The sequence below is a fragment of the Acromyrmex echinatior genome, chromosome 3, assembly GCF_024713525.1.
Source record: "Acromyrmex echinatior isolate Ae372 chromosome 3, ASM2471352v2, whole genome shotgun sequence".
Lineage (NCBI taxonomy): Eukaryota > Metazoa > Arthropoda > Insecta > Hymenoptera > Formicidae > Acromyrmex > Acromyrmex echinatior.
The window spans coordinates 1-114,070 of NC_141854.1; the positions used below are offsets into that span (position 1 = coordinate 1).

The window sequence follows — 114,070 nt, forward strand, 5'->3', positions numbered from 1 at the left end:
CCGTTGTATCTTTTTCTTGCGCGCAAAAATATTTTGTTAAATTTTTATTTAATAATTTAAATAGCTCGAATGCTTAATATAGAAATAGCTTGTTTATGTAGTGAAATATATTAAGAAAAGAAAAGGTATATTTATTTTAAGAAAAAAAGTATATTTATTTGAGTCTAAATTACATGAAAAATATTTAATAAAAATATATTTATTTGAGTCTAAATTACATGAAAAATATTTAATAAAAAAAAATATAAAAAAAATAAAAAAATATGTATTTAAATCATTGTTTCTGTAAAACAAAAAGCATTACATTAACATGCAACATATATAAGAAGAGAAATTCATATATAATAAAAATTTATGATACTTACAATTTCAATCTTCAGACTCTGGATTGGGCCGGAGACAGAATAATTCCGCCAAAAATAGTTCGCTTCTTCCCATATATCTGTACGCTCCTCTCGCTCCCGTCGTCTTCTGCACGGATCATTTGCCAACTAACAACGTTTATGAATTCTTTTATTTTGATGTAATAACGAGGTATATCTTGAAAAATGGATTAAGTGAATTTAAAAGAAGTTATATAAAGTGAAAAATTAGAAAAAATAATTCATTTATTATTTATAATGAATTTACCGAGGAGATGATCTGTACCCTCATTTCTTAGCTGCAGCTTGTTACCTGCGGCGGGAAAAATTTCGGTCTGGTGATTTTTCCCTACAAAATGAATCGCGTGGAAGACCCAAAACGCCTGTGAAAAATGATGCTCTGAAAGCATTGGTGGAAACGAATCCAACTGTATCTATAAGGGAACTTGCTACCAGAATGAAAGTTGACCATACAACGATATTGCGACACCTTTCTGAAATTAGCAAGGTGAAAAAAATGGATAAATGGGTATCGCACGAACTAACCGAGCGAAATAAGCTGGATCGATTGAACGTATGCTCATCATTACTAACCCGATTTCATCGAGAGTCATTTTTCGATCGGATTATTACTTGTGATGAAAAATGGGTTCTTTACGACAATAAGAAAAGGTGTGCTCAGTGGCTTGATAAGAAGGGAGTATGAGGCTTGTGCTCATACTCCAAGGCCATCACTTCATCCACGGAAAATTTTAATACACACCTCTAACATTGTGTCTCAGTATTATTTTCTTATTAAGACCCGTTTCTACCAACATAGTTTAATTTTAATTTCAGTTTAACTAACTTTTCATTTTTTTCCAATTCTAAGAATTAGAAAAAGATAAAGAATAGGTTGAACTGCGAATAAAGTTAATCTATTAATAGAAACGGTCCCAAGGCTCTTTTTCGCCAACCCCCCCCCCCCCGATTAAATTAACCAACGATTATAAGGTTGCTAACGTGAAAACTATAAACAGCTATTATACGCAGTCTTTTTTGTCTCACTAATTGACACTAGCTAACTAGAGCGTCAATTGATAAAAGTGAAGGAACAGATTTTCGATGGTGCTCGGGGCCAAAAACCCACTGCCTCCGCAGCAAATTACTCGAATATCTTCAGGGGTATGCAGTATGGGAAATATATATTTAAAATACGTATTTAAATTTTTGCATTTTATATTTAAATATTATATAATTTTTTTAGTATTTTGTATTAAATATTTAAATACAATTTTTTCAGTATTTTGTTTTTACAATTTTTTGAATATTTTAGATTGTGTATTTAAATACAACTTTTTGATTTTGTATTTTGTATTTAAATATAATTTTGTCCACATCTGTGCATAGAAATGGCTGATGTTATTTTTAGATTCAACTGAATTGAAAAATTGTATTTATTTTTATTACGATTTTGAATTAAACGGTATTCACGATACACAAAAAATGCTAATATTATTTATAAATTAAAAGACAGAGACGCATGCAATTTCTATAAATGAATAAAAATACATTCAGGATTGAAAAGCATTTAAACATTCGTGATTCCGTATTTCTGAAAATCTGAATCTATTTCAATCCATTCTCGTTTACAGAGATGTACGCGTGAATAGCTGGTGTTGGTCTCCTAGAGATTTACATCTTTGTTTTTTTTACATATTTGTATCTTTTAGAAATTTACATTTATTTTCTCTAAATCTTTATTCCCTTCTTGATAGATATTTCATAATGTGTTAATTTTATCCACAATACGATCCAAAAGTATAACTTTTAAGTAAAGAGTTACATTCTATAAATATTTATATTCTGATTGTTTTTATCATATTGTAGCTTAAAACTCAATCATTAGATTGTTTGGGCCATGGAAAGAGATCGATATCATTAAATTTAAAATCTGAAGAGGGCATTAATATTTTCAAAAAATTAAGTGGCCGAAGCGACGTTATCATTGATACATACAGGAGAGGTACGTATACGGAGTGTTTCATTGATATACTATTTCGAGAAGACGGAATTAAAAAAAGTTTCAAATAAAAGTTATGTGACTTCGAGGGGGACATAAGATGGTATCATGCACGTAAAAAAAAGACAATAATATCAGTTGCTGTTTACTAAAAGTTGACTATTGAAGATAAAATACGTACATTTACTGCCGACATCCAATTGTATTAGTTAAAATTGAAAGCGTACTTAATACGAAATGTACTTAGCTAAGTAAGTGACAGCTATTTTCTACTATTTTAGCCATGAAACCGAGCATTCCATTCGCAATTATTTCTGGAATGCTGGCGGTTGCCTGCGTTACCTGCGCATATCGTTTTGGCGATATTGTGTGGCGTGTGCTCATTGCATTTACCGCAGTCTATTTTCGATTTCGATTTATTCTCTAGTATGATCAATTGTAACACGTATTATATTACAATTATATTATTAATTGTAATACAAAATTACAATTAACAAGTACGTTACATGCAATTTTAGTTTACTAAGTTTGTATCAAAAGTTTATTTTTTATGTATTATGGATCCTTTAATACAAGTTAATACATGTGTACAAGCAAACGTGATTTGGTACTATTATATAATTTTTTGTCATTATTCAGATGTCTCTGTTTTATAACAAGACGTAGCATAAATGAGATATACTGATATAAATATGATAATTTGTTACATGTCTTTATTATATATTTAGCACATAACATAATTATATAAATTAAATATAATTAAATTACATCTACGTACCATTCTATGAATGAGACATAACAAATACAAAATACATTTACAGCACAAAGCTATAATGGAAAAAGATGTAAATTACATGTTTTGGTTATATCTGCAGAAATGTATATTGTAACTCTATAACAGTTATACGTATCACTAAAATTATGAAATTATATATTTTCTATAAAATTACATCACTACGATGTAACTTAATTTCATAAATTACATAAATTTCATAATTTCATAAATTTACGTCACTTTTTACGTAATGATTACATTTGTTTAAAGAATTGAGAGAAATGAGAATTTGTTATATAAACAAATCTAGGAACAATAAATGTGATAAAATAAAGGAAACAATCAATCAATAAGTATTATTACAAATTATTTTTGATTATTTGTCAATAAAAAAATAATCAAAATAATCAATATAATTTAGTAAATAAAGTCTATTTAAAATATATATTAGGTTCTATACAGTTTGCTTTATGCTATCAGTTAAATATTTTTATGCAGTTGGATAATAATATATTCAATTGTCATGTCGAAATTTATAAATATAAAAATATAAAAGATAAGTATTTAACATAATTAGATTATTATCATTTCTTAACTAACAATAATGAATAAATATCAGCTATTATATATATTATTTAGTTTCCATGTAATCTTCTCAAATATTAATAATATTAAACTATCAGCAGAGGCATGAAATTATTAATATAGGAATGATATAAACAATAAGGGGTATAAGTAACGTTGGCAATGACTCGATTACAAGCGTGCGATTAGCTTAGCGTAAATGTCATTAAGTTACCGTTTTAAGAATCATAGGTTCAAATCTTGGCGATGAGATGCATTTTTCAATAATTAATTATAGTTAATAAGACAAAAATATAGGTATGCGAAACAGTAAATAATACATTGAGACTAGAAAAATAAAAGTAAATAACAACAAAAAAATTACTTTTTTGTTAAGATAAAACGGTAATCTTTTTATTACATAAAAAAATAGTTTTTATTTAAGAAAATTTATTGTTATGTATTAAAAATATATTTCTTTCATTAAAAAAAAGTCGCAAAACTATTATAAACTATTTTTTAAATTCTAATAGCAAGAAATAACTAAAAAACTTTAACTTCTTCAAATCAAAGAAATCGGGTCAATGTCTATAAGTAACAAATAAATAACAATTTCACCCATTTATGATGTCACAGTGACAAATTTTGCATTGCATAAATGTTACGTATGCATTTCATTTGAATACATGATTGTTATGTATCAATCCTGTCGTCATTTAAATCATATCACTATTATGTAACTACTATAGATAAAATGGGACGACAAATTTGAGAACATTCTCCATTAATTCACGTAACTTTTAACTTAACTGTTACGAGTCAAAAAATTAAAATTATGTATGAGTTACATGTTTGAGGTATATTTGTGTTTGCTGGGTTATTATAATACGTAACATAAGTTATGTTTTGTTATAATTTTTTTACTTTTTATCTAGCTCTGACACATGTTTAATTTAACGAAACGAAATGAATAAAGATTGGATTGGACTGCTTATATGTGTACAAAATCCCTCTTGTCTTTGTCTCGTTAAATAAGCACGCTTCTAAAAGTGGATAGTATTTGAAATACATGTATTTAAAATACATATTTATATTTTTGTATTTTGTATTTTGTATTTAAATACTTCCTGAGAGTATTTTGTATTTTGTATTTCAATACTTTTTTTAGTATTTTTTATTTTAAATTTGTAAGTACTAAATATATTTAAATTATATAAAAATTTTTGATGAAAGTTAGAATCGCATCATTGTTGACTCAATCTAAAGTGCATTCCATTTCACGCATGATATGCATAATGCATCATTATTTATCTTTGTTCACTTTGTACACACCTCTAGTATTATGACTCAGCATTATTTTTTTATTAAGACTCGTTTTTACCAATATAGTTCAATTTTAATCTCGGTTTAATTAACTCTTCATCTTTTTCCAATTCTGAGAAGTAGAAAAAAATAAAGAGTAAGTTAAACTGAGTAAAGTTAATCTGCATTAGTAGAAACGGTATCCCAAGGCTCTTTTTCGGCAATCTCGGTTAAATTAACCGACGATTATGAGGTTGCCACCGTGAAAACTATAAACAGCTAATTATACACGATCATTTTTATTTGATGCCGCGCTCAGCTAGCCGAGCGTCAATTGGCAATAGTGGAGAGGCGGATTCTCAATGGCCCGGGACCAAAAGCCTATCACTGTCGCCGCAACGAGTTACTTGAGCATCTTCAGAAGTGGGCAGTGAAATACATGTATTCAAAATACATATTAGTAGGATATATATTCTAACTCACGGATACAGCAATCAGCAGATGGCTCTAGTGTCACGAGTGGGGAAGACGAAGTCATAGACGTTGAGTTCGAGGAAGGGAAAGCGCGTCACCGGGGGTCTGTGTTAGAGAGGTTTTGTTCCTTCTCTCTCTTTAACCTATTGTCCTCTCTCTCCTATCCATTGTAGGATGCAGTTCTCTCTCTTCCACTCGTTGCAGTCTTATACTTATTATTTGCTCTCTCTCTTCCTCCCGTTGCACTCTCTGCCATGTTATCTTCTCTTCTTGCACACAATTTTATTAAATACAATAGATATTACGATTTTTATATGGTATTACGATTTTTAATGATACGACTTAGAAACCAATTATGATATTTTTATGAATTTTTAATAATATAATCTAGTAACCAATTATAATTTTCAGTAATGTAGTACAAAAATGATCAAGCGCTTTCTTATCGACTAATTCAATACTTATTGAATCGTACTACTGAACAGCTATTATTAATTAATTCTTAGTTAAAATTAAAACTATTAGGTATTAATTTTAACTAAAGGCTAAACTATAGAGAAAGGGGGAAAGAAATCAATATATATTTAAAAAATTTCATGTTTTATTTGAAATTTGATACATTTCTTTTTGGCGTTGCGATCGCCAGTTGTATATTTTAAATACATTTTGTAACAATAAATTTTTTAATAGCTACATATTTCACTGAATCCTCGGCGTATTCAGTGAGCCAATTGATTCATATCATAAGAATGCACTCTGGCGATATCAAACTTTTTTTATCTAAGAGATCGGCGCCAACGACAATAAAGTTTGTCTGCTCCTATTCTCTTATCAAAAATAAATTTCGGGACAGTGTATTCAATGTGAAATTTTACTTATCTTTAGAAATATGTGAGCTTATTTTTCAGTGTAACTACTATCAAACCTTTGTTAAATTATACAATGATACATACCACAAGAATGCACTTTGACAATATCAAATCTTCTTTTTTTTTATCTTTGGGGATCGATAATAAAGTTTCTGTTTTCTCTTTTCAAAATATTTTTTCGACCTATCTTTACGACTGCGATAAAACTCCTTCGGAAACACGTTTAAACTTGTTCAAACATGTGCAGCAAACCAAATGATGTATCTTTTCATATTAGAAAAGATTTTCTTCTCTAGGAACTCATTTTGTTAGCAATCGTTCAAAACAAACAGTTCAAAGTAACAATATGGAACAAACGGAGCGTGATCTCATAGTGCAAGTCGCTCAATTGAATACGCGAGAAGAGTTTCTTATATGGGAATTGCCTTGCGATAATTTCATCGAATCGCTGGAGGAATAGAGTCGCGCTAAACATCCGCGATTGTCGATTGGTGTTAAACACGTCACTGATCATTCATATCGCGAGACTTGAAAATTTGATACTGTGCGCGAACGTTTTGTGCAAGTGGGTGCTGAATATAGCGCGGAATTCGATGACGCGAGATTGATACGGCGTTCGAAAACTGTATATTGACCAGTGCCGTGATAAACTCTGGACACATTGAGCCTTGAGTTTCTTAAAGACCCAAGAGAGATAGTGCTGGAACGTGTGCGAAGTGTTATGCAGAGACATGATAATATTAAGATAAACACAGTGTTTAATGGTGAATTTGTATCGAGTGATAAACGTGCGAATAAAAGTGTGAGTACGAGAAACTATGACGTTCCGAAAAGCAACTCTTCCGTTCGCCCGATTTGCAAGAATGGCACGCGTCGCATGTGGTCAATATCCTATCCTGACATCGCTGGAGGAATTCCAGGAACGCGATAGCGGGTGGACGCTATCCCGTATCCTGAATTTAACTGTAAACGTAAACAAGTACAATCCATTGCACGCAGGATGTCGCATCGAATTCGCGCGAGAAATTAAAATGAAGAGTGCGATGATCAACATCCATGGAGAATGTATGTTTTGCCTGGTCAGCGATTGTCTCTCTACATCCAGTTAGAAGTAACACAGGACAGCTTCGTATCCTCATTATACAACGGTATTAAATCTAAAAACAGATATTGTGTTCCCAATGACGCTGAATCAAATAAGAAAATTCGAAAATCAGAATAACATCTCAATCAACGTATATTACATCGAGGAGCAAAAAGAAAAGAAGAGGATTTTTCCGTTACGATTCATCGATATGAAGAGGAACAAGCACGTTCAATTTGCTGTACGTGCAGGATCCGCAATATGGTAACGCCGGATACTTTGCGTGGATAAAGGATCTGTCCCGTCTCGTGAGCTCACAAATCAATAAATATGGACACAAGAAATACTTTTGCGATAAATATATTAATATAATACGAGGGTAGGTTGAAAAGTAATGCCTCCACCTCAACAAAATCCTCTAGAATGGATAAAAAATTACCAAAAAATTACAGTAGATAGAAAAATCTTTATTTAAAAACATCCCATGATTATTTCTCGACATAGTCGCCATTGACATTAATACATTTATGTAACCGATGTATCCATTTGTCCATCCCGTCAACGAAAAATTGGGACTCTTTATTCCGACACCAAGCATTCACAAATTCTTGAACTTCGTTGTCCGAGTCGAAATGTCCCTTAAGGTCATCTTTTAGTAGTGGAAATTAGTCAAAATTTAGTAGTGGAAAGTAGTCAAAATTTCCTTGCACATGTCAAGTCTCTTCTTCTTCATTTCGTCTGTGAGCATCCTTGAGACCCATCTCGCGCAAATCTTTCGATACTCGAGCTCATTACTGATAATATGATTCACTCTTTCTTTAGAAATACCCACGATACGAGCAATTTTATGCTGCGTAATCCTTCGGTTTTCATGAATCAAGTCGTCAATCTTTTGGACATTGCCATCTGTCACCGCAGTTTTCGGACGACCAAACCTCGATAAATCAGAAATTTTAAGCGAACCACTATTAACTTTTTTCGCATTCACAACCCATCTTCGAACATTGCTAATATCAATCGTTTCGTCACCGTAAACATTTTTTAAACGAGCATGAATCTCTTTAGGTTCGCACCCTTCTGCGACGAGGAACTCGATAACTGCGCGTTGCTTTAACCTACCTCCATACTGCTTTTCGTTTCCATGATAATAAAATATGAACGCGTGCTCGTACCAACACGGAACTTGACATACTGATTCTAGACAGATGTCACAACGAGATGCAACGAACTATACCGATTTCCCCCACCTCCTTTTTTTTTAAAGCATGGGAGGCATTACTTTTCAACCTACCCTCGTATAATATATAGTATATAATATATAGTATATATTAATATAATATATAGTATTTATATAATATATTTAATAGAAAATTATGAAAATGTTTTTTTGTAACTTCTTTGTGACAATAAAAAAAATTATACTTTTTTTCAGATGCTTGCACTATTTGGATCTAGCGCAAAGCTGGATATACGTAGTAGATTGTGGAAAATTAAATGATTGTGCCATCAGGTTGTCGAGCGAGGATGACAAGTAGTTAAGTTTTAACAATCACTGCAGGAAGGAGCGCATCCCATTCGAGGTCTACGCCGACTTGGAATGCATCCTAGAGAAGATGAAGAGAGACCTGAATACGTCAACATATAGGTACCAACATCACAATGTGTTTAGCATCAGGAATTACGCGTGTTGTTCATATGACAACCTGCTATCGATATATCGTTTTCGTCGCGGTAACGATTGCGTCGCGTGATTGATCGAAGAAGATTAGAAGTTTAGCGCATAATATAAATACTATCCTGTCTGCTAATGTTTCTGGCAGATTTTACGAGATGATTAGCAAAAATTTAAGTGCTATGTGTGTGCGAAAAATCATTTGCGCCTGACGATACACGGGTACGCGATCATTGCCACTTGACCGGGCGATACAGAGGCTACAAAGATTCATATTGCATTCCTGTTTTTCATAATTTATCGGGCTACGACGCACATTTTATTATCAAGAATATAGCTATCGCATATAAAGACGTACAGAACTACTTTTCATAATTAAAGAAAAATACATTTCATTTACAAAATATGTCGATAGCATCAAAAATGATCAAAAGAAAACTTGTGTAAAAGTACGTTTTATAGATTCATTTAAATTTCTCAGTACCAAATTAAAAAAATTAGCGTCGTATCTCGATAAAAATAAATTGAAAATTACGCTGTCAGAATTTCTTAATTTCAACTTGGAAAATTTCGATCTATTTACGCGTAAAGATGTATTTCTGTACGAGTACGTTGACTGCGTCAAAAAATTGGAGGATACATGTTTACCTTCGTGCGAATCGTTTTATAGTTCGTTAACGGGCGACATTGTATCCGAAAGTGATTACGCGCACGCCGTGAACATATGACAGCGATTCTTTATTCAAACACTCGGTGACTTGTACTTAAAAACAGATGTATTGTTGTTGGTATATATTTGAGAATTTTCGGGATAGTTGCATCATCAGTTATAGACTCGATCCTACGTATTATTATATACTACCGGATTTTACGTGGGACGCGATGTTGAAACATACTCGTGTCAATTTCGAACTTCTTACCGACGTTGACATGGTTTTATTCATCGAACGTGGTATACGTGGCGGTCTGAGTCAATATTCCAACAGGTACGTGCAGGTCAACAACGAGTACATGCAGTCGTACGATCCATCGAAACCATTGACGTACCTGATGTACTATGACATCAACAACCTGTACGGCTGGACAATATGTCAACCATTGCCATACGCCGATTTTCTCTGGATCGACGACGTAGACAATTTTGCCGTTATGAATGTCGCGTTAGATTCCGGGTTACATTTTCGAGGTTGATTTGGAGTATCCGCAACATCTATGATGTGCACTTCAATCTATCATTTTGTTCAACGCGCGAGAAACCACGACAAGCGAGAGGAGAAGCTCCTCGCGACATTGATAAAAAGCCTAACATCATATATTATCGCACTCTGCAGCAATATACACGGTTTCCACATTACAAAGATCCATCGTATACTACAATTCGCCCAATTTCTATGGCTTCGCGAGTACTCAATACAAATTTTAGAACTTTAACAAAGTATGAGTTTGAAAAAAACTTATTTAAATTAATGAACAACGCGGTTTTCGGCAAGACCATAGAGAATGTGCGTAATTACATCGATGTAAAATTGTTAACAAAATGGGAAGGCAGATATAATGTGGAGGCAATGATCGCGAAACCAAACTTTCATAGAAGCGTTTTTTCCGAGAATCTGGTCGCGGAAACTCGAGGTGAAGTTCGACAAACCGATATATGTGGGTATGTGCATCCTCGATATATCTAAAACGTGTTTGTACAAATTTCACCACGAATATAATATGTTACCATTTTTTCACGAAAAATATAAAATTATGTATACCAACACGCTGCCATGAGGACATTATAAAATATTATTATAAAAAAATTCATTTCTTTTACATATATACGTATGTACATATGTATGTATGTATATGTGTATGTACGTGTGTATGTATGCATCTGTAAATATGTATAATGTGTATAACATGTATAATGTGTTAATATTTAATATATATTTACATAGAGAAAAAAAATAATTATACAATTTGTAATAAATTTTATTTTTATAACACACTATCCTTGTGTATCCAAGAGTCGCGCGAATTATCAAATTCTAGTTATTTCACGTAAATGTTATCTCCTTTTTTACGCAACATCTTTTCAACTAGATATACAGGGTGATTCATGAATATATTATCCTTGAAATGTCATATTGCTGACAATCAATTATACAACATAACATGAAATATTCTGATATTGATTTTTTGATATTGATCGATTCGATGTCGATTTGATGCTTTGGACGTCGAACGATATCGAACCGATATCGATTCGATTCTGACTGAGACGTCCGTGTTTTGACAGCTAGTACAAACATAACCAATAAAATCGATCAACTGCTTGCTATCGTTGAACGCGTCGTGTGTTAGTAAACAATCGTGTGCTTTTTTCTTTGAGTGATATTCAGTCGACGAATAATTAATCGGTAGTGATTTATAATAATATGACATTTCAAGGATAATATATTCATTTGAATCACCCTGTATGTCAGGATTAGCGACGCGATGCAACTCGTACTCGTAGAATCCTCCAGCGGCAGGTTTCCCATGGTAATCTTCTAGTACGTCACAGGATTAGTTTTCTATACTTTGATGATTTTAAATATTTCCTTGGTCCAATTTGGCGTGTAACTTTCTTAAAGATCGTTTTGAATTTGCTCATACGTATTGAATTATCCACTTTGAATCATACGAATACAATAGCCTTTACGCTACTGTACGCCGTACTTAAGAGTTTGTCAGCAATCGTGAGAGTTACATCTATGAGCCGCATATCGATAGTTCGATACTTTCGTGCATTGTACACGAGACGTGGAAGCAAATCGATCCATTTATAATTTCCATTGTGTGTAAATTGTTTCCACATATCGTTTTTCTTTGTACGATTGAACCATTCAACGACAGATGCCTTCATTATGGAATATGTTGAATAATGATTTATGTTATATTTTTTCAAGAATTTTTACACGTTTGCGTTGTAAAATTCTTTTTCCATATCTGCAAATTTTTCGGACATCTTCCATCATCTCTAATTATCTTTGCGATCGCTATAGCTATCTCATTTCTCTTGGTTTTCAGCAGTACGGCCCATATGTGCTTATTCAACACATCGATAACGGTGAGAATGTAGTGTTACCCTGTGTAAGGGCGCATCTCGACCATGTCAGCCTGCCACAGGTCATCGTATCCGTAAACTATGACACGTCTGCGTGGAAAATTTTTTCCGTAGTGTGCAGTCACCACTTTTCTTTAGACATGTTACGTTATGTTATGATTATTGCTATAATGAATAAAGTGTCAAAGTTACGAAAACGTTGTTCATCGGCATTTCGATGTCAACTAAAATGACTATGTATCTCGTTTCAATTTATATTAAACCAGCTTCACGAAGCTCCTCGATAATAGACAATATTTCGTTATCGTGGACGTTGTGACCTGCCTAACGCGAGGCCTCAAGCAATCGGAGATGATCCACTAGCTCGTTAGGATCGTCTCAACGAACATAATCGATTGTATTGTCATTTAGAGTCATGGTACGTGGTTTTACACCTTTTCCGATTCTTTTACCTGACTTGTTGTTTAGATTCTTGGCGCGTGGTATATTCAAACCATTTCAACCGGTATCTTGCCTGATACAAGGATGCTATTATATTTTTATATTTGTATACTTTACCCAATATTTGATTATCCGCATTATAATTGCGACTATGAGCATTCATTGCCAACAGTATACTTTTGTACGCTAGTTTATCATCCTCTGTGGAAATAGTGTCATCGATTCTTTAGAAAAGTAATTCATAGAAACCATGTGTACTTTTGTACTTTACTTCATTTACGATTACAAAATCATTCGTCACATCGAACTATTTATCACCGAGCATCGTGCCGTTTTCGCTGAGGTATGTGGCATAAATCGATTTCCTTTTTTCTGTCACTACCGAAGAGCATGTTTACGTATTTGTCCAAGTGCTCCCAATTGATTATGCAATTCCTCACGAACTTGCGTTTGCAAAGATTGTTTAACGTTTCAAATGGTTCAATGGGCGTTTCATAAACGTCTTGGATTGAGGAAATGTGCGAACGTTCATATGATAATTCGCGTGGCTCAAGCGACACATAATTGGAATTCGACGTAACGTTCGATTCTTTTGTATGTTGCTTTTTAGACGACAGTGTTAATTGAAGCCATGAATTATCCATCCAAAAATTATCACCATTAGCTTCATCGTTATGAATATTTTCGTTATCTTCAGGTTTTCTTTTCTTAATATTTTTATTCTTTAACATTAACTTCTTTCTTAATTGGTTGAGATTCATCATTAGCGGTGTTTTCGACAATCTGTTTTAAAAGTTCGATGATAGGTTTAAGTGTTTCTCCAATATCTTTATCTATTTTGCCAGTTTTTAAGCGCTTTTTACGAAATCAAGTCATTCGTTTTCGCAATTTGTTTCACTATCCTCTCGCGGTCCTTGAGTTCTTTGCTGTTATCCATGTTACGCTCGAAAGGAAATGTTGACAACGACTAACCACGTTAAAGTATCGCATACTCATTAAATCCTTTTCTGTACCATCCACTCGTAAGCGCACTATCTTTATTTATTACTACGAATCCATACTTTTGTTGCCAATAGCAACGACACAATTCGCAGAAATTCTCGTAAGACATGTCGGTGTTTACATGGCCATTGTATACATGTTTCAGATTGGTACCGTCCCGTTTGAACAAGATCAACATATTTGCATTGTCTCGTATAAGATCGGTATCTTTGCGTACGTCTGATATAGATAGAAGCAGTCGATGTCCGCGTCGGCAAAGTACTCTCTGATCGCGTCTTGTTTGTCGCATGCACGTCATCGAAGACAAAAATGAAATTTAGAAGCGCCTCGTTCAGTGGTACTACATCGTTATTATTGGAGAATGTAAAATAACCAATTTCTTCAATCGGTGCTAATAAATTCTCCAAGTATCGGTATTTTGACTGTTGTAACGAGTACACGTACACATTCTCAAAACGTGTGTTATGTGAACTTTCCAGCAACACATTTGTTTTGCCGCAGTTCAATGGATCGCAGATGATTCCATGTATAGAAATTGGCATGGAATGTTTTCATGCTTGCGTATTTCTTTTTCATTTTGCACTTTATTGTTGACATTAGTCACTTTGATCGTCACTTTGATTGTCGCTCGAATTTCATACCTTCTCCCTTCACGACACTGATAGTATTGTGTGCGAGAGAACACCGCGCGGAAAAATTCGAGTGAGAGTTCGGTGCACGGCTGGTATGATGCACGACAGTAAAATCAACTCAGTTTCTTTGTAATTTAACAAAAGAATTTCTTTAATGTATTCAGTTACAAAGTCAAAAGATATAATTAATTAAAGATTAGATTAACAGAATATTAAATGCGGTCACCTTTTCCAAATTGAGTTTGGAATCGCGGTGATGGAAAATCTCGGCGATTTTTCTCGACGCTTCTCGAAAGTTTCGGTTTATAGCGATTTCACTAAACGGTTAGCACGGCGATTTTACGAAGCGAGATTATGACTCTAAGAACTCTAAGAACTTTTTGGAAGTAAGAAGGAGGACGGCGAGATCGAAGCATTTATTGCTTTCGGCCTGAGCTTTCCTTTTTGGGAAAAATCCAATAAAATTTTGCCACAATCGTAATTATTACGTGGCATTAGGTGTACAGAATTGATTGGCGCTTTGAATTCTTTTCTAGCGACGTTCAACGTAACAGTCATGCGCGGCAGAAAATCCGTACGTGGGATTGGTGACAGCGCATGACGTATTCGTTAGAGCGCGGCGCTCGCGTGCGCGAATTGAATCGTTCTAGAACTTTCGATTGTCCGTTGCCGGTAACGACAGCTTGTTTGCGTGTAACGAATTGTTTTTAAAAAGAACAAAGAACGACGAATTCGATGATTTTAATGAGGATTAAGATCATGCTTGAGATGAAATCACGAGCTCAATTTATGCATGCGTTCAATGACAATTAATGTCGGTCGACTGAAAGAATTCTTGCTTTTCTTCCGAATTACCGATCTCGAACATCCCGCCCGCCTCGTCATCTCCGTGACGATATGTGTATAAGGTTACGTATAGAGATTACAAAAAAAACCGTAAATGCGAAAACACAACAAGCGATACAATACAATGAATTCGTGGAAGAACTTGAACCGTAAACGAGAGTTATATGACAAATAACATTGAAAGAATGATTCACGAAAATACGCGCGATCAATTCAAGCTCTTCTTTACATTTGTCGCATTAGCGTGCGAGATAAACGCGTTAGCCTCTTCTGGCAATAAAACTAATTTGACCAAAGGACGAGTTAATTCGGATGAGGCGGTTTTGACTGTGACCACCCGCACTACGCCGTCGTCTCCAGGATGTAGCTGCGTGATTCGCGCCAGAGGCCACTTATTTGGCGGCGAGAGCTCGGAGCGAATGATGCATAGCGATCCAAGGCATGGTGGCAAAGCGTCCTTGGTCCATTTCGGTCTGGTAGCCAGAGTGTGTAAGTACTCGCGTGACCACCTCTGCCAGAAGTGGTCTCGCATTCGCTGAATAAGTTGCCACCTGGAAAGCAAATTCTCCTGTTCGTCCGACAAGGACGGCTCAGGAATGGCCAGCAGTGGTGCCCCGATGAGCAGGTGACCTGGTGTCAGAGCCGTGAGGTCGTCGGAGTCGTCTGAGAGTGCATACATGGGCCTTGAGTTCAGGCGTGCCTCCACTTGTGCGAGCAGGGTGCTCATTTCCTCGAAGGTGAGCCTGGTTTCGCCGATGGTTCGGCGCAGGTGATACTTAGCCGATTTCACGGCCGCCTCCCAGAGTCCACCAAAATGAGGTCCCGACGGGGGATTGAAATGCCAATGGATCCCCTCCGATGTAGCTACGTGTGCGATCCTTTGTCCTTCTGCCGAGGAGGCTCGAAGCATCTCGCGAAGTTGCCGGTCGGCGCCCAAAAAATTGGTGCCGCAATCAGAATATATGTCCGAGCACAGTCCTCGGCGAGATGTGAATCGACGGAGAGCAGCCAGGAAGGCGTCGGTGGTGTAAGCTGAAACAGCCTCAAGGTGAACGGCCTTGGAGCTAAAACAGACAAAAACTGCGATGAATGCTTTGTGAGCGCTGTGCCCCCGCTCTTTGCTCGTCCTGATGAAAATAGGCCCGGCGTAATCGATGCCCACGTGAAGAAATGGGCGTGCAGGAGTCACTCTCCCTGGAGGAAGGTTCCCCATTTTTGGCTGCGGAGTGGCAGCCCTCCACCGAGTGCACGTCACGCATTGATGCAGCCATCGCTTGACTACAGCTCGACCTTGTGGAATCCAGAATCGGAGGCGTAGCAATCCCAGGGTCATCTGGACTCCTCCGTGGAGAGTACGGCGATGGTAGGCTTCCACCAGCAGGCGAGTGAGCCATGACCCTGGAGGCACGATGATCGGATGTCGCTCGTCGAACGACAGCGCTGCGTGCTTGAGGCGCCCTCCAACTCGCAGAATTCCGTGCTCGTCCATGCACGGGCTGAGGGTTCGCAGATGGCTGGATCTGGCAAGGTCGCGCTTGTCTTCGAGAGCTGCTCTCTCCTCTTGGTAATGCCGTGACTGCGCTATGCGTATCCACCTGATGAGCGCCGCGTCGAGTTCAGCTGGGAGAAGCGCCGACCCGTTGTGCTGACCGTTCACAGAGCCGACCGCGCGACCGCGGTGACGCCAACGCACGCACCAGGAAGTCACTCTGAGCAGCTGGTGAAGCGACGAGAATCTGAGCAGTTCTTCCGGCTCGAGGTTGCTCCTGACGACTGCTGCGAGTATTGCGGCCCGCCGCTCTGGTACGTCCCTGATGGGCTCGAGGTTGACGCTTGGCCATAGCGACGAATTCCCGCTCAACCAGGCGGGACCCGTCCACCATAAGGAATGGCTGAGGAGCTCACTTGGTGTCAGTCCCCGGGAGGCACAGTCGGCAGGGTTGTCCTTGCCCGGGACGTGACGCCATTGAGCCTCTGGAAGCTGCTGCTGGATTCGTGTCACCCTGTTGGCCACGTACGTTTTCCACCGCGAAGCGTGACCTCGAATCCAGTGGAGCGTGACCTTGGAGTCGGACCACAGGATCACTGGCGTTGTCGCCAGGTTTAGCACAGAGCGCGTGTGCACGAGCACGCTTGTAAGCAAGGCGGCGGCGCAGAGTTCGAGTCGCGGGAGAGAAACGAGCTTGATCGGCGCGACCTTGCTTTTGGCGGTCAACAACAGAGTCTTCGTTTGGTTGTTTGCGGTGATACGGAGGTACACCACGGCGGCGTAACCTCTTTCGGACGCGTCTGCGAAGCCGTGCAGTTCGAGTTGAGAGCTCGTGTCGCCGGTGCCGAGCCAGCGGCCGACTCTGAGCTTCTTAAGCAGTGGAAGTTCTTCCCAGAGCCGCTCCCACTTTCCAGCGATGGTTGACGGCAATGGTGTGTCCCACTCTAGCTGCTGTAGCCAGGCCGACTGAATCAGAATTTTAGCTTGAATGGTTACTGGAGCCAGCCATCCGAGCGGGTCGAAGAGTCGAGCGGTCTCCGACAGCAGACTTCTCTTGGTGAACGTGACGACGGTGCGACGAGGAACAGAGAAGGCGAATTCATCCCTGGTTGGATACCAGCGCAATCCCAGCGTGGAGTGGTTCTCTAGGTCCCACGACCGCGAGTCTCTGGTGAGACAGTACTCAGGCGGAATGTCGCGAAGAAGTTCCTGACAGTTGGCGGCCCACTTTCGGAGAGGGAACCCGCCCGCCATGCAGAGGTTGCGTAGCTCGACTTGGAGCGCGATAGCGTCGTCTTTATCGTGCGCTCCGGTTACGATATCGTCGACGTAGCAGTCGTGTCGTAAAGCACTCGCGCCTCGAGGGAAACGCGGTCCGTCGTCATCGGCGAGCTGACGCAGCGTGCGAATGGCGAGAAATGGCGCGCAAGCGAGACCGTAAGTAACCGTTTTTAATGTGAACTCGCGTACAGGCTCATCAACGCGGTGTCGCCACAGGATGCACTGATGCCTATGGTCGTCGGGATGCACAAGAATTTGCCGATACATCTTCTCGATGTCGGCCACTAGCGCGTATCGGTGCCACCGCCACCGCAAAAGCACGTTCGCGAGGGGTGGCAGCAGGTTAGCCCCCACCAGCAGATGATTGTTAAGTGACTCATCTGACCTTGCACGCTGCGATCCGTTAAAAACGACTCTCAGCTTAGTCGTGGTGCTGGACTCACGAAGGACGCCGTGATGTGGAAGGTAGCACCGATCTTCATTGGAATTCGGAGGTTCTGGCGCCAACTCCATGTGACCTTGGTCTTCATAGTCCCTCAGGAAGGCTCGGTAGAGATCGCCGAATCGTGCGTCTCTCTCGCAGCGTCGCTCCATGGCGACTAAGAGTCGTTGCGCAGGTCTTCGCGTCTCAGCTAGCGTCGTCGGCGGAGATGCAAAAGGTAGTCGCACTATGTATCTTCCTTCGGCAGTGCGTTGGTGCTGCAGCGCGAAGATGTCCTCGCATTGCTGCTCCTTTGGCGTGAGAGCGACGGGAGCAGGCACTTCTCGCTCCTGCTCCCAGAAGCGGTGCACAAGGTCGGCCAACTCGTGATCTGCTGTGCACTGAAGCGAGTGGCGTTGTGCTGAGGTGTTTACTCGGTCGCAACCTCCCGATAAGATCCAGCCGAGCAGCGTCTTTTGAGCGATAGGCGCTTGGGGGCCTCCCTTGCGAAGACCATCCTGGAGAATGATTGAGCATACTTCCGCTCCAAAAAGCAACTCAATAGCGTCGTTTGCTGCGTAGTCGGGATCTGCCAATTGGAGCCCTTTCAGATGTGGCCACTCCATTCTGATCCTTGCGTGAGAGCCTTGATAAAGCGACAGACGTGGCAGAACAAAGGCTCCGACAGTGAAGTCGGTCCCTGTTGTTACCGAGGTCACCTTGAGAGTCACCTTTCCCCGGCTGGGCCCGGAGCTCTTGCCGCTGATGCCGATGACCACGATTGAGGATCGAGAGCGTGGCAAGCGTAGGCGTTGGACCAGAGCCTCGGAAATTAGAGAAATTTCCGAACCTTGGTCGATGAGCACGCGTGTGGTGTGCTGGTTGCCGTGACGATCAGCGATGGAAACTCGCGCCGTTGCGAGCAAAATGGCCTTGTGGTTGTTGTCGCGTCGCACTGCCGACAGTGAGCTGACCTCTTGAGATTTCGGTGAAACGTACGCGTCGTGTAACATTGAGTGGTGACGAGACTTACACGTAGCACACGTCCTTGTCGACTGGCACTTCGCGAAAGTATGAGAGCCGAGACAGTTGAAGCACAGCTTGTGAGTTTCGGCGACGGCCTTGCGGTCGGCCGCGGATTTCTTCTTGAATTCTTCACACGCCATCACGTGGTGCTTACTCTTGCATAGAACGCATTGAGAAGACTCGGGGTGTTTCTTGACGTGATGCGACTTGGCGGATCGCGACGAGTTGTCGGAGACCTTGAGCGATTTTGGTTTGGCGGCTGTGAGAGTACGTGCTCTTTGGTTTATGAAGTTCATCAGCTCTTTAAGAGTGGGCATGTCGCTCGAGGCGCTTGAGAGTGACTCCCACGCCAGGCGAGTTCTTGGATCGAAGAGCTCGACGGCAAGATGACTTAGTAGATCGAAGCCATGTCGATAGGCCTATCAATGCCCTCCTGGCCGTTGACTACCCTGGTCAAGGCGTTGAAGACGCGGTTGAGCCCCTCCGCACTTTCGTTCTTCATCTTAGCCACGGCGGTAAACTTGGAGAAGTTGGAGCGTGATAACTCTCTCATATTTTCGTACTGCTCGCTCAGCAGCTCCCATGCGCGTGGATAGTTGTCTTCGGTCATTGCTAACGGTCGAATCAGTTCCTCAGCAGGACCCTCCAGACAAGTTTTCAGGTAATGAAATTTCTCAATTGCTGAGATTGATGAATTGTTTCCGACAATGGATTGGAAGAGATCTCGGAAAGTAGGCCAGTCTTCGAATGCGCCAGAGAAAGAACTAATCTTGAGGCGAGGCAGCGACGGTTTTCCGGAAGACTCATTACCTTCTATTTTGGAAGCTGAGCTCGGTTCCTTCACCTTGAGTTTCCGAACATGGTCGAGAAGGAGACTTCGTTGCGTGATGTACGTCACTCTCGCTGAGTTAGCGACTCTGGTCGAGTTGTATTCGCTCTCCGCGAATGCATCTTCAAGATGCTCTATGATGAGTTCATGCTGAGCCTCAAATTTCGCCCACAATCCATTCAGAAGACCGACGACTGTCTCGGCGGCTGCCAGTGTAATGTTCGCTGCGCCGAGCTCCTCCAGATCTGATACTGACTGAGCCATGCGATCGCGAAGGTCGTCTTGCTTCGTCAGTAAATTCTGCAGTTTCTTACCCCACTCGTTCTTTTCAGCACTAGCAAACTGAACGCGATGCACTCGACACTGCGGATGCCGGCGAGAATCCGGCTCGAAGGACCAGAAAATGTGCGAGAGCGCACCGCGCGGAAAAATTCGAGTGAGAGTTCGGCGCACGGCTGGTATGATGCACGACAGTAAAATCAACTCAGTTTCTTTGTAATTTAACAAAAGAATTTCTTTAATGTATTCAGTTACAAAGTCAAAAGATATAATTAATTAAAGATTAGATTAACAGAATATTAAATGCGGTCACCTTTTCCAAATTGAGTTTGGAATCGCGGTGATGGAAAATCTCGGCGATTTTTCTCGACGCTTCTCGAAAGTTTCGGTTTATAGCGATTTCACTAAACGGTTAGCACAGCGATTTTACGAAGCGAGATTATGACTCTAAGAACTCTAAGAACTTTTTGGAAGTAAGAAGGAGGACGGCGAGATCGAAGCATTTATTGCTTTCGGCCTGAGCTTTCCTTTTTGGGAAAAATCCAATAAAATTTTGCCACAATCGTAATTATTACGTGGCATTAGGTGTACAGAATTGATTGGCGCTTTGAATTCTTTTCTAGCGACGTTCAACGTAACAGTCATGCGCGGCAGAAAATCCGTGCGTGGGATTGGTGACAGCGCATGACGTATTCGTTAGAGCGCGGCGCTCGCGTGCGCGAATTGAATCGTTCTAGAACTTTCGATTGTCCGTTGCCGGTAATGACAGCTTGTTTGCGTGTAACGAATTGTTTTTAAAAAGAACAAAGAACGACGAATTCGATGATTTTAATGAGGATTAAGATCATGCTTGAGATGAAATCACGAGCTCAATTTATGCATGCGTTCAATGACAATTAATGTCGGTCGACTGAAAGAATTCTTGCTTTTCTTCCGAATTACCGATCTCGAACATATTGAAAAAACGACATCGAGAGCGGATGTATTTATAGCGCGCAAAGCGAAACCGCTCAATATTCAAAATGCTTCTTTTTGTGTCGGACAACTGTGATGTACATAGTATAACCACTAAAGAATTGAAATATATATCGAAAATTATTTTGCTACAAGAGTTTAAGAATTATATAAATGAACTGTAGGACAGATTACCCGAGCATATAAAGGCTGATTCAGAAGTTCAACAACATCGGTGCTTGAAACATTATAATTTGCTCTGCCATCGATCGCACATTGATGGTCCAGCGCCATTTATAAGAAATTGTATCAGTAGTAAGAGTAGGCTGATTCTAACCCAGCAACTTTGGGGAGAGGGTACCCGTGGTACGGAGGGGATCGCGGAGAGGGAAGGGGTGACGTCACTAGGGGGTGGCATCAAAGGAGGGAGGGGAGGGAATGACGTCATATGAAGTGACGTCACTAGACGAAGAGGATGACGTCACAGAAGAAGGGGGGATGACGTCACAGAAGGGAACATCACTAGACGCGGAGATGGAGGTGCGGGGGACGAGGATGTCCCAAGTGGGGGAAATTACGTAGTCGGAAATTACGAAGCGGAAGTGTGCGGAAACTTGCGTCCGCGTCGCGGTGAAGACATGGCGCGGGATCAATAGCTGCCGGGCGTGATCCGCCGTCACCGCTGCCGCCTCCGGGCATGGCCCGTCTCTGGGCGCAGTCCGCCGCCACTGGTCGCCTTCACCACCAGGCGCGGTCCGCTGCCAGTCCCTACCACTGCCTCCGGGCGCAGTCCGCCGCCGATCCCTACCACCACCATCATCGCGATCTCCACCGCGCGTTATACTTACCATATTTACTTACCTTAATATTTACCTTTTTTTTCCGCTTATGCGTCGCTCCTCTTCTTACGAAATCTTCCCTTCAGCATTTATGTGATTATTCATGCAAAAATATTTTTTATTCTACTGAATTATAATTATGATTTTAGAGAGAGTGCGATGATACGGTCGCGCGCAATACGTATCACGCGTGATGACGCGCGCGTAACATGATACCGCAGAGATAGAAAGTAGGGTTGACAACTATCCACATATTCGGATATCCGAGAAAGAGATAAATCCGAGATAAAATATCCGATTGAACCGGGTAGCCGGATCCGAAACTTGGCTGAATATGGATATCGAATCTCCCGACTCTTTCTTTGAACATACATATATCTCACCGCAGCTACGTCCATTGTAGTCAGCTGCAAGCACTATGTTTATGCATATCGAGAGAGAGAGAGAGAGAGAGAGAGAAAGAGAAAGAGAGAGAGAGAGAGAGAGAGTTGTGAAAGTGAAAGGGAGCAAAATAGGGTAAAAAGATATAAGAGTGAGAAAACACGGAAGATAATATGAGAAAGAGGAGGAGCGGGAGGGAGGCAGGAAATGAGGAATCTTACAATGCAATTATGAAGTTTAATTTTTATTTCTCAATTTATAGAAAATATACATATATAAATATATATACTAATATGGGCTTATTATAGTTTTATATGTTAATATAGATAGAAAATATAGACTTTTATATGTTAATATAAAAACTTAAATGAAAGAATTTTAGGAAGCACTATTTAGAACTAATATTTATTTAATTGGTTAATTAAATATGGGAGTAAAAATTAATTCGGTCCGTTTTTTTGTGTTCAAAAATGCATTTATTTCAGAATAAAATGAATGAACAGATTAATTAAAGTATTGTCCATCGCTGGCTACTACTTTTTCCCATCTCTCAGGCAATTTTCGAATTCCATCTCGAAAAAATGATTCGTCTTTGGAGACGGTCCAACTTTGGAGCCAATTTTCGATTTCTGCGAAAGAAGTAAACCGATGACTTGCCAAATCATGCTGCATCCTTCGGAACAACCAGTAATCAGAAGAAGCAATGTCCGGAAAATACGACGGGTGCGGTAAAACATCCCATTTGAGCGTTTCCAAATATTTTTTTACGATTTTTGCGACATGAGGCGAGCGTTGTCATGAAGAAAAATAACTTTATCATGTCTTTGCTCGTATTCCGGTCGTTTTTCTCGCAATTCATGGCTCAAACGAATCAATTGTAGCCGATACCGATCGTAATGGAATCGCCAGGTTTCAGCAGCTCATAGTAAACAATACCCTTTTGGTCCCACCAGATACAGAGCATGATCTTCAAACCATGAATGTTCGGCTTTGGTGTTGATGTTGAGGTCGATGGCAACGATTGACCGCTTAGCGTAGTATTATATTTTTTCTTCTTGGGGTTGTCGTAGAACATCCACTTCTCATCTCCAGTCACAATCCGATGCAAAAAACCTTTTCTTTGTTGTCTTTGAATCAGTTGTTCGCAAGTGAAAAATCGCCTTTCAACTCGGTTTCAGTTCATAAGGCACCAATTTCTTTGTTTTTGAATTATTCCCATGGCTCTCAATCGTGCAGAAACGGCTTGTTGAGTTACTCCCAATGATTCTGCAAACTCCTCTTGTGTTTGACTCTGATCTTCTTCAAGTAATGCCTCTAATTCTTTGTCTTCGAATTTTTTTGGTTATCCAGAGTGAGGCTTATCTTCAACGTTGAAATCTCCATCCTTGAAACGTCGAAACCATTCCCTACATGATTTATGAGTTGGAGCAGTGTCACCATAAACTTCGACAAGCATTTGATGGGCTTCAGCTGCACTTTTCTTCCAGTTAGCAGAAAATTAGAACCTCCCGCAAATGCTGCTTGGTTAACACAAAATTCGACATTTCAAACACAGTAAAAATCAAGATTTTTGTATGAAACTCAAAGCGATATAAACTGAATATTATTAGCAGATGTCTAACTTCTCTGAAAACGCCAAAATCAGCTATCACTATGAACTATTCACAACAGCCAGAACCATCTTTTGGAAAATGAACCGAATTAATTTGTACTCCCAATATATATATATATATATATAGATATATATATATATATATATATATATATAGATAAATAGATAGATAGATAGATAAAAAATTAATAGACATGTACATATATATAGATAAAAATTAAAATAAATATACATATACGGGCAAGTCAATAAGTATTTAGAAAAACATAGTAAAACATTTTTTTTGATCGATTCATTTTTATTTCTCAACATAGTTTTCTTTCAGCTCGATACATTTGATCCAACACTTCTCCAATTTTTTCAATTCGTCCGAATAATATGATTTGTCTCTTCAAAATAAGCCTCTGTTTCGGCGATGAACTCTGATGGTGAATCTCTTTCCTCCGAACCATTTCTTCAGGTTTGGAAACAGGAAATAGTCGCAGGGGGCTAAATCTGGCGAATGCTGGATGGGGAATCAATTCGTAGCGGAATTCGTTGAATTTGCTATCGATGTTGTATGAACCCGTGCATTGTCTTGATGGAAGAGCATTTTCTTCTTCGCCAAATGGGGACGTTTTTTCTTTAAAATGTTGTTGAAACGGTCCAATAAGACTGCGCCATGTAAGTAATCGCCATCGTTTGCTTCGACGGAAAGTAATCGATATGAATTATACCACGTGCATCCTAAAAAAATTGTGGCCATCACGTTTCCGGCCGACTTCACGGTCTTCGCCTTCTTCGAAGTTGATTCACTCGATAAAGTCCATTGTTTTGACTATTCCTTCGTCTCGGGTGTGAAGTAATGGATCCATGTTTCGTCCACAGTAATGAATCGAGAAATTTATCTGGATTACGTTGAAACATTTCCAAAGATTGTTTTGAAATCGTCACACGGTCGTGCTTATGATCCATAGTGAGCAAACGCGGCCCATCTTGCCGATAGCTTTTTCATATCTAATTGTTCGTACAAAATTGAAATCACTGTGCCATATGATATGCCTGTGACCTCAACAAGCTCGCGCATTTTCACTCGTCGATCAGTCAAAACAATATCGTGGACTTTATCGATGATTTTTGGCCTCAATTGGACATCCCGAATGAGGTGCATCACATGTGGATATATGACCACGTTTAAATTCATTTACTCAATTGTATACAGTCGCAAACGCTAGTGCAGATGTGCTATGAATATTATCCAACTCGGCTTTGATTTCTTTCAACGTTAAACCTTTCATATGTTTGATCACTGCACGAAATTCGTTTTTTTTCCATTTTGCAAAAAATACAAATATACAAAGATTGTTCGCTTTAATCATCTATAGACATGAATTCCGCTCAAAATTTGACAGTAATTAGCTGAAAGATGCTATTTGTCAAAAAGTAATGTAATATGACACTGCGAGTGCCCTCTGACAGATTTTCTAAGAACTTATTGACTTGCTCTCGTACATTTACATATATATAGATTAACTTACCTTAATATTCACTTTCTCCCATCCTTCCTTTTAACTTCAACGGCATTATGTTATATCGCGCACAACCATATCATAATGTTACTGATAAATTTAATATCTTTAGGCCTAATTAATTGTGAAAATGATCCTGGAATGATTAGGAAGCTGTGAATGAAATACAATAAATATAAATAGTAAGTATGTACATAAATAAATATCTAAAATAAATAATAAAATAAATAATCCCTGTGTCTGCAATCATTCGTTTCTTTTTCGTGACATTGTATTACGCGCGCCTCATCACGCGTGATACCATCGCGCGCGACCGTATCATCGCGCTCTCTAAAATAATAATATAATTTGGCAAAATAAAAAATATTTCTGCATGAATAATCGCATGTAATAAACGCTGAAGGAAAAATTACGTAAGAAGGAGATGGCGACACTTGAGAGATACTTGTAAGTATAGTGTGTGCGATGGGGAGGGAACCGCCGGACCAGCAGGCGGCGGCGGGGGTCGGCGGCGACCGGCAACGGTAGCGACGTCTGCGAATCGCGCCCAGCATTGACCCCGCGCCACGTCTTCACCGCGACGCGGACGCATACCTCCGCTACGTAATTTCCGGCTACGTAATTTCCCGCACCCAGAATTTCCCGTCCTTGTTTCCTGCGACGTCACTCACTGTGACGTCATTTTCTTCCTCTTCTACTGTGACGTCACCCTCTCGCCTAGCGACATTATCTCCTGTGACGTCATCCCTTTCCCCTTCCCGCGGATTCCCCCCCCCCCCGTACCGCAGGTACCCTCCGTCTCTCACTACCCTTCAGAGCTCTTGAGTTAGAACCGGCCTACTCTTACTACTTGACAACAACAATAACAAAAGACAATTTTTTAAATCACGTGATAAACGCACTTCCGATCGAGTTGTATATCCTCAGATATCAATTTTGTGGTCTAGATACGCATTTAGAAAAGCGATTGGCTAGAGGCGATCGAAATATTAATCTGTTGAACGCGACGTATCGCGAACATGACATAGCTTATTCGTGGAGCAAACATCTCACGAAACCATACGTATCTGACAAAATACTCGCTGAAGAAGTACGGAAACGGATTACCGCGAAAGATTCGACTCTTAGAGAGAGAGCTGCTGCCACAGCTGTTTGGATGGTTATGAAAGCCAAAACAAAAATGGTATGTGCTTGAAAACGAAGAAGAAAAAGCGAAGATGAAAAAACGAATATTATTGGTGTCAAAATGCGGTAGTATTTTACCTATTCTGCTGCTGTTGGGAGTCTTCGGCTCGTTGGTCAGCGGCGCGGCAGGAGTCGCAAAAACTATAAACAATAATAAAGCAACGTCAGTTGGAAGAACCGAAACGACATAACCGTATCATGGAAGGTCATGGAGTTTGCCTCACTCCGTACAAGCGTGGACAAGAAGTCACGGAAAAAATTAAAAAGATAAAAAAAATGTTAAACAATTGCTAAAAATGCCGAAGGGTATAATTACCAACATACAACTGCAACAACTGGCAAAATGCGTATTCCATATTTTAGAGGTATTTTTATGTGTACCTTACCAACAGAGGGAGTATCTCGAAATGAGAGCGATATCGTAAATTTGAATAATGCTGATGGATCAGGTATTCATTGGGTGGCGCATGCGAAGCAGGGAGATCGTGCTTTACTTTGATAGTTTCGGCAATCTTCGAACACTGAAGGAATTGATGCGACATTTGGACGTAACGCAAATCGAATATAATCGCACGCCCAACGTTACGATCAAAGTAACTGTAAAGAACTGTATCTACAATTTTTACAGTTGACGATCAATTTAAGAATTGATATTACACTCTTTCAACTCAGTATTCATTCAAACATATCACTGACATTTACGCTCACCGGTAAGAGTAGCATCTCGTGGCCTGTTTTCCGGCCGTAAATTTGAACGATAGTGATTATGAGCTCGGTCTTTGAAACCTACCATACGATATCTAATGTAAATTCATTGAATAATAAGTTTTACTTTGACGAAGATGACACAGAAGTTATCATTCCCGGAGGATCGTACAAGATACATGACATAAACAAGTATCTAAGACATGCAATTCTACAATTTCATCCTAATGATGTTGCGAGAGAGAGAACGCTTCGCAAAGAGGATGAACAGTATCCATTGACTATTCATGCCAATAACAATACAATGAAGAGTGAGATCAAATGCGCTTATCGAGTAAATTTCACCAAACCTCACAATATTGGATCTCTGTTGAGATTTTTATCGAATCATGTGTTGGAACCACGACAGTGGCACGAATCGGACGTATGGATAAATATTATCAACGTAAACATCATTCGCATTGAAATGCAACGTGACCGCAAGTGCATACAGTAACGACATGTGTATGCACGCGTTGTTACACGAGTTTTTCGCCGAGCGTGTCACCAGGATATAAGATATCGGAAAGACACAAATCATTTACCTTTCAATCATCGTACGGAGCATTACGGATCTGACGATTCGCATTGTGAATCAAGACGGACGATTACTTGATTATCGCGGAGAGGAGATTGCATATACGAAGGCGACAGCGATAATGAGATACGACACAATAACGTGAGATGAACTTGTTTTGAACAAGCAGGCGAAATAAACAAGGGACATAATTTTTGCCAGAGGGATGACAGCAATCAAAAACATTCGATCGTCCAGTAGAAAGAAACTCACTGCGAACATTAAATTTTTACAATCATTGGGCTTTGTTGTACGAAATATCTGAGATGGCTGATATCTTGAATATTAGAGGCGGACCAATCTTTGACGATCGTCAAGACATGTTCGACATGTTCGTTTCTCGCGTACAATCCGTACGTCAACACCATGTTTGGACATAGCGATGAGATAAGGATACTCGTACAACAGCAGGATTTATACACGTTGCCGTGTGAAAGCATTCTCCACATTGAAAATAGATTGACTTCAAAGGAAAAAAAATGTAAAAAAGCAGCCAAATCTTGGATGTAATTGTGTGGCATTCGACGAAATTCGATATGAATTCAACGGTATGGTGATTGATCGCAACAGAAACGTTGGAATAACTAGTCTTATGAAGGCTTATGCAACGTTTTCTAATGAAATCGCATATAGTTTGCATGATGCTGAATTTATCGACTCTAGTGATACCGCGAAAAGCCTAAACTCCTTTTTGAAAGATTTTACTCTAGTAACCATTGATTGCTCGTGACAAAACAAGCTGATTCTGTCAAGAATGGCACCGTGGATGTACGATTAGAATTTAAATTCAAAGAGAATGTACCCGCGAATACAACTGCCTGTCTTACCATATATGACCGTGTAATCGAATATAGCCCAACGTCAAATGTGGTACGCAAGATTACTTAAATTGATCGTCATCATACGTCCCATACCATGGAACTTTTTGACAAAATTCGAAAAGTATTGCACTTCCTGACTGAATGCTTATCACCATGGATTGCAATGGGAAAACAGGATGATCCCGTATAGCATGATGAAACGCCTGATTACGATGGCTGTAATTGGTGCGGAAGAGAATGACGATAATAAGACTGTCGTATACGTTAAAGGACGTGAAAAACGAGAATGGCTGGCTGATATACTCGATAGCGACGACTCGACAATTGAAACTCTAGATACTGATTACTGAGATATAGATACTTTACGAAATTTTGATATTATTAATAGTGTATGATGTGGAAAACATGTTAAAAATTGTGCATACATTAAAAATTATGTTATAGAATGTATTTAAAATATACAACTTGTGGTCGCAATGCTACAAAAAAATATATCAAATTAAAAAAATAAAATATGAGATTTTTTAAAAATGCATTTTAATTTCTTTCCCCTATCCCTATAATTAAGAATTTAAATGATAGTTGTTCAGAAGTATCTATATAGTTTAGAAATATGTATAAGTGTTCGATAATAGTTTTAATAATGATTCGATAATTAGAAATACTTGGCCATTTGTATTACTACTGGTTTTTTGAATATTTTTCTATTTAAATATCTATTTAATAAAATCGTGTGCCAAAGAAGAAAGAACAACGTAGAAGAGAATGCAACGGGAAGAAGAGAGAAAGCAAATAATAAGTATAGGACTGCAATGGGTGGAAGAGAGAAAACTGCATCCTAAAATGGATAGAAGAGAGAGGACAATAGGTTAGAGAGAGAGAGAGAGAGAGAGAGAGAGAGAGAGAGAGAGAGAGAGAGAGAGAGAGAAGGAACGGAACTCCCTTCTCTCTCTAACACGAACCCCCGATGACGCGCCTCCTTTCGACCCAGTGTGACTTCGCCCTCCCGTGCGACACTAGAGCCATCTGCTGGTTGCTGTATCCGTGAATTAGAATCGGCGTATATCCTACTCATATTTAAATACATTTTTATATTTTGTATTTAAATACAAAAAAATAGGAGTAAAACGTTAGCCAGGAGTAGGTATAGTTCAGAGGTCCCCTCTGCTTAAAAAATCCAATAAAAAAATAGAAATCCTATATAATGTTTATCAGGACTTATTGTACTTATCGGACATTAAAATTACAACAGAAAAAAAAGTTATAAATTTCTATTGTTTTATATCTTATATTAAATAAACAATAGAATATTTATCGGAGATCACAAGCTTTTATATATCCTATTACTATTAAATTAAATTAATAAAAAATAAACGAAAGGATGTTTATACGAATCTATATAATTTAATTCAAATATGTATATAATCCCTATATATTTGAATAAGACAGATGTTATAGAAAACTTATCGTATCCTCTTATCGTTGGCAATATAACGACATTCTTCAGATCATTGAACAATTATTTTGTAAATTTCAGCATACATAACAAAGCTGTAAAGTTTTATTGTTTTATATCTTATCTTATTTAAACGATAGAATAATTAACTGTATACTCAAACTTCTCTGTCATGTTATCTGGTTTAATATAAAATAAGCGACAGGATGATTCATTCGAATCTATACAATTTAATCTGAAAACGATTCTATTAGGTGTACAAAAAAGTTCTGAGCTTTTTTTTGTAAAATTCAATCTTTATTCAAAAACAAACGAAAAAATATTAATCAGCGAAATATTCTCCGTTTGCATCAACGACCTTTTGCCATATTTCGGGGAGCTTGCGAATTCCTTGACGATAGAAACTCACCGGCTTCGAAGCGATAAAGTCATCAATGCATTTTCGTATCTCTTCTAATCTCACGAAATGTGTATCAGCCAAATGATGCTGCAGCGACCGGAATAGGTAGTAATCGGAAGGCGCCATGTCTGGGCTATACGCCGCGTGCGGAAGAAGTTCCCAGCCTAACGCAAAGATATGGTCCTGAGTCGCTTTCGCAACATGAGGTCGAGCATTGTCATGAAGCAAGATCACTTTACGACGTCCTTGGCCAGTAAATGGCCTCTTTTCTTCTAATGCATCGCTCAAATTGGTCAATTGTTGTTAGTAGCGGTCTGCCGTGACTGTTTCACCCGGTTGTAACAACTCGTAGTACAACACACCCTTCCAATCCCACCAGATACAGAGCAAAACCTTCTTGGCGTGGATATTGGGCTTTGGCGTCGATGTCGAAGGTTGACCAGGATCAACCCATGATTTTCTACGTTTAGAGTTATCATAAAGAATCCACTTTTCATCGCCTGTAATGATTTTGTGCAGAAAATCTTTTTTCCGGAACTTTGAAAGTAAAGTGAGTGCAGTGTCACGCCGTCGATTTTTGTTGTCTTCGGACAATTCATGTGGAACCCATCTGTCTTCCTTCTGAACCTTTCCCATCGTATGTAATCGTACGGAAATGGCTTGCTGCGTAACGCCAAGCTGTTCTGCAAGCTCCTTTTCAGTTTGCGCAGAGTTTATATCCAGCAGTGCTTGCAATTCGTCCGTTTCAATCTTTTCAGGACGTCCAGCACGCGATTCATCTTTAAGACTGAAATCTCCTTGGAAACTTTTGATACCGTCTTTTACATGTAGCATGACTTACAGCGTTCTCTCCATATGCAGCACAAATCATTGCAGTGGCTTCAACAGCATTTTTCTTCAGATGAAACGCGAAGTGGATGGAAAATCGAATATGCTCTTTTATTATTGCCATCGTGAACACTACTGATTTTTGAGGTTATGTGCATCAAACGCCAAACCGTATGGCATTTTAGAAGGCCAAATGTTAACGCTTTAAAACCGCAAAAGGGCGGGAAGATATATAAAATTTAAATTGTTATTTCGGTTGTATCAAATCTAAAGCTCAGAACTTTTTTGTACACCTAATATATGTTTAAATAAGGTAGATAGAAAAATTATCTTACCGTTGTTATATAATTATTTATTGCATTTAGGTCATTGAATAATTAATTATTCAATTAATTATTCTAATAGTCTAAAGTACGCGATATTTCCTTTATTTCCGTATTGTTCTTGTCATACAACTTATATGTTGGTTTTAATCAATTATTTTAGTCGTTTATCAAAATTAGTTATATTCTATCATGTCTTTAATTGTAAATTTTAATTATGATTAAATTTAAAATTCTACAATTTACAAACTAAAAATATGAAAAAATATTATTAATTTTGATAGAAATTGACTGAAAACGATCTGAGCTGACAAAAATGATACAGAAGTATAGAAAATCCATCAAATATTTTAGATAAGTAATTTGAAATTTATGATTCAAAAACACGATAGGATATTATTAATTATTAATTTTTAATAAATCGTAGCAAGATAGAAATTGTTTAAATACGATAATAAAGCTATGATAAAAATGATAAAGAAATATAGAAAATCTACATTAGACAAGTAATCTAAAATTTAAGATTAAAAACAAGGTGTGTGTGTGTGTGTATATATATATAAAAGACTTAAAGTATATGATAAACATGATATAATGTTTATAAGAACCTATATAACTTAATCTAAAAATATTTCTATAATTATTACATGTTGAAGTATCCAAACAAGCATGCGATTATAGCTCAGCGTTAAAGTGTTAGATTATCACCCTATAGGTCTTAGGTTCGAAGCCCATATGTTCGATTCCAATATGCAGAAGAGACGATGAATTATGAAACGGAATTATGAACTCTATTACGCTAGAAAAACTCGAATGACGCATTAAGCCACTAAAAATAGGAAAGCAACAGGCATCGATATAAATTCCGAACTTATCACATACGGAGGTTAAATGTTATAAATGAGAATCTTATATCTTCTCATATGCCGGAGACAATTATATACATACTCCCAAGGAGTGGAAAACCGCCAATGTCGTCTCTATATACAAAAAAGGAACGAAAACTGATCCCCAATAATTAGAAAGGGATTAGCCTACTAAACTCATGTTACAAAATATACTCGAAAATAATAGCACGTAGAATACAAGCCATCGCGAAAGTCAAATTGGGAGAAGACCAAAGCGGTTTCAGAAAAAGACGATCAACAATAGATGCGATACTCTAAAGCTATTGTAATTATAGAAAAAAGAAGAGAGCAAAACAGACACAAATTGCATTCATAGATTACGAAAGCTTTCGACAAAGTCTGCATATCGAAACTATAGGATATCTTAGAAGGAAAAGGCTTCTCAAAACACCTACTTAAGGTAAGAACATGTACATGGAGTAAATTTAAATATTGACAAGGAGGATCCCAAATACGTTATATTCACTAACTAAGGAGTGAGACAAGGGTGTGGCCGATCCCCGATCTTATTCAATATATACATACAGACGATATGGTACAAACATGGAGAGAACGTAAGAATAAAACTATAAAGGAATGTAAAGCCACTGAGAGCCGACACAGTTATACGTGTATAGTAAAAAATAATATATATGTCAATCATCAATTATAAACATTTCAACCATAGATTACCTTCAGTGTAACAATTATTTATTAAAATCAAAATTAATGCGTTGTAACACAATATGGTATCAATGAATCATCACTAGGCTGTTGTCCAAAATTAAGAACTTCATTATCGTCTGTTGTACTTAACTGGATATCCAACAAGAATTCAATCATTTAACTAAAATCGAGTTAGTGTATGAAATTTATGAATTTTTTATCGTAGTCAAAATATTAAAATTGATTCTATCAAATGGGTAAAACTTACATTGTACTTAACATAATGATGATCCGTTATAAATCGATGTAATTATAATGTCTTAAGAGCGTGTGATGGGACGTTTCACATTACGCAATATTTATAAGTATAAAAGTTAAACGGAATAAATACCAACGCAAACTCGATGATATAAATTTATAACTTATAAAACATGGAAATGAATATCAACATAAGATCGATTATACAAATATATAATTTAAAAAACAAAAACATATCCATTTCCTTTAAATTAAATCATTATATAGCGAATCCAACAATTCTATTATATATTATTTTGCATATTAAATCCATTTTTTTTTGTTTTTTTATATGAATCTGAAATTAGTCTTTTATGTAACCCCTGTTTTTTGTCTAAAATTTGGATGTCATTCCAATCAAAATCATGATTATACTCAATTCTATGTTCTGTTATTATAGAGTGTTGTGTGATGTTTTTTTGCTGTGTGCTATTTATATGATTCTTTAATATATATGTATGTCTTCAATAACCGTTTCGTTTGGTCCATATAGGAAACATCACAATTTTGACAATTAATTTTGTATACCAACAAATAATCGCTCTATTATTTTGGAAAAATCTCTTGAATTTCTCTGCTATTAAAGGCACGTAGGGTATGTAATTAAATTGTTGTCAATTTTCTTTCATTGTCTGAATCCTATTCTCTCTCAAATACTTAGGATACAACCTGATCTATCAAAAAAAGCTGGCATAGATCAAAAATTGACTTCATTCCAAAGAATATGCGACACCATCCGAAAAATATTAACAAGACCGGAAAAGATACAATTAAGGCTCTACAAAAAAATGGCAATTCCCACGCTGCTATATGGAAGCAAAGCTTGGATAATAGGAAGGAATATAAATAGAATACAAGCCCCAGAAAAGTTCTTAAGAGCAGTTAAAGATTGTACGAAACTAGATAAAATCAAATATGAAGATATAAGGAAGGAGCTGGCAATTTTCACAATCAAAGATAAAATTTGAGTCATGTTTCATTCGAGCTGCGATCAACATGCATTTTCTAACTTGATACTCTTTAGTGATTATAAATTTTAATTGGTTTTGATCCAAAGTCGAGATGAATTCCTTCTGTGTCTTGTGATTACAACATCAAATCTGTTAATCTGATGGTGATTTTTTCTTGGACATAAAGGGATTGATATTTTGAAATTGTAATGCTGAAAATGATTCCAAAGTGAACTGAAATGTATTCTTTTCTATTTTTTTGAATAAAGATTTAAAATTGACTACCACGCTGAGTCTAAACCATGTCTAATGACGACGACGACGACGACGACGATGATGACAACGACGACGACGACGACGATGAATTTAAATACAATTTTTTTAGTATTTTGTATCTAAATACAATTTTTTTAGTATTTTGTATTTAAATACATTTTCTTGAATTAATATTTTGTACTTTATATTTAAATACAATTTTGTGAGTATTTTGACACACTTCTTGCAATGTAGATCTGGTAATTATTGAAAGTGTTTAGAAATATAGCATTGAAATATATAATATGTATGTGAATTATAGACTTTCAATACTACAGAGAAGAAAAATAATGTTAAATTGACAGCATCTAATTGAAAATAATTTTGTTAATTTACAATATTAACAAATTCGCTATCATTCGCTTGTTTAAAAAAAAATGTTATTTATTTCATTAATACTGTTATTGAATGAACAAGACTTTTGAATAGATTGTTGGTGATAAATATTGTTAATACATTTTTCCGTGTATCAATATATTTTTAAATGCAATAGCTAATATGAAAGGAAGAACTCCTATATCACATTTGATAGCTGAAATCACTTAACACTAGCAGCGAAGCAAATGTAATGTAAGATTCTTATTCCTACTGTAAATATTATTAATTTCTGTTTCAAAAAGAAATTAGCTTAATATCTTTAGCTGAACATTTTACTCTAGCAGCGAATATTTTTTGCTACAGCGCCTAAATTTTAGTAGATAATAAGAAGAGTTTTAGTAGCAACATTAGCTGTCTCTATTATAAAGTAACATTTTAGTTGCCACAGCTATATTTTAGCTGTGTTGGCTAATCTTTTCTCTGTGTATGGATTTGACCTTAGGTGATGTAATCAAGATCAAAGATTTCTATGAATTTTTTAAATAGAACTCCTCAAAATTCTTCATTGCATATTCTCGTAGCTTATTTTGAGAGATTATCAAATACTATAATAAAATATTTTTTCATTATGTACTTTTTGAGTCATATAAGGCTCGAAAGTTATAATAACGCCAGCATTAGCATTATTCAAGGTGTTCAACGGCTAAAACCTCTTAAATGTTGTTCAAGATCATGGATAATATTTATCAAGATCAAACTCATTAAAGGTTCTATATCTTATTTTCATTTTTATATAGAAATAGTGAATTTTTAGTGCAAGAATGAAAATAAAAGGAACAACTTCCAATAATCTTGATCTTAATAAATCTTGATCATGTTTTAAAAAACTCTCGAGGTAAGCTACGAAATATGCAAAATGAAATATGAAAATGATATATGGGAGATTCTATTTAAAAAACTCTAAGTATGACTTGCTGTGACCTTGATGTCATCCAAGGTCAAACCCATGGTATTATCTTGTGTCCCCCTCGAAGTCATAACTTTTGTCTAAAATTTTTTTTAATCTTACGTCTCCTTTTCGAGATAATCTAGTGTATTAATTAAAATAAAACATCCTGTATATAGAATAATATTATACAGTATTATTATACAGGTATTATTAAATTTTAATGTACTTTAAAATCAAACTTTTAAACAACAAAATATCTAATCTTCTGCATTAAAAATAACTATCCTAGTGGAAAAATTTTTTTGAAATTATTCCATGTTTTGGAATACTTTTCGGCAAAATTTCAGTATTTCAGAAAAATGTCAGCGATTTTTAAATTTAATAAATTTTTAGCAATTTCGCTAAAATGTTCCAAAACGTGGAATAATTTTAGCGAAATTTTTTCACCACGGAAACAAAATTTTTTAATTTATTAGGTGTTGGAATTAATTCGTAGCGCTTTTGAATGAAAGAATGTTATTTATTTCACATGAGCATTAAAAAATACATTAATGAAAGTACTTCCCATCACTTGTAAAACGCTACGAATTAATTCCAACACCTAATACATAAATATATATTCAAAAGGAGTCATGGAAAAATTGAAGATTGGACCAAATGAACTTCTGGCAACAAATAAAAAATTGATATATGCTAGATTAACTGGATATGGTCAAAATGGCTCTTTTGCAAATATGGCTGGTCATGATATAAATTATTTAGGTTTATCTGGTAATATGTTAAAATATTATAATATAACATTATATAACATAATTCATTAGATTATGTATTCATTAATTATGTTCAAAAACAAATGCATTTTATACATTTTATTTTTTAGTTTGCCTTATCGTAACATATTATTCATCAATAAGACCTAGTTATTTTACGAGACTATATATAAATTATTAATACTATAAGTTGTTAATACATATAATAGGATTACTGTCTTTATTTGGTCGATATAATGAAAAACCTATACCACCCATTAATCTGGCTGCTGATTTTGGTGGCGGCGGTTTGATGTGCGCTTTTGGAATAATCTTGGCATTGTATGAGCGAACTAAGAGCAATGTCGGACAGGTGATAGATGCATCAATGGTAGAGGGATCAGCATATTTAGGGTCCTGGTTATTCAGATCTCAAAAAATGGGTATATGGGAAAATCCACGTGGCAAAAATCTGTAAGTACTTCTTTGGAATATATAAGTACTTATGATTTTTGTTTTGTTTTGTAAAGAATTTTTTTAAATTGTTTTTTTCAGTCTTGACACAGGATCACACTTTTACGATACATACGAGACGAAGGATAAGCTTTTCATGTGCGTTGGAGCAATCGAACCACAGTTTTATGAAATCTTTCTAGAAAAACTTGGTCTCTCAAGCGACGAGATACCACAGTACAAAAATTTTGAAGAAAATCGTCGTAAAATCACGGAAATTTTCAAGACAAAGACTCAAGCGGAGTGGTGCGCTATATTTGACGGCACTGATGCATGCGTGACACCAGTGCTAAATTTGAAAGACGTCATGTTACATATTCACAATAAGCAGAGGCAGACATTTACGATTGTAGGAAACAATTTATTTCCAAATCCTGCGCCTCGTTTATCTCGAACGCCCGGAATTTCTCTTGGAGTTCAAAGAAATCCACAAGTCGGTGAAAACACTATACAAGTTTTAACTGAATTAAAATTTCAACCTAATGAAATTGATTATCTATTGTCAAATGGGATTGCTTATCAATCGAAGCATATTTCTAAACTTTAAACCTATCAGATTTATTGATGTACATACAAAATGTTGTATCTATCGTGACAATTAATCGTTTTCAGAAATGAGCATGCTTCACAACATTCTAGCATATACGCGAAATAAAATAGATACATTATTCTGAAAATCAACTCGATTCTCACCAAGGATCGACTTTCGTTTTTTCCATTTTTATTGATTTTCTTCACACTTCGCATGTTAACTAACGAATCACTCTGCATCGATATATGGGAACACGGAAGCAAAGAGCACAACAATATATTAAAATATATGTATGTACTTTTTTGTAAAAAGTAATAAAATTATTTCCAGCATTTTATATACAAGTTATTCTTCTTTTTTTGCATACATACAATATACAGGGTGGGCCATCTATTGGTACGTTTTTGAATTTCGTCGTATGGCAACACCGAACGAGCTACAGACCCGAAATTTTGACAGTTTATTAGTCATACCGTCCGCGGCACGAAACAACATGTTTTCTCTTGAAGAGCGTTTTGAAATTTTAAAAACTTATTTTCAAAGTCAGTGCTGTGTCGCCGAAACTGTACGAATTTTGAAAAGAAATATGGGTCGTGATAGAGCACCCACCGAAGGAGCTATACGCAAATTGGTGAGGAAAGTTCGTGAGAAAGGGATGTTAGTGGATGACAGAAGTGGTCCCAGAGCTCGGACAGTGCGCACACCCGAGAATATTGAGGCTGTGGCCCAAAGTGTGAGACAATTCCAGCTTTGAAAAACAATATTACGACTGTTTTGAGTGAAATTGGCGCCGAGGTAGTCCAAAATGTCATTAATAATTGGGGTGACCGAATGGCATACTGTAAGGCCAGTAGAGGGAGCCACATGAACGAAATCGTTTTTCATTCTTGACGCGGATATTTTTAGCTTCACAACAACAAAAAAATTAATAAAAAATATCAATGTATGCTCATTTGATCGCATTTTTAAAAACGTACCAATAGATGGCCCACCCTGTATTTAATGAGGCAGAAGAAAGGAAATATTAAAAAGAATTACATAAAAATTTTTATCAAATTACTCTATTAAAATTTTACAAATTTGATCAAAATTATATCAGAATATTTTCTTATCCTTATCTATATTTTCGTTCTTTACACTATTAGTAGTTTGATATAAAAAATAAAAAAAGAGACTAATTGAACTTTAAAGAAATGAGATGAAATAGGATTTGTTGTAAAAACTGCATATAAAGAAATACAAGAACAGATTACTTTATTATATTTAAAAATATATCACACATCTTATTCTGCTACATTGCTGCTTCTCAAGATAAATATTAGTTATAAAAGTTTCATTTTTAAAACCTAATTTTGATATTATCTTTAACATCAATAATTTATACAAAGCTGTCCAGAATTACTTTCATAGACTTATAAGATAGACCCAACATGCCCCTATGATAGAAGTGAAATCAACTGAATGAAAGATGCAAAACATTGGTGAATCTCCATCCTTCTCTTATGCGTGAATATTCACAGTAATGGAGAAAAATAGGGGTAATATTCTTGAGATTTTCATATAAAGGGTGCTTTCTACATAAAGATTATGCGTTTCGCAGGTTTCTTCCGTGTCTAGATCCATTCTTGCCAACGTTTCGTGAACCTTGCAGTCCATTTCATCAGGACGAGGAGCAGCCTGATACGAGTATCATGCTGCGAATTCATGCGAATGGAGATAATCTTCTTAGGACACACGTTTACGGAGATTAGAGCAACGAGCAGATGAAGTCGACGATCCATGAATTCAGCCAATCGACGAGCAAAAAAGCAATTCAGTCTTTTCTCAGATTGATGAACTGGGATCGGCGTTTTATCAAGAATCTGGCACAGCTAAAGCACTAGAGCGCCTGCTCAAGAAGGAAATGAAATTCAGATGGACTGCGATGGGCTTTCGGGCAAATCAAATAAGCGTTTGATCAGGCGGAGGATCTGTACCTGACTCAAGCGGAATACAAATTTGGTCTATACGTAGATGCGTCGAAGAATGGATTGGATGCAAAGTTATATCAGTACAAGGAGGAAGATGAATGCCAATATATTATAGCATACGCTAGTCAAAGTTTAAAAGGTACTGAACTAAATTATTCGATCACAAAACTCGAATGTTTAGCGATCGTATGGACGTTGAAAAGATGGCACACGATGTTACTAGGTCGACACGTAAAGGTGCATACAGATCACAGAGCGCTACAATTTCTGGAGACCTGCGTGAGCAACAATTCCCGAATGGTTCGCTTTTCTACAAGAATTCGACCTACAGATCAAACGTATCAAAGGGAGCAGCAACGAGCAGTCAACACATTGTTCAGATCAATGGCGGAAGAATACGAGCAAGACGATCAGACAAGACGGATAGCGCTGATTCAAGATACAACAGATCAATACAGATACGGGATCAATACCGACGAATGGATACAAATTATATGGAGAGCTCAAGAAGTCGACCAAGAGTTGAAAGAAACAGCGAGGGAACGACCCGACATCATTTATGAGAAAGACGGGTTGTACTATGTGAAGAATGAAGAGGATCAAGCAGACAGGGTAGCGTTGTCCAAAACCGTGACGTAGAGAATCATGCGTCAGGCACATCATCTTCTATTACATTTTAGGACTGATAAGATAACGGCATTCATGGAACAGTTATTTTATTTTAGATGCAAAATCGTGAAGATGGCGAGAAATATAGTGACCACATGTCACACTTGTTTAGCAACCAAGTACTATTCGAGCCACTGAGCATATAGTACTATGAGTTACCGGAGGTACCGGGAGTAAAAGTGTCGATGGATTTGGGCCATTATCGAGAAAAGGATTCCAATATTTGCTGGTAATAATGAATCAATTTAAATACACAAAGATGTTTCCAATAGGAAAAACCAGACGCTGGAGACGATCATAGGGGTATTGTAGAATCAATACTTCCCTGAGAGGAATACCACAGACAGTGCTGACCGATAACGGAGGACAGTTTTGCACAGATAGATGGAAGGACTTTGCGAGAGAAAGTGGATTCAATATAGTGAAGACATCGCTATATAACTCTCAATCCAATCCTGTTGAGCGAGTTATGCGTGAAATTGGAAGAGCTCCATTGATCAAGACCTATGCTAGCGACAGGCACAATACATGGATCAAATTATCTCACGACTAGAAGATGTCATGAATGCGACGGTGCATTCGAGCACGAGATTTACGCCAGACTCCATAGCGAGGAAGTGATGGAAATGAATATCAACAAAGCACTAACTACGTCGAGGGCTGAGACAGGATCGACAAGAGAGGATAAGGAGCACGAGAAAATTTGAAAAAAATCTGCTGAAAAGAGAAAGAGATAGTTCAAGACAAAACGTCGATAGCTCCACAGTATAATGTGGGAGATCGAGTATGGTGTAAGGATGTCCCATACGAATCGCAAAACCACCAGGAAAATCCATTTAGTTTATAATGGACCGTACCAAATGTAATGCGTCGAAACATGTATGAAGTGGCAGACCTAGAAGGGCATTCAACTCTAGGCAACTAAGGCCGCACAGGGAGGTCAAATTTCGTGATCCAAAAAAGCAAATCATGATAGAAGATGAACCACAAATTCTAATGATCTAGGGGAGACAAAATAAGGAGAACGAGGGCAAGAGAGCCAACGTTGACTCTGTTGAATGGAACGACGGAAGCGGATTGAAGCGAAACGATAAATTGAAGTAAAAGACAGTAGTGAAGAAGACAGCGAAGATATTGAAGATAAGAAGAATAGAGAACGACGAGACCGATCAAATACTTACCGGTTCTTAGGAGGACGGTATCGATGCAAGGCGATAACGGAAGTGATGAAAACGTATCCTTAACGATAGCAAATGCATTGAGCGGAAGCGAAATTCCAAGATTAGAAGAAAATCAGGAGATCAGGCGTTTACGAGAATACATTCGTTTACACGAAGAGAGAAGTTTGGGGCATGAGACGGAACAAGATGCCGACAAACAAGTTTTAAGCACAGACGGATCAAGGGATAGGAGTGAAATCGAATATCACAACTGAAAGGCCGAGATGTACTGAGAGAATCCGAGATGTACTGAGCAAAAGATTGCAAAGCATGAGAAAAGAAGGAAACTAGTGACAAAGGCTATTGAGAAATCGCAAGTTGACGAGATAGCGGAAAACCACGAATCTGATTTATGTGATCGATAGGAAAAGCTGAAGGAAGAACAATATGGATTTAGAAAAGGAAGAGGAATGATGGATGCAGTCTACATAGTAAATTACGTGGTTAACAGGAAATTGAGCAAAAAAGGAGGAAAGATAGTATTTGCATTTTTCGCGAATCTGAAAGCTGCATTCGATAATGTGAACAGGAAGCTGCTAAATGAAATGATGAGAAAAATGAAGATAGAGAATAATCTCAGACACCGAGTTATGGAGACGTATAAAGAAACAAGGAATATAGTAAAAGTAGGTAATAGAAAGTCGGAGGAGTTTTGGACTGAAAAAGGCCTTAGACAAGGATATCCACTAAGCCCGACATTGTTTAATATATATATGTCAGACTTGGAGGAAGAGATGGCAAAAGGTCAGACAGGAGGAGTAGTAATAGGAAAAGAGAAATGCTGGACAATAATGTATGCGGATGATGTGATTCTACTGATAGAGAATATGAGAGATGCTGATATGAGAGAGATGCTGAAGAGATTTGAGAGATTTATACAAAAAAAAGGACTGAAACTGAGCCCGGAGAAGTCAAAATAATGATATTTGAAAAAGGAAGAGGTAGGACAAAAAAGAAAGAGTGGAAATGGAGAGAAGAGGAAATAGAAGAAGTTAAAGAAGTATCTAGGATACACACTACAGAAAAACGGAGGGATTGAGAAACATAAATTTCATATAAAAGAAAGGATAAAGAAGACAACAGTGGCAATGAAGAGGACATGGAGCATTGGAGAAAAAATATTCAAAGTCAATTTCGAAATGAGAATGAAGATATTCAATTTTTTGGTGGAGAGTATAACCCTGTATGGAGCGGAGATGTGGGGCTGGCAGGACGACAATAGAATAGACGGAAGTACGTGAAATGGATTCTAAAACTGGATTGGAGAACACCTAATTATAATATATATTGGTAGAAGAAACAAAGATAAATGAAATCAAAATGAAAGCAATCAGAAGAGCAGTAAAGTATGAGGAAAGAATAAGGAACTCGAGAAAAAAGTTAATAAAATATATAAAAGAGTTGGAAAAGGATTATAGAGGAAAAGAAGGTGAAAAGAAGACTGGGAAAAGAAGAGACGAGAAGTGCTGGAAAGAGCAAAAATGAATAAGAAACAAATAAGAAGAATAAGAGAGGCAGGAAATCAAGGTATAGCAGAAGATCTCACGAAGAGACTAAAAAGAAGAGGGAAAGAAGAAAGACAAGTAAAGATAAATGAGTCAAGATAGCAATTATAAAAATATATGATCAGAAAAGTTACCAAAATACTTGGAAGGCAAAAAGAGGATGAAAGATAGAAGTTTAATAGCAAGATTCAGATGTGGGAACGAGACAAAAGAAAGTCAATACTGGAGAGAGGACGAAGAAAAGAGATTTAGAATTTACTATGCAGAAGAGAGTACGAGCCATATACTCAAGGGGTGCAAGGAGACAAAGAGTGAGATGCTGATGGAAGAATTCATAGGGGTAGAAGGTAAAGGGACAGAGATAATGAAGAGGATAGATAAGGCAAGAAAAGAAGAGAGGGAAAAGAAACAAGAGTGACTCATCCCAGACTGCTACACCAAGTAGATTAGAAAGCAAAGTTTTATATAAGTATAATTTTAAGGACAGTTCCAGCAATATGTAGAATTAAGCAATATGTAGAAGCAATTATAAAGTACCAAGTCACAAGTAGTTATATGGAGGTATGCGATATGTAGGAAAGTTCGAAATGTGCGATATACATTGTTTTGTTTTGAATGAATAGCTTTTATATGTATTTCAAGTATTTCAAGTATTTATATGTATATATATATATATATATATATATATGTATATATATATATATTGGGTCATCTAAAAAGTATCCGCGGTTTTTTGTCACTAGATGTGTGTTGATGGTCATATATCTAGTGACAAAGTACCGCGGATTAGATGACCCAATATATATAGAGCGAGAATAGAGCTGTGTATGAGGAAGATATGAAGAATGTATACAGAAGAGAGATAGGGATCAGATGTTATTAAAATAAAAACAAATGTAAAAGAAATGTATGCTGGAAGCCATCCTAAGCCACAAGGCAAGGATTAAAATTAATAAATAAAAATAATAATAAATAAACTATAGAAATCAAAGCCTTAAACGGTCTAACTGGATCTTAAATGCTTGTATAATTCTTGTGTGAATTTATATACTACGTATATAGTTCTTAGAAACGCGCGCCGAAATGATTTTTTGATCTTGAAACGCTAACTCTACTAAACTATCGCAGTAATATCACGAATTAAATTGACCAGCAATTTAACAAATTTTTGATGCTTATTCGCATTTTCGAAACGATCTTAATAATGTTGAATGACATATTAAAATCTGTAAATAATTAATTCTTATTGCAAAAAATATTACCTCGGCCGGGAGTCGAACGCGAATCTCTTGCATTCCGTGCAAGCGTCCTAAGCTTTTAGACTACCGAGGCTTTAGTAATATTCTTCACAATAATTGGCATATGAAGGAATAACGTCTCTTTAGGCGACGTAAATAAACAAAGATATTTCCATATTATTAGGTGTATGACTTTGCTCATTCGGTTTTCGTATAAATGGCTTTAGCAGTAAGTGATGATCGAAATAAATAGATCATAGACGTCACACAATAAACTTCTGTCAACATAATCCAAAAAGAAATATTAGTCGATTTGTGTCTGCATCATAAAGTTATTCTCGATTGAAAATGTCAGTTTACGAGCCAAATTCTTGTCATTTGCGGGAGGTTTTAATTTTCTGCTTCAATATGAAGAAATCTGCGGCTCATCGAATGCTTTCAAATATTTATGGTGAAGCCGCTATTAGTGAAAGAACGTGTCATAAGTGGTTTCAACACTTCAAGAACGGTGATTTTCACGTCGAACACCAGCATAGCGGTGGAAGAGAGGTTTTCGAAGATGCAGAATTGAAGGCATTACTTGATCAAGACTCTTGTCAAAATCAAAAAGAATTGGCACGATCATTAGGAGTGACTCAATCAGCCATTTCAAAACGTCTCAAAGCCATGGGAATGATTCAGAAGCAAGGAAATTGGGTGCCGTAGTGAAATGCCGAGTTGAAGCCGAGAGATGTTGAACGACGTTTGTTTGCTTGTGAACAGCTGCTTGAAAGGCAAAGACGGAAGGGCTTTCTGCATCGCATTGTGACTGGGGACGAAAAATGGGTTCATTACGATAATCCCAAGCGCAGAAAATCATGGTGAGTTCCCGGCCATGCTTCCACGTCGACGGCCAAACCGAATATTCACGGCTCCAAGATCATGCTCTGTATTTGGTGGGACCAGCTCGGCGTAGTATATTATGAGCTGTTAAAACCGACTGAAACAATCACAGGCGATCAGTATCGAACGCAATTGATACGTTTGAGCCGAGCATTGAAAGACAAACGGCCGCAATACAACGAGAGACACGATAAAGTGATTTTGCAGCATGACAATGCTCGACCCCATGTTGCGAAAGTGGTCAAGACATACTTGGAAACGTTGAAATGGGAAGTCCTACCCCACCCGCCGTATTCTGCAGACGTTGCTCCCTCTGACTATCACTTGTTTCGATCAATGGTACACGACCTGGCTGATCAGCAGGCTTCCGGTCTTATGAAGAAGTCAAAAATTGGATCGATTCGTGGATCGCCTCAAAAGATGACCAGTTTTTTCGACGCGGGATTCGTATGCTGCCCGAAAGATGGGAAAAAGTAGTGGCCGATAGTAGTAGCGATGGACAATACTTCGAATCATAAATGTATAACCAGTTTTTTACAATAAAGCCTCGAATTTTCGGAAAAAAGCCGCATGAGCAAAGTCATACGCCTTATATTTTTACAGAAAAATATTACCAACATATATAATAAGCAACATATATTTACAACCACTCTAGATTGAGACTATTTGTATTCCTATTTCGAAAGGAATACAACCTCGCAAAGAAAAGTAATTAGTAACTTGAACTTTTCTTTAAAAATAATTTCATTGAAGATCTTCTTATTCTGATTCAAGTAATAATTGTTTTAGGCCCGGTTGCACCAACGTTACTTTAAGCGAGACTTAAAACTCTATCTGCCTTATTTTAAAGCCGAAAAAAAGATACAGATAGACAGAGTTTAAGCTTCGTTTAAAATCAAAGTAACGTTGATTATTACATAAAAATAAAAGATAATATGTATAAATATCAGTCAAATTATTTAAAAAAATCAAGTAGTTACAACATTAACTCTACTTAAAAAATTGTTATATATTATATAAGTAATGTCACAAAATCCTTAATACAGGGTCCGGCAAAATGATCTCCCACATTTTAATCTTTAATAAAAACACCATTGTAAATGCTATTTAGATTTTATTTTTATTAACTGAAAATTTATGCTATGCCATTTGTTTTTATTGAGTTTTGAAAATTACAGAGTCCAAGTGGTGAACATTTTTTTCGATACACATTCGAAGCTGATTTCTAAAAGTTTCCATCACTCGAGCAATAATTTGAGGCGATATTCCTGTAATTTCTTGGCGTATTGCTGCTTTCAATTCGTCAATGGTTCGGGAGTGGTGTTGAAAAACCTTCGCTTTCAGGTAGCCCCAAAGGAAAAAGTCGCATGGGGCAAGATCGGGTGACCAAAACTTAGAAAACTTGAACATTCGGATGTGTGGTTTCAACAGGATGGAGCTACGGCTCATATGGCAAGAAGGACAATGGACGTTTTAAGGGAAATGTTTCCAGGACGCGTAATCTCGTTACGTGAAGACGTTGGGTGGCCTGCGCGTTCACTCGATCTTGCCCCATGCGACTTTTTCCTTTGGGGCTACCTGAAAGCGAAGGTTTTTCAACACCACCCCCGAACCATTGACGAATTGAAAGCAGCAATACACCAAGAAATTACAGGAATATCGCCTCAAATTATTGCTCGAGTGATGGAAACTTTTAGAAATCAGCTTCGAATGTGTATCGAAAAAAATGGTCGCCACTTGGACTCTGTAATTTTCAAAACTCAATAAAAACAAATGGCATAGCATAAATTTTCAGTTAATAAAAATAAAATCTAAATAGCATTTACAATGGCGTTTTTATTAAAGATTAAAATGTGGGAGATCATTTTGCCGGACCCTGTACTACATGGATATAGATGACTGTTGTTTTTAAACATTGATTTTTATATTATAATTACAAAACGATGGGGAAAATGTTACATACAAACTTACCTTTTTAAAAAAAAGATCAAAAAGGTGCTAAGAGCGTGTGCTCATCCAATAAAATTATTTTACGATAAAATAACCTAAATATGATAAAACCTAGATACGTATTGAAAAAAAATAGTGTATCAGGTTAAAAATTAGTACAATCCAAATAGTACTATCATTACTAAGTGATATTTTTTGTATTGAAAGTCTTTCTATTTCAATCTCTCATCTTAAAAAGATAATAGTAACTTTCAAAAAGTAAAATACAAGTGGTACTATCCTTATTATTTTTAGTTAATTCTAATAATGACATGTATCATTTGTATTTTTATCAAAATAATTAATTAAATTCTATCAAATTAAAAGTGAAACCCAAGACTATCTTTTTATTATCTTTTTATTTACTTAATTTTAATGATATGTGTATATCATGTATATAAAAGATTTGATATCAGCAATAGCGCAAAGTTGAATAAAATTATAAAATTTTTATGAAGTTAAATGCTATGTATATGTATGTGCAAGGAAATAATTCAGACAGATATGCGGTTTAGATTTAGTATAGAATAAGTATTAAGTATTTATACGGCGTGCGTTATACATTGTAAAAGCATATATAATTAAGAATAGGATAATTTTAGATTTGTAAGACATGTGTTATAAGAGCGATGCGTAGATTAAAATTATAAAAACGGTGCGTAGATTTAAAATTAGATTAAAAATTGATTATACTTATAATTGTGATTGTAATTTTAATGTCAATTAAAATAATGACACGTATCATTTGTATCTTTATCGAATTAATTAATTAAATTCTACCAAATTAAAAAGTAAAACCCATGACTATTTTATTATTTTATTATTTACTTAACTAATGATATGTATCATGTGTATAAAAGATTCGATATCAACTGGCAACAAGTTAATATATAATAATATAATTTTTAACAAGTAAAATTGTAACTCCATTTGTACAGATGTCTTCTTTATTTACAGTCTTGAGAACTCGTTGAATGTTTCGATTCTCTTTCGAGTCTTCTTCAGCAATATTCTTAGTCTATATTGGATTTCGAACGGACGAAATAGAGTCATTCATAGGTTGCCAAAATTTTTTAGATTCATTAAAAGTAAAATTAAAAAGTAAAACCGAAGTGGTACTTTATTATATGATATACTATGTATCTTTTAATATTTTTATTGAAAATCTTTTATTTCAACTTCTCAAAAAATAGTAGTAGTAACTTTAATTCTTCTTCAAAAATATTTTCATTCAGTCTTCCTATTTCAACACAAGAAATGATAGCTTTAATTTTCTTCAAACAACATTATAAAAATTATCATTCACAAAATTTACTTGCACAAGTATACTTCACAAGTTACTTGAACGTGTATAGTCTAACAAAATTGTTGCACAAAAAAATGAAATCTTGTGGTATGTACTTTATACCCATTCGATTCTTGTTATCTATCATAAATGATAATAGGTTCAATTTTCGCTAAAAATATTATATCAAAAAGTTATATTATCTTACTTAACTAAAGTAATATAAAGTATTATAAAGTATTTTAAAGAGATAACAGAACAAAAAAATTTAGCGAACGCGAAATTGGATTGTTAACTGTCTACCATGGTGAAATTGTGCTGTTTCCGGCTACCCGACAATAGTGCCCTCTTTCGGTCTTATGTCTTAACTCTTACTGCAAGAACTCTATTAAAAATCATTTCATCCTTGTTGTTTGTTAAATGTTAAACGAAAACAAACGATGAGCGTTGTCAGCATGAATCGGACCACGGCCATAAAGTTTAATTTATTTCTAATTTTTTTTCAATCCTAGAATTGAAAACAGATAACGAATAAGTCAAACTTCGATTAAAAGTGATTAAAAGTGATTAAAAGTAAATCGTGAACCATTATAGAATTGAGCTTAAACAATTTTCTGTTATTTACAAAGTCAATCCTGTTGAAAATGATGATTATCTCTAAGCATTCTTCGTGTAATTCTCATATGTGGTTCAAAAGGCTCTTCATCCTCTTCACCAGTAACAAAATTGCTATCATGTATATTGCCATTTGGTTTTATTTTTGTCTTTGAACTGTGCAAAATTATATATTTACCCTTAAAACTGTCAATTCAGTCGATTCAGTTGACTGTGGTTCCTCTCTCGTTCTATTTCTCAGTCTTTCTTTCTCGGATCTCACTATTTGACAAGAAATTTCTTGCTGAACGAACTTCCATGAGATTGCTTGCAATTGCATCATGAGGGCTTATTATGGTTCTTTAGATGAAGTGAAAAATACAAAAATGAGCAAACTCATTAGTGTTAATCAATAAAGTTAGAAATATTCTAATAAATTCGATGGCTTTCGTAATTTTCACCTCGTTTCAAGAATCATAATAAACCTTCTAATTAAAGTTAGGGAATCACACAATGTGAGATAGCTCACATTTTCACCATGATAAAAGTTAGAGAATCGAGCCCCTTACTTCTTTCACCGTGTCGAACTTTGAATATGTTATTTCAACAGCATGTCATTAGACAATTGTTGTGGCTGCAAAAGATAAAATTTTTCAATTTTGTGAAAAATACATAGTATCCATAAGATTTGCACATTATTTAATACAAAAAAATATTATAATAAAAATAGTTTACAATTAAGGGTTATTTATAATACAAAAACTATCGTTTCGGTTATTCTCAAGTCGACTGCTCATTGGTTGTTGATCAACATTTGAAACGGCGTTTGAACGCTGACACCGTGCTAAAGCGCCGGTGCTATATGAGAATCAAGCCTTAAACACGCTCAACCACTCCGCCATTTTGAACTCGCCCATTTTATTCTTTAACGTTGAATACTTCTTCTTCTTCTTCTTTTTATTGACTCCGCAACCAGACAGGTTGGAACTGAATCAATGAGTATCCGCCTTATGTTGATATGCTTCCGATTGCATGTAAATCTATTGTGTAAGACTCTAAGAGGAGGAAATCTCCCCAAACCGGGCACCTGCTGCCAAACGACGGTGGTCGCGCGTCATGGGAGAGGGGGGAATTATCAAAAGCTCAGAGGCCTTCGTAAAGGCCATAAGGAGCCTACAGAGTTTAGGAGAAGGATGGGATAGAGCGGGAAAGATGTCATCAGGAGATTCGGAAAATTTAGATCTACAATAAATACGAAGGGGAGATGACTTTTTTGATTGCAGAGTTCGCACTGGAAAATGACATGGTTGACGTCTTGTATTTCTGCTCCGCAAGGGCATGCTGAGGAGTCCACACTATGATGTTTACTCTATAAAGGCTGCTGTTGAGATTATAGTGGTTGTACCTAAGACGGTTAATCATAATCTCCTCTCCATTAAGAGAGGTTTTATTGAAGTTCATAGGAAAGCGCTCGTGATGAAGTGTGCCTTTATATGCTGCCGTTGAATTTAGATATGTCTTAAATCGCGCCTCCAAGATTTCTTTAGATTCCATGAACATATCTTCATATGGAATTTTAAAAGTCGGGGCGCGTCCCTCTATGGAAGCATGTTTAGCGATCTCGTCTGCTTTCTCGTTTCCTGGAATACCCGAATGAGATGGAATCCAAAAAAGTGATTTCAATTCCCTTCTTTGAGGCATCCAAAATATTCTGTCTAATATCGTAAATAATAAAGTTATTCTGGATATTGTAATCTATTGTAATTTATTGCGTCAAGACCACTTTTGGAATCGGAAAATATGATAATATTTTTATTTTCGCAGTCCTTGGCGAAAAACGTGGCTTGAAATATAGTCCATAGTTCCGCCGAAAAGATAGAAGTTTCCCTGGGAAGTTTATGCTCAATAGCGAAGTCCAGAGCCGATGAATAGACGCCGGCTCCTACTGCGATGCCCGGTTCCTTAGATCCGTCTGTATAGATGAAGACAGCATCCTGCCTGAGCCCGGACATTTTGGACAAGAAATCAGCTGTCACGTGTGAAGTGTGTTTTGTTGCATTCTAACATAGATTTCGCATATGTAATAGGTTGTGACATTACTTCAAATTCATGCCAAAAGGCCGGGAGATATGTGGCGGGGGGGGGGGGGGTAATTTTCTTGTCTGGATTATGGGAGATGTAAGCTTTAAAGAGTTTTGAGTCTTTAATGGCTTCGGTTTTACGATTTCTTTGAGAGCTATGCATTCAAGTTCCCAGAGCATTGTATGAGGTGCTGAATTTATGAGCCATAGACTTATATATGAACTTAGAGGCGATAAGGTTAAATCTATGGTGCAAGGGGGGCTCCCGGGCCTCGCTCAGCATGACGTTTATAGGAATTGCGGTATCCCATTGCTTTTCTGATAGCCTTGTATTGAATAAGGAGAAGTTTGACAAAGTCCGCGGAATCTGTGCTCCAGGAGAAGATCTGTGAGTCATACTCAACCATGCTTCTAAAGGTTGCTCTATAGACGGAAAGGAGGAGACCAGAATGTGATCCCCATTTAACGCCAGATAATGAAGAGTTGATATTTACAATCTTTTTACCTTTTTCAATAAGAGCCTTAAGCTATAAGTTGCCTGACAGTTTCTCATCTAAAATAGTTCTCAAGAATTTATGAGAGTAGACTCTAGGAATGATAGAATTGTCAATTTTACTAGCAGGAGCTTCTGAGTATCTTTTGGATTGAGAAAATATGACATATTTCGATTTATTTGACGAAAGTTCAAGTCCTCTGCATCTGAGATATGAAAATATTGTTAATTGAATTTTGCACAGAAGAAATTGCCGCTTCAATGTTGCGTTGAGTAGAGTATATAATGACATCATCTGCATATTGTAATATCCGAGATTCCGGGTGTAGATTAGAATTGATATCTCTAAGGTCGATACTAAAAAGTATAGAACTAAGAGCGGAGTCCTGTGGCATACCCTTATAAGAATCAAATGGGCCCGAGAGCGATCCATCGATCACAAAATATAGGATTGTTTTGCTAATAAGATTATGAATTTCCTAATAGGTGCAGGGATGCCAACTTCCATCAGGTTAATTAAGATGTGAGGGTCGACATTGTCGAATGCACCAGTGATGTCTAAAAAGACTGCAACTGTGGGTGAATTTTTGATGAAACCAGTTCTAATATTAGTAGTAAGAGTAGCCAAATTGTTAATACAAGACCTGAGAGCCAGATTATACAAGATTGAAAGCCAGATTGAGTTTGCGGCAGAATAGGGCGAGATTTCAGAAGCCATCTAAGCCTAAAATAAATCATATATTCCATAATTTTGGTGTAGCAAGAAAGTAATGAAATGGATCGAACGAATTCTCCCCCCCCCCCCAATTTCGGGATCAAAATAATGAGCGAGTCCGACCAGGATTTCAGGAACACACCTTGAGCTAAGATTTTATTATATAAGCTCAAGAGTTGAGTTCGATATTCATCTGGAAGATTGGAAATTATGTTATAGTTAACCTGGTCGAAGCCAGGACCGGATCGCTTTTTGATGGCCACATTGATGGCTCTTGACGTCAAATGAGAAAGTTTCTCCTAGCCAGTGATGTATGTTTTGGAGAAGATCCTTTTTCTTCATTGTCTATATGCTTCGAATGATCGTAATAGCAGGAGAGACACAGTTCTATTGCTTCAAGCGATACTTTAGAGAGGTTGTTCTTGCAGAAGGGAGAGGAATTCTTGTTATGTCTAAAGCATCTGATGAGAGACCATATTTGCTGCGAGGAAGTGACATTGTTGAATCCTCCTACTAACTTTCTCCAACCAAGGCGCTTTGTCTCAGATAATCATTCACACACACATTTCTTTCTGGCTTTTCTGAAATTATTAAAATGGACTCTATCGGGACACGCAATGAATTCCTTAAGCAATTTTTTCTTTGACCGCGATATCGCATCCTTCATTCCATCAAGGAGGAGGATCTAAATGATTCGAATTGACTTTACTACGCAGTAAACCCTTGCCAGCAGGTAGTAAATTCCTAGCAGATTCCAGGATATGTTTAGAAAATGTGTTGTATTGAGAGAGGGCGTTCATCATATCGTCTCAGAGATTTCGTGAGCAGTGTTTTTTTTAGGATAACGTAAGACTTATCCAGGTCTTCCGATTTTAATTTCAATTTGTAGCAGAATTTTTTTGAAACTGATTTGCGAGCAGAAATATGTACGAGGGTAGGAGAACCATCATTAAGTATTACAAAATCATTGTCTTCAATGGCCTTCATTCATCTCTTACCCGGGCCCGATTGAGAGGCGCAGCCTCAATTCGTATGATGAGCGTTAAAATCTCCTACGAACAAAACTTGGTTATATGATACCAAGGGATTAAATAAATTCAGATAGAATATAAGAAGAGTGTCTTGATCTGAGTGTCTATAGATATTTACTAAAATCCTTTTAATAGAATTAGGATAGAATCCTTACAAGAGTAAAGTTTAATAACTTGATTTCCACGGATGCATGATCAACGTTGTCTAAATGAATGGCTTCAAACTTGATGTTCTTCCGAATCCAGATACAGATACTACTGTGTCCCCTTAGCGTGACATCTGTCCTAACGGCGTTAAAAGATTTAATTTTCAGATAGTCACCTGGCTTAAGCAAGGATTCCTGAACACAGATCACATTATGGTCTTAAGAGACGGTCTGCAGGGATGTCAGGTTACCTCGGGCTCTCCTGCAGTTCCATATGATTTTAAATTGCTCTGAAAATTTGAATTGTTTACCCGGAAAATGGGGTGTTTTGATCTTAAACCCCGAGAGAAGGGATAAAGATGAGGGAGAAGTATAAGTATTTTTATATTGTCCAGATTAATTCCGAAAATTATTCCTATAGCTGTCAGAGTATTAGGGTGGTTGTAATTCCAAAATTCAGGCGGATCTATTTGGCTATGATGGTAATTGGGAGGAGATGGAGGGCTAGGATAATTGGTAGAATCATGCGCATTATTATTAAGGAAACTAATATTTTTAATAATTGAAAGAACTATTATATATTCACAATACTCGAAAAATCGTGATTTTGAAAGCAATGTATCAATTCCGAAATTAAATTCTGGCATAAAATTCGTGCCCTCAAAAGAATTTGCGTTATCAAAGCCATGCTGAGGAGGGAGGGCACCTTAATGTGCTAAGCCATTAGCTGCGAAGCGTTCGTTGATAATCATAGAGCGCATTTTGATGTGCTCTTCTATCATAACCTGCGTTATTAAGATGTTATTGACTGGAGCTTCTGCGAGGAGGCGCAGGGCTGGAAGGGGTTGTCGCGTAGGAGATGAACGGTTCTTGAGTCCACTGTTGGAGCTATCAGAATCAGTGCGCGACAGTGCGGACTCGAACTGGTGATATTTGCATAAGATCTGTATTCTCTTCTATAGTCGTCCGAATCTAAAATATTGAAAGAATTAGGACTTTCAAAACTTGATAATTCCGTAGAACTAAAGTTAGATTTCTTTCTTAAATATAAAAAATTATTTAAATCCATCCTAGGCCTGCTTTGGGAAGAATATCTGTTATTATCATTAATGATTCTTCTAGCATCTGCGATGGGGATATTTTCGCTAAGTTAATAATTTGATCCTGCTTCAAAACTATCGGGCATTCCTTGGAAGTTGCGAGGTGATTACCTTTGCAGTTAATACACTTGTCACTCTCTACATGTCCAGAACAAGAGCTGTCGGCTCCCGTTTCGTGTCTATTGTCCCCACAATAAAGGCATCTTGGCTGGCTCTTGCACACTTTTGCAATGTGTCCGACTCTGTAGCAGGCAAAGCAGATGCGAGGCTTCGGGATAAAAGGACATACTTCATGCCTAGTCTTTAACAAAAATACTTCATGCGACAAAATTCAGTCTGCAAATTTTATACGCAGTGTCTTTAAGGGTATATATTCAGTTTTGCCGTCTTTGGTTGTCTTTCTGTTGAGCCTATGGATGTCCAGAATTTTACTATTATGAGGAACTTCAATGCGTTTAAGAACAGCCAAGTCAATTTGAGTTGGAACATCTTTTATGAATCCCACTCTTAAAACTCGGAATTCTGGAATAAAGGCTTTCAGATTATGCTTAGAAAAAATAGGATTATCAACTAACCTATTTACAACCAAGGCAGTTTTTGCTTCTATGAGTATTTTTCCTATTTTCTTGATTTTCTGTATATCCGGAATACCTGCTTTCATTATGATGCTGGAAATTATCGGGGTATGTTGATTTTTCATGATTCATGTCATAGATAGTAAATTGCATAGGGGTCATTATCCTGCGAATTATATTTTGCTGATGCCTTAGGATTAGAAGAATTGAGGTTATCACGAGCATGCGGATCTGATAAACTCACGTCTTTGCCCTGTTGTGGTTGCAATCCCTGTGAATTTGACGGTGGGGAAATAACTTCAGAAGATTTCTTCGAGGAGGAAATAAGGGGTGAATTCTGGCTTACGTCTCGGTCAGGGAGGAGGGACGTTTCCTTGAGTTAATTATTTCATCGATGTCCATGGGCGAACTATGACATTGTTGCGCTATCCTCTTAAAAGGCTGACGCAACCTCGCAATTCGAATTGCACGACTCGGCCATGCCTGCTTCACTTATGAGAGATTTGAGCATAATGTCGGATAGATTTTCCGGTGTTTTAGAATTCATTATACTTGCAATAGAATTTGCAGGTTCATGCGGATTATATACGAGGGTAGAAGGGTGTAGGGAGAAGGAAACGCTACGCGAGCTATGATTACTTCCTCCACTTGAATCCGAGGCCATGCCTCTATGCGGGGGGGGGGGGGGGACGCCGCCACGTGCGGCGATTGCATTGTTGAAAAACCGAGAAAACAGTACGATAATACGTGAATGTCCATCAGTAAAAAGAAAACAAGTCAGTCCTGGAAAAGAGCCAAAGAAAGAAACTATAACGCAGATACGCGCAAAACACGCAAAAGCAATCCCGAATGCGCACACGTCACATAAACAAGTCCGCCTTGCATGGACGTCCGCGCCGGAATCTTTAACATTGAATAATAAGATAATACACGGAACACGGTATAAGGATAATAAGTGATTCCACCCACCTTTTACCTAGAAAAGCTGTGACAAAATTGAGGCAATTCAGACACGTAACATTAGAGGGCATAATGATCTGACACCTTGTGGCGTTGCGACCGTTGGTCGCGGCGCTGCAAACGTTAGCTGCGGCGCTGCGAGCGCCAGTGGCGGCGCTGCATGCGTCCGTCGCGGCGCTGATGTAGTCGTTCTTTCCGTTTCTTCTTCGTTCGCTTTCTCTGGGGTCATGGCATGCCGTGTGCGGACCTCGTGTAAGTCTCTGCGATAGTCAGTTAAAGTTCCGAATTATTTTATGTATTCCGCGAGACCGATACCGATCACTGTTCATGTCTGTGATAATTGTTAGCGTCGTCAGATAATTTCTTAGAGTGTATTTTCATAGTTCTTGTATTGTAATTCCGCGACACAATGCCGGTATCCGAGTCGTCTTACACGCGCAATCACGTCTCTATTTTCTAATCTATATTTGTATTTAGCATTTAGTTAGTTTAATATTAAGTTTGTATTAAATCGCCTTATGGCATAAAAATCAGAAGCAATGAGTAGCACTCATTCTCAACCTAACGATTTCCCGCCAATTGTCCTTCGCCTTTGGTTGGTAACCATCGGCGCCATATTGCACAGCAATCGCTCCAATAGCCATAACCTAATCTACCAGAAACCTAAGAGAGGATATGCCGCCCGAAAACTATAACCGCAAAATGCTGCTGTGCATTACTATCCCTGATGTGAATGTGGATGTAACATAGCTCTGACGATAATACATCCACTTTTCAACTCCAGATGATAAATCGATACTTGGTTCATATAACGCTACATAAATTATGCATCATAATATTACAGAAATATATCATAAGATTGCAGAAATATTCATCTCTTCAATCTTACATGCGCATGATGTTTATTTCGCTTAAAAGCACATTTCACATTATAATATATTTTCACAAATGTGTTAATATTTATACTATAATAGTAATAAGGCTCAATAAATTAAACAAACAGAAAGGGCTACGAGCCTAAAACAATTATCATAAATTAAAAAAATTTTTTGAACAGTTAATAAATAAAATATGTCATTAAGTTAAAATATAAACTTTAATTTGACCGGTAACAAATAAAACAAAATAAACGTTTCTATCCCTGTTGGATCATTTTCAATGTGAACAAAAATAACAGTGGAAATATTATTATAAATAGATAAGATATATAAAAATTAAAATTCGCTCTCGATCGCAGTATTAAATATAAATCTCGCTCTAACATAAAATGAAAGTTATAAGAAAGTTGTAATCGACAACAATGTATTCCTCTGGATTGTGTATGTAGATTAAGGACGAACATGTTTCTGATAGAAAGTACAAAACGTAATGTAAAATTGCCACAAGAATAAGAAACCAAAAATAATAAGAAAAGTACAAAATGAATCGCAAGTAATGAAAAGGAAAATACAAAACGAGTCGCAAGTAATAAAAATAAAAATAAAGAGGCAAAAAATAATCTAATATAACAAGAAATGTACATTAGAGTCATTATTGCGGATAGAAAATGTGTGATGTACCGTCATACACATTGTATACCTGTATATATATATATATATATATATTGTATATATATATTGGGAGTACAAATTAGTTCGGTTAATTTTCCAAAAGCTGGCTCCGGCTGTTGTGAATGGTTCATAGTGACAACTGATTTTGGCGTTTTCAGAGAGGTTAGACATCTAATAATAATATTCAGTTTATATCGCTTTGAGTTTCATACAAAAACCTTGATTTTTACTGTGTTTGAAATGTCGAATTTTGTGTTAATCAAGCAGCATTTGCGAGAGGTTCTAATTTTTTGCTTTAATTGGAAGAAAAGTGTAGTTGAAGCCCATCGAATGCTTGTCGAAGTTTATGGTGACACTGCTCCAACTGATAAATCATGTAAGAAATGGTTTCGACGTTTCAAGGATGGAGATTTCAACATTGAAGACAAGCTTCGCTCTGGACAGCCAAAAAAATTCGAAGACAAAGAATTAGAGGCATTACTCGAAGAAGATCAGAGTCAAACGCAAGAGGAGCTTGCAGAATCATTGGGAGTAACTCAATAAGCCGTTTCTGCATGATTGAGAGCCATGGGAATAATTAAAAAACAAGGAAATTGGGTGCCTTATGAACTGAAACCGAGAGACGTTGAAATGCGATTTTTCACTTGCGAACAGCTGATTCAAAGACAAGATTTTTTGCATCGGATTGTGACTAGAGATGAGAAGTGGATATTCTACGACAACCCCAATAAGAAAAAATACTACGCTAAGCCTGGTCAATCGTTGCCATCGACCTCAACATCAACACCAAAGCCGAACATTCATGATTCGAAGATCATGCTCTGTATCTGGTGGGACCAAAAGGGTGTTGTTTACTATGAGCTGCTGAAACCTGGCGATTCCATTACGGGCGATCGGTATCGGCTACAATTGATTCGTTTGAACCGTGCATTGCGAGAAAAACGGCCGGAATACGAGCAAAGACATGATAAAGTTATTTTTCTTCATGATAACGCTCGGCCTCATGTCGCTAAAGTCGTAAAAAAATATTTGGAAACGCTCAAATGGGATGTTTTACCGCACCCGCCATATTCTCCGGACATTGCTCTTTCTGATTACTGCTTGTTCCGAAGGATGCAGCACGATTTGGCAAGTCATCGGTTCACTTCTTTCGCAGAAATCAAAAATTGGCTCCAAAATTAGATCGCCTCCAAAGACGAGTCATTTTTTCGAGATGAAATTCGAAAATTGCCTGAGAGATGGGGAAAAGTAGTAGCCAGTGATGGACAATAGTTTAATTAATCTGTTCATTCATTTTGTTCTGAAATAAATGCATTTTTGAACACAAAAAAATGAACCGAACTAATTTGTACTCCTGATATATTTAATTTAGTCACAAATAAATTTAGAATAAATACTTTTTATTGTGTGTCAAAGTGATATGTTATCTATTATTAAGCAATGCGATGAGATTGAATGTAATCATCTCTCTAAGATGCTCAGAGACAATGTAAAATACTCATATAAAGACAAGAAGATTGAAGTGGTAAACTAAAAAGGAAGGGAAGCCTAAGAGGAAAAGTAGAAAATAAAGTAGAGGGAAAAGAGAGTGGGGAGAGGAGAAATGAATAGAAAAAAAATGCAGTTAAGAAGGAGAAAAAGATTGAATGATCTGTGAGTAAGTTTCAGGTTTCAACGATTCAGTATCAATTTGTTTATTAAGACCTTGTTTCTATCTTTTAATGTGAATCATTTCAAACACCAATCTCTTGTTATACGAAGATTCGTAGTCTAAAATTTTCACCTCGTTCCATCTAAAATTGTGGTCAAAATTAATATGATGATCAGTTATGACAGTAGGAGAACCAGTATTCTTCTTAATGTCAGAGATATGTTCGTGTAATCTCATACTTAATTTTCTTTTTGTCTGACCAATATAACTCGCCTCACAATCACATGAGATCTTATAAACTACATTCTGATTGGATAGGAATTCAAGCTTATCTTTCTCTCTTTTTATGAAACTTTTTAACGAGTTAGGGATAGAAAAGGCTAGTTTGGAACATAGAAAGGAAAGTTTTGGAAATAGATTTGACGTAAGGAATCATAAAATATTTGTCTTTCTCTTGTGAATTACGTGTAATATGTTTATTATGTATATGAAACTTTAATCTTTGTTCGATTGTAGAGAAGATAAAAAAGAGAGGATAACAATTATTTTAAAAAGTATGAATAGCATCTATCAGATTTTTTTGTTGGAACAGTGGATGTGATAAGAAAATAATTTTGTCAATAAAGCTGATAATAGTGCCTTTTTTATAGCAAAGAGGATGATTTGAATGGAAATTAAGGAATCTTTCCGAAAACGTCTTTTTATGATAAACGTCAAATATAATTATCTGATATTATCTATATTAGGTGTTGGAATTAATTCGTAGCGTTTTACAAGTGATGGGAAGTACTTTCATTAATGTATTTTTTAATGCTCATGTGAAATAAATAACATTCTTTCATTTAAAAACGCTACGAATTAATTCCAACACCTAATAATAAACATTGTATCAAGAAAACTTAATCTGCCACTTGTATCAACCTCTAAAGTAAACTGCAATCTCGTATGTAAAGAATTAAAAATATTTAAAGTCATTGATAGTATCAGATGGAAGTGCAACAATGACATCATCAACATATCTAAAGTAAAACAATAGTTGTACTGACAATTTTTCAAGTGTTATTTCTTGTAGATCTTGCATTACATCGGCGATTATCGGCGATAACGGTGGAACCCATTGGAGTACCGAATATCTGTTTGTAAGTTCTGTTATTAAATATCAATTTCTTACTTGGATCTTTATTAACGATTACATAAGTGTTAGTGTCTGAAAGAATCTCCTCCATTTTCGATACATAGGCGTCCTTGTCAAGGGCAACAGTAACACTTTCCTTATCAATCCTTATCAACATTTTGTTTATAATTTGTTGTTTTGTATGTAGTTTCATTTAAAAAATAAGAATCCATGTCTGTGAAAAAGTAGCAGATACAAAAATCTTTTTCTACTGTAGTCCATATAAAAAATTTAATACAAATAAATTAATTTTTCACGAAAACGCTTCCGTTCATTAATTCCACAACTATAAGGTCATTTCAAGATCATAGTATAACAGATCATTGAACTCGTCTTGACATCAGTTACAATATTATGAAGTAAAAAATATGTAGTGCCACTTAAAAAAATTATGGTGACTTTTTTCCTAAAAAAGAGATTTTGCAAATTTGTAATATTGCAATTTGTAGCCGATTGAAAACTGATTAACTTTTATCCAAACTAATTTTTGTCAGATCATCGGAAGTGCCAGAAAAATCGTGATCACAGTTATGTGGGACAGCCTGTATAATAAGATAATTGCAAAAATCTTAACATTTTTTAATAAATTTTTTAAATATTCAAATATGTAATTGTTAATTCATAATGTATTATGTAAAGTTTCGTTGATGCAATAGTTATAGAAGGAAAGTAATATTATATTCTTAACTGAAACGCATATATATTCTATTTCTTTAAAAATTGATATTTATATCACTCGATAGAGCAACTTTCAGTTTTAGATGCAGAAATTGCATGGTTATATTGTTCTGTAAATAAACAAAATATTTTGGATTGAAACTCGAGTTTAATAAAAATTTATAATTACAAGCATGCATATAATTAACCAGCTTTACTCATCAGCTCTTCTTTTAATTTATGTTATTGTTAACAAAATATATTGCTACCTTATTTTATTAAACACCTAATTTTTTAGTATATAATTTTTTAAAATAAGTTTAGATTAATTTTGTCATTATATGCTTTTCAAATTTTAGTATTATAATAAGAAAATAATAATAAATAAAATAAATAAACTAAAGCACACATAAAAATGTGTTTCATAAAAATAAAATGCTTGAAATACAACTTAATTCATATGTACACAGCTTATTTAAAATATAATTATTAACACATTTGTAAAAATATAATATAATGTTAATGCTTTTAAGTGAAATAAACATCATGCGCATGTAAAATTGCAGAGATGAATATTTCTGATGCATAATTTATAAATGTAGCACGATTATATGAATCAAAGCGATTTATCATCTGGAGTTAAGAAGTGAACGTATTACCCTTAGAAAAGTGGATCGTATTACCGTCAGAGCTATGTAGTTTATATTCACATTATCAGGGATAGTAGTGTACGGTAGCATTTTGCGATTACAGATTTTCGGCCGACATGTCCTCTCTCAAGTTTTTCTCGAGTGGATATATCCTCAAGCATCAATTGTGATCACATGATCTGTTTTTAGCAAGTAGTAAGGGAGCGTTTATATTGGCCGTAACCGTATGTCGTAATCTTTAATGCATGGTCTACAATGATTAGTTGATTATTTTTCTCACATTCAATTATAATTGATCGATTTCTACGCCTACTTCTTACCACTACTACTGCCCATGATAGACCATGCATAACAGTTGATTAATTACAGTCAAGTATTCCCCTTTCATTCGGCATTAAGAAGGAAATACTTGAAGATGATTAGTCAATTTGGGCTGTCGCACACAAAATTCCGCAACTGTAAAGATGAAATCACAGTTCGGAAAACGACTGCGGAATAGAGAATGCGTAGAAGCAACCAATCAGCATTATTCTGCGTTATTCCGAATAGCGCTAATTGTTGTTTCAATGATGCATTCTCTGTTCCGCAGCTCTTTTCCGCACCGTATAATTTCACACTAAGGCGTAAATTTAAGCTTCCCGATGGGTCAATCAGGATATTGCTTTAGGTTTATGTAGTCTAACAGAAATAGAAATAAGAGTAAATTTATTCATAATCTCGCAATAACATGAATTTCAACCTGTTGAAACTAAAGACTAAAGAGAAACAGGAGAGACTGTATCAGGGTTACTGTAATGGGGTAGCTAAATCCGCGGACGGATGTATAGCAGCCATTTTAAGCGTCCACTTTTTTTGACGTTTGTCCGACAGTTTTAATAGGAAAAAGATCTTGAGCAACAAATCAGTTCATTATTAATAAATATTGTAAAAAGTACCATAGTGCATTGCCGGGCGTGTAGTGTAACAACTTCAGCTCAAAATTATGGGATAACTTTTCATCTGTTAGTCAATAATAATGAGAATTTTATATTTTAGAAGTTATACTCTATCGTATGTGTATTAATGTATACTCAAAGAGTAAAGAGAAACAGGAGGGAATATGTTAATAATGGAGGCAGTTAAATCCGAGGACAAATATCATAGCAGCCATCTTAAACGTTCACTTTTTATGTTAATATATATATAGTCACTTCCGTCCTCTTGCTTAGAACCTAACATTCCCTCCTGTTTTTCTTAGTAAAGTACTCTTTGGTTGAAACTCGTATTACGGATAAGTTTACTGCTATTTCTATTTCCGTTAGAATACATAGATCTAAGGGTTGCCGCACACAAAATTCCGTAACAATATGCGTAAGGGGGGATCTATTCTGTCTTCTTTTTTATTGGCTCCGCAACCAGGCAGGTTGGAACTGAGCCATTGAGTATCCGCCTTATGCTGATATGCTTCAGATTGTAAATCGGTTGTGTTAGACTCTAAGAAGGGGAAGCCGTCCCCTCAAACCTATTGCCATCCGATGGTGGTCGCGCCTCATGAGGGATTATCAAAAGTATAGATCGGAGGCCTTCGTAACGGCCATAAGAAGCAGAGTTTAGGAAAAGGATGGGACATGGCGGGAAGATGTCATCAGGAGATTCGGGAAATTTAGATCTACAATAATTACGAAAGGGAGATGACTTTTGACTGTAGAGATTGCACTGGAAAATGACATGATTGGCGTCCTGTACCTCTGCTCCGCAGGGGCATGCTGAAGAGTCCACAATATTCACTCTATGAAGGCTGCTGTTGAGATTATAGTGGCTGGATCTAAGACGGTTAACCATGAAGATCTCCACTCTGTTTAGAGAGGTTTTATTGAACCAGGTTTTATTGGAGTTCATAGGGAAGCGCTCATGATGAAATGTGCTTTTATACGCTGCCGTTGAATTTAAATATGTCCTAAATCGCGCGTCCAAGATTTCTTTGAATTCAATGAACATATCTGGAATTCTAAAGATCGGGGCGCGTCCCTCTATGGAAACATGTTTAGCGATCTCGTCCGCTTTCTTGTTTCCTGGAATACCCGAATGAGATGGAACCCAAAAAAGTGTGATTTCAATTCCCTTCTTTGAGGCATCCAAAATATTCTGTCTAATATCGTAAATAATAAAGTTATTCTGGATATTGTAATCTATTGTAATTTATTGTCAAGAGCATTTTTGGAATTGGAAAATATGATAATATTTTTATTTCCGCAATCCCTGACGAGAAGCGTGGCTTGAAGTATGGCCCATAGTTCCGCCGAAAACATAGAAGTTTCCCTGGGGAGTTTACATTCAATGGAGAAGTCCAGGTCCGGTGAATAGACGCCGGCTCCTACTGCGGTGCCCGGTTCCTTAGATCCGTCTGTATAGATGGAAACAGCATCCTGCCTGAGCCCCGACATTTTGGACAACAAGTCAGCCGCCATGTAGTGCGTTTTGTCCTTTTGATTGCATTCTAACATGGATTTCATATATGTAATAGGTTGTGACATTACTTCAAATTCGTTATTGAATACGGAGAAGTTTGACAAAGTCCGCGGAATCTGTGCTCCAGGAGAAGATCTGTGAGCCATACTCAATCGCGCTTCTAAAGGTCGCTCTATAGACGGAAAGGAGGAGATCAAGATGTGATCCCCATTTAACGCCAGATAATGAAGAGTTGATATTACAATCTTTTTACCTTTTTCAATAAGAGCCTTAAGCTGTAAATTGCCTGATAGTTTTTTATCTAAAATAATTCCCAGGAATTTATGAGAGTAGACTCTATGAATAATAGAATTGTCAATTTTAATTGCAGGAGCTTCTGAGTACCTTTTGGATTGAGAGAATATGACGCATTTCGATTTATTTGACGAGAGTTCAAATCCTCTGTATCTGAGATATGTAAAAAATGTTATTAATTGAGTTTTGCACAGAAGAAATTGCCACTTCAATATTGCGTTGTGTAGAGTATATAACGACATCATCTGCATATTGTAATATCCGAGATTCCGGGTATAGATTGATATCTCTAAGATAGATATTAAAAAGTATAGAACTAAGAGTGGACACCTGTGGCGTATCCTTATAAGAATCAAATGGGCCCTAGAGCGATCACAAAATACAAACGTCTTTTGCTAATAAGATTTTCTGTGAATTTCCTAATAGGTGCAGGGATGCCAATTTTCATCAGATCATTAATTAAGATGTGAGGTCGACATTTTCGAATGCACCAGTGATGTCTAAAAAGACCGCAACTATGAGCGAATTTTTGATGAAGTCAAGCCAGTTCTGATATTGGTAGTAAAAGTAGTCAATACAAGATCTAGAAAATCGAAAGCTAGATTGAGTTTGCGGCAGAATAGAGCGAGATTCCAGAAACCATCTAAGCCTAAAATAAATATATTCCATAATTTTGGCGTAGCAGAAAAGTAATGAAATGGGTCGAACGGACTCTCTCCCTAGTTTCGGTATCAATACACTAAGCGAGTCCGGGTACACACCTTAAGCTAAGATTTTATTATATAAGCTCAAAAGTTGAGTTCGATATTCATCTGCAAGATTAGAAATTATTATATTATATTATATTATATTATACTTGTAGTCAACTTGGTCCAAAGAGCGGACCGCTTTTTTACCACATTGATGGCTCTTGACAATTCGTCAGATGAGAAAGTTTCTCCTAGCCAGTGATGTACGAGGTGTGTTCAAAAAGTATCGCGAATTTTGAATTTCCGCGGGTTACGTATATTTGATTTTCGATTTTTTTGTGGCGTTATGTTGATACTCATGTCTCTCACTTATGCCGACAAGTTCGGTCATTTTGAATGTTCAGTTAATTTTTGACAGCTGCTTTGCTTGCACGTGTTTTGGCTCGTCTTCGATTTTTGCCTATTCCAAAAAAATGGATCAAAGAATCTGTATCAAATTTTGTGTGAAAAACAAAATTAAGTGCGCGGACGCATTCCGAATGTTGACTGTGGCATATGGTGAAGCTACCTTGGACCGAAGTAACGTTTATCGGTAGTACAAAATATTCTCAGAGGGCCGAGAAGATGTGAACGACAAAGAGCGTGCTTTCGGTCGAATGTGAAGGTTTTGCTTACAGTTTTCTTCGATTGCAAGGGCGTGGTGCATCATGAGTTCTTGCCACAGGGTAGAACGGTCAATAAGGAATATTACCTGCAAATTATGCGCAATTTGCGCGAAGCAATCCGCCAGAAACGCCCGGATTTGTGGAAGAACAAAAATTGGCTTTTGCACCATGATAACGCTCCTGCTCACACATCGTTGCTTGTGCGCGAATTTTTGGCCAAAAACACACTAATAATGCCGCAGCCACCGTATTCCCCAGATCTGGCCCCCTGTGACTTTTTCTTGTTCCCGAAACTGAAGAGGCCCATGAAAGGACGACGCTACGCTACGATTGAGGAGATAAAGACGGCATCGAAGGAGGAGCTGAACAAGATCACAAAAAATGATTTTTTGAAGTGCTTCGAGGATTGGAAAAAACGTTGGCACAAGTGTATAATATCTGATGGGAATTACTTTGAAGGGGACAAAATAGATATTCATGAATAAATAAATAATTTCTGAAAAAACACAAAATTCGCGATAGTTTTTGAACAGACCTCGTATGTTGTTTTGGAAAAGATCCTCTTGCTTCATATCGTCTATATGCTTCGAACGATCGTAATAGCAATAGGGGGGACACAGTTTGTCTATTGTTTCAAGCGATGCTTTAGGGAGGTTGTTCTTGCAGGAGGGAGAGGAATCCTTGTTACATCTAAAGCATCTGATGAGAGACCATATTTGCTGCGAGGAAGTGGCATTGTTGAATCCTCCTACTAACTTTCTCCAACCAAGGCGCTTTGCCTCAGACAAGCATTCGGCACATTTCTTTTTGACTTTTCTGAAATTGACAAAGTGGACTCTCAGGAGTATCAGGACACGCAATCAATTCCTTAAGCGATTTTTCCGTTCTTTGACCGTTGTCGCATCCTTCATTCCACCAAGGAAGAGGATCTGGACGATTCAAATTGACCTTACTACGCGGTAAACTCTTGCCAGCAGGTAGCAAATTCCTAGCAGATTTCAGGATATGTTTAGAAAATGTATTGTATGAGAGAGAACCGTGTTGTCGCACGAGATTTCGTGAACAGTATTCTTTAGAATAACGTAAAGCTTATCCAGGTCTTCTAATTTCAACTTGTAGCAGAATTTTTTAGAAGAGCAGGGGGAGTCTGATTTCCGTAACAACAGAAAAGTGATCGCTGCCGCACGTGTCATTGAGAACAGAATTATTATACAGATGGGCAAGAAAAGGAGAAACCAACGGGAGATCAATGATTGATTTGCGAGCAGAAATATGTGCAAAGGTAGGAGAACCATCATTAAGAATTACAAAATCATTGTCTTCAATGGCCTTCATTAACCTTTTACCCGGGCCCGATTGAGAGGCGCAGCCCCAATTTGTATGAAGTTAAAATCTCCTACAAACGAAATTTGATTATATTCTGCCAAGGCATTGAATAATTCAGATAGAATGTGAGAGGAGTGTCTTGACCTGAGTGTCTATAGATATTTACTAAAATGATAGGATTCTTACAAGAGTAAAGTTTAATGACTTGATATTCCACGAATGCATGATCAACGTTGTCTAAATGAATAGTTTCAAACTTGATGTTCTCCCGAATCCAGGTACAGATGTGTCCCGTTTGCATGACATCTGCCCTAACGGCGTTAAAAGATTTGATTTTTAGATAGTCACCTGGCTTAAGCAAAGACTCTTAAACACAAATCATATTATAATCTTAAGAGAGGATCTGCAGGGATGCCAGGTTACCTCGGACTCCCCTGCAGTTCCATTGTATGATTTTAAATTGTTCTGAAAATTTTTTGAATCGTTCTCCCGGAAGCTGAAGTGTTTTGATCTCAGACCTCGAGGGAGGGGATAGAGATGAGGGGAAATATAATTTTTTTTATTGTCAGGATTAATTCCGAAAATTATTCCTATAGCTGTCAGAGTATTGGGGTGAGTGATTGTTATTCCAAGATTCAGGTGGATCAATTTAACTATGACGGTAATTGGAAGGAGGGGGAGAGCTAGGATAGTTGGTAAAATCGTGCGCATTATTATTAGGGAAGCTAATATTTGTAATAATTGAAAGAATTATATTCACAATATTTGAAAAATCGCGATTCTAAAAGCAGTGAATTAATTTTGAAATTAAATTCATAATTTCCGGCATAAAATTTGCACCTTCAAAAAAATTTGCATTACGAAAGCCATGCTGAGCAGGGGGGGGCATCTTGATATGCTAGGCCATTAGCAGCGAAGCGTTCATTATTTCTTTGATAGTCATACAGTACATTTTCATGTATTCTTCTATCATAACCTGCGTCAAAATGTTGCTGACTGGAGTTTCTGCGAGGAGGCGGAGCGCTGGAAGGGGTTGCTTCGTGAGGAGAAGAACGGCTCTTGTTGAGCCCGCTGTTGAAGCTACCAGAAGCAGTACGATCTTGAACTCGAATTGACATCTGCATAAGATCTATAATATTCTCCTCCATAGTCATCTAAATCTAAAATATTGAAAGAGTTAGGACTTTCAAAACTTGACAATTTGAGAACTAAAGTTAGGTTTCCTTCTTAAATATAGAAAATTATTTAAATCCATCCTAGGCCTGCTTTGGGAAGAATATCTGTTATTATCATTAATGATTCTTCTAGCATCTGCGATGGGGATATTTTCGGTGGCAGCCAAGTTAATAATTTGATTCTGCTTCAAAACCATCAGGCATTCTTTGGAAGTTGCGAGGTGATTACCTTTGCAGTTAATGCACTTGTCACCCTCTTCAGAACAAGAGCTCTCGACTTCCGCTTTGTGTCTATTGCTCCCACAATAAAGGCATTTTGGCTGGCTCTTGTACACTTTTGCAATGTGTCCGACTCTGAAGCAGGCAAAGTAGATGCGTGATTTCGGGATGAAAGGACGTACTTCATGCCTAGTCTTAAACAAGAATACTTCGCGCGACAAAATCTGGCCTGCAAATTTTATACGCAGTGTCTTTGAGAGTATTCAGCTTTGCCGTCTTTGATTGTCCTTCTGTTGAGCCTATGGATGTCCAGAATTTTGCTATTACGGAACTTCAATGTGTTTAAGAACAACTTCCGAATCAATTTCAGTTGGAACATCTTTCATGACTCCCACTCTTAAGACTCGGAATGCTAGAATGAAGGCTTTCAGATTATGCTTAGAAAAAATAGGATCAATCTATTCGCAGTCAAAGCAGTTTTTGCTTCCATGAATATTTTTCCTTTATCTATTTTCTTAATTTCCTGTATATCAGGAATACCGATTTCGCTATGATGCTGGAAATTATCGTGGGATGTGTTGATTTTTCACGGATCATGTCATAGCATACGGGCCGTTATTTCGCGAGTTGTATTTTGCTGATGCCTTAAAGTTAGAAGAATTGAGGTTATGAACATGCGGATCTGATAAACTCACGCCTTTGCCCTGTTGTTGTTGTTGTTGCGATCCTTGTGTATTTGAAGATGAGGAAATAACCTCAGAAGATTTTTTCGGGGAGGTGGGGTAACGAGGGGCGAATCTTGGCTTACGTCCCGGTCAGAAGAGGGACGTTTCCTTGAGTTAATTATTTCATCGATGTCCATGGGCGAACTCTGAAACTGCGGTATCCTCTTGATATCTCGAGGCTGATGCAATCTTGCAGTTCGAATTGCACGATTCGGCCATGCCTCATTTATGAGAGACTTGAGCATACCAGATTGAGAATATCGCATTGAGAATCGGATAGATTTTCCGGTGCTTTGGAATCCATTGTACTTGGAATAGAATTTACAGGCTCATGCGGATTGTAGACAAGGATAGGAGAGTGAAGGGAAGAGGAAACGCTACGCGGGCTATGATTAGTTCTCCCACTTGAGTCCGAAGCCATGCCTCTATGGGGGAGACGCTGCCACGTGCGGCGGTTGCACTGTTGAAAAACCAGAGAAATATGCGGACGTCCGTCAGTAAAAAGAAAACAAGCCAACCCCTGAAGAGAGCCAAATAAAGAAAGAAAGAAAATAACAATAATGCAGATACGCGCAGAACACGTAAATGCAATCCCGAAATGACGTCCGGGTCGATTCTGTAATTCGAGTGAGATCACTCACTTTTCGCACTTTCACGTGAGTTTGTCGCGTGATTCTATTGGATCATCTAAAAAGTATCCGCGGTTTTTTGTCACTAGATGTGTGTTGATGGTCATATATCTAGTAACAAAGTATCGCGGATACTTTTTAGATGACCCAATATAACGACGAAGTGAAAATACTAGATAAAATCACTAGATTTGCCGGTGTGGAGAAAAATGTGAAAATGTGAAGTGAAACATAGGCCGCGATCCGATTCACGCTCACAATGCTTAAAAATCATTTCATCCTTGTTGTTCATCAAATGTTAATCGAAGATAAACGATACTCATAAGCGTTGTCAACATGAATCTGAGCATAAAGTTCAATTTATTCCTAATTTTTTTCGAATTCAGAATTGAAAACCGATAAGGTATAAATCGAACTTCGATTAAAAGTGGTTAAAAGTAAATTGTGAGTTATGGTACTGGGCCTAAATAATTTTCTGCCATTATTTACAAAGTTAATTCTGTTGAAAATTAATATCTCTAAGCATTCTTCGAGCGATATTCATAGTCCGTTCTTATTTTAAGATTACCATAAGTAATGTCTTATGTAATGTTGTAAGAAAGTAATGTCGTAAGTAAGTAATGTCGTAAATAATGTCTTAAGTAATGTTTTAAGATGTCAATACGGCTCTCTTATTGTTTCATGACATCTTAAGACGATCTTGAATATAAGATCTGTCTATGAATACCAGCCTTCGTGTAATTCTTATATGTGATTCAAAGGCCTCTTCATCCTCTTCATCCAGTAATAAAATTGCTACCATGTATATTACCATTTGATTTTATTTTTGTTTTTGGACTGTGCAAAATTATAATTATATTTAGACTCTCTCCGTCTCTGTCTCTCTTTCGCTTTAAAACGAGACAGAGAGAGTTTTAAGTCTTGCTTAAAATCAAAGTAATGTTGGTACAACCGGGTCTTAACCTTCAAATTGTAAATTGAATCGGTTCAGTCGGCTGTGATCGGTTCAATTCTTCTGTCGCTTTATTTCTCAGTCTTTCTTTCTCGGATCTCATTTTTCGACAAAAAATTTCTTGCCGAACGAATTCCCGTGAGATGACTCACCTTTTTGTCATGAAAGTTATGGAATCGCGCGGACTGCTCACTTTTCGCATTTTCACTACATTTTACTTATGCGTGATCTACAATGGTAGTAGTAGTGGATGAAAATGTAAGAGTAACAAATTGACCAATCACAGTTGAATGTGAGAAGAATAATCGACTGTGATTTCTTATTCTTACAACCTCATCCATTACTGATACTGTCATTGTACACCACGCATTAGAGTACATAGATCTAAAGCAATATCCTGATTGGCTCATCGGCTTAAGTCCATGCCTAAAGTTATTGTTACAGAAATTTTGTGTACTAAACCAGTATCCTGATTAGCTTATCAGTTCACGTCTTAAAATTATTGTTAAAGCCGCAGCAAAGACTTCTGCACAATGCATAATGCATAGTGTATAAGCGAATCAACTAATCAGAATCTTTCCTTTTTTTCCATTCCATCCAAAAAAAGAATTTCGATTGGTTGCCCTTATGCACTATGCATTATGCTTTATGCAAGAGTCTGTGCTGCGACGATTACAGAAATTTTGTCTGCGGCGATCCTTTTTACCTATTATGGCATACCGCATACGAATACGACCAATATAAACGCTCCCTAAGTTTACGATGCTCGATGCTCGACGGTTGACGCTCTGATGCACCTTACAATCATAACATTTTTTGATACTATGGTTTGGAACAGAGAGAGATCTTATCCACACAAGTATATTATCATTATTATTGAATGTTTTTGATATTGTTTTTTTCCGGTTTTATTTATTTGTAAGTAATTGATACAATCATCATGGCCACAGACGATTCTTGGAAAACGTCACATTTTCGTCAGAGTGTAGTCGCGATAATGTAAGTCAATTATGTTGGTTAAGTTCATAAAGCAAAAACATTGTTTTATATCAATATTGGTATTAAAAGTTTAATTTTCATTTAAAAAGTAATTTTACCTAAGGTTATTGAATAAATTTATCTTTTACAATGATGTATTGTTATTTACACACATATATATATATTTTTTTATTAGGTGTTGGAATTAATTCGTAGCGTTTTACAAGTGATGGGAAGTACTTTCATTAATGTATTTTTTAATGCTCATGTGAAATAAATAACATTCTTTCATTAAAAACGCTACGAATTAATTCCAACACCTAATACATGAAACTTATTAATTTTATATATATATGTGCGAGTCAATAGATTCATTTTAAATCAATTTGCTCTTTTCATTTTTCTTTTTTTAATATTTATATTTTTTTATTTACTTTCTTTTTAATTTTTCTAAAATTATTTTTTATTGTTTCTCCATTTGTTAAAATGTATGTAATGTAGTTGAAAGAAATAACTCTAATTTTTTATTTGATACATAATTGCAAACATTTTATTGATAATAGTGATGAAGCAATACAAGTATCTGGCATGCCTACGACAAAGAATAGCATTGAAATGGAGAATCATGTCTTTCAAAAAGCTAAATCTAAGGTATGTTTAGAATTATACTAAGAACATATTAATTCTACTCTTTGCAGCTATGTTATGTTATACTTTTTGGATTTAAAGTAAAATATATATATTAGTTGTTTTCCATTTTTATACAAGTGATACTGGCAAGGAAAGGTGCCCATCTTAGAAATTTAAAAAATTATAAAATTGACAACACATAGATGATGTCTTGACATGTAATAAGCAACTTTTTTTGCTGCTTAAAGAAGAATTTTAAAAAGAGTTCGATTTTTACCCATGAAGATATAAATGAAAGGAATAGCGTTTTTTTATAGATTTTAATCTCTTGAATAATGTTAACAAAAAGTTTGGAATTGATAGGGGACACTTTGAAAATTGAGTATGAACATGACATTTAAAGAAATTTCAATATTCTTGTTTACTTTTCAAGATATTCCCTATAAACTTTTTAATGATTTTATCATATTTAGGAGGTTAAAGCAAATTCTACTATGCGCTTTTTGTTTCTTATTTCTTGCTTTTTGCTATTTTTTTAACATCTTTTTGCTTCTTATTTAGTTTTTTGTTTTATGTCGCTCGAGATAAAAGTTAACAAATTTCGAAAAAAATGCATAATAAGAAATACAATTGTCGATAAAACGGTTGCAAAGGAGAAAAAAGCAAAAGGTGAAAAACAAGAAACAAGGAACAAAGAGTACATTGTAGAAAAGTTAAAAATCTACAAAAACAATTTTTTGTATTCTTTGAACAAAAATCGGACTTTTAAAAATATTCTTCAAAAAAGGGTAAATTTTTGGTCAAAAAGATAGTAAAGTAAGTAAAAGAAATAGTGTTTTTTGACCTTAATATGAAATTATTAAAAAGTTTGTGGCATTTGGGATACGCCTTGAAACATAAACAAGAATATTGAAATTTCTTTAAATGTATGATGTTCATGTTCAATTTTCAAAGATTTTGAATTTTTTATTAACATTATCTTATTCAGAAGGTCAAATCTATAAAAAATACTATTCCTTTTTCTTACATTTTATGGGTAAAAATTGATTTCTTTTTAACATCTTCCTTTATATCATAAAGGTATAAAATGAATCCCTTAATATTAGTCTATTTTTATTTTATCTTAACAAAAAAAAAACGCGGAATAAAATTTCAGAGAAAAAATTTATTTTTCAAAATGAGATTTATCGATTAGGAAACTTATTAATTGTTTAATTACATGAACAATTCAATTTATGCGCACGAAAAATAAATATATCATAATGTGTAATAAAATATGTAATAATAGTTTTCTTGAAATGAGGTTGTTCTGTTTTTTTTATATATTTTATATCGGAAGCACCTAATATATATTATTAATTGTAAAGCTTCAGCTAACTGTGAATATGATTAAGTGGAACACGTAAATGTATTACACAGTATTAAAAAAAACCACATAAAAATATTAATATTGTGAATATATTGCTCCTGTTTTTTGTTTATGCATATTTTTTTATTATTTTTTAGACAATGAATAAGTTTTTTAATCAGTAAATCTTATTACTTATTAAAAAAAAAATAAATTTTCTCTAAAATTTTATTCTACCTCCTGTTGTTGCTGAATAATAAAATAGAACCGATAAATGAGATAATCTTCAACGGTTAATTTTACTCCCTTAGAGTCTTGGTCTGATTTACGCTCACAACTCTTAAAAATCATTATATCCTGTTGTTTGTCAAATGTTAAACGAAGATAAATGATGCTCATGAACGTTGTCAGCAGAAATCGGATCATGGCCTTGGATAAATTTCTTGGATAAATTTGGAGCAATAAAAAAATTATATGTCAGGATAATGTCTAAATCTAGTTTTCTATTTTATACTCGGATGATACGTCACTACTTGCTCACTTTAATATCAAAGTTATCATGTAACAAATTTATAATCTCATTTTTAATTAGTAATATAGTTCTAAAAATAAATGTACTCTGGTAGTGCTTCAAATAAAATAAGGAAGAGAGGTATTGGTGAAGTGTTCAACATTTTGTTATAGAACATTACATTTACATTTACACATTTGAACAAATTCTTATTCCTTATTCTAATTATAATATAAGCTGTATTTTATCAAATCTGTACCTACTCTTTAGAGACAATTATGGTATACGTATACTGATACGCTAAATAAAATATTGCAAATATTTTATTTCTTTAATTTTTGTAATGTAATACCTTTTTATCTTTTCGGTGTCTTTTTGATAATTTTAAAGGGGAACAAGCTTGGACGCTTTGATTAGCTATATAGCTATCATCATGTTGTCATATTGAAATTCGGGTTTCACTAAATATTTAAATGTTTCCTTTCCTTCTTATCGACTTATTACATAAACATTAATTTTAAATATTAATTTAGAAAGTACTCTGGCGTTGCTAAGTTTCCGAAAAAAGTATCTTGGTATTGCCAGGATCTGATTACACCACTGCTTTAAATATGGATTAATAAGATTTAGTAAAGCATAACACGCGCTCTCGAACTTGTAGGTTGCTTGTAGGTAAAAACTCAATTAAATTTCACTTGTTAAAATGAAAAAGAATATGCATTCAACTAAATTATGACAAATGAGAATTGTCTGAATTTTAATATAAATGGAAACTATTATGTTAAACTTGTTAATTGAGTAAGAGAAGTTCTATTTTCGGTCAACACAAATCTTAGCGTTTAAATATTTTAGTGTAAATTTATACACACGTTTGATTCTGCAAACTTTGTGGCGAAATCTTTTTCATCACTGCTTTCGAAAACTAAAAAAGATTTCTGTGTGTGATTGCAAAATTGTATATAAATTTATGGGCCACTATTAAAAAACTTCCAACGTTATGAGTAGTCGAAATTGTTACTATCTGTACATATAAAACATATTGTTTGCGAAATTTTTATACTTTTATGTTCCTGTATGCAATAAATATTTGTTTTGTAAAATTGCGTTTTTTTAAGCAGTGAAAATTAAAAATCGAAGTTCTCGAAGATACTTATCATAGTTATCTATAAAGATATTTTAGAATGATCTGAAGAAATATTTTATCTTCTCTTATAAGATAATCTTACTATTAGATGAACAAAATAAATTCGGAAAAATTTCGAATAATCTCATGGAAAATATAATGTAATTTTAAATACTGTATAGTAACCTTGGATAATATGAGGCAGTATTTTATGATCTGAAATAATTTGAGATAATATTAGGTAATCTTAAGTAATCCGAGATAATTTAAAGTAATCCATATCAAGAGTAATTTTTGTACACTATGATCACTAATGACCAACCTCTCGTCTGAGTTATCACAATTATATTCTATATATTACCTTAAACGCGTGCAAGCTGTTTAATATTACTAATATGTTTCTATCTTTTTACAGGAAGAATACTTGGGTTTTGTTGCCAGATTGATTCTTCATGTTAGAGAAATGAGTAATATTCTATAAATATCTTATATTAAATATAATAATAAATTAGAAATGTATGAGATTTATCATAAAAGTAATGACTATTTTTATTATGTTAACATTATAAATTAAACGTAGCAAATTAAATTATAAATTTTCTTAACGAATATAATTTACTATGTTAAAGACTACATAATTTGTTAAACACAAACTAAGTAATTGTAAAGTTAAAGTATATTTGTTTCAGAGAAGATGAAATTTACAGCACATGATACTTTTTTCTTACTCGTTCGCTGATCATTAGCTGAATTTGGATGCTTGCTGTTGTATTGCTAGCTTGATTTCACGCGAATTTCCATGCTGGTTGATCAGTTGGAATTTGTTTGACAAGAGGCACTTGACGGAAGTATCTGAATAAATAAATATGAATTACTATAAGCTACTATAGTACATGGTTGGAAAAGTCCAATTGCATTGTTTTTAATTATTGTGAAGAGAATACTTTGATCATGTGACATGTTCTGGTCGACTGTTACATTGAGCCAACACAAAATTATGCAAAAAATAGCATGAAAATCCAGATCAGTCTATAATGTGGCCCGTAATTAAGCTACGCAGTTTCTGGCAAAGCAGACTACATAATTTCCAGCAAGATCATCAGCACAATAACAGTCAAGCAATCCAGTAAAAAAAAGCATCATGTAAAAAAAGCATCAACGCAAATAGGTTCTAAGCTAATGAATCGTTAAATTATTAATGTTATTGCTAATCTTCATTTAATAATTTTTCTTATTTATAAAATTTCAAAGTGTAATTTCCTTTTTCAGTATTTCTTTTTTAAAAGTCTGATTATATTGCGAGATCTTATATGTATTATTTCAATGACATTTTATTCTTTTCATAGATTCTAAAAAGAGTGCAACTGGTAATGCACCAGGCACTGCTGGTACTAATAATCAAGGCATGCCTGATCCAATTGGTGCTCTTCAGACATTAGCACGTCAAGGCACGGGAAATAATCAAATGATGAGCATGGGAGGTCCTAATCATCAGGGTATAATCTCGCAACCACCTACAAATACTGCAACTAATCGTAAGTTATAATTTGCAAAGGAATAATCAGTAGTTGTACTATTATAGTAAATATACGTACATTCTATTTTTAGCAAATGTATCTGCTGCTTTGTTTAATCATTTGTTTTACTTTTCTTTCTGCTTAAGGCTCCTGAGTACTCAGTCAAGAACTTTGCATTGACGGTGACGATACAGACTGGCGAAACCAGTAGCCACACACAAGTACGAGTCCATGTACATGTGTTCTCGGTGCACCGAAGGCGAACACATGTAGATGGTCTCGTGTTCGTGTGTGTGTGTTTGTGCGCGCGCGGGTGCGTGCGTGCACGTGTGCTACAGCGCCACGATAAATGGCTGAACTTATAAGTGTGGAAAAGTGACGTTTGGCGGTGAAATTTATGTTGCATGCCATTTTGTTATTATTTGCTTAATTGTGAAAATATGACTTGTCTCTTATCAAAGTCGTAATTATCGACGAAAACTAAAGTTATCTTGGAATTTTGTATGTAGAAGCGTATTTTTTACTCGTTTCAACAGCTGTCAGACAACAGCCGTATGTTTCTACTCGAGTATAGGCTCACTTTACATGCCTTTTGCGACTGTTGACTGACTGTCAAGGGAGGAAAGGAAAGTTTTCAACGATTTTTACCAATGTTTTAAAGTGATTTCATTATTTAGATTTATCCAAATTGTCTTTACTTATAAATGGCACATAACATAAATTAACGTATCATTCCTCGCTTTTGACGTCACGATTCCAACATAGTCGCGATTACTACTTAGTGTCTAATTTTCTTTTGTGTTTTTTTTATTAAGTAGGTCTGCAAATAATTATAACTCATACTTAAAATGATAACTTATAATTACTAGAATGATTACAATTTCAGTTGGTTTAGAAGTGGAAGTCAGTATAATACGTATTCATCATTGTATGTTTTTCTCGTTTAATTAGCGCAAAATCGCTGAAGCAAAATTATTTGTGCCACTTATGGCAAGGAAATTTTATCTGAAATTTTATATCTTATGAGAGTTTCAAAGATTTATATAATATATGGTAATTTTAAACTGAAGCATTTTGAGAGCAATCATAACAAATGAGTTTGGATTATTTGAAAGCGTTGATGCAGAAAAATTTCACTCAATTAAGAATAAAAGTATAACTTGCTATTAGAAATAGAATTCAGTATAATAAACAGATTAATATATAATTTAATATTTATATGAAACGGAGAAAATCCAAAAAGAAGGAAAATGGGTTAATAAATTGTGCGATGACGTCAATTAAATCACCATTCGTTTTCTATTGCTGAATTGACATAGACAAAAGTCCTTTTTATTATATATATTAATACAATTAACATCGAAGACAAAAAACTTATTACAATTCTAAACGTAAAAAGATATAAATAAATTTCGGCAAATTCTCTTTTAGCATGATTTCTACGCGAAGTGACTTCCCAAGCAGGGGGGAGATGGGATGAGAATCGTTTGGGTTAAAGTTTTAGATATATCAAAGTAGTGCACAGTAAGTTCTTTATTTTGGAAGAGTAGCACATAGTAAGTCCTTTATTTTGGAAGTACTAACCATACTCCAATAATATCAATAATATTAAGCACTTATTGTACTACAGACAACTAAATCGAAATAGTGGTCGAAATAACCAATAGAGAGGTTGTCAGCATTTCAGTTCAGATCAAAGGAACGCGATACTTTGGTATATCTAGAGCTTTAGCTTTGGGTGGAAGTTGTGCACCCCCAAACAGGGAGGGGAAAGATGGGGTGGAAGTCGCTTCGAATGAAATGCACTCCTATGCGCTACTGTATGCTTTTAAAGAAAAAATTTTTTTTCGACCTCTCCGACTTTCACTATTTGAGTCATAACAAAGATTATTATTAACATTGCAGCCGAAAAATGTCGAAATTCGGAAAAGGTCCTATTCTGCGTAATTGACTTTGGTTTATTCCAAATTATTAACTAATTCAATGTCATAAAGTTACTGTTGCATTTCTCACAAGAAAAGTGTTACGTTTATTTCTTAAAACGTGATTTGCTTACATCGTAAATGCTTACATCAATTTCGCGCTTTTATTTAGTCTAATTTTATATTTGTAAAAAAATTTTTTAATACGTAGCTTTTATTAGAACTGTATAAAGCAAGATAACACACAATACTTCGATATTATTTTGAAGTTAAAGTTAGTAATAACACAGGCTCACAAAAAAAAATACTGGGGTAGAGACCCAGCGATTCTTACATATTTTGAGTCGTTGAATACAAACATCGTTGAATCTGACACAAAAATAGAACCATCCAGGACAAATTTTCAATTTAGAAAAAATGGAAAAAATGGATCATTTTTTTCACTCTAGATTGAAAATTTATCCTATTTTGATGTCATTCGTATTCAGCGACTCAAAATACATAAGAATAGTTGGGTCTCCATCTTAGCACTTTTTTTTGTGGGCTTGTGTAATTAACTGACAAGAGAAGTGCGTAAAGTGATAATCGCAAAATGGAATGAATTATATTGGGTCATGTAAAAAGTATCCGCGGTTTTTTGTTACTAGATGTGTTGACCATCAACACCATCTAGTGACAAAAAACCGCGGATACTTTTTAGATGACCCAATATATTAGAAAGGTCTTGTCGAGTAAAGTTCAGCTGTACAATATTTCGCTTGGCGCCTCTAGAAGGTGCTACGTGCAATAGAAGTTATCGGTTTGGTCTTGTATCCCTACACTCTTCTGAGTCAATTCCTTTGACATTGACATATGTCAAGGTTATGACTTCCAACATATTTTAGCCATCGCTTGTTATTCGTTACAAAGTTATTGACATAAGTTTTATAAATAGAATTTTTCAATTTTATGTTTATTTTTATTTTATATTTTATTTTATGTTAAAACTATTATAAAACTTGTCTTAAATTTGTTGACCCACTGCAATGATGCTTTGAAATCTATCAATCCAATCAATTTAACATGGTACAGAGCCCATTGCCGATAGTTTGGCCATGCAACAGGAATTCCCTCCAAACTACATGAACTGCTCCAAACAATATTTGGTTACGGATTGCTATTTTTCCCTGTTGCTCAATATATTTCTTGCGTTTTTCGTTTTATTCCAGAATAAGAGGGCAAAAGAAGAAAAAGAAAAAAGCAAAAAGACTAATGATAACGAAAAAACGTTATATGGAAGTTTATCTATGAGAGTTTTTTTATCGCTAGTACCATGGTCAAAGTTTCAAAATTCAAAATAGCGGATCTAACATGGTGCCCAAAAAAATACATTAAAAGTAAAAAATTAAAAATCAAAAAATAGAAAAATAAAATGCAAAATCCTATCGTAACCTCCCCGTAATGCACTATGGAGTCATGATATGAATAACATTTTACCAGCGAATCACGGAGGTTAGAGTACCCATAATGAAATATCGACTTGTTACATATTTTTTGCTGCAGTTGATCGTCTTCCATACATTTATAAAACTTATTTTATCTATGACTTTTTAACGGGTAACAAGTGATTGCTAAAACATGTTGGAGGTTATTTAAGGTCATGACCTTGACAACGTACGTCGATGTTAGGGTCATCGGAGTTGAGTGTAAGGACACAAGAGTTTTACCAAACTGATAACTTCTGTTGCACATAGCGCCATCAAACGAAGTATTGTACAGCTGAACTTTACTCGACAAGACCTTTCAACAATATATAATTTATTTCAATTGGCAATTACCACTTTGCGTATTACTACTTCCCTTGTAGGTGAATGAATGAGTGCGTAAGAATTAGGGAGGGAGGGAGAGGGAGAGAGAGAGAGAGAGAGAAAGAGATTGATTGATTGATCTTTATTGTGTTGCTTCAATAACTACAATATACAATCTCTATAATGCCTATTTTTTAATTATCCAAATTGCCAGACTTAAACATCCCACATCTACATTGCACTATCCCTCTCTACTCCTCATATGTGGCACTAGCACTCTCTTAAAGTTTTTTAAATCTTTCCTCCTTTCTTATTCGTTAGATAAATTGTTGTACATTTTAAAACCCTCATCATATAACAACATTCTCTGTTCCTCTCTAGTTTTACATCTTTTAATATGTATATTTCCCTCTGATCTTGTTTGTACTCCTTCATCCCTTCTTAGTCGAGAGGAGAGAGCGAGAGAGAGAGAGAGAGAGAGAGAGAGAGAGAAAGAAAGGAGGCGAAGAGAGAGAGAATTCAATATAATGTAGATGTGTGTACTGTTGTGTGATTGTTGAGTGTAAGCATCCACTTCGGGTATCCCCTGCTTCCGTATTCAACTTGTGATACGCTGTTTCTTTTTATAACTTAAAATGCAAGATTCTGTGTGAATGTATATACTACATATATAGTCTTTTTGAAATGCGTATTGAAATGATTTTTCAATTTTAAAACGCTAATTCTACTAAACTACCGCAGTAAAAATTGACTAACTCACGAGTTAAAATTGACTAAAATCAACAATTTTTTATGCTTTTTTGCATCTTCAAAATGATCTTAATTATGCTGAGTGATATAAAAATCTGTAAGTAATTAATTCTTATTGCGAAAAATATTATAATACCTGAAAGTCGAACCCGGATTGCATTCCGTGCGAGCATCTTAAGCCTTTATGTCTATTTAAGCGACAATAAATAAACAATATAATACATTATAAAATCATATATGTGATAATCCAAACTATCTGACTAGCAAACTAATGTAACTACATCAAATATCAAACTGTTTGACTAACTATCAAAGCCTTAAAAGCTCTAAGTGGATCTTAAATGCTTCTATGATTCTTTGTGATTTTATATACTACGTATGTAGTTCTTTTAAAATCCACTCCGAAATGAGTTTTCAGTCTGGCATCAAAAATTGTTAAATTGCTAGTCAATTTTAACTCGTGATATTACTGCAGTAATTAAAAAATGATAGTTTAGTAGTATTAGCGTTTCAAGACCAAAAAATCCTTCCAGCGCGCGTTTCAAAAGGACCATATATCTAGTATATAAATTCACACAGAATCATAGAAGCATTTAAGATTCAATTAGACCGTTTAAGGCTTTGATTGCTACAGTTTGTGTTATCACACATATACGGTCCTATAATATATTTTATTACAAAGTAAGCTTTGGACAAATTTTTATCAAGGGAAAAATCGTCTCAGAATACGGCCAGGAATATGTCTCTTCAAGGACAAAAGATTATTTTGAATCACCTTGTATATAGAATAAATAAATGTATCTCTCATATAGAATAAATAAACGTATCTCTCATATATTTAGTAAATATACAATTAGATTAAAAGACAGTAAAAAAATGCATAAGCCGGCTTTTCTATAATATTTTAATCAATGATTTTGATGACGTAAATTTGTTTAAGTGGTAACATACTCTAAGCCGAAAACAATAAATATGATAATAATGTTCTCGAGTTACAAACTGAAATATACTTTGAAATGTCAGCAAATCGTTGAATAGATATTAAGCAGGTCATTGGAATAGAAAGCATTTATTGTATTATCGTGTTTGAAAAAAAATCAACATATAATTCCATGAAAATTATAAATGGATCCATTCAATCATTTGTATTATATATCATACATGGATATATATCATATACGGATATTGTCGGATGATCCTTGTTATTTTCTGCCTAACAGAGAAATCCATAATCTGTTAACCACAAGAATCATAATCTGTGTACCAAAAGAAGGTGAAATTATTATGAAAGTATTATGGTACAATTAACTTCAATATATTCAGAGAAATAAAGAGGAGTTATTACATAAAGATTGGATAAAACAACGAGGAGATTTAGAAAAGAAATTTCAAAAGAAAATGAAAGGAAACATGAAAATGCGATAATCGTGTGAAGTTTATATAATATGTGTACAAATATAAAGAACTCGAGGTTATTTTGGCTCGACGATTTTTCGATTCAAGATAACACTCAAATATTGTAGTCTGTTACGTAAATGGTATTATACTTCAGTCCAGGTTAGGTTGGAAAAACCAACCAATCCAGGTGATACCAAAGGCAAACTTAAATTTAGCACGTACTATCCTTTTTCTAAAGAAATATTTGATATAATTAATGATATCAGACGCTTGATAGATGCTTTCATAACTCGTCTTATCATCGTATAATTTGTGCACTATTCGCAAAAAAATACATAAGAATGTGCAATTTTCCATGAATGCAATTGTTATAAAAATAAAACTGACATTTACGGAAAACGTTGGCGTGGCCAAGTGATTTGCAAAAATCAAGCACTAAAGATAACATTGATATAGAACTGAAGTTGAATAAAGATATTCAAGTTTATAATATTGTTTATAAGCATCAGTAGGTCCAAAAAAATGTACAAAAAATCTAAATAAATTGAAGTCAAAGTTGCAAAATTTTTTTATTTTTCTTTGAAAGAAGCATTTGAAAGATTTATTATAGGGGAAAAAAGTTTCACAAATTTATAAAAGTAAAAAACTTATCAGAAAGATTGTCATTGTCATAGATCCAGAGAAACTGCTGGGTATCTTTACGTGGAGCGTGAATTTTCCAACATCTCGAATATTATTATATCTTAATAATGGCCGATCAAATTCTATGTATGGTCAATCGATAGCTTGTAATGTGCCGAATTGTGTAATGAAAATGCATTAATTTTTTTCTATTCGCCCTACGAGTGGATATTGCTACAGAGATAGGTATTGCTACAAATTTTATTCAAATTTTAAGGAACGTTATTGTCATCAACGTCATCTGCCTGGGCTATGAATTACATCTTCAGTCGACAGATAGCAATCTCAATCTTTTTGCTTTACTTTTTAATAACTTTTTCATGATCAAAAATCGACTGATGAAACTGTCCGATGGTCACTCACCATCATGATCTTCATAATCATCATGTGGGAGGGTTAAGGTCATCAGAGGTCAATTGTCCATTTTAATTTTAATATCTTCTTAACAATCAACGATCGACTGATGAAACTGTCCGATGGTCATTCAGGGTCACGACCTTAACAATATGAATCAAGATTATTTTAATTTTTTTGATAACTTCATAACGCGTAATGGGTTACTGCTATAAGCATCCGAAAGTTGTTCAGTGTGATGATCTTCATAGTGTGAGAGGGTCAAGGTCATCGGAAGTCAATTGTCCATTTTTTAATTTTAATATCTTTTTAATAAGCAACGGTCGGCTGCTGAAAGTGCCCGATGATCACTCAGGCACTGACATTATATGTCAAGGTCAGCGTCATCGGAGTTGAATTCTCTATTTTATTTTTAATAATTTTTTAACATGTGAGTGACTGCTAAATCTTCCGAAGGTTGCAGGAAATGTAGAAAAACGAGTATCGTATGCCGCAGGTCTATGTTAAGTATAAATTATTACAATTTGAAAAATGAAATAAAATTAAGTGAAAATTTTTTACCGAAAAGAGTAATTCTAACTGTGATTGTGACGTGAAAAATATTGCAAAAAACTGTAATAAACTTATTGCGAAAAATATTGCCTTGGCCGGGAGTCGAACTCGGATCTCTTGCATTCCGTGCGAGCATTCTAAGCCTTTAGAGACCTTAGCAATATTCCTCTCTATATCGGTTATTGCGAGGAATATTGCTTATTACAGTTTCTTAAGATTAAATTTGGGAAATTTGGGAGATTATTAATATTTCAGATTGATTGCGTTGAAAGTCCGACAACCATATCGGCATGCAATTATCATTTCTGAAATTAATTCATTTATATGAATATATACAATAGTTCAACATTTTAACATTTAGACCGTAGTGGCGCTTCGTATTTAAAGTAAAATTAAAAAATTTAAGTAACAAAATTTTTATGTAAAAACACTTGGCGGTGCTGGACCTAAAAATGAAATAATAAAAACCGTTCAAATATAATAATTTAATTTGAATGCTACATTTATTAAAAAGAAAATTGAATGGTGAATATTTTTAAAATATTACAATGGTATTTCAGTACAGTTAAACCTAATAATTTTCACAACGCACACAAAAGAATTCCAAACTTAAATACTTATGTCCTATACTTAATTCTAATCTGCACGCCTTATTATTCGCTCGCACATATTTAGATTGATTATATTGTACTCCCATCGTATTTTTAAAATTCTTTTAATCCTATATATTATAGACATTATTTATGTCTTAATACATTACATTATTATTGTATTCATGTTTTAGTACGTTATCATAATTTATCATAATTTTTCTTGTGTCACTATAATCAGAGTCGAGACATGAGCGATTCACCTTCGGAATTGGTCAGCGTCATGTTTGGGATCGTGCGATGCGTTAGTGAAAACGTGAGTTTGTATAACGACGTCCCAGCAATGGCATCCTTCTAGTCTCATGTCTCGACTCTTATTGTAATGGCTCTATATTTTTAAATCCAGCAGCGCTAAGTGTTCTTACTTGAAAATTTTTTTATTTATATTTTTTATTTTTGTTCTGTTACGTCCTTAATTCTCTGTGATAACCCTTGGGTTGAAAAGATAACGCAATTTGGATTTCATTTTTTAATTTTGTACAACAGAGTTTTGTGCAACAGAGTTTTGTTCAAGATTTATATATAATTGGATTGAGCGAGGTAACAATTTTTTAAGATTATAATGTAACGCCAATTATATCAGATCTTCTATATACCTGATACCAAATTAAGTATAATTTTTATTTATGGAACTTTAATAGGTAAATACGTATCATTTAGGTTTCATCATATATTTTAAGTTAATAAAATTTTTTTTGCAAAGCACTGACAGCATTTTTTAAAATTTTTTTTAAAAAGATAAATGTATACTCATGCATTTTGCAATGTTTAACGTCTTCTTATAAATAATATATAAATTAATTAATTTTGCACACAATTTGTTCCGAAGTTATAATTACACAAATTCTATATTTAAAATTTTTATGTTTTGTTTAAGTTTTAAATCTTCTGTTTTCAAATGTAATAATTAGTAAAAGAAAAAATAAACACACATCATGAGTAAATTGATTATAATAAATTAATGGATACAAATTATATTTATTTATATTTTCTTTTTGATTTATTATGCATTGATTTTTATACTTTTTTTTTCCTACAATATTACAATATGTCTTAAATTTTTGCTTCAATGTACAAATATATATATAGTTTTTATATATATGTATAATTATTTATACATATCTGAAAAATGTACACACATATCTCCAAGTGATAACTAATTTAAACTTTTGTACATTTTTTTAGTTTTGCAAAGTTTAAATCAACGACCTGCCCAACCAATAAATATGCCTGGTATACAAAACAAGATGCCAGGTATGGGTATGATGCCGTCGCAAACTGGTGGTCCAATGAATCACATGGGCCCCATTCAGAATATGCAAAACAATCCTATGCTGACTCAAATGAATCAGATGGGACAAGGAAATATTCCTCCACAAATGAATCAAATGGTGCCTGGACAAATGGGTCAATTAGGCGCTGGACAGATGCAACAAAATATGCAGGTATGTTCTATATACTTATGTTTTTTGTACGTAAATAAGTTATATAAGAATATATAAAAAGGCCAACAAAAGGATGAATCAATGGCATTTTATTTTTATCATAATCTATTCATAGATTATTTTTATCATAGTCCCAGATGCAGACTCAACTACCAGGTCAAATGAATAATCAAATTACGGGACCAATGGGCAATATACAGACTAGTATATCGCAGCAAATGAATCAAATTGGTCCTGGACAATTAGGCCCTGGTCAGATGCAACAGCAGTTAAATCATATTCAAAGAAAAGTATATAATACACTTATCTTTTTAATAATTCTTATTACCAATATCATTAATAATATCTTGGTTGATAATATTCTATCAATATAATTTCCGTTTTTATTTTTAGCCAAGTGAAATGATGAATACTGGATTTCCTGGTCCACGTAATGTTACACCTAATCAATTCTTGAGACAGAGTCCAAGCCCTTCAGCTCCAAGCCCAGCTGGATTGGGAGCACCATCGAGGTAACGTTCACATTCTTTTTAAACATAATGTTTAGGATTGTATGATAGAAATATAAAAGCAATTTTTCATATATATCTGATATAATAACAAAACAATGTATTTCTATAGTAATCAAATGGTAGCCTCGCCTGCTCTAGTACCATCACCAAGTCCTCAGCATGCCATTATGACAGGACCAACTCGATCTGTGAATTCCGTAGGTACGTTCAGATAATCGAGAATTAATAAACATAAAAGGTTAACATAAATAAGAAAAGGAAAAAAATGGTATTATTAAATATATTGAACTATATAACTATATAGGTATGGCACCATCTCCAAGCAGTTCGTTAAATACTCCCGGAGGTGTAGGCGCTACACCAAGTCCTCAGCAAGAAGATCAGGCTTACAGAGACAAAGTTAGACAGTTGAGCAAATACATAGAACCATTACGAAGAATGATTGCCAAGATGAGCAACGAAGGAAGTAAGAAAATAAAATTACATGATTAACATAAATAATAATATTAAAGTGAATGTAATTAGACTTAATTGGATTATAAAACGTTTTCAAGAATAGAAACAATTTTTTTCTATTCTTAAAAAAGTTTTAAAGTATATCGTTTTATGGTTTTGAAATTCTCAAATCAAATGCTTCAATTTGATAAAAAAAACTTTTTATTAGAAAATGAAATAAATACATAATTAAAAAAATATATTACATAATGTGTAATTTATTTCAATTGATTAAATCTTTTTTTTTTTGTATTTTGTGCTCATTTGAGGATATCAAAATCACAAAGCTATATACCTTAGAACTTGTAAAAATATTTTTTCTGTTCTTAAAAACGTTTTACAATCCAGTTAAATGCAATTTTTAAAGGTCTTGTAGGAGATTCTGGGAAAATCCTGAAAATGAGTACATAATAAAAAAAATGAGGTAATTATACATATTAGCGGACACCGCGCCAAACATATATTGACCATATATTGTCAAGGTCAAGGATTCTGAATTACTTTGTCTTAGCAACTAAGTGACGATCTCTTATAGTTTCTATGATATTTAAACTCAAAGATCTATTTATGTGATATATCTTTCTGTTAGAGAATAGACTTCAATATTAGAGAAGAATAAATATGTACTTCATATACTATTTTATTATCAGATACTATTTTATTTCACTCTACTTTCGATTTTCCACGCGAAGCGACTCTCACCTCCCTCCTCCCCTGCAAAGGGGCACCGGACTTCCATAATTGTACTGTTTGACAACATATGTCAAAGTCGCGATCGTCGGCACGGCGTCCCTACAGTGCGCGACTATCAAATATATTTTAAAGCAGGGAATTCTCGTTATATAGTTGAACTTTTTTTCTTAATAATTTTTTAACGAAGTTAATAACTTTTTAACGACGACCGCCACCTAAAATCTGTTGGAGAGCACTCAGGGCTATGACCTTGACAACATATGTCAAGGTCAAGGTCATCGGCGCGATGTTCGTTAATGTATGTAATTACCAAAAATGATTTAATTAATTGAAATGAACTACATAATATGTAGCTTATTTCAATTGATTAAATCATATTTTTTTGTGTTAGATACGCATTTCATTTTTTCTAACAAAGAATTTTTTATTGTCAACAAGAGACATTTGATTCGAGGATGTCAAAATCACAAAGCGATATACTTTAAAACTTCTAAAAAAAATTTTTCTATCGTTAAAAAACATTTTATAATCCAGTTAAATACAACTTTTAAAGGCCCTGTAGGAGGTTCCGGAAAAATTCAAACTGGATCTTGTTCTAGATGAACAGACCTACAATTTGAGAGGACTAACGACCCATTTGAACGCTTGGAACTTTATTAAAATCGACTTTAAACTCGAAATTGTCATTTTTTCCCATTTATTGAACTTTCTTAAGCCAAATATCGTAAAACTAAATGAATTATTGCATCGTTCAGCGACCAAAAAAACATACACTACTATATTTAAAATCCAGGGATGGGTAACTAGTTGAAATGTTAAAAATTAAAAAAAAAGTTAGACAGCTAATAACTTTAAAATTTGCTTAGTTAATTTTAAATGTATTAATTTTTAATTTAATTTAGCTACTTTTAAACTTTAATTTATTAACTTTTTTTACACAAATAAAAAAAAGAAAAAACGCAATTAAGAGTGGTAATTGGTAGTTAGCTAATCAGCTAATTGAGCTAATCAGCTAACTGACGATTACATACATTCCAGACATGGGAATCTGTTGAGACTTACTTGCTGCACTCGATTTCTACTACGTTACAAACATTAGATTGTGAACAATTATTACTATTATTATTGGGGACTGCCGAAGATGGCTTGAATACAGCCGAAATGTTCAGTTTGGTATTTTATGTAATAGATCAGTATATATGATCGAATTATATATGTGTATATGATATTCACACCAATTATCGTGTATTAACGCTCTTAATGCCCGTTTTTTATTCTATTTTTTTATTTATTAATATGTCAAGAGCCAATTTGAATTAGTTTTAACTTTTTTTAAGTTGAAAATTTTTCTATTTTTCTTAATGCTAATATATTTTTTTTTGTTTTATGAAATCTTAAACATTAGAGAATTAATTTAGAAAAATCAATGATTTTATGAGAAACTCTATAATAAGAGTCACATCATATGGTAGCCTGTTTTTATCGATTCGCTAGATTTTGTCAATTCCCGCTTATATTTAAATCACTAATTTTAGGTATCACAAACATTATATTTCAGCAACATAAATATGAAATGAGCCTTAGATGAAGAATAATTGTAGAAGTTGCACATCTACCCATTTTCTAATTTTTACATATATTTTTTGTAACAAATTCTAGTCGATGTAGTCGTAAACATACATGAACAGTCATTTTGACGCAAGATTTTGACAAAAACACTTTATGTATGTGTGACTCTTATTATATATAAACAACTTACATGTGGATATAAAATTAAATTTGCCTAATAATCTATGTTTGTAAGGGTTATTTAAAGTAACCTCATTTTAAGAAAAATTAGGACATTCTGATTTCAAAAATAATTTTTTTTTAAATATTAAAAATCAACTTTTTTTTAAACTTAAGTTAATTTAATCTTAACTTTTATTAAGTTAATTCTTTATTCCTTCAACTTTCGACTTAATCTTATTAATTTTATAAGTCATTAACTTCAACTTAATTTAGTTTTTAAAAAACATTAACTTATCCCTAACCCTGTTAAAATCTAGTTTAAATATTATATTTTTGCATCAAATCAAACATATATTATAGAAACTTTAATTTAAGAATCATTCCCTAGCGACCTCTAAATCTTAATATTTTTTGATAAAAATTTATTTAGATGACCCAATATATTGTATAATACAAATACATGAAATTATTTTTCATATTTAGATATCTCAACAAGAAAAAAAAAGAAAGTGACACTTTTGATATTACATATGCCTTTTTAATATTAAGAAACGTTGGCATTAGCAATGGATAAAAACACAGCGATAACTAGCAAACTTTCTTTGAAAATAATATCCGTGAAAGTCTAAAAAGCGTTATGCCTTTCTAATAAGCAATTTGAATAAATAACTATTGTGAATAATAACTACTGTGAATATAACTACTAACTTTATATTTGTCTGTTTTCTATTGTAGATATTAAAATCAATAAAATGAAGAAGCTCTTGGAAATTCTATCAAACCCCAGTAAACGTATGCCGTTGGATACGTTGCTAAAATGTGAAGTTGTCTTGGAAAAATTAGATTTTAAGAGAGGAGACAGTAGTGTGGGACCGCCAGTAACAACATTGAAGAAGCACCAAATTTTCAGTCCACTATTAGGAGCCGTAAGCGCACATTTCCAAAGTCCGGTAATCAATCATACATTGCAACGCACTTTTGGACCATGTTTGGATGCATTATTTGGACCAGAGATAAAGTAAGAATGCATTCATATATAAAAATCGTTTACATTTTTTTATTTTGTGTAATAAATTTATAAACAAAAATTGAAATATATTCTATGATCTGTAAAAATAGAAATTTGCCACCACCTTTGAAGAAGCAAAAAATAGAGGAATCATCTAGCGAAATACCAGACGTATTACAAGGAGAAATAGCTAGATTGGACCAACAATTTAAAGTATGTAATATCAGCTTCTAAGCTTATTTACAATTTATTTTATGTAAAATTTTCAAAATAAACATAAATTTTTGATAAAATTTATGCTTATTTATTAGGAGTACAAATTAGTTCGGTTAATATTTTTGTGTTCAAAAATGCATTTATTTCAAAACAAAATGAATGAACAGATTAATTAAAGTATTGTCCATCGCTTGCTACTACTTTTCCCCATCTCTCAGGCAATTTTCGATTTCTGCGAAAGAAGTGAACCGATGACTTGCCAAATCGTGCTGCATCCTTCGGGACAACCAGTAATCAGAAGAAGCAATGTCCGGAGAATACGGCGAGTGCGGTAAAACATCCCACTTGTGCGTTTCCAAATATTTTTTTACGACTTTAGCGACATGAGGCCGAACGTTGTCATGAAGAAAAATAACTTTATCATGTCTTTGCTCGTATTCCGGCCGTTTTTCTCGCAATGCACAGCTCAAACGAATCAATTGTAGCCAATACCGATCGCCCGTAATGGAATCGTCAAGTTTCAGCAGCTCATAGCAAACAACACTCTTTTGGTCCCACCAAATACAGAGCATGATCTTCGAACCATGAATGTTCGGCTTTGGTGTTGATGTTGAGGTCGATGGCAATAATTGACCGGGCTTAGCGTAGTATTTTTTCTTCTTGGGGTTGTAGAATATCCACTTCTCATTTCCAGTCACAATCCGATGCAAAAAACCTTTTCTTGATTGTCTTTGAATCAGCTGTTTCGCAAGTGAAAAATCGCCTTTCAACGTCTCTCGGTTTCAGTTCATAAGGCATCCAATTTCCTTGTTTTTCAATTATTCCCATGGCTCTCAATCGTGCAGAAACGGCTTGTTGAGTTACTCCCAATGATTCTGCAAGCTCCTCTTGCGTTTGACTCTGATCTTCTTCGAGTAATGCCTCTAATTCTTTGTCTTCGAATTTTTTTGGCTGTCCAGAGCGAGGCTTGTCTTCAACGTTGAAATCTCCATCCTTGAAACCATTCCCTACATGATTTATCAATTGGAGCAGTGTCGCTATAAACTTTGACAAGCATTCGATGGGCTTCAACTACACTTTTCTTCCAATTAAAGCAAAAAATTAGATCCAGCAAATACTGCTTGGTTAACACAAAATTCGACATTTCAAACACAGTAAAAATCAAGGTTTTTGTATGAAACTCAAAGCGATATAAATTGAATATTATTAGCAGATGTCTAACCTCTCTGAAAACGCCAAAATCAGTTGTCACTATGAACCATTCACAACAGCCGGAGCCAGCTTTTGCAAAATTAACCGAACTAATTTGTACTCCCAATACTTTGAAAGTTTTAACACTGGTGTTAAAACTTTTTACCTATAAAAATGTTTTAATTTTATAATTCGAAAATTTTGTTAAAATTTTTTATGTGTAAAATGATATACCAAATTACGCATTTTATATCTTTATAATTAAATATAATTAAATATAATTAATTATAATTAATTAATTATTATTAATCATGCAATTTTCATTTTAGGTCAGTCTAGACCCTGCGCAGCAAAGTGGATCGAGATGCATACAATTAATATGTTGGCTTGACGATCGTCATCTTCCATGCGTTCCACCGATCTCAGTTACAGTTCCTGCAGACTATCCTTCAACACCGCCTCGTTGCGTCATGGCACCACACGAATATGAAGCAACGACATTTCTGTGTGCCGTACAAAAGGCCCTAAACATCCGCATCGCAAAATTGCCGCGCCGTTTCTCTCTTTCTCAACTATTGGACACATGGGAAATGAGTGTGCGACAAGCCAGCGCACCAAAGGAAATGTCTATTACTGCCAGTACAGTCTTGATGGGTTTATAGTACAAATCGCGTAAATATCTGATAACATTAAAAATGAATTGGTTAATGATAGTCAAAAACATTAGACAATAACATAAGTAAATAAAAAATATTGATTTGTTTTTTATATATTACTGGTCTTATGTAACAAGCTTATTGCAAAGAAAAATACTCATAAACACTACGAAAATCTATATATTATAGTATTGTAATGAAATAAGCATATACTCTTCAAAAATTCATATTATAACCTTTTGTTAATACCTGTAATATTAATCACAGATCTAATTCCTATATTTGTTATTTTAAAAAAGTATTTTTATATTTTTCCATTAGGCATTTCTTTTTAACAAATTGAACATGAAAAACATTTATCATTGATTGCTTTAGATTTATAGTATATCTATGAAATTGTTTTATTAACCCTCAGTACCCATCTCAAAAAGTCCTATCTACCCACATCTGAGTATTTGTAACCCATTTTGTTTTCTTTTGCTTGTATCTCAGATTGTAGTGCATCGATTTTAACTAATTTTTTTTCTATTGTTTTTAATCTATCGTTAAAGATTGAAAAAAAATGAATTTTTAGTCAGAAAGTCTAAAATGTAGCACAAAAGATATTTTGCAATAAGAGAAAAAGGATCAGAAAAAAACATCTAAACTATGAAAATCGAGGGAGGGGAGGGGTTGCGCTAACCCTTTGTAAGTACTGAGGGTTAAATATATATTTTTTTCAATTTTATATAACACTAATTAATTACATTATAGTAAAGTGGCAGTTTTTCCTAATATATGTTTATGTATATATCCGTGTATGTAGATATAAATGTATAATACATATATAATGAAATCATGTAATTTACTGATTTATTAGATAAATACATTTCTATAAAATTTTTGGCAATTTTATAATTACAGGTTATGTTATGTTGGTAAACATGAAAAATACAAATGTCTTTTTATACAATTATTTGTAATTTTATAAAAATTAATTATTTTATCGCACAATTATATATTACATTACACAGAGTAGAACGGGGCTATTTGAGCATAAAGGCAAATTGATCAAATGCAAATATATAAACAAAAATATATAGATACGTCTATGCTTGCATAATGTAACACTAAGTCAGAGATTACTGTGTCTTTATACAATAATCTGTGTCCGGCTGTCAACAGCCAAATGCTTTTTCGGTTTTATATATCAAAAGTAAAATTATTAGGTGAGTATTCTTTTAGTTCTACATGGTAATTAAAGCGATTAATAACATCAAATGTATTTTTTGGATATAAGTTATTATCGTATTTTTTAACTTTAATGTTCAACTTGCTATTTTATTTATGATTTTTCAGTTATAAAAAAGTATTTCAGTCAACACCGACATGGGGCTTGTTGGGTCAGTATCTCATAACTAATCTTATAAATTCAGCTGCTTAAATGAAATCTGTCTTTATCATGCTTCTTATTTTATATTAAATATATTTTACTTTTATTTATTATTATAAAGAGTTTTAGTTTTTCTAATTATGTTAATTAAAGCATTTAAAAAAAGACTATTATACAAATTATTATACTTAAGATGAAAATAATAAAAATTTGATAATAATATACATACAATCCTTTCCGTTTTTAATAATATATTTAATAATCTCATTAAATGATTATTTTCATGACTCAATTTATTTTTCGAGGATGCTCAACATGCCCCTTAAACACATTGATTCAGTTTGCATCCTTTGTTCCTTGTAATTAACGTAATTTTGTTCTTATTTACAATCTACATTAATAAGTACTTAATTATTGAGTCAGATGAACATGCAACGTTTTAAAGCATTTACCATTAGTCTGTCGTAATTGTGTGAAGATTTATAATAACTTAAAGAAAAAGTGTCAACTCTGGCTCCATTCTACCCTATATTAATGGTTAGGATAAACTAACAGTAAATGACCGAATTGTTGAATTTATGTGTACGTTTAGGGATAATTCTGTAATAAATTCACTTATAATAAAAGAACAACTGTTAAAATTACATATTAACATAATTATATTTAATTTTCTTTTAGATATTCATAAAAATAATTATTTTTTTTTATTGTAATTATTTTTAAATTAATTATAAAGTGCAACACAAGTGCATGAAAATCCAGTAGAGTAGATGATCGCATACACTTATCGAATGACCGAGTACGAGCTAGTAAATGACTAGTTAGTTGAAACCTTGGTTAAATACTGAAATTTCACAGGAAATAATAAAAAAATTATTAAAATACTATATACTTATATCTATGTACTTATATAAATTGATAGGATAGATAATTCGATAAATATGACAAAGGATCATTTTATTTGAAGGATTACATTTCTTTTTTGTTAAGAAGATATTTTTATTCGAAGTTAAAAAATTTGAAGTAAACATGTTGCTATTAAAATAATATTATTTTTAAAACATTTACATATCATGTGTAAATTTAACTTAAAATAATAAGTCTCATGTAATCACAGAAAAAAAAACTTAAAGATTATTAAATTTAATTTTAAATAATCAGTCTCATGTAATCACGTACAGACACAAATTAAAAGTAATTAACGTATTATACATTAAATTCTTTTGAAGCATATTATTTATAATCTGAAGCGTTTATAATGTTAAATGTTACATATAAACAATATTTTTTGGAGTGTAACTGAAATCTATAAAATATAATGACGAGAAAAAGGCATTGAAAATTTATATTACTCAGGATCATTTGTTTCAGTTATTGTATTATTTGCAAAACTGTTTATAATATTTTTCAATATCTTTTGGTATAACTAACATTAGCACTATGATTTTCCAAATTCAAAGATTCAGTTTTTCTTTTCTAGAGAAGTAATTCTGTCTTAGCTTCTTTTTCTTTCTTTTTAATTTCCATCTCTGCCTGCTTTTTCAACCTTGATTCTTTTTTAATTGTTATTTCTTTTTTTTCAATTTCTTATTCTTCTTGCTTAATTTTTTTCTTAATTTCTCTTTCGAATTTTCGAAGTTCCTTCTGACGTTTTGCTTTTTCCATTCCTCAGAACTAATAGCATAAATTTTAGGCTTTTATTTATTTCCTTCTTTTTTGGAGTTTCTATAGGAAACTACAAAAGGAAATACAAGGAAAGTGTAATTTCTGTTTCCAGAATTTGTTTACATCAACAATTTCGTGTGAATTTTCTATAATGATTTCACTTATTGTTAAATCTCTTTTTGCAAAGATGACTCATCAAACAAAAAATTTTGACGACAATCTTTTTCTGCTAATAAATTTACTGATTCGCACTGAACTTTTTTAATATCAGCATTATAAACCATATGTTTCCGATTCTCATTATATTCTTGTTTAGTAAGATCTTAAAAAGGAAATCATTATTATTCTATTTTTTAAATTATCTCAAAATCAAAATTATATAATGTTTTTGAGTTTGCTCCGACCTGGGTGGATAATACTTTATTATTGATTTTGTATATAATGCCAACTAATAGTATAACATATAACGTCGTTAGTCCAACTTAGGTCGGTACAAATACGCTTGGGTAAAAAATGCTAATAGAATAAAATATTCTTGATGCAATAATATTGACAAATTTCTCAAAGTTAGAAAATGAACATTTTAATCCAGAGTAAAGTTCGTTATCCATTATGCTAAGCAATTCCATAATATTTTTATTATTCAATGATTCATCAGGTAAGAAATTCCGGCAACAATCTTTTTCTAATAAATTTCCTGGTTCATTATTAATTTTTTAAATAGGAGTATCACAAATTACTATATGTTTTCTAATTCTTATTATTCTCCAGTAAATTATATTCTTGTAAGATTTTAAAAAGAAAACTATTATTCTTATATTTTTAAAATTATCTCAAAAATCAAAATATATATAGTGTTTTCGATGCGAGAGAGTTTGCTCCAATCTAGGTAGATAATGCTCTATTATTGGTTTAGCATATAATGCCAATCAATAGTATAACATTAATCCAACTTAGTTCAGTGCAAGTCCGCTTGGGTCGAAAATGATAACAAAATATTCTTACCTGATGCAACAGTATTGACAAATTTCTCAGAGTTAGAAAGAGAACATTTTAATCCAGAATCAAGTTCGTTATCCGTTACACTAAGCAATCTCGAAATATTGTATTTTCATTACTCGATTGTATATTCTCTTCCATATCATTCTCTATCAATAGATTTTGAGTGACATCTAGTATTAGAATTTCGTTATTCGAAAATCGTTCATTGAAATAATTCTTTTCACTGATATTTCTTGATTGATGTTTTTTTAGAGTAGAGTGTATATTTTATAAAATGTTAATTATTTTATTTAATGAAGTATAATATCTTTGAATTTTTTCTATATATCTGAATTTTTTCTTACATATTGAATAAAACAATTTCTGTTTGTGGAAGTCAGTTTGTGTCAATGTCCGTTTAATTGATAAGCTATTTCTAATCGATCTAAAATATCTTGGGGTACATTTGATTTAACATTCAGTAAAATATCTTTCAAAGTTGTATTTTCTTCAACTTGTAAGATAGATCCTTTCATCAATTTACGTCTATATGCAAATCTACAAAAGAACGGTTTATAATTGAGCCAATAGGGAGTTTGCATGAAAAAAATAAAACATTTTTTTTGGAGTCATTATGGAAATATACATTATTATAAATTTATGTATAATATAAAATTTAATAATATTTGAAATTTGAGAAAACAATTTTAATTGGCTAACAAGTACGTGACGTCACATTGCAATAAATCGTCTGCAATCGTCTGCTTACGCTGGAAGGTTAAAGCGAAATCTTAAAAATCTCTTCTTTAAAATCTCTTTATAAATTAAGAATATTAAAATAAAATGTCAACTGGATTCAGGATTCATTAAAGTCGATTCAATTTGAATTTACCAAAAATAACTGTATTTATGATGTGAGAGTACAATGTTAGTGATGAGCGATATAATGCTCCAGAAGTTCGAGAAATAAAAGCAACTTTATAAGTACATTTTTATTATTACAGTAATTTTTTCAATTTTATTTTAACTTTATAAGTACATTTTTATTATTACAGTAATTTTTTCAATTTTATTTTAAGTAGCACGAATAAATATTATAATTAATATATCTTTGTATCATAGATCATCAAGAGAAAATGACACTGACCCCGTTATAGCGGAATATAAGGATCTATATAGATTATGTTAACTGAATACCGTGTTCGAGAAAAAGATTATATTATAATATAATCTGTATTATTGACGAAAAAAAAGAAATAGTTCAAGAGCATGCCTTGAATGCGTGCAGCATTAGAAAGTTAAAATATTTGAGAGCAATAGTTTAAAAAATAATTAAATTTTTATTTCATAGAAGTAATAATTCAATAAACAGTCGTTTAAATAACCTTACAGAACCGTTATTTGCGACTTTAAAAATACAAAGTAAAATAAATCCAAGACAAAAGTTTATATATATAGTAATACATATTTGTAACAAAATAAATATGTATATAAGTTTCTATAAATAAATTGAATTTAATTATAGAAGAATGTAAGCATGATATAGTCTTCTTAAAGAGAGATGCTGGAGTGCCCTGTTTTACCAACGAAGTATAATTAATTTTCCCGGCTCATTTCTCTTAATTGCACTTACGGATTGAAAAGTCCTTCTCTACAATTAAAATACCGACAATAACACTGGCTGCCACAAGCTACAACTTAATACGAAAAGGAAAGAAAATTAAAAATTGTAGTTTTGTCACCGGCTCCTGCAGTCAACTCGTCGCAGTATGTGCTGCATATAAGAGTTTCAAATTTTACTCGTTTAAAATAAGTAGCTAGCAGTCTACAGAGAATCTCGAAGAACAATACTATGCTTGAAGAAGTGAGCTAAGAGCTTTAATATAAGAGAACAGAGTCGCCAAAAATTTCGTTCGTATATTATGAATAAAATTGACATGAAGTCATGGCACCGAGCATTATTTTAGTTCCTCGATATTGCGACAGCGGTGTTGTTATCAAGTATGCCTTAGAGAGCCTACAATCAGAGTGACGTCATACGGGTATCACTTGTGATTGGTCCGCCATGTTTTAGCCATTCCCACCAGTTTTTTAAACGCATTATTTTCTAAATTTTGAATTCGTTGTTAAAAAATACTCAAAAATTGTGACAAATTAAAAAATGATAATAAATAAATATTGTATATAAAATAATAAAACTTTTACATATATTATTTATTATAAAATTTCATTTATTTTGTACTATTGCAATATTGTATATTTTGTAATATTGCACATTACTTTATACAAAACGTTATTTATTGCACATTATTTGCGTTATTAAATGCGCTAGTTTATTATTCATTCTCTGTTCCTACATTTTAGGAGCAAAATGCATCTGTAATAATATAAAAGAAATCAAAAATTCAGAAAAATATTATATATGTATATACCATTTCATAAAATATTATATATTAAATATCGTAATTATCATATTATTTGATTTAGACTCACAATGATATATAATTGAAAAGATTACGACAAAAAGAGAAAGAATTAAATTCGTAATGTGATAACTATACATATACTTAGTGCCAAGACACTACCGTGTCTTCAGATATTATAATTAATCTATATATATTTTATGTTACATTTTTATTTTAATATTTTAAATACATTATTTATAAAGAATAAATTACTTTACCTCACATACAGATGAATGATTTTTTGATGGTGTCAATTTTTATATTTGCCATTTATACTCTTTAATCAATTCATTCGGCGTTGTGTGTCTTTCGGAATTATTCTCATAACATATCCTTTTTTTAATGAATTGTTACAAAATGGTATTGTACATCCAACCATATTTCTAAAATAATTTCAATAATTTTATTTTTATCAATGTACCTTTACGTATCTATGTCGTTCAATGCTGTTGCACCTAACCCTAAAACTGACAGTCTTGGATAGACTGAGATCGTATATCTCTTTCTCTCTCGCAGAATTTCGTTAAAATATGACGTCATCTCTCTCGTATGGCGCCACTCTGATTATAGACTCTCTAGTATGCTTCGCTGGATCAGCAGAAACGATCAAATTATCGCTATTCATGTCCGTAATAAGCTTCTTACGCCCTGATCAAAATTTTTTCTTTTGAGAGGAAAAATAATAAAAAAATATGATATTAGTTATTTCAATTTTTATGTACAAATAATATCTTTATAAACAAGAAATATTATTCAATACAATATTATATACATATATTATATTATTTTCGGTTGCTTTTCGAATGCCGAAGAGTTGAGCAGCAATTTCACTCGTAGCATACAAATGAAATTTTCGTAGACTCCGTTCTTTTATACTAAAGCTCTTAACTCATTTCTACAAGCATAGTATTGTTTTCTGTGGGGCGTCAGCTACTTATTTCAAAGTCTGAAATTGTTATATACAGCACATTTTTTATTTGGCTCGGATGTCAAAGTGTCAAACGACACTTAGGAAGCGTCATTTCTCTCATCGTCCGCAAATATAGAAATAGATTGAATCATTATGTAAACCAGCAATATATTAAAATACTTTCTCAGCAATTTCGGCCATGTATAAATAAGAGGAGAAGGGATACATTATAGATAATGTAAGTTTTAATAAATTATTAGGTGTTGGAATTAATTCGTAGCGTTTTTAATGAAAGAATGTTATTTATTTCACATGAGCATTAAAAAATACATTAATGAAAGTACTTCCCATCACTTGTAAAACGCTACGAATTAATTCCAACACCTAATATATTAATCGTATATCTCTCCAATTTATGTATAATAGCAAAAATAATTTCAAAACACGATAATTTACGAGATATTGACATTTCCATGATTTTGTACATGTACATACATACATACATACAAAAAATTTTTACTTTTCACGTTTTCGCCGTAAGGAAAAAGATATATAATCGATACCATGGTCACATTACCTTCTTCTTAGTGACTATGAGAAAAAGATAACGTGATTTTAGCGTTCACCGTATCTGGATCATGTTATTGAAAAAACTCTGTTATCTTTGCAGCTCTATTAATGATGCGTCTTTTAAGTGCATTTTCCAGATTTATTCCACTAAAAAATAATACAAACTGATGATCAAATATATGACGCGGTAAAATTCTATATTAAAATAATAAAATTGAAAATCTTAATCAGACTCTCACTACTTAAAATAATAACAATAGTAATTTAAGGCTAATAAGAGTTAACACAAGACGAGGTGCGTAATTTTAATGTGGAATGATGACTTAACTCCAATAACTCTATGATATCTTCTTTATTCAACATGCCTTCTTTATTCACATATTGAATAAAGAAGACATTACGGAGTTATTCATCATTGGAGTTAAGTCATCATTCCACATTAAAATTGCGCATCTCGTCCTATGTCGACTCTTATTATCCTTAAATTGGTATTATTATTATTTTATATTAAAAGATATTACATTCTGTGACACATAAGCGTGATCACTAATTCTTTGAAAGAAAACCGAACATCATAAAAATAATAAAGTAATATTTTAAAAATACATCCAGTAAAATGTATTTATTTATTAATATGATGTTCAATCACCATTAAGAAAATAACATTTATGTAGGAAGGAAAATATTTTCATGATAATTTGCTAGAAGGTATAGTCGTAACATATTTCTTACTCTCTTCTACTGTGCTTCTGAGATGCATCCGCGCGCGAGCCAGCGGTTCGGCTGTCGAGCGTTGAGCAATTGTGAGGGAAAAGTAGGCAATACTTCAGAAATCGTCCCGAACCGTGCAATTAATTCCGAGCACATTGAAGTACACATATAATTTCTAATTTTATAAAAATATATTTGAAGTAATATGTTTATTGATAAAAAAAACTTACTTATAAAAAAAAATATGAAAAAAAGGAAAAAGCAGGATCGAATATAGAATTTTCAACATTCTGATCTTGTACCTAATGTTCAAGACCACATTGAGTTCTTGCGGATCATATCTATGAACGCAGTATATAAAGCGTACGGAAAATCGTGAAAATGAGATGATTAATAAAATTATAAGGATGATGTCAATATCTTATAATTCACAAATTAAAAAGTTCTTACGTGTTGTGCAATATAGAAATAATTTTTTATTGCCTATTGATGTAATTCGGTATGCAACTCGACGGCTCACGTAAAGGAGCAATGTCTCGCATCATGTGTTAGCGCCAAAACACTACCGTGTCTCCAGATCCTTCCAAATTAATTTGTTGATTTAATTGTTGATTTAAAATTTAAAAATACACGTATAAAGTAATTATATAAAAATATATTTTGATAATGATATTAAAGATATGTTTATTAATAATGTTATTTATTTAAAAAAAAAAATTATGAAAAGAAGAAAAAAGTAGGAGCATAGGATCTTCAATATTCTGATCTCATACCTAAGAGACCACGCCCGAGACCACGCTGAGTTCTTGCGGATCACTTTTACGAATGCAATACATAAAGCACACGGAAAATCGTAAACTATATCTCATCAATTATCACGTTGAAATCATTTTTGCTATTATACGTTAATGAGAAAGGTATATGATTAATCCTTTTTTTGCAATATCGTGTGAGACTCGTGTTAAGGAAATCGGGCCAAACATAAACAATACGTTTCAGACTGTTGATTATGACACGCGCCATCGGAATTTAAATCACAAGGCAAGGGATTAATATAATTTAATAAAAATTATGTATTATCTAGAATGTCTCTTTCTTCCTTATGATACACGCCAAACAGCTGATATCGCCGAGAAAGTATTTTCGGTCGCTAGAAACAAGCAACCACAGAGAAAAGGACAGACTCTGAGGGACAGACTCGCTGTTTTGCTAGACGAGTCCAACTCGGCATGTGTCCGCGCGGAGACTCACTGATTACAATCGGAGCTTCTATTCCTTTTTGTTTTTTTCTCTGTCTCGCTTTATCGAGACGATGGAAAATAAAAGAATTTGAAATCACAAACATGGATGAACAATTCTCCGTTTTTTTTTTTGACAGACTTTGATTTCTTGGACTAATATTTGATACTCCAGCAGACGTGAAAATCTCCAATTTTATAAACTTTTTACGTCTGCTAGAGTATCGAATATTAGTTCAAGAAACCGAAGTCTGACAAAAAAAAAAACGGAGAACTGGCAACCGTGTTTATGATTTATAATAAAATTCTTTTATTTTCCTTTTATTAAGTTATATTAATCATATATCTTTCTTATTAACATATAATAGCAAAAATGATTTCAAAACCTGATAGTTGACGAGATATATCAGGCGTACAAGTATGAAGTGCGGATTTGAGACAACAGATGGTGCACTAATGCAATGTGTAGTATAAAGATTTGACGTATATGCCATTTTGTTGTGCCATCAACAAGTGTCAAACGCGCATAAGTGATAAATTGAAAATTTGCATAGTATTGTTTTGTTGTGTTCAATATGTCGAAATTTGTGCCAAATAAAGAGTATTCGTGGATAGGATTAATTTTTTGTTTTCATTTGAAGAAAACTGCTGTGAATCATACCGATTACTTCGAGAAGCTTATAGTGAACATGCTCCATCGCAAAATACGTGTGAACGTATTTCGGCGTTTCAAAAGCGGTGATTTCGATGTTGCAGACAAGAAATACAGAAAATCAAAAAGGTACGAAGATGTAGAATTGCAAGCATTGTTGGACGAAGACGAACACAAAAACAAGCTTGCTCGCAGAGCAATTAAGCGTTAGTCAACAAGCTGTTTCCAATCGCCTACGAGAGATGGGAAAGATTTAGAAGGTCGGCAGATGGATACCACATGAGTTGAACGAAAGGCAGATGGAGAGGCGCAAAAGCACATGTAAAATTTTGCTCGAACGGTACAAAAGAAAGTCGTTCTTGTATCGTATCGTTACTGGGGATGAAAAGTGGATATATCTTGAGAATCCCAAGCGCAAAAAATCATGGGTAGACCCAGGCACACCATCCACATCGACCGCAAGACCGAATCACTTTGGCAGGAAGATGCTTTGTGTTTGTTGGGACCAGAAGTGGTATGGTCTATTATGAGCTGTTAAAGCCTGAAATGGTTAATACCAAACACTACAAACAACAATTTTGAACCGTTCGCTCCTCGAAAAACGACCAGAATATCGAAAAAGGCAACACAAGATCATTTTTCTCCATGACAATGCTCCATCACATACGGCAAAACCGGTTCGCGACACGTTGGAAGCACTCAGCTGGGAAGTGCTAGCCCATGCGGCTTACTCACCAGACTTGGCTCCTTCCGATTACCACTTGTTTGCATCGATGAGTCACACACTTGCTGAGCAGCGCTTTGGTTCGTACGAAGATATAAAAAAATGGCTCGATGAATGGTTCGCGGCAAAAGGGGAAGATTTTTACTGACGTGGTATCCACAAATTACCCGAAAGATGGGAAAAATGTGTAACTAGCAATGGAGCATACTTTGAATAAACCACTTTTTATCATTCTTCCGAATTTAACGTGTTTTTTTTTTAAAATCCGCGTTTCATATTTGTACACCTGGTAATTTACGATTTTCTGTGTGCATTACGGCGTTCGTAGAGGTGATCTGCAAGACCACTTAGCGTGGTCTCAGGCATTAAGTGCGAGATCAGAATATTGAAGAGCGTAAGATCTTACGCTCCTCCTGCTTTTTTCTTTTTTTCTTTTTTTTTTAATAAATAACGTTATTAATAAACATATTATCTCCAAACATATTTTTTATAAAATTATAGAAATTATACATGTACTTCAGTGTGCTCGAAATTAGTTGTGCATTTTGGACCGATTTCTAAAGTGCTGCCTACTTTTCCTTCACAACCATTCAACCGAAGGCCGAACCACTGGATCATACGCGGACGTGCATCTCAATAGCGTCGCAGTATAAAAAAAAACTGCGATCATACTTTCCAGCAAATTATCATGAAAATATTTTCCTTATCTGGCCATCTGTTTGGCCATTTTTTTTAGGAAAACCTAGAGAATGCACTTAAATGATACATCAATAATAGAACTTCAAAGATAATAGAGAGTTTTTGTAATAACGTGGATCTAGATACGGTGAAAGCCTTTTCTTAATTAGTCGCCAAGAAGAAGATAACATGACCATGATATCAATTGTGTATCTTTTTTCTTAGTATAAAAACATGAAAAGTGAAAATTTTTTGTATGTATGTATGTATGTATATGTACATGCATACATATACTGTTTTGCGTGACGCTGTACACGTAGAAAAATAACAACGTTATACGAGTCAATCAGCTGTAAACAATATGATCCACGTTCACAGTATCGTTGCCGCGCAACAGTATTATTATTGCCAATTCAGTGTAATAGTGTAGTAGTGTTCTATACATATATATGTATGTATATATATATATGTATTAGGTGTTGGAATTAATTCGTAGCGTTTTTTAATGAAAGAATGTTATTTATTTCACATGAGCATTAAAAAATACATTAATGAAAGTACTTCCCATCACTTGTAAAACGCTACGAATTAATTCCAACACCTAATATATATATATATATATATGTAAGGTGTTAGTTAAGTATGTTGCCATAGTCAACAGATTCTTTGGTTTATTTCAAATAAAAAATAAAATCCATATAAACATGTATCCTAAACGGCTTAGTTTCCGAAATAAAAAAATTTAAACGTGTAGTAATAATCTGTTTATTTGAAAGAAATACAGCTTAAATTAGTCAAAAACTAGTCAAACAGAAAAACAAAAACAGGCTTCAGTTATTCTGATGAAATAAAACAATTAGATGAATTGTTAAAAATATCCATTTTACGCCATCCATCGAACCTTCTTCTCAAAGATTGACGTACACGCTCGAAGATAGCAGATTACGTAGTGACTCGTTTGAAGCAACTATTCGATTCCTCAAATCATTTTCAATGGAGTGGTATAAATCAATAATTTCAGATATCCTCAAAGGAAATAATCCAAAGGATTTAAGTCTGATCTAGGGTTGTCGAGCACATAGCGCTCGGTCCATTCATGGCTGGGTGACAGGGAATCGTAAGTTGTGGTACTTGATTCCATTTATTCGAAGAAATTTTTTAAATAATGTCGACGTGAACTGAGTGCCATTGTCTGACACAACCGTGATTGGAATGCCGTAAGTAGCAAACAGTTCGTCGAGCATTTCAATTGTCGAGGTAGATGTAATCGAATTCGTGACTTTCACCAACCACTTGCTGTAGCATCCATAATAATCAATATCATCTTGTCTACGATGGGATCCGTATTATCAATGTGAATCCTTTCCCAGGATCCTTTGGGGTACTCCCAGTGATGTTCGCGGTATTTCAATGGTGTGTGTGCGTGCATTCTGTGCATGTTTTTAGTAATTCGATATACCTGGTTAGAAAACAAAAGAGCAAGGCCTTTCATCTTGACTACGTAGGCTGCATGCAGGTCAGCGAAGATTGCTAATCTCAAAGCTGGAAGTATGATGACCAGGTATATAAATATGAAACCGGAATTTTTTAATAGAAAATACACGTTTATTGCATGAAAATGATAAAAAATATTTTATTCGAGTATTGCCCATCGTTAGCTATACATTTTTCCCACCCCCCTGTCTGACAATTTGTGGATGTCGTGACTGAACTCTGTACTACTGGTAGGTGCATGTATGCATCAGTAATGTCTAAGTGGCAGAACATTTCTACATCTCGCATCCGATTAAATAAGTGTTCGGCTCTCGGGATCGGATATTCGTCTATAATAATGCGTGAATTTAGTATGAGTTTATAATCGCCTGTTATTCGAAGTTTCCCATTTTGTTTCATTACTATATGTGTTATCGACGCCCACTCTGAATGCCCGACTCTTTCATAAAGATGGTATTTTGGTGTTGATTTCCTTGGCGTTGCGTAGAGCTAACAGAACTTCTCGTGCATGGGAGAAAACGGGTGACGTACTTTCTTTAAACGTACTTCTTTTGCACTGAGGCTGTGGTCCTACTAATTTCCCCAGTGTTGTGCTAAATACATTTTCGTAGATCGTTAAGATCTACTGGTCCAAACGGATTTTCTGCTCCTCGTGTAAGCTCGGAACTTCTGTCGATATTGCGTGAATATCTTCTGATGCGTCGAACAGTTTGTGGAATTTATCTCGTGGACGAAGCAAGAGATCCATTCTCTGCCAAAGAGTGAATCAAAATTTTCATCGACGACGTATAAATTTAATTTTTGAGAGGTCAATCTCGCAACCTCGACCGGCATACGTCCAATACAATTAACACGGTGACCTGTATAACTCACGAAAAATTTATCAGTCTTAAGTAACTTATAATGTGAGTCGGTTTACACTTGGTTTACGCCTTGCGCGACTCTTCGCGTTGAAAGGCTCATTATTTCGCTCGCACTCGCGATTTGTTCGCACCAGCTCTATACTTCGGTCAGCGGTTATCGGTATTATCGTTACTCGACTTTATTCGTTTCCTTCGTTAGAAGAATCAACTCGTTTACAACTTACAACTTATCGCGATCAAGAGATGATTCCCTATTTCGACCCTTCCCCTACGCTGCCGGTAAGTGATTCCTCTGCTCGCTCCGTTTACTTACCGTCGCTGGCTTCGCATTCCCCTCACTAGCGCCTCCCACTCGGGGTACGCGCTATGAGCGCTCATTGCTCTCACGGTACTCGTCGCGCTTATCGCGTCCCACGTGCTCAAATCCGATGTTCATCCCTATATCTATTGATTGCATCTTTTCCCATTTCAGGTACTTCTCGTGATAAGCCCTTGCAGCAGTGGACGATCATTCGCTCCTCAAAAGGTTATTAGTAAATATATATTTTTATTTAACAACGTTTCCTTTATTCGTAGGTGTCTACTGATACAAGTCCTCCTGACAACCTATCGGATGTCCGTTTTAACCTTCTCGGTGCACCGGATATTTGAAAGAAAAACTTTGAAAAAACTTTCCGTCGATCCTCAAGGCAACTCTCTCTCTATCATAAAGAAAATTTCGCTCTCGACGTCTCTTTCCACGAGAACTGCGTTCCCGGGATTTCCGGAGATGATATTCGAAATCAACCTCCATTACTACTCGGGGTCTCTTGCTTTGAGGATTGATTGTGGCATATTTCTCCTCCTGCGCCTCTATTCGTGTGGAGCTGTGTTCCCGCAAAATAGTGGGGATAATTCAGAATCCGACTCCGTTATTCTTTTTTTCTCCCCCCACTATGGAGATTAACGGATTTGATTTCCAGATCCGACCTCGCGTTTGGCTATACCACTATTCCCCTCCGGGATAATCTTGAATTGGGTAAGTATTTTTTAACTCTATGTCTATAAGACGGGCTTCCCAGCCCGTTTTCGATTCTTGTAAACAAATTATATTTTATCCCGTTTCCGATATTTATAATTATGATAATAACAATAATAATTATGACGCCAATTATTATAACCATAATAACTCGTAATATTCAAATGATGACAAAAATTGATTCACATTTAAATAATGATAATTTACATATCTCGCCTCGATCCAGCTTTATGCTACTTGACATGCCTTGTCGCCATCTTGGAACTCTGTCTACTATAATTTTATTACATTGGGTATCGTCGCCCAACTCGACCAAATTTTGTCTGGAGTTCTGCCTATTGCGATCATATCGCATATATAGATAACTCTAATTGACAATGATATACAAAAAAAAGAAACTCTATTCTGAATCACAAAGATAAATAAAAACTATATAAATCTTATTGAATAACGCTATATAATGTCGGCGTTGCCGCTACCTTGCCCTTCAGCGGGCGCGCTCTGGATCTCGGAGCATGCAGACGGCTCTCGATTTCCGGCTGCATTCGCCTCCCTAAGTCCCGCTGGATCAGGAAGGTTCTGTAGGACTTACTCCTCTTACTTCGGTCTCGTCGTCGCTTCAGGGGTCTCGTTATTCCTTAGTCACGAAGCGTCCACCTTTGCTTCGGGATTGCTTCTTACGAGTCCTGGATACTGCACTGGGCCCGTCGTGCTTCCGCCTCTGGGCCTATTTATGGCGCTTCCTTTGCTCCTCGTCGATAATCTCCTCCAGGTTCTCCGGCACCACAGTGTAGATGGTCAGAGGTCTGGTCATGACTCTCTTCACAGCGCCGTCCTCCCCATCGGATGACACGCTGGCGAAATTTGCGCATCTTTTGACCTCCGACCTCGTCGACAATGGGTTAACCCATGGATTTTCCCTAGCTGGGCACTCGAGTGATTTCTCCCACTCGAGTCTGGCTTGAGCCTGTTTTGGCGTTAACGTTTCTTTGAAGGCTCGCCTCCGATTGCACTCTCGAACGCCCTTGGCGAATTGTCTGAATCCGTCTCAAAATCTATGCGCTCCTGGACCATATACAGAGGAACCAGTCCTTGGACATCGCGTCCGAGCCCGGACGAACCCGCAACTCCCTCCATCGAACAGTTCGCCTGGGGTGTCTCGTCTTCGCCCACCTCGTCCATCAAAATATTCAACACTTCAGCTAGAACAAGCTCGTTCCTATTGAGCGGCTCCTCGTCACTCATTTCTGGCGACGCCTCCCTTAATCGGTCCTGCCTGTACTCACAAGGTGTGATTGGCATCACTAGAGCGCCTCGATAATACTCCTCCTAAGATCATCGGATTCGCCAATTCCCGCACCACGGATCTATCTGCGATATTCTGTCCGTCGGCACTGACTCGCGTTTCGGCATTGTCCTGTGTACTTCCGTCTATTATGCGTACTCGGCTCTGCACCACATGCCTCCCGGGTACTTCAGTTCAATTCGAAGTCTTCCGTCTCGCACATTTCTTCATTATACAATTGCACGCTTAAAACTACTCCCACATCACTCGACCGGTTCCACCAGCACTGACACGCTAGTGGTCACCGCCGGCCTCTCTGGAGTGCATTCCTGCGTACCGCTTTACGCAACCGCTCCATTGATGCCGTCAACGCCTCCTCTGATGTCCTTCGGTTCCGATTCGCTTCTCTGAGGTTCGCCAAGACCTCGGCCTGCTGCAGGCGTCACAGCCGCGCCCAATACTGTCGATTCTCTCCTTTTCGCCATAATCTACGTCTCTCGATCCGCGATCGACTCCATGTCGCCGATTATCACTCTCGATCGCGATCTATCACACTCTATCTTTGTGCACTAATTTCATCCGTAACGGACAGTTTGTTCTATAATCCGCACTGCTCTCTGATTGCACACTGTCTATCTCACTTTCTTTTGCTCGCTCTGTTGCCCTATCACGCTGCCAATTACTGCTAATAGTATCGTGCAGTCTTCGTTTCACACTAATACGGTCTGCTCCATAGCAAGATCATCCTCTGAACGATTCTTTCTTTCTTTCTTGATAGAGTGGCCTTGATTACAAGTTGATACGGCCAGAATCGAAAATGGCCGCCAGAAGCAGCGAGACTCGAAAGTAGCATAGAGTAGTCGATCGAGTTAAGAGGGGAGCACAAGCTCCATACATGGAACAAAAGTTCCCAGAGGGATCGCGAAAGCGAGTCCGGTTGGGGAATTTTAAATATCGAAGTTGTTTGATTTGAGAAATGATAAAAGCAAATGATAGCTTAAGAGAAGGATTTTTGAGGATGGGGAAGATATCATTAGGAGTTACGGATGCGCGTAAATAAAAACTGTTAATGTATGTAATAAGTTTGTCAGCCTTAGGAGAAGTGAACGGACAAGAGAAAATAATAGTGATTTATATCCTGAGTAAGATCGCCGCAGGGACAGGCCTCATATGCAACAATATTTTTTCTGTGAAGGCTGTAATTGAAGTTGTAATGGTTTGCATGTAGGTTGATTAAGACAATCTTCTCTCTTTTAAAAAAGTGTTTATTGAACCATGGTTTGTCGACTTGAGAGCGAAAAAATTATTGATAATGTAGGCCTTTTCATCTAAATTCCTCATTGAGATAGATTTTGTATTGTTTCGCAGCAAGACTTCTAGCTTCTGAAAATAAATCAGAGTAAGGGATCTTCAAATCAATTCTATCACCCTGCCTAGCACCTAGCTGGGCGAGTTCATCCGCCCTTTTATTACCCTCTATGCCCCTGTGAGAGGGGATCCAATCAAGTCTGATGCAGATGTTCATTCGTGATGCTAAGCAGAATTGAGTTTTGATGGCGTAAATCAAGTAGCAGCCAATATCCAGGCGAGAGGGACTCCAAAACACTCTTCGAGTCCGTAAAGATAACCGCTTTGGGAATGTTTCTGTCACATATAATTTTCAGCGTGACGAGCAAGGCCCAGGTTTCAGCCATGAAGATTGAGGCATTGGCTGGAAGACGATGCATAAGCTCCAGTTGTAGCGAAGGTGAGTACTACATGGGCTGAAAAGATTTTTCAAAAGTTTTTTGAAAAGATTTTTCAATAGGCGGCGCCACTAGAAAATGAACATGATTCATTTCGAGAGGTTCATCTGTCACTAGTTTATATATGAAGTTTCACGACATTTCGTTCATTCGTTTACAAGCTACAGTCGTTAAGTGGCGTTACTTTCGCCTTCGTAAAAAAAATGGAAAAATAGGAATATCGCATCTTGATCAAACATTGTTTTTTGATGGGAAAAACTTCTGAACAATTATTGAAATGGTTGCAGAAATGTTATCCCACATCTGCTCCTTCGAGAACAACAGTTTATCGGTGATTTAGTGAATTTAAAATGGGTCGTACAAGCACCGAAGACGCACTCTGAAAGGCCAAAAGAGGCTACGAATACGGAAATCGCAAAGCAAGTGCATCGAATCGTTTTGAATGATCGTAAAGTGAAGTTGCGCGAGTTAACTGAGGCCGTGAGCATCTCAAAAGAACGGGCGGGATATATTTTGCACGATGTTTTAGAGATGAAAAAGCTATCGGCACGATGGGTGCCGCGTTTGCTGACCATCGACCAAAAACAGCAGTGCGTTGATGATTCAACCGGCCGGTTTGGCGTTGTTGCAGCGTAATCGAGCGGACTTTTTTCGACGTTTTGTGACGATGGATGAAACGTGGGTCCATTACCATACGCCTGAGTCCAATAGGCAGTCTGCAGAGTGATTGAAAAGCCACGAAAGCCGACCAAAGCGACCAAAAGACCAACGCTCGGCCGGAAAGATTATGGCCTCCGTTTTTTGGGATGCGCATGGCATAATCTTCATCGATTACCTGCAGAAGGGAAGAACAGTTACAGGAGAGTATTATGCAGCGTTATTGGACAAATTATTGGACACGTTATTACTGAACGACGAAATAAAGAAAACACGGCCCCATATGGCGAAGAAAAAAGTTCTGTACCTTTACGATAACGCACCGTCACACACGTCCTTGAAAGCGATGGTCAAATTGGACCAATTACGATTCGAATCCACCCACCGTATTTTCCAGACTTGGCCCCCAGCGACTATTATCTATTTCCAAACCTCAAGCGGTGGCTCCAGGGAAAGAGATTCATATCGAATGAGGAAGTCATCGCGGAAACCGAGGCGTATTTCGAAGGCTTGGACGTTTCGTATTACAGAAAGGGCATCGAAATGTTGGAAAATCCATCTATACCAAGTGTATCGCCCTCGAAGGCAACTATGTTGAGAAATAAATATAACTTTGCCCAAAAAATGCTTGTTTTCATTAAAAATCCCGGGACTTTTCAGCCCATGTAGTATATGCCAGCACCCGTGCAGTTATCCTGCTCAAACTTAGATCCATTTGTATAAAAGCAAACGTAGTCTTCCTGTATGAGAAAATGTATAAATTTCTGAAAGCGGCTAATAATGAACTTGGAGGTGCCATTGTCGATCCCAATCACACTTGAGAATATAGTGGTTATGGAAACAAAATATGGGTATAGAAAAAGAGCCAGGAACATTGAGCGTAATATCGTTTTTCAAGTGTTTTAGCAAAATGTATTTCTTAAAAATAGGAACGCTTTGACATGCAGTGATTCTGGAGCGAGAGGTAATAGAGATAGTTTCCAGCTGTTCTATCTATAGGCAAACTACCACGCCTCGAAAAATTTTTAAAGTATCTAGACGCAAAGTAGTTGAATCTAATGCGTAGAGGAGGCTCACATGCCTCAGCCAACATAACGTTAATAGGCGTAGAGAGTCTATAGCCAAGGGCTATGCGAATTGCTTTCCATTACAGACGTTCTAGGCAACTAAAAACGGATTTATTCCCTCTGAATTGGAAGACATGACTGCCATAATCAATAGATTCCCCTAAAGACAGCACGATAGATAACTAAAAGAGACTGGGGACCCCACGATACGCCAAACAAAACAGACATAATATTGACGATTTTTTTACTTTTGCCGATTAAATATTTGAGATGAGTCTTATCTGTTAATTTTCTGTCAAACAAAATACTGAAAAATTTGCAAGT

The 114,070-nt window shown here is 35.2% G+C and overlaps 5 protein-coding genes, 1 long non-coding RNA gene and 2 pseudogenes across 8 annotated transcripts; 4 read left to right on the forward strand and 4 right to left on the reverse strand.

The window, feature by feature from the left end:
• Window positions 1-626: 626 nt before the first annotated feature.
• On the forward strand, window positions 627-38,589 carry Amacr (Alpha-methylacyl-CoA racemase). The gene is made up of 5 exons (XM_087404659.1): window positions 627-870; window positions 2,232-2,367; window positions 37,079-37,222; window positions 37,431-37,674; window positions 37,756-38,589. The coding sequence occupies exons 1-5, from the start codon at window positions 820-822 to the stop codon at window positions 38,258-38,260; spliced, it is 1,080 nt and encodes a 359-aa protein (XP_087260785.1). The 5' UTR covers window positions 627-819; the 3' UTR covers window positions 38,261-38,589.
• On the reverse strand, window positions 15,325-22,624 carry LOC147910050 (uncharacterized). The gene is given in 2 exon segments (XM_087404591.1): window positions 15,325-19,727; window positions 19,730-22,624. Coding segments are annotated over 2 exon segments (5,100 nt in total). The 5' UTR covers window positions 20,427-22,624.
• A 1,835-nt stretch (window positions 38,590-40,424) lies between the features above and the next one.
• LOC147910051 (uncharacterized) lies at window positions 40,425-45,215 on the forward strand (annotated as a pseudogene).
• Window positions 45,216-51,345: 6,130 nt separating this feature from the next.
• LOC147910052 (uncharacterized) lies at window positions 51,346-68,882 on the reverse strand. The gene is made up of 4 exons (XM_087404660.1): window positions 68,779-68,882; window positions 56,708-56,958; window positions 55,275-55,405; window positions 51,346-55,035 (listed from the first exon to the last, which is right to left on the reverse strand). The coding sequence occupies exons 2-4, from the start codon at window positions 56,767-56,769 to the stop codon at window positions 54,857-54,859; spliced, it is 372 nt and encodes a 123-aa protein (XP_087260786.1). The 5' UTR covers window positions 56,770-56,958; window positions 68,779-68,882; the 3' UTR covers window positions 51,346-54,856.
• On the reverse strand, window positions 68,709-70,556 carry LOC105143692 (uncharacterized). The gene is made up of 4 exons (XM_011052148.2): window positions 70,169-70,556; window positions 69,892-70,073; window positions 69,207-69,331; window positions 68,709-68,962 (listed from the first exon to the last, which is right to left on the reverse strand). The coding sequence occupies exons 1-4, from the start codon at window positions 70,340-70,342 to the stop codon at window positions 68,883-68,885; spliced, it is 561 nt and encodes a 186-aa protein (XP_011050450.1). The 5' UTR covers window positions 70,343-70,556; the 3' UTR covers window positions 68,709-68,882.
• Window positions 70,557-72,242: 1,686 nt separating this feature from the next.
• On the forward strand, window positions 72,243-95,667 carry LOC105143691 (mediator complex subunit 15). Of its 3 annotated transcripts, none has more exons than XM_011052145.2 (12): window positions 72,243-72,501; window positions 73,044-73,131; window positions 76,508-76,559; window positions 77,439-77,627; window positions 86,889-87,148; window positions 87,280-87,438; window positions 87,542-87,660; window positions 87,770-87,861; window positions 87,965-88,126; window positions 91,315-91,597; window positions 91,699-91,801; window positions 93,325-95,667. In XM_011052145.2, exons 1-12 carry the CDS (start codon window positions 72,443-72,445, stop codon window positions 93,655-93,657), a joined length of 1,899 nt encoding a protein of 632 aa, XP_011050447.2. In that variant the 5' UTR covers window positions 72,243-72,442; the 3' UTR covers window positions 93,658-95,667. The 3 variants fall into 3 exon arrangements, 2 of the variants coding, with proteins under 2 accessions (XP_011050447.2, XP_087260784.1); XR_015544613.1 differs by having other exon boundaries at window positions 72,247-72,501; window positions 91,699-92,151; window positions 93,325-93,469; XM_087404658.1 differs by lacking the exons at window positions 72,243-72,501; window positions 73,044-73,131; window positions 76,508-76,559 and adding an exon at window positions 76,854-77,260.
• Window positions 83,386-86,630, forward strand: LOC147910053 (uncharacterized; annotated as a pseudogene).
• Window positions 95,668-95,997: 330 nt separating the features above from the next.
• LOC147910054 (uncharacterized) lies at window positions 95,998-102,987 on the reverse strand. The gene is made up of 2 exons (XR_015544614.1): window positions 100,353-102,987; window positions 95,998-100,046 (listed from the first exon to the last, which is right to left on the reverse strand). It is a non-coding gene; the product is annotated as an uncharacterized LOC147910054 (long non-coding RNA).
• Window positions 102,988-114,070: the final 11,083 nt, after the last annotated feature.

Coding starts and splice junctions, on each gene's coding strand:
- LOC105143691 (XM_011052145.2), top strand. CDS start 72,443: ATGGCCACAGACGATTCTTGGAAAACGTCACATTTTCGTCAGAGTGTA. Junction 73,132..76,507: donor TTCAAAAAGCTAAATCTAAG/GTATGTTTAGAA, acceptor ATCTTTTTACAG/GAAGAATACTTGGGTTTTGT. Junction 87,149..87,279: donor AGATGCAACAAAATATGCAG/GTATGTTCTATA, acceptor TTTTTATCATAG/TCCCAGATGCAGACTCAACT.
- Amacr (XM_087404659.1), top strand. CDS start 820: ATGAAAGTTGACCATACAACGATATTGCGACACCTTTCTGAAATTAGC. Junction 871..2,231: donor ACCTTTCTGAAATTAGCAAG/GTGAAAAAAATG, acceptor ATCATATTGTAG/CTTAAAACTCAATCATTAGA. Junction 37,223..37,430: donor AAATTATTTAGGTTTATCTG/GTAATATGTTAA, acceptor TACATATAATAG/GATTACTGTCTTTATTTGGT.
- LOC105143692 (XM_011052148.2), bottom strand. CDS start 70,342: ATGGCTTCGGACTCAAGTGGGAGAACTAATCATAGCCCGCGTAGCGTT. Junction 70,074..70,168: donor AATGCGATATTCTCAATCTG/GTATGCTCAAGT, acceptor AGGATACCGCAG/TTTCAGAGTTCGCCCATGGA. Junction 68,963..69,206: donor CAAGTGCATTAACTGCAAAG/GTAATCACCTCG, acceptor TCAATATTTTAG/ATTTAGATGACTATGGAGGA.
- LOC147910052 (XM_087404660.1), bottom strand. CDS start 56,769: ATGCCCTCTAATGTTACGTGTCTGAATTGCCTCAATTTTGTCACAGCT. Junction 55,406..56,707: donor ACAGCTTTTCTAGGTAAAAG/GTGGGTGGAATC, acceptor TGCCTGCTACAG/AGTCGGACACATTGCAAAAG. Junction 55,036..55,274: donor CAAGTGTATTAACTGCAAAG/GTAATCACCTCG, acceptor TCAATATTTTAG/ATTCGGACGACTATAGAAGA.